General features: G+C 49.3%; 5 protein-coding genes across 8 annotated transcripts; 1 reads left to right on the top strand and 4 right to left on the bottom strand.

Annotated features, from left to right (window-relative positions):
* Nucleotides 1-12,583: 12,583 nt before the first annotated feature.
* Nucleotides 12,584-27,354, bottom strand: EEF1A2 (eukaryotic translation elongation factor 1 alpha 2). Its single transcript, XM_038159078.1, has 8 exons — nt 27,179-27,354; nt 25,493-25,719; nt 21,215-21,394; nt 19,903-20,199; nt 15,628-15,778; nt 13,975-14,231; nt 13,653-13,887; nt 12,584-12,949 (listed from the first exon to the last, which is right to left on the bottom strand). The coding sequence occupies exons 2-8, from the start codon at nt 25,634-25,636 to the stop codon at nt 12,822-12,824; spliced, it is 1,392 nt and encodes a 463-aa protein (XP_038015006.1). The 5' UTR covers nt 25,637-25,719; nt 27,179-27,354; the 3' UTR covers nt 12,584-12,821.
* A 9,297-nt stretch (nt 27,355-36,651) lies between these two features.
* Nucleotides 36,652-39,273, top strand: PPDPF (pancreatic progenitor cell differentiation and proliferation factor). Its single transcript, XM_038158740.1, has 5 exons — nt 36,652-36,797; nt 37,564-37,652; nt 38,439-38,513; nt 38,640-38,736; nt 38,916-39,273. Exons 2-5 carry the CDS (start codon nt 37,598-37,600, stop codon nt 39,016-39,018), a joined length of 330 nt encoding a protein of 109 aa, XP_038014668.1. The 5' UTR covers nt 36,652-36,797; nt 37,564-37,597; the 3' UTR covers nt 39,019-39,273.
* A 3,764-nt stretch (nt 39,274-43,037) lies between these two features.
* Nucleotides 43,038-53,511, bottom strand: SRMS (src-related kinase lacking C-terminal regulatory tyrosine and N-terminal myristylation sites). 2 transcript variants are annotated; one of them, XM_038158737.1, is made up of 9 exons: nt 52,537-53,508; nt 52,273-52,438; nt 49,402-49,523; nt 48,371-48,537; nt 47,334-47,472; nt 46,708-46,866; nt 45,648-45,829; nt 45,349-45,505; nt 43,038-44,989 (listed from the first exon to the last, which is right to left on the bottom strand). In XM_038158737.1, the coding sequence occupies exons 2-9, from the start codon at nt 52,332-52,334 to the stop codon at nt 44,796-44,798; spliced, it is 1,182 nt and encodes a 393-aa protein (XP_038014665.1). In that variant the 5' UTR covers nt 52,335-52,438; nt 52,537-53,508; the 3' UTR covers nt 43,038-44,795. The 2 variants fall into 2 exon arrangements, with proteins under 2 accessions (XP_038014665.1, XP_038014664.1); XM_038158736.1 differs by having other exon boundaries at nt 43,040-44,989; nt 52,273-53,511.
* A 1,015-nt stretch (nt 53,512-54,526) lies between these two features.
* Nucleotides 54,527-98,749, bottom strand: LOC119710113 (peroxidasin homolog). Of its 2 annotated transcripts, XM_038158733.1 has the most exons (23): nt 97,147-98,749; nt 88,676-88,747; nt 81,175-81,246; nt 80,865-80,936; nt 78,493-78,564; nt 76,922-76,993; nt 75,188-75,357; nt 73,002-73,119; nt 71,322-71,491; nt 70,595-70,867; nt 70,314-70,430; nt 68,049-68,207; nt 67,283-67,395; nt 65,946-66,102; nt 64,307-64,415; nt 63,407-63,564; nt 60,631-62,134; nt 60,032-60,166; nt 59,262-59,470; nt 58,321-58,435; nt 57,889-57,982; nt 57,471-57,588; nt 54,527-56,210 (listed from the first exon to the last, which is right to left on the bottom strand). In XM_038158733.1, the coding sequence occupies exons 1-22, from the start codon at nt 97,308-97,310 to the stop codon at nt 57,493-57,495; spliced, it is 4,221 nt and encodes a 1,406-aa protein (XP_038014661.1). In that variant the 5' UTR covers nt 97,311-98,749; the 3' UTR covers nt 54,527-56,210; nt 57,471-57,492. The 2 variants fall into 2 exon arrangements, with proteins under 2 accessions (XP_038014661.1, XP_038014662.1); XM_038158734.1 differs by lacking the exons at nt 75,188-75,357; nt 76,922-76,993; nt 78,493-78,564; ... (2 more) ...; nt 88,676-88,747; nt 97,147-98,749 and adding an exon at nt 73,329-73,565.
* A 1,199-nt stretch (nt 98,750-99,948) lies between these two features.
* PCMTD2 (protein-L-isoaspartate (D-aspartate) O-methyltransferase domain containing 2) lies at nt 99,949-112,878 on the bottom strand. Of its 2 annotated transcripts, XM_038158739.1 has the most exons (7): nt 112,643-112,878; nt 110,433-110,533; nt 110,004-110,332; nt 108,666-108,768; nt 106,724-106,895; nt 105,769-105,892; nt 99,949-104,267 (listed from the first exon to the last, which is right to left on the bottom strand). In XM_038158739.1, the coding sequence occupies exons 3-7, from the start codon at nt 110,308-110,310 to the stop codon at nt 103,882-103,884; spliced, it is 1,092 nt and encodes a 363-aa protein (XP_038014667.1). In that variant the 5' UTR covers nt 110,311-110,332; nt 110,433-110,533; nt 112,643-112,878; the 3' UTR covers nt 99,949-103,881. The 2 variants fall into 2 exon arrangements, with proteins under 2 accessions (XP_038014667.1, XP_038014666.1); XM_038158738.1 differs by lacking the exon at nt 110,433-110,533 and having other exon boundaries at nt 112,643-112,877.
* Nucleotides 112,879-123,976: the final 11,098 nt, after the last annotated feature.

The following is a 123,976-nucleotide window of genomic DNA, read 5'->3' as shown; positions in this document are numbered from 1 at the left end:
GTAGGTCCCCCCCTAAAGCAGGGTCTGACATCCCACCCTCAGATTAAGATACAACATCTTCCTGCTGCCCCCAGGCCAGTGTCTGCTCCCCAAACCAGGGGACCCCCCTCAAAACCACCGCGGAGGGGGATCCTCCTGTCCCCCCCCGGGAAGGGCTGGGATGGGATGGAATGGGATGGAATGGGATGGGATGGGATGGGATGCCATCCCCATGCTCCCACTGGCAGTGGGTGCAGACACTGCCAGTGTCCCAGGGGGATTCAATCTCCATGAGCCCACTCAGCAGCAGACCTGCTCACCCTCTCCACAAATCCCACTGCACAAAGTCATTCCCTTCGCCACGCTCCCCGACCTCTTCACAACCTATCCTCTTGGAAGCCCAAATTCAGCTTTCATGCTGAAGCTGCGCTGTGACGTGGTCACCAAGCTGTTCAGAAGCCAAGCTCCCAGCACAGAAAGTTCATCTCCAGATGTGCTGATCCAAACCAGCTCTTTAATACCCCACTATTTATAGTCCAGCAGCAGCATTTTCCCCCTTACACCATGGCTGGATTCTGCCCCAGGGAATATTTCCTGCTGACACACCTTCACTGGACTCGGTAGAAGACAGACAGACTGCAGAAGACAGGACAGAGGTGCCTGCCCCACGTAATTACCCTCCGTGGGAAAGGTTCTTTGAAGTGCAATAGGAAGACCTGCAATCAAATAAAATGAAGCCCAAGATCATTATCTCCTTCCCAGTGACATTTCTATCCCTTAGAACCCAAAAAATCATAGGTGATCTGTGAACTGCACACCTCTGTATGTTCTTTGTAAGTAAAACAAGGCTTTAGGACAAAACTTTTTGTATGTAGATTAAATAGCAAGTTCAGGTAAGCTGCACCTTTCATCATAAATACCTTGGCACAGTGTTAGTAGAGAAGCAGCAAAATGGTGGCTCCGAGTTTTATGGCTGCAGGAGCCACCCAGGGCTGGGTTTCATTGGAAAACCAATCTTACCACTCGGTATTGTTGCCAGCTTTTCCTGAAATTCATATTTAAACGAGAAAATCAACACAACCTTTCAGAGTGCTCTTCAAGTCCTGGCTTTTTGGTCCTCTCCTAATTTCTCAGGAGGATCCCAGTGAGCACTGATGGATAAGAGGAGCACTGAGATTAAAGCTGCTGCCTCTCACTCCCCAAACCCTGTCATGCACGTTGAGAGAAGAGTGAGCGTGGAGCAGCCCTACATTTTTTATGAACAGAACGTTTCCTGTGACCCATATTCTCTCCAACACATGGCTGAAAGAGAATCCATCTCTGCAAGGCAGGCAGAAAACTAAAGCTGGGTTAAATACTGGAAAAACAGATCTGCAAGTATGTCAGTGAATAAATTGCTCAACTCAATGAGGGGGCATTCTATTCATTATTTGTGAACACTTGTAAGATCATTAGTGTTCTTTAATAGGGTGGCCAATTACAAATGTGCCTGGCACTAATGTACAAAGTGCATTATTATAGATCCAGTGACGCAGTCCCAAAGCAGGAAATATCCCCCTCCACAAAAAGGCCAACAACAAACAAAGGAAGCAATTTTCAATTAACAAATTCAAGATTACAAATAGTCTGTGAGCCCTAAAGAAGAATCTAAATTCAAGACACTCCTCTTTGCCTAATTAGTTGGTCATTTGCAGTGTCACACTGCAGCACAGCTTTGGGTGTCCTGCATTTCCGAGACCACCAGAAATGGGGAGTGGGAAAGGTAAGGAGTGGGATCTCACCCTTTCCAAGTCATGGGTGGGCTGAGGAAAGGCACAGTGTGGTTGTGGGGACTGTCAGGGATTGTTGCTTCACTCAGGAGGAAGGCAAAACCTCAAAGACAAGCAAGGCTCTGGCATCAAGGATTGCCTCCTTTTGTGAATAGAGTGGTCTTTGGGAGGTGGAAAGGGCCTGAAATTGTGGATGAAGGCCTCTTCTAGCCTCATCCGTTCTTTTTTTTTACCTTGGACTCTTAGGGCATCTCTAACTCCTTTTTTATAATATTCCATGGGTTGGCACCACCAGATGCAGTTGAGTGTTCAGAAGCACACGGCTTTACCCTTTCCACCCCCACGTGTCACTTACAGGAGCTGTCCCTTGATCAGTGTCCAGTGCCTGGCCAGTTGCAGCCCTGAGAGGAGCAGCAACTGGTTACAAACACTGAGCTGTGATGTCCTGCACGGCGCCTGCAGCAGGTAATTTTGGAGATGAAGTCACTTGTGTGCCACTTCTGCTGGGTGGCAGAAGACAAGACACAGCCATTAACACTGGGAATTAATGAGGTATATAAAAGCAGCAGTGGGAAGGTGCTTTTATCTGATCCAAGGACATTATGTCTCCACAAACAAACAGAATTACTGAGTCAGTCCTTTGCTTTCAACACTAGTGATGGCTTTAAAACACAAACACCATGGCAGATAGCTTAGACCCTGAAGGTAGGATGAAATCCATCAATCCATGTTAAGATACACAAAGTCCACGCTCTGTCCGCTGGCAATTTTTGATATGTAGTAAGAAATGACTGGTGTGAAATATATAGAATGACTCCAGGGATAAATTTCTGCTTGAAACACTGAACGAGAGCCCTTTCTCCATCCCCACCCAGCTGGGGGTTTGTGTGAACTGTGCTACCCATAGCCTGGGTTTTGTCACTCACAGCTCTCTCCCAGAGCTATTTTCAAACCCTAAAGCAGATGGCTTTACCTCCCCTTGTACAGGATGCTGCAACATCCCAGCAACACTAACCTGCCAAAGGAAAAGACATGAGCAGCTCGGTCTCTCTGCACCCAGTGTCCACCCATCTCACTCTGCTTCAGCTCCCCCTCACCTCCCACCACCCCCATCCTCTTCTCTGAGCAGAAAACAGCCCTCAAGAGCCCCGTCTATTGGTTATTCATGTCTTTTCCTTGCCTGACACTTCCCAACATGCCAAATCAATTTTGGCTTTGAAACCAGTGGCCCTGGCCCTAGAGAGGTTGGTTCATACAAGGAACTCGACCTGGAAGGAGATGCTTCCCCAGCATAAGGTGAAGCCTTCAGGGGAAAAAAGCTGCAGGAAAGATAATTCATGAGCACAAATGGAGAATGTATTTTCAAAAGAAAAAGGTGAGTGTGACATTTCTGGCTGGAATAGAAGGCAATGCTCAGCCAAAGCCTCCACATTTGAGATGAAGAGACGTGGGCAGAGCTGCAGAGCATGTGCAGGGTGGTGAGGACACTGGTGCAGAAGGACCACCTCGAGAGCAAGGGGGTTCAGGGAGCAAAGGCTGTTTTTGGCAATCAGTTACAACCACAGCATCAGCACTGATTTTTTAAACTTTTTTTTTTTTTAATCACCTGAAATGAAGATGCACCAGATGGTTTTGCAGTCCTGATCAAATTTGACAGTCATCTGTTTCAATGCTAATTATGTTTCTATCCATTTTCATCAAAACTAGAAGCTTTGATAGACAGAGGCTCCTCAATGGTTCCTTCTTTCCCCCTTCAGAGGGGATTTTAAAGCGTATTCTCTTCTTTATCAGGCACAGGAAAAGGTGCCCATGAGGAGGCCACACCTCCAAACCACTAAAAATCTTCAATCAGAATTTGCAAGCAACATGCTGATAAGAAGAAGCCAGGCTCCCTTCATCTGCTGCTGACAGAGCTGCTTATTTTATATTACATATTTATTGGATGCAAAATTTCTGTGCCACCATCCATCTTCCTGCCCTGTTCTTAGACAGCGCCGACCTCATTGAAGGCTGCTCCAGAAAAAACTCAGGACAAATCCTGCTGTATGAGATCAGCTTGAGCTGCAGCTGGAAGTGTCTGACTCTATGAACAGAAATCTGCCCAAGTTATGCTGAATTGACTTGGGAGATACACATGCTCCATTCTAAACTAGAAATTTATGTTCCTCCTTTCTAAGGGTGATTAAAATTGCTGAGGTCTAAATATTAATTTGTGCTGTACAGGCCTGACTTTAAGGAAAACTGATTTCTGGAAAGAACATCTGCTTGACTGGGCATTTGGAAGGAGGAACGAGTGGAAAAAAAACCCAAAATTAAGGCAAATTCTCTTGAATTAAATTGTTTTACTCTCAGAGCACTCATGAAGCGGAAAGTAAGTCTCAGAGGGACCAGCACCCAGCCCATTCCCCTGTCACCTTTAGACTGCCCTGTTTCTGTCTCACTCAGTGCACACAGACCCTTCTCCTGGTGAATTCCCCACTGGCCAGGTGTCCTTCCCCATCTCTACTCGCCACACTTCCTTCATTGCCCTCCAGCTCCTTCTCCTGCCCTCTCCTCCTTTGGGACCATGTGTAATTTCTTTTCTTCATTTATGCTGTTACCTTGAAGGTATTTTTAGCCCGTGACCACAGTTGCCCCTGAACCTTCCTTTTCCCAGACTCTGTAAATTTAGCTCTCTTAGTCATCCCTCACATCTCCCAGTGCTCACATTGTTCCTCCTGACCTCCTTGGGTTTCCACCTCCTCCGGCACCCACAAGGACCAAAGCCACACCCTCAAATTGCCGTCACCTCAGTGCTCTTTGACCTCATCCCCCAGGACAAGACTGCTCCAGGACCTCCTCCCACACCCTGATGACCACCACAAGCTCCTTGGGGACCACTCAGAGATGAAGGAGCCTTCCCACCAAGAGCCCCCTTACAGTGTCCCCGAACCAGCGCTGTGCCCCCCACAATACACAACTTACAGCAACAAAACTAAACTGGGTCTCACTTTGGAGCTCTTCCAGCCTTGCCTGGGTTCAGGAGCTTGGAATGCAGCTCAGGACTGGCTCTGGTCCCAGTAAAGCACCTCCCAGAACCATAACTGCATCCTGGCTGCAACCCAGTCCCACAAAGCCCATTAGGTGCTTTGTTCCCATTCAAGCACCTGCCTCCCACTGACTTCAAAGCTGAATCAAAACCTGCATGAATATTTAGGGGCTGGAGGTTGTCATCCAAAAGAAACAAGCCCATACTGAAATAGCTGATTCTGACACATCATCTCTGCAAGGAGGGGCTCATCAGATTGATCTGTGCTCTATCCTGACGTGGAAGGGAAAGCAGCTCAGATAAATGGGCTCCAGATGGTCCCAGGTGTCCTGGGCTGGGAGGGACCTCCTGGAGCCCAAGCTTGGTAGGTGCCGGGGGCAGAAAAGGGGTGTTGGTGTGTAGGGCAGGAGGTGCTGGGGCAGGATGTGAGGGAGATTCTAGCTCTGTGGGGGTTACAGCCCATGGGGAGCAGTGCAGGATCAAAGGGGGTCTCTGAAGGAGATAATCCCATCTGATCCTGTCCCAGGGATGGGATGTTCCTTAGGGAAGAGCAGGGAGAGGGAGTACAAGGCCCTGGCTGGGAAGGTCCCTGCCAGCAGGAGGGGAGCAGCATGAGGAGATGCAAAAGCTCTAAAGCTGCATGGATTAAAAAAAAAAAAAAAAAATCTTTTTTTTTTGATGCAAAAGCTTTTTTTTCCAATTCTTTTTCTTTCTTTCTGAAATATCAAAATCTACAGATTTGGAAAGTAAGAAAACCAAACCCAATTCCTAAAATACTGAAAAGCTTGAAGGCTAATTATTTTACCTCTTCATTATTGAGAGAGATTTTAAAAACCCTTCTAAATTTTAAAAAAATCTGCTTTACCTTTTTTCCCATGTAATCTCTTTTTCATTTAAAAAAATGTCAAAGAAAGAATATTAGATTTTGATTTTAATTAGGAGGGCTGCTTTTGATCCATGTTTCAGGTTAAAAAATGGAAGTATTCTGTTGGGAAGCTGCCAGGCAGACGTGGCTGTCTCCATGCTCCTGCCTCTGTCACAGCATACCATGTGTCATCTGCAAAGAAAAACTCTTGAAGTAACTAAATTCATAGTTTCTCTGCACCATGGGCTTTTGCTGCAGGCTTTCGTCAGTCTTTCAGCCTGGACACCTGGGAAATCAAAAGAACGTGAAAGGGCAAGGGTTTATGATTTATTTATCTTTAACCTGAGGTCTTAAGGAAAGCTGGTGTACGTGCATCTGCATCTCTCTTCCCTCCTTTAATAACTGCAGAGCTTTTGGGCAATTTTTATCTTCTTTATTAAAGATAGGGGGGACATTTCAGATTGCTTTGAGTGAGAATACATGATGAGAGAGAGGACAGAAATCTCCTCACTGCAGGAACTGGTGATGCAGGGACACGATAACAATGGACATCAGAGAACCCACAGGACACTGTTCAAAACGTAAATCCAAAATGGGAAAATGGGCACCCCTGGTTCTACCAATCATGAAATTCCCTCTTTGTGGGCTCACTTTGGGTCCTGTGTGGGAAGCACCTGCTAAACATCTCGGGTGTTGGACAGGGCAGGATCAAGCACTTTGGGCAAAAACCCCCAGACAAAACCGGGAGTGCTGTGCCTGCAGGGTGGCATTTCCTCACTTCCAGTCTGATTTTCATGCAACCCCTCTTTTGTTGTCACAACTTTTCCTTGCTCACAACCGTTCCTGTCCTCTGGGCATTCGGACATTCCGGCTGTGCCCTCAAAACCTCTCCATCAGCATCTCTGAGCGGGCAGAGCAGGAGAGGCAGCTGTAGAGCTGACCTGTGTGTGTAGCCTGACAGGAGCTGTCATCTGGGCAGAGTTCAGCTGCCCGGGCCACCCCAGCCTGTCCCCACTCTCAGCACATTCCCTGTGTGTGGCATTTTCAGGGTCCCCCGATGAAGGGAGGAAAGAACGAACCTTACTCCATGCTCTTAGAAGGCTTCCCCAGGAAACACAGTTGAAGCCTCTTGTGTTTCCATGTCACTTGTGGCACCACCCGGAGAACATTTGCCCTTGTGACTCCTCCTTCTATGTCCAGTGCTCTCACCACTGCGCATGGACCAGAGCTGCTCCTAGAGCTCCCCTTTTAAGGATGCTTTGCCCAGTTCCAAAAAAATAACAGCCTCTCACTTTTGGGACACCAGTCCCCCCAAATTCACCCCCTGGGGTCTCGAGAACAGAGATCTTCTTCATCACTGAAGACAGAGGGCACCACCCTCCTCATCCCTCTCTGTTCATGCCACTGCTTCACTTAACATCACTGCCCTCTCTTGGCTCCAAGCCATTGCCTCCCCCTAAGTGCAGTCTTTGTGTCACAGGAAAAAATAGGTCTGTCCATGGCTATACAAAAAAAGAGTCCAGCCAAAGGCCACTCCATCATCTCCTCCCACCTAGGATTCTTCTCAACTTCTTTCAAACCAGGACAGCAGGTCACCGCAGTCCTTCAGGGCGGTGCTGGGGGACAATTCCACGCTGTGTCCTTGGAGAGCATCCTCTCACCACACTGTTGTGAGGGGTGGCAGGGCTGGCACACACTCTCCCGTGTCCCCTGCACTCCTGCCCCTCACCAAAACCCAGCTCAGACACCTGCAGCCTGTGCGAGGTGACTGCTGTCACACCCGTCACATCCCCACAAAGCTGATATTTGGGGACTGTCCTCTTCTCTTTGCCCTGCTTGTATCCCCATCCCAAAGCCTGGCTGCTGCCAGACTCATCGCTCTGAGTGCTGGGCTGTGGCTGGCCGGGACTGCAGAGAGCATTTAGCAGATACAAGGCAGGAGAACAGTGCCAGACTCGGGGTGATTACAAATCATTTAGACGAAGCAAAACCAGGCCATCCTAAATTTGCAGGCAGCAAAGGAGTGTTTGTGAGCAGAGCTGAAATGAGTTATTTGAAGATGCTGCAGTACCTCTACATAAAGCATCAGAGTGGTGGCTGAATGCTACCCGAGGCAGAAGGGAGAGTCTGGCCCAGAGCTGCACCCTGGGCTGTGCTACAGCTCCGGTTTCTCTTCAGCTCAGCAATATTTCTGCACAGGGTAAAGCACAGGCCAAGAGGAGGATGGGATGTGGTGCATTGCCCTGGCCAGAGCTGCTGCTTTGTGCTCCCTTGGCTGCAGGTGCACCTGCATCTCAACCTGGGGAAATGCAGAGGGAGGTGGTTAAAGAAAATCAGTCAAAACCTCCCAGGTTTGGCCCTTGGCATGTTACAGGATGTTGGGGGAGAGCCTGGCTTCCCTCCCTCCTCTCTGAATTTGTACCTCTGGGGCCAAGAATGGCTGGTGGACTTTGTGAAGGGGGTGTAATGGAAGCAGGATGGAGAGATGAGACCCACCCAGCCCTGATCAGCCTTTTCCCCCAGCTTGGATGGTCTGGCCCATCCTCTGCTTCCCAAGAAGGTTTAGTCTGAGGGGTGTGTGACCAGCCCCAAGGACACGAAACCCAGGGAGAGCTCCTGATCCCCAGGCACTGCCCAGGCTGTGGGGATGGCCTCAGCCCCATCTGCTCTGACCTGGGTGCCCAACATTGTGCAGATCTGCTCAGGAAAGGGGCCAAGCCCAGATGCTTAGGCTGGGGAGCAGGGCAGAGGTGATTTACCCCAGTGCTGGATGGAGAGATGCCCAGGGCAGTGCAGCTCTGCAAGGGGAAATGTGCTGTGCAACTGCCCAAGGAGAAGAGAAGCACCTGCTGGGACACAAGGGAAGACTGCTCAGGGATGAAGTCACTTTCTGAGGTCATGCAGTCACTGTGTGCTGCATGTGCATCATTCCCACTGCTACCACAGATGATTCAGCATCTCCTTCACCAGCAGCGACGGCAGGACTCCCTTGGGTGATGTCCTCTGGGAATTCTGGGCTGAACAGCACCTTGGCCTCCTTGGCGGTCAGTAGCATTGGCTTCCAAGGCAGCTAAAACAGAATGGGAGGTCAGGAGATCTTTGTTTCCTTTTTTCCCCCAGTGGGGTGTGTTTTCAAATGCTGTGTAAATGCTTCAGATGTCACCAAGACTTTTGAGTCATCGTGACACAGGCAGGACCTCACTGCCTGCGCGGGGTTAAGGTTCAGCAAAGTCTGGTGACAGATGATGGAGCCATGGGAGAGGAGCTGCCCTGACTGGAGAGGTTTTCTGCGTGCCAGTGACGTGTGGCCTGTGCTGGGTCTCTGCAGGGACCTGCCCTGGCTGACAAGGGGCTGTGGCTGATGCTTTAACTCCCCTCCAAGTGCAGAAGGGCAGCAGGCAGTTCAAATTCCCCCAGCTCAGCATCTGCAGCCTGGATTCCACTTGCAATCTTGAAAAAGCCTTATAAATTTTTTAGAGCAGCCCCAAAAGCCTGCTGAGTCGGCCAATCAGCTCCAGTGGATTAGGAAAACTTACTTTAAATTATTAACAGCACACAGCCAGACACGAGGGTAGAGGTGGGAAAGGAGAAGTACTCATTCCTCATTCCAGTGGATGCCACAAGAGCAGTCAGCACCAGGCTGGGGTTTGGCAGAGGTGTCCATTCACACCTAAAGGATGTCCCATTTGTGGGATTTCCCTTCTCCATCAGGAGCCCCCACCAAGGCATCAGTGCCATGCTGTGCACAGGGCGTGCTGCATCGTGGAGATGATGTCCCTTTTGGAAACTGGGTGCTGGTCACATCCAGCCCCCACACACCTCCCTCTCCTTCCCTCCTCTTCCAGGCCCTTTGGGTTCTCTCCTCTGGAAGAGCTGATCCCCAGCTGTACAGCAGAGCCAGCCCTGATGTTATTTTTGACTTTCCTACAACCTCAATTAATTTCCTCTCCACCAGCTTCAAATTTCAGGAAACACAATCACATTTGCAAACTCTGGTCCCCAAAGAAATGGCAATAAGCACTTTGCATCTCCCGAGGCTATTCCTTTTGCTTTGGACGTGCTGCCTGCCTGCCAGGATCAGGGCCGTGGCTCTGGGTTTCCTCGCTTGGCAGCTGTTCCAGGAGGACTTTGTCCCTGTTTCCACGAGATGGCACCGATGAGGCTGCCACGGGAAGCAGCCACCGCGACGCCTTCAGGGAGGACCGGGATGGAAAATGACTCCCAAACAATAAAAGTTTCTATGGAAAAATGCCTCTGAGCTCTGGCTTGTGGCGTCCCAGCACGCCTGGCCATGGCAGGGAGGAACTGGAGGAGAATTTGGTATTTTAAAATCCACCTCACTAGCACAGCTTTATCGCCTGCCATGGGTCGCACACACCCACCTGCTCCGACACGGTGCTGATTGCTCCAAAATGAGCTTGAGCTCACTGCAAGGTTTGCCAAAATCCAGCTGTGGTCCAGTTCAGGGGGCTGATGGGTTGTTCATCATTTTGGTAGGACCTCAAAGGAGGTAATGTCAAACTAAGGGCCTCATTGTTTGCGTGCCTGCAAGCCCTGTGGGGCCAGGCAGTGATTTGCACATGGTGGGTTGTTGATCCAATCCCACAGATCCACATGGATTCAAACCCAAGGTTTGGCTGGCGGCAGGTTGTGGCTTCATTGATACTGTGTTGAGATGCCCAGAAATTAATATTTTTCTTTTGGGAACCTCATGCTTTGAAGTGGGTTTAAATAACAATATTTCTGTTAGTTATGGTTCACTAAAGATCCTGACCCAAACCTCCCAAAATGGGGGATGCTGCTGCTGCTGCTGCTGAGATCTCTGCAGGCACCATCTCTTCTTTCTGCCCCTGCAGATCACCTGGGGTGCCAAACCACATCAAAATGAGGCTGAAAACTTGTCCCTGCTCTGAGCCATGAGCAAGTCTGAGTTAAATCCTCAGGGCTTTATATTTTTGCTGCTCTGCAGTTCCATCATTAATTACCTCACCCCTTGTGCAGTGCTACCAGAGTCTCTTTCACAGCTACCCTGGCATATTTCTATGGAAACGAAGCTGTGGTTTTGTCAGGCCTGTTTTTGCTTTTAAAATAGCGAGAGAGGTGCAGACTTTGCTCCTGCTCTTCTCTGTCCCCCACCTGACCTCACAGCTGTCCCCACTCCTGCTGTGCCAGGGGCTGGCTTCCATGGGGCACAGGGAGCTGGAGGTTCCTGCACAGCGTGGGAGGGATATTCCCACAGGAGTTCCTGTTGCTGCTGCTTCAAGAGAAGCAGGAAGATCATGCACATGAGGATGTTCTCCTGCTTGGAAATACCCAGGAAGAGGCACAAGCTGTCTCAGGGAAAACATGCCTTGGGTGCTGGGAAATGCAGGAGGAGCTGGAAGATGAGATTGAACTGTCAGTGGGAAAACAGCCTTCTCCTGTGGCTGTGCTGTGCCTGCAGGGATCCCCAGATCCCCTTCCAATTTGTGGCATGCCAAGGACACAGCACTTCAGAGAGCCCAGATACTGCAAAGACCTTGGGGATCAAATTGATTTCTGTGGATGAAGCTGGTGGATGTGGGGTGTGTGGAGAGGGGTGAGGAGCCCTGGTGGCCTGTGCAGAGTTTTGGGATCTTGGCTGAGGGGGCAGTCTGTGTCTGTGGGCTGCCAGATGCAGACACAGGATGGGGACAGTTTTGGGAGAGCAGGCAGGGTGGGATCATGCAGAGCTCTCTGTAATTCAGCTGCATGTCAGCTCCTTGAGGCTCTGCCTGGGGACACTCAGCACTGCAGAGCATCAGATGCTAATTAGGATCATTAAGGGCTTTGTGACACAAACAGTGATGATGATGCTGGTGCCTCTGGAGCTCTCCCGGGGATGCTGCCCTTCACAGAGACAGTGTAGAACCATCTGTCCCCAGCACTGTCTCCTCCTGAAGGCCGAGTCATGGGCACAAACAAGCTCAGGATGCCCCAGCACGCTGCTAATGCCTCCTTCAGGGAGGAAAAGTCCCTTGGAAACATCCCTGGAATGATGTAGTGGAAGCACAAGTCTCACACCGCCTCCCTCCTTCTCCCTGCCCCACTGCACCACACCCACTGCACCTCCCCACACTCGGTGCTCCCACTCAGTCCCCTCACAGCTCCTGGCTGGGGCTTTTTAGTCAATCCCAACCACTCAGCAACCACAACCCTTTGGACTGGGTGGAGCTGGGAGAGCTGCACACCTTGCCTGGAGCTGCAAGACTGTGATGGGAGTTAAGACACTGCCCTGTGTGAAGACCGTGAGTTTTGGGGCTTCTTGTGAGACCTGAATCATGTCTGGGCTTCAGTCAGGAAGAAATGTTCCTGTGGTGTTGTTTGGAAAGGGCTGGGGAACCACTATGAGGCAGAGCAGCATGTGGGGAGAGAAGGCAGTCTCAGTCACAGCTCCCAAAATGATGGGGAGTGACAAAGACCCAAAGTGATGCTGCTCACCCTTACAGAGACAGGAGGTGCCCTATTTTCCTTTCTTTCAGAGGCATAACTGTAGGAGCTCAATTTAAGCCTGTTTTGCATAAAAAAGTATAATAAAGACCTGGGAAAATTATTTTAGAGGTTTGAGCTGGTAAAAGAGAGCCTCAAAACTGCTGTGAGAGCTGTTGCTGCTTCAGGCTGGAGGAATCACCCGGCTCAAGGGGTGCAAGCTGGGGAAGGGCTGGGTGCTGGCTGACACCCTGAATGTGGGCTCCCAACTGTCCTCCTTCCTCCTTATTTCCATCCCAGCCCCTCCTGTGCCCATCCCACCATCTACTCTGAGACTACACAACCCCCAGGCAACCCAGCCCCTCTCAGTAACAGACACACACACACACAGCTCCACACCTTTTGGGTTGGTTGGTTTGGTTTGGTTTTGGTTTTTTTTTGGGGGGGGGAGGAGGGGGGATTTGTCTGGTTTTGGTTTGGTTTTTTTTGTTTGGCTTTTTTTTTTCCACTGTGGATGTTGTACCAGTTTTATTGGTAAAATTAACATGAAGCCTCACAAACGCTGGAACATGCTTTTCCTTTTAAAGAATTTCCACTGGACCTTAATGGTGAGCATCCAGTCGTTGACATATAAACTCTTACAAGCTGATGTGCACACGTGCGCCCGGGGGAGTCGGTGGCAGCGTCCTGGTGCCAGGGATGGTTTCTGCGCGATGCACTGGGAGCCCACGATTCATTTGCCAGCCTTCTGGGCCTTCTGGGCAGACTTGGTGACTTTCCCAGCCCCACCACTCTTCTTCTCCACGTTCTTGATGACGCCCACGGCCACAGTCTGCCGCATGTCACGGACAGCGAAGCGGCCTGAGGCACACACAGAGGAGGAATGCCAGTGAGACACCGAGGCTGAGCTCTTCTGGGAGGGTGGTGGTGGGATCTACACCCCCCTACTCATGGTGCCGTGTGTTACCCCTGCCCTTGGAGCAGGTTTCTGCAGGGACAAGCCCTGAGATATCAACCCTTGCTAGCTCTGATGCTCCTCTCTATTTAATTTATTGTTTTTTTAAACTGAAACCCCATTTCTTCTCTGCAAGCTCCCAGCACTGCTAAAGCTTCCAGAGGTGCAACATCAGCCTGGTCTAGTAGAAGATGTATCTGCCCATGGCATGGGGGTGGAACAAGATGGCCTTTAATGTCACTTCCAATCCAAACCATCCTAGAACTCAAGCATGGCACTTCCCTGCATTAAAAGGTGGCCTCCACTGAGCCAACTTCCTTCTTTCTTCTCCTGACCAGTTGTTTTAGGGCAGGGAGGAGGAAACTGGAAAATGTTTCTGTGTTCAGAAACTATCATGGTTTAGTAACCATAAAGGAAAGGTCTTGTTGCTCCCAGAGGGAAAACCCAGCCTTTGGAAACCCAGCTCAGCAGCACATGGGGGAGCAAAAAAAACATCCTCAGCTCCCTCCCCATCTAGCGGGGAGAAGCCCAGCATGTCTGGTGTGAGCTCTGCACCCACAGAGCCCTCATGCTCCTCCACAGGAGACCTCCAAAGCGCCATTTCCTTACCGAGGGGTGGGTACTGGGAGAAGCTCTCCACACACATGGGCTTGCCAGGGATCATCTCCACGATGGCTGCATCACCCGACTTCAGGGACTTGGGGTTGTCCTCCAGCTTCTTGCCGGAGCGCCGGTCGATCTTCTCCTTCAGCTCGGCGAACTTGCAGGCGATATGTGCGGTGTGGCAGTCGATGACGGGCGAGTAGCCAGCACTGATCTGGCCAGGGTGGTTCAGGATGATCACCTGGGGGACAGAGCGGTGTCATGGCAAGGCTGGGAGCTGGGGGATGGTGGCAAACCGGGCGTGGTGGCATCAACAAGCCCCGCTCACCTGAGACGTGAACTGCGCCGCCTCCTGCGGCGGGTCCGACTTGCTGTCCCCGCAGACGTTGCCGCGGCGGATGTCCTTCACCGAGACGTTCTTCACGTTGAAGCCGACGTTGTCGCCAGGCAGAGCCTCGCTCAGGGCCTCGTGGTGCATCTCCACGGATTTCACCTCAGTGGTGATGTTCACAGGGGCAAAGGTGACCACCATGCCAGGCCGCAGGATTCCGGTCTCCACTCGGCCCACGGGAACTGTGCCAATCCCTGCAGAGACAAGGACAGAGTGTGGCAAAATTCAATCCGCTTGGTATATCCCTGTGCCAGAACCTGGATCCAGCAAAAGCAAGATTTCTACACTGTTTGTCAACAAAGAACATGGTTGCTCCTTGCCCAAAACCGCCAAGTTTTCAGCAGACCAATACTGGGATCTTGAAAATCACTATGAGTCCATCCTTCCTAGTCAGAGTTTTTTTAAAAAAGAAGTAACCCATAGTCAGAAAGTCCTAAGCAATCTGCATGTCCCAAAAGTTCTTCTCCTGGAGCAGCTGTGGCATCTCCTGCATGGAGGACAGGGACATCCCGGCATGTGTGCAACAGCACTGTCCACATCCCTGATGGCCACACCACCAGCTGTGACAGAAAATGAGGGTGGCTCATTAAATGACTGGGATTTTTTGCACCCTGAGTCACCAGGAGACTTTGGGAAAATTCCCCTTTGGAGGCACGTGAAGAATGATTGAGAGAAACAACACTGAAAAGAGATTGAAGAGGTTGGCTGGACCCATCTGCTCCTCCACATCCACCCTGCTGCCTCTGCCTCCTCTCTTCCCACAGTGTCTCTCCTCCCCAAGGACTTGCCTCCCAGTAAAACCAGATCCTTTTGCCCCAGCTGAGCTAGGGGAGGGTGCAGACCTGCTCACCACCTTTCATGTCCACTGCAAACAACAGCAGCCTGCATTAAAATCCCAGCTAAAATCCCACGTTCAACCCCTGCAGTGCATGTGTCCTTGGAAGAGGGTGGGAAAGAGCTGGAAAAGTCTGTGCCCGCCTGATCCAGCAGCCAGGGAGTCAGCAGTGCTGTCCACTTATGCCAGCAGGTCAGAGAGCTCACAGGGTATTTATAGCTGAGCAAAGTGTCCCCATCACCTCTGCAGAGGGAAGGGGACACGCGTCAGCCACGGTGCTCCCTACATGTCTGGCACAGCTCGGCAGGAGGAGGTGCCAGTGATGGACACCAGCATTTGGGAAGCTCGGATGGTCACAGCCAAGCTGCCACGCACCAGCTTCAGTGGCCCTCCCTGCTGGTCTTGTCTCTCACCTGGGTCACAGAATGTTTTTTTGCTGCCTCCAACTTGCCTGGCCAGCCATGACCTCTGGGACACACAAATTTGCAGCCATTTTGGCATCATGTGTTCCCTGGGGAGAGTTCACAAACCTGCTGGTCCTCTCTGGTCCCTGGGTATCTTTGGGCATGTCCACCTCCACCCCAGACAGCCCAAGCTCAAGTGGGGTTTTTGCCCTGGAGCTACCACCCGTTTCTCCAGCATTATCTCTGGTTTGAAGAGTCCAATCCCTCCAGTTTCCCAACACCTGGAAATGTCATTCCCAAATTTCTGTGGAAGGAAGACTCCGGTTAAGGCAGAGCAGTGGCAAGGCTCACCTCCAATCTTGTAGACATCCTGGAGGGGCAGGCGCAGGGGTTTGTCTGTGGGGCGGGTCGGGGGCAGGATGGTGTCCAGGGCCTCCAGCAGGGACACCCCACTGGCGTTGCCTTCTTTGCGCTCCACCTTCCAGCCTTTGAACCAAGGCATCTGGGAAGAGAGCAGCAACAGAGAAGCACAAAATCACAGGATGGGTTGGCTTGGATGGGACCTTAAAGACCATCTTGTTCCACCCCTCTGCCATGGCCAGGATCAGCTTCCATGAGACCAGATTGCTCTGAGGCCCATCCAACCTGGTCTTCAACACTTCCAATGTGCCCTGAGTGTGCCTGTCCTCAGCACCCAGAGGTAAACCCAGAGAGCTTTCCCACCAGGACAACCTCCCTAAGGTCAGTCCTGCCATGTCCTGGCATTACCAGGGCACTAGGGAGCTCCTTCCACTCCACCATCCCTGCAGGTTTATCTGCGCCCCTTTGCTCAATCTCCCTCTCTCTCTTCTAGAAACGAGCAAGACATCCATTAGCAGGAGAAAAAAGGATGGAAGTGGTTAAAGCCAGCAAACTCACAGCCCCCACTTCCAACACCAACCCCTGGGCACTGCACCAGCTGCCTGGATCCTGCCCTCCAGGAATGCTGCCTCCAGCACAGGGATCACAGGGTCTGCAGCCAAGTACCAGCTACAAAGTGCTCAACCTTCATCCTGGGGTCCACGCTTCTCCAAGGCGAGCCCCAGAGAGATGCTGCTCCCCGATGATGATGCTATCATCCCTCCAGGGTCTGGTTTTAAAACCCTGGCTTGGGAGGATGCTGCAAACCCAGCTGCCAAGAGACAGGATTGCTTTTCACAGATTGTTCCCATCTCCTGCCTTAAAGTGGGTTTTGAAACTAAAAATTGCCCAGAAAAGAGGCCGGGAGGGGTGGAAATGTGCTCAGGTACCATGATTAAATGCAGGGAACTGCAGTGCTTTATTGGGGTGGTGCTGCACATCTGGAAATTGTAGCAACACCTGCAGCGTGCTGGAAAGAAAAATTTAGTCTTGGGTCTGAGGCAACCCTAACACAACAAGCAGAGGTCAGAGTCTGCAAGGCCATTCCCCTGCCTCTGCACAGAGAGGGTTAGACAGTATTTTCCCATTCTAATGTCAAATGCTTCCTGTGTGTCCCAAACCCATCACACATTTTCTGGATGTGGCTTTTTTCCCTTAGCACCAGCACCAGTGGCACAGTGCAGTGGGCATGGGGGGCTGGGGTGAAGCAAGACCCCCAGAGTGCCCCCAGCTTCACAGCCATCCCTGCAGGATTTGGCCATGCCAAGTCTGGTTTCCTATCCTGCAATCTGCACCAGCCTTGGGAAGGAGAGAGGGAAAGACAGGATGCAGCCAGGGAACTCAGCTTGCATCCAAAGCATTCAGGTCAGCCCCTTCAGAGGGTCACATCTGACACCACTTGTCTTTCTTGGTGGCAGTGGCAGGAGGAACTGGGGACACTTTTGCAGTGGGTTCTTCCCAGGGCACCGCAGCGCTCGCTGTGCAGCCAGAGCCAGAGCCAGGCACAGCTTGGCAAAATGAAAACTCCATCCAGGCAGAGAGGGAGCCTCGTGTTGTGTGCAGGATGACTCAGACCTTCCTCCACTCTGCTGTCGCATGGCCCAAACACCAGGCAGGGACCTGTGCCAGCAGCTGCCTGGTGGCCACCTGCCCACAGCTCTGCTCTCGAGGATGATGGCCACCAAGTGCCCACAGCTCCCGTCCCTCTGCCCCACACAGCTCTGGCACAGGAAAATAACAACCTCTGCCCATGACACCTGGCTGTCAGAGCCATCCCTCTCTCCAGGGGACTTCTGACATGCCAAAAATCAGGCAAAGATGGACTCAGACACCTTCTGGGATCAAATCTCTGCAAAACCTCAGCATGGCCTCAGGGTGAAAGGCATCTGCAAAATCTGGTTTGTGCTGCCTCCTAGGGCCACCCAAATAAAACCTCTGTCATGAATTCCCCAAATCTGCTCCCCAAAGAGCAATTCCTACTCCATCACTCCTATGGCAAAAGCGGGATCTGACCAAATCCTGCAGGCAGACAGGCTCCAGCTCCCCAAAATGACAGCTGAGCTCCAGCTCTTAAACACTCAAAGTTTATTTCACAGAACAGTTGCCTTTCCCTGATTTTCCCCAGCCCATGAGCACCTCAACACCCCCATGCACACACCCCAGTGTTGAGGCTGCAGCCCCAGGCAACCACACCAGAGACTGGGAGTGTTTGGGTTGCAGCATCCCATGGGGTGAGAATCTCCCATGCCACATGGAACGGCCCCGTTCTGCCAGCTGGAGCATCACAAAGCTGCTTCACAGAACACCCTACTTCCCAAAAACCTCTTGAATGCCAAACTTTGATGGAAGCACAGCCCAGCTGTCATTTTTTCACTTGGCCTTGGGATTCTGTGCAACAGGGCTGTGGGCTGGAGTCTCCCACACAGAGTCAGTTCCAGCCTGATGTACCACCACACTCCCCTTGCTCAGAGGCAACAGGAGCTGCAGGGACATGATGGCTCTAATCCCCACTTTCTGATAAGTCCCCTGACAGACAGACAAGTCACTTGACTGCCTTGTGCTTCAGTGAAACCTGTCCAGAAATTACAAGTGAAAATAATCAGAGCTTTTTCAGGCGAGGAAAGAGAGAAGAGACATCTACACCAGGTTCCTGCTTAAGCTTTCCCAGAGGTGGTGCAATATGAGGAGGAGGAGTCTGTCCCTCAACCCCCTCCAGAAGAGCTCATGCTCTTCCAGACCAGGCCAGGTTTTCCTCCCAATTCCCTGAGAGCCAGCTGGTTCCTTAGGGCAAAAGAGAGAGTTGTTTCATCCCCTGCCTTCTCTCAGGCAGCACATTACACTGAGAACCTGCCCTGAGACCCCTCGGGAGGAAGGGGCTCACAGAGCCCCTCCTGCTCCGTGCCTCCCCTCTGCTGCCTATTTATAGGAGAATTGTTCAGGATCATCTTCCCAGCCCAGCAGCTGCTGACATTTGGAGTCTGCCTGATTTAAGGCACTCAGGAGCCACGGGGCTGGGTTTGGCATGGCCGTGGCTGACCTTTATCCCAGCTCTGCTCCTCAGGGAACAGGAATCTCCCAAGCACCCCAATAATGCCTTCCTTCCAAGCCATCCCAAGTGAGCTGCCTTTCCTGTGCAGGGCAGGAGCTGTGTTCCATGACTGTGTGAGTTTGCACTGCAGCACTCCCCTTCCTCAGGCCTGTGATCCCTGACCTCCCTCAGTTGCTGCTGGACTCATGGATTGCCTCACTCATCACAGAGCCCTGCCCTGACCCACGGGTGATGTCCTGAACTCCCCCTAAGCATCAAATTTCCCATTGGTTTCACAAGAGATTCCTGGGCTGTCTGATCTGAGCAACTTGCTCAAGGTCACACAGAAGTCACCAGGAGAGCAGGGACCTTCCTCTGGCCAGAACTTTCCAGCTCATCATTTCTTTAAAAGACTAACCCTGAGGTAGCTTTTTCTCCGACAAAACCAGTGTCAGAATAGTTATGGACAACCTGTCTGCCAAAAACCTCCATCCTTCTCAAGCTCTTCCTTCTGTTGTATGAAATGATGGCACAGGCCCAGCCAGAGCACCCTGCCTTTGTCCCCCACACCATCCCCATCACAGAGGGAGTCAAAACCAACTGGAAAAGGAGCAGCCTCAAAGGGATGCTCGAGGGAACTGTGGTTTTGGCATGGGAAACCTGGTACATCCTGGAGAAAACACCACCTGTAGGAGTGAGGTCCCAGCACTGGAAGAGGAGGCTTGGGCACTGCAGTGACACAGAGCATCAATGGGAAAGGGGAGCTGAGACCCAGCACGAGGGAGCTCGACTGCACTGTGGGAGCTGCTCCAAGCCTGACCCCAGATCGTGTTATTCCCCTCAGAAAACAATGCCCTAAAAACACTCCCGCTGCTCCTGCTGAGAGTGACAATTGCTGCTCTACTGTCACCATGAGTTCTGACAAGGCAAAAACTTCAAATCCCAGCCCAGAAGCAAAGCCAGACAGATCATCTCCTGAAGATGCTCATGTTTAGCTGCTGGGGTGCCTGGCCCCGGCACAGTGAGCCCATCCATCCTGCCCAGGGCCAAGCAGAGCTCCATGACACATCATCTGCTGCCAGCACGGGCCTTTGTGCACAACGGGTGCATGAAATGCTTGCAGAGCACGGAGTTCATCTTCAGCCCGGGTCAGGATCCTCACAGGGTGGGGGGAGAAGTGTAACACAAGGCACACTTACATTGGGAGAGGGCTCCAGCATGTTGTCTCCATGCCAGCCCGAGATGGGCACGAAGGGAACTGTGGCTGGGTTGTAGCCGATCTTCTTGATGTAGGCGCTGACCTCCTTGACGATCTCGTCGTAGCGCTTCTCGCTGTAGGGGGGCTCTGTGGAATCCATCTTGTTGATGCCCACGATGAGCTGCTTCACCCCCAGGGTGTATGCCAGCAGGGCGTGCTCACGGGTCTGCCCGTTCTTGGAGATGCCAGCTTCAAATTCACCCACACCGGCAGCGACGATCAGGACAGCACAGTCAGCCTGGGGGGAGAGAGCCAGTGAATTGCTGCACAGCCCTGGTGGCACCCCAAGGGCTTTGAGGGAGTCACAGATGACTCCCTGTCACCTGCTGATCTGCCTTGAAACTAACCCAGTTAGAAATAGCTGTGCTATTTCAGACTTGCCAACCCCACACGGTTCTGCATTGTGAGTGGGAAACCAGTGTGGATCCCTCCTGGACTCTGACTAGGACCTCATCTTGATCATCTATGGACAAGGTTTTATTTAAAATCCTACTAAGTCTTGCAAAAAACCTCCCTGGGTGATGGGTGTGACTCCAGGAATGGAAAGTATTCCCCAGATTCCTTTTGTACCAGCACACACAGCAGAAGCTGCCTGGGTTTGTCAGTAGGCCATGCCCAGTCCAACTGGTACCTCAATGGAAATCTCACTGGGCGTGTGGTGGGGTTAACTCAGCACCCATCAGTCACAGGGAGATGCAGGAATGTCCCAAAATGCAATGAGGGGAAACCACCCTACTCAGGAAGGGTCGGCCATTGGGTTTGACAATATAATGTGGAACAAAGACAGCTGTTTGAGGAAAAGGAAGGACAAAAGATTTGTGGAGCCTCCTTTATCCAATAAAACCTAGGGGATTGTTGGAAGTTTCTTGTATAACTCATCTGGCTGAGACTAAAATAGTGAGGAGATGCCCTAACACAAAGGCCTGTATCTCACAGCATCCCAGCTCCCAGGCAGCTCCCAGCTCCCATTCATCCCACCTTCTCACGTGAGTGGAAATGGGGTGGAGAAACCATCTCTTTGTGCCCAAAGACCCTTTCTCCCACACACACAGAGAGGTGCAGGACCATGGCGTGCTGGGTCCCCTGGTGCCAGCCAGTCTCTTGGGTGGACCCTGCTGCACACTCCTCGATGTCTGCTCTCTCAACTCCCCACCTCCAAAAGGACTCCAACAGCACCTGCATGACCCTGAGCTTGTGAACAACCCCAGCCTCCCCCCTCCAGCAGCCCCCATCCGCTGGGCCCCATCTCTCACCTGGGAGGTGCCGGTGATCATGTTCTTGATGAAGTCCCTGTGGCCAGGGGCGTCAATGATGGTGATGTAGTACTTGGTGGTCTCAAACTTCCACAGAGAGATGTCGATGGTGATGCCACGCTCACGCTCGGCCTTCAGCTTGTCCAGCACCCAGGCGTATTTGAAGGACCCCTTCCCCATCTGGCCAACACAGAGGCAAGAACCAGTGAGAAGCCTGAACCCACAGCACTGGTGATGGCCTCCCACCCTCCAGGTCACTTCCCAACCTCACACAGGGTCAGGCTGCAAACATTTAAAGGTAAAATTCCCTAAATTCAGGATCTATTGGTGATCTATTTTCTAAAAAATACAGGTGAAATGAGATAGTGTTCTCAACACGTTCCTCAGCAGGATGCAGGAGAGGCTGGAAGAAGAGCCATGAAGTGAACTTGTGAGTGGGGCTGGGTGGGCAGGACCTGGAGGCAGCAGCCCATGAGGTCTCCTCCATGAAACACCCTGGTTCTGCACTGCTGCTGGGAAATCCTGTACAGAAACATGGAAAGCTGCTTCTTGTCACACTAAATGTCTCTGAGAGGATATTTATATACTTATCCCATTTCCTAATGCTAATGGAGTTATTGAAAAATGTCTGCTTATGAGATTTATTTTATTTCCCATGGTTTCACAGAGATGCACACACAGGGACATGGTCTAGTGGTGGGTTTGCCAGTGCTGGTTGGACTCGGTGATCTTAGAGGGCTTTTCCAACCTAAATGTTTCTCTGATTCTGTGATTTTAATCCATGACTCAGACCTGTGAGGCAGCTGGTTAGTAGGAAAGGGCATTCATTGCTACATAAGTGAGCCCAAAAGTGGCAGGGGTGGAATGGGTTAAAAGAAAATGAAATGAGAGATGGTTGCTATGAGCAGAGTAGAAACGTGATTGATTTTTGCCACAGAGTGTGCAAATTCACAGGAAAAGCTACTGTGAGCTGCAGCCAGACCAACTGTCGTTGCCAAATGGCCAAAATCTCAGCCAACATTGTAATGCAGGAAATCACGCTGGGGGAGATTAGCTCCAGTAAATCTTTCTGCCCTGTGATAAAGCACATTCCCTGGTAAAACCACGGTGGCACTTCTGGGAGGCCTTCTCCTTTGGGCTGGAGCCCTTTGACGTCACTGCGCCAGGGAGAGCTGGATTTCCCTCCAGTGTGGAGGTCATGCTCCCAGTCAGAGCTGGGATCCTGACAAGGTGGAGAGGGGGCAGGACAAGCCCACCCTTGCTGACCACAGTGTGAGCTGGGGCAGTCAGGGGAGCTTGGCCAAAGCAAGGGGTTAAAATGGGCTGCAGCCATCAGCTCTTGGCCTCAGATACAAGGAGGTTTTAAGGTAGAGAAAGGAATTTAGGTCATTGGCAGATGATTTAATGGTCTCCTATTGTTATGCAAGGTCAGAGCTGTGATACCCTGCTTCCATCCATCCATCCATCCATCCATCCATCCATCCATCCATCCATCCATCCATCCATCCATCCCTCTGTTCCCTGCAATCACAGTTTCTCCTGGCCCATTATCAATCCCATCACACTCCAGTGATGAGCCCCCCTCAGGAAAGAGAACACAGCATCCCATCCAAACCTGCCCTGCCCACACCCTGCCCGGGGGCTGCTCTGCTGGTCTGCTCCATCTCCCACACTCAAGCCCTGTTCCCAGCCAGCACAAGGAATTAATGGTGACAGCCTGTTTCGTAACAGCTGAGTGCTGCGATGACTTTGCAGCTTGCTCCAGAGGATTAAGGGCAAAATCCCAAAGCCAGGGGCAAGATTTCCCCTCCTCAGAGGCGACGCCAGGTCCAGGAGGTGATGCCCCATCTCCGCTGGGAAGCTGTGAGCTCTCACTGGCATGGAAAAATCCAGAATCAAGTCTCTGCTCCTGAGCAGCCTCCTGACGCTGGATTTAGCAAGGGGGTAGAGCAGGAGCTTGGAGGTTTTTAGAATCACAAAATGGTTTGGGTTAGAAAATACCTCAAAAATCGTCTCATTCCAACCCCTTTGCCATGGATAGGGCACCTTCTACTAGACCAGGTTGCTCCAAATTCCATCCAACTTGGCCTTGAACACTTCCAGGAATGGGGCCAGTTTAACCCTTTCCAGCACGCACATCAAACTCCCCCTTCCCAGGGAACAGGGAGGAGTCATCAGAGGGTGCTCATTTACTGCTGGAAACGGAGACACAGCAGGGAATGGTGCATTTGTGCATTGCATTAATAATGGGCTCTTCTCGGGCAGGAGGTCAATCAGCACATCCCACAGCCTCTCCCCCATCAGCAGCCTACTCCCTCCCTTCTGGATGGGGAAACTGAGGCACAGAGCAGACCCCTGGCTCTCCCACGGCAGCTGAGAGGGAATCAGCACCTTCTTGCCATCAGCCATGTCCACACACACAACCAGCTGCCCATCACGTGTGAGACCCCCCCAGAGCTCGGCATCGCACGTAACGTGAAGACAAATGAGATCCTTTATTTAGCAAACAGTTTCCCTCCTTTCACAGGGTGTATTCAGTTACCCAGGACTGGTGTTGAAAAACCCAGGGTATTATCTAGCTCTGCACAATACCTTCCCTGTTCAGTGCCAGAAATAGCCTGAATTTCCCTGATCGAACCCCAGTGGAGGGACAGCTTTCTATTTGGAGGCCACAAATACTGATTATTTAATTTTTTTTTTTTTAAACAGAACAACTCTTCTTTCAGAGATACTGTTACCTCTGCCCTTGAATCAAAAGGGGGAAAAAAGAGAGAAATCCTCGCTCTTTTCTCTTAAATAAAATAACAGACCCTGGGGTTTTTTTTGTTGGCCTTTTGGGTGCACGCAGGCCTCCATTTCCTGTGAATGCCACCTAATGGAAGCAAACCCTTCCCCAGCCCTGCATCAGAAAATGGAGTCTGTAAGCTCAGTCAATAGGCTATTAATAGCAGCCTCCGGTGCCCGCGGATCCTGGCAAGGCAGTGAAAGTGCCTGTTCAATTAAAATCACTGCAATCTCATCGACAACAACCTTACCATGCCTTATCTGATCTTACAGGTAAGGAGGGGAATTTGTGGAAGGATATCAGCAATCATTTTAAACCAGGGAAGAGGGATAATTCTGTATGAAGGACGAGGCTCTTTGGCTTAAGGATGAAAAAAAAAAGGCTGAAAGTGAGGCAGGAAAATAAGGGATTTAGCTCAGATGCTATCGGCAAATGAAAAAGGTTAAGACAGACAGACAGCAAAATGTGAAATCAAAAGTGGCAGCTCTGTAAATATTTTTTTTTTTTTTGTCAATGAAATGTGAGATTTTGACCAGAAAAAAAAAAAAAGAAAAAAAAAAAAAAAGGAGGGATATCTGCATTCCCAGAGCGATGACGACAAGCCATCTTCTGAGTGACAGGAGCTGCCCTATGGATAACACAGCCAGGCTGTTCCTGGCTCACCCACCTCTCTAGAATTTACCATCATTAATTTCTCAGCACTCCCAATTGTCAGTTTTCTTCCCAAGACTGTTTTTTCCTCTTTAATCTTGGGGTTTGCCACATTACAGGTATCAGGTGGTGCATTGCTGTGTGACAGCTTCTAAATGCATGCACAATAAAAATGTTACAAATGCCACCATTGCAAGGGTCAAACAAAAGAATTTGACATCAATGTTCGTATTTCCAGTCAGTTTTCTGTATCATGGGCTGCCAATCACACCACACACCAGACCACCTGCCTGAGGAAGACGGGAATGAGGTTTTTCAATTGGATCAAATGAATGGTCCAGCTGATGCTGCACCTTGTCCCCAGCAGGCACTGGAAACTGATGCTTCAGAGTGAAATTCAGGCAGCCCTGACCCATGCAGTGAGGGATTATCAGGTTTTCCCCCTCACACACCATATTTAGAAGGAATTTCATGCCTTGAAGCACCATGGCTTGTGGCTTTTCCAGAATCCTAGTGATTACTGCTGGTTCCCTGACCCATCTTGCAGACCTCGCCGTGCCCCTGCCCTCATTAAGAGCCGGCAGCGGGGAGTCCCCAGCTCCGGAACAGAGGGTGGCGAGCGCCCAAATGGCCTATTTTCCCAAGGCCAGACAAGTCGGGAGGACCCAGGGGTGCAGAGGGAGAAAAATAGATGGGAACAAAGGGAGAAATGGGATGTAAAAGAGAAGGGCAGCACCAGCGAAAGGGGAATATTGCCCGCGGGATCCTCGCGGGGAGCAGCGCGGAGCATCCCCGCGGGTGGGATCGCGGGGTGGGGGCAGGCTGAGGGGCGGGCTCCTCACCTCGGCAGCCTCCTTCTCAAATTTCTCAATGGTCCGTTTGTCGATGCCCCCGCATTTGTAGATGAGGTGCCCGGTGGTGGTGGATTTCCCAGAGTCCACATGCCCGATGACGACGATGTTGATGTGCGTCTTCTCCTTCCCCATGCTGCTGGGCTACGCGGGGCTGGCCGGGGCGGGCGGCGCTGGGGAGGGCGGTGGGAACGCGGCTGCCTTTTTGGGGGGGGAGGCTGCGGGGGAACAGTCAGGCGCGTCAAAAGAAGACCCCCTTGTGCCAGCCCCCTCCCAGCCCTTCGGGAAAGGCTGTCCTCCCCTCGCCCCACCTTCCCGCTGGACCATGCGCCCGGGGGTGCCCGGCCTCGTCTGGCAGCTCTGCCCGCTCTGGGTCGGAGCCAGCGTGCCCCCGGAGGAGGCCAGCGGGGCTATTTCGGGCTGCCACGTCCAGCCTCCAAGTCTCGGCAAGACGCCGTGTTTTTCGGCATCTTGCCCTCCGCCGCGGAGACCCCCAGTTCCCAGGGCTACGTCATCGATGCTTCGAAGGTGCCCTTCCTCCCTGGAAAACCTTCCCGACACTCAGGGCTGCTCCCGCTGCCTTCTCGCTCTTTCCAAACCCGAGGGCATCTCCTCCATGCCCTGGGAGGAGCCGAGGGTGTCCGTCCTCCCGGGCTGCCCCCACCGCTCCCCAGCTGGGCACAGTTCAGGTGACAACTGAGTGTCTGCAAAAAGGGGTGGACAAAAATAGCCCTCGCCTGCTCCCCCAAGCAGGGCTGGAACAGCGGGGCTGCCCAGGGCTCCTCTGAGCCTGCACTTGGGGGGTTTATTATATTTTGCTGCCGTGAAACTGGATGGAACAGAGGGAGGAGGCTAAAAACGCAAAGGGATATATCCGGGGAGCTGTCCTGGCATCTCCCGGCGTTGCCATGGCTCTGCAGCTGCACACAAACCGGGCACAATTAGGAGCTTTAATCTGACGTCTAATAAAATCCAATTTCACGAATCTGCCCGTGGAAGTAAAGGAGGTCAGGAGGAGTTTGCTGCTCTAATAGTGATTCAGTCATGCGGGTGGTAACATTCCCAGCGAGAAGCTTCCCTGGGCAGCAGGAGCGGCGGCTGTCCCGTCCCTCCTGCCCTTGAACCCTGCCAGCCCGGATCTGGCCATTTTGCGGCTCCACTGAGATGCTCGGCCCCGGAGCTCCCAGTCCTGGCTGCGGGTCCCTCTCTCCCCTGCAGACCCCTGGCACACGGTGGGGGAGATGCAGAATCGCTTTGGGAATTGGGGAAATTTTTTTATTCCTTCCCCAAGGAGCTAAAGACACCCCTGCCCATGGCCGGGAGGTTGGAACGAGATGATCTTTAAGGTCCTTCCAACCCAAATAATTCGAGGATTCTATGATTCTAAAGGCAGGGTGGGGGGAGGGGAGGGGGGATTATCAGGTTTTCCTCCTCATGCACGACATTCAGAAGGATTTTCACATCCTGAAGCACCGCGGCTTGCGTGTTACTTCCCACCTGCGGGATGAAGGAATGGTCCAGCCTCATCCTTTCCCTCCTCGGGGTACCCCCCACCGCAGGGGCTGACAGCACCCACACACGGCAGGGGGGCACTGATCCCCCGCAGCCCCTGGGGCAGGACACCCCCCCCGCATCCCCGCTGTCCCCCCCATCCCGCCGGGGTCCCGCAGCTCTTACCGGGGCGGCGGTCGGGGCGGCCAGAGGCTGCCGGCTTGGGCTCCGCCGGCTTTATCTCCGCGGGAGGGGCCCACCTATCGACGGCGGCAGCGCAATGCAGCGGCCCCCCCGCACTACGGCAATGCGGTACCGGGCGGGGGAGGAGGAGGAGGAGGAGGACGAGGAGGAGGAGGAGGCGCGGGGGGGGACGGGGGGAGGAGGAGGAGGAGGACGGCGAGGAGGAGGAGGAGGAAGAGAAGGAGGGAGAGACGGGGGACTGGGAGGGAATGTGTAGGGATGGGAAGGAGGTGGAAGGATGGGAGATAAAGGGATGGAGGAAGATGGAGGGATGGGGAAAATGGAGAGGTGGGAGATAGAGGGATGGGAAGGTGAAAGGGTGGAAGGCTGAAGTCAGAGGGAGACAGGAAGGTGGAGAGATGGGAGGAAGGTGGAAGGAGAAAAGATGGAGAGACAGGAGACGGGGAAGATGAAGGCATGAGAGGGAGGTGGAGAGACTGGAGGCAGAAGGATGGAAGGATGGGGAAAATGGAGGAGAAATTGAGAGATGGAGGGGTGGAAAATGGGGGGATGGGAAGATGGAGAGATAGAAGACTGAAATCAGAGGGAAACAGCAGGATGGAAGATAGAGGGATGGAGGAAAGATGGGGGGATAAAAGATGGAGAAACAGGAGAGAGGGACAATGAAGTCATGAGAGAGAAATGAATGGATGGAGGAGATGGAGAGACTAGAGACAGAGGGATGGGAGGAAAACAGGTAGATGGAGGGAAGGACTGTTTGGAAGACAAGGAAATGCTGGAAGTGCTGGCCCAGGGAGACTTGGACTCCCTGTGGCAGCCTGAGAGTGAAGGGACAGGGCTGGCTTTGGAGGGGACCACCAGATCCCACGTCCCTTGCTCTGCCCCCAGTGGTGCAGAAGGGCTGTGCTCCCACCGGGGCTGGGAGGAGAGGGGTCCCTGCAGGGCACAAACACGACCCTGGGCAGACCCTGAGGGCACTGTCCCACATCTCTGCCTCGCTGGGAACTCATCAGTCCAGGAGCAGGTGACAGAGCAAGGGACAAACACAGCAAAACAGATTTCTGCACCTGCAACAAGTATGGGGGCTGCTCAAGAATTTGTGATTTAACATCATCTCATTTTTAATGGGAAGTGGGGTTCAAGTCCTTGGGGGACGAGGAAACTATAAACCTTCAGTAATATAATGACTTTTTTTGCATAAAAAAATAATATGTAGTGGTCAGAATATTTATGTCTGTGTCAAGTGTGCATTTCCAAGGCCAATCCAAAATTTTCTGTGTCCCAAAGCCAAATATAGGTCAAAAGAAAGCTAATTTTGACTACAGCTATGAAATAACCCAGAACAGTTTTATGGCCCAGACCATCCTTCCAGTGAATTTAACAGCTAATTTAGATACCCTTATGAAAATACTCTTACCTTCCTAGGCTAATGGCTAAAAACTTACTCATCATGTGGATAAAAATGTTCCTAACTTCTCATTAGTGCTTAAAGGGAGGTCTTTTTTAATGAATATTATAGCTCACTGGTATTTTCTTAGAAATATGATAGTCAAGCTATCTTTTGTTTTTATGAAGCATTCCTTGCACAACATAAAATGCACTGAGTGCCAGGAAAAATAAAAAAGAACTTCCAAGGAGAAGGCTCTAAGAGGATTTGAGGAGATTACCCTAGCCTTGTTTTGGGACGGGGTAGAAGCTTTACCACAGGTCTGGATGGGCTGGAGATGGACAGCAAGTGTGATAACATGGAGGAGGGAGAGGTTTATGAACCCCTTATTCTTCCTATCCATATTTTAGTGCTTTGCCCTTTTTTTACACAAGGGCTGAGGCAGCCTGGGAACTGCCCTCAGCTGGGGGCTGAGTTTAATAATGAAGGTGGGCATGGAGCAAATCCTGGTCACTTCTGCCAGATGAGCATGGGATAGGCCTCTCCTGCCTCCTTTCCTTCTCCAGTAAAAAGAGTTTTTGTTTCCACCCCTTTTCCCAGGCAGGAAGAAGGGAACTGGGCAGTGCCCTGTTCTGCACTGAAATAGAGCCTGACGGCCCATCAGCCTATAAATAGTCCAGGACCTGAGCAGGACAGAGGCTGTCAGACCTGGCTAATCCTGGCTCCCTTAAGCCACTTTACCCCAGCCTGGAGAGGCTTAAAGCCACAGCTGTGTGCCCAGGTTTGGCTGGCACCCGGGCCAAAGGACTTCACTGAGCACATGTGGTCCCGGGGACCATCAAGCTCAACTGCTATTCCTGAGTGGAATAATCTTCCCTCACAAAAAACAGTGTAAATTTGCCCTTGAATGTTCAGCCGTGTAAAATAACAGAGACCCGAGGAAGTGAAATCCGAGGGCGGCTGAAGTTGAAGTTTAGCACCTCGTCTGCCTCCATCTGGTGTCAGATCCAGGGCCCCCTCAAACAATTCCCCTCCATCCTACTGGGGCTTGATCCAGCCTCTCTGTAAGGCACCAGAAGATGATTTAGGATGACTCAAGAAAACAGAAACCCCCTTCCTCAGAAGGGATGGGCAGGCTGCACACAAACATGGCAGGGACCTCTTACTCCTTTCATCATAATCACCTTCACCCCACTCAGCCCCACAGCCCCTGGGTTGAGGTTTGGTGCTTTAAATAGGCTAAAATTTCCGTTTGCCCGGACAAAACAACTGGAATTTATTTTTTTTCCCCAAGAGGCCCTCACAGTGTGACTGGGAGAGGGAATGATCCGCAGTGCTGGTAATTTGTATGGATCTGGGATGTGAACACTCCAGGCTGCCTGCCTGGATTTGCCTGGCTCTGGGGGTGTTTCTGCCCGTGAGTGTTCAGCTCACTGAGCAAGTGTGTGTTTGTGGTTATAAAATGCAGCAGGTCTCCTCTGAAGGAGGGAGTTTGGGCTGGGCAGATGGCAGCCACAAGGAATGCCAGCCCGGATGTCATTCCAGGAGCTCTGGTCTCACAAGGGAGAAGTTGGACAGAGGGTTGGCTGTAAATTGCTCTTTTCTTTCTATGAAAAAAAACAGAGTCCTTGAAAGGAAGAAGTGCAGCCTGGCCTCGTGCAAGGGCCATTGGAAAAGCAGATCCAAGGTGGGTAGGGCAGTGGTTGTCCTCTAAAAGGCAGTTTGAGGACACAGTGGAGGCTGTTAGGTTTCCTTCTTCCTGTGTTCAGGCTCTCAGCTCCTTCCACACCAGCTCTGGAGGCTTTGCCAAGGCTTTGCACCCTGATATTTCAGCATTTACCATCTGCTGGGAGTGGACAAGCCCTAAACACCGAGGCACTGCCCCTCCTCTGCTCGTGTACACACTGTGCATCCATGGCAATCCTGGCTGCTGGTGCACACAAGCCAGGCATCTCCACTGCAGCTAAACCCCAGATCAACTGGTGTTAGAACAGAGTGGGATTCCCTGCTGTACATCCCAGGGGTTTCTAGAGCATGTTTACCTGGGGCTGGCTTTGGGGCAAACTTTCCAGGTCCCTGTGTTTACATGCCATGACCCTCCCAGTGTGTTGGCCTGGCAGCACTCCTGGCCCAGGGCATCACATAGGAAGAGATCATAGGATTATAGAATCCCAGACTGGTTTGGGTTGGAAGGGATCTTAGCCATCATCTCATTCCAACTCCACTGCCATAGGCAGGGACATTTTCCACTAGACCAGTTTGTTCAAAGCCTCATCAAACTGGCCTTGAACACTTCCAGGGATGGAGTAGATTTCATGGACTTTAACCATGAGAAGTTTTTCAGCTCATGCTCATGTTGTAGACCTGGAGAGGAGAGATAAAGACAGGATTTATGGGACAGAAAGGCAGGAGAAGGAGGAGAAAGGGAGTATTTTAAGGTCCTGCACTCAGCTCATGCTGCTGATACCTTTAAATTGGAGCCAGAGATTTAAAAATAAACTTTGGAAGTGATAACAAGACATCCAAGTCCTCCAGCCACTTGGCCAGCTGGGGATGGAGTCTGGTGTCATCCCTGCTGGGACAGCAGAGTACCTAGTGCAGGGTGGGCTGCTCCTTAGGACCCACCACAGTGCTCACACCACTGGACCTGCCCACTGGGGTTTAGTCACAGCCATTGAGGGTCCAAGGTGATCTGAGGTAGCAATGCTGGAGGGACAACGCTTAAAGGCCTTGAAAACTGTCCCCATTCATCCTGGGTGTCAGTGGTAGCACACAGCTCCAGGGATGCTCTTCCAGAAACCCCTTTTCCACCAAATATCTGAGTTATGGGGTTGAGGCTGTGGAGGATAAAGCTGCTCAGCCTGAGCTGCTGTCCATCTGGGAAGCAGCCAGGATGAACATTTCCATGCCCTGAAATATCTTTTAGCACCAGGGAAGGAGACAAGCACCATTTCATCCACATCTCATCAGGGATATTGTGACATTTCTGGTGCCTGGATGCAGCATCTGTGGGGGCTGCGAGACTCTGATCCCTTAAATCTCCCTGTGAGCTGAGGATGGGGCAGAGCCCAATCTAGGTCAAGCCCAAATGAGATAAGGCACCTCTGCCCTGTGGTTTAGTGCTGTTTGCAGGATGCTGCCTTGCCCCTGGACCACGCTGGGTTTTCATCAAAGATGTCTGGTGCTGTGTCAAGCTACACCAGATTGATGTGTTTGTTTTGGCAGCTGTGCACATCTCCCAGTTAGAAAAAGCCTGATTAATCCCAGGGATGGCTTTTCCTATCAAGCCACAGGCACTGAGTGAAAAGAGCCCTGGCTGCCCACATCTTCTGACGGCTTTATTGGAAATGTTAAAGGAGATACCAGGATAACAGCATAAGCTTTGGGTGCATCCAAAGGGTGGAAAGAGGATCAGAGAATTTAATGAGAATTTTTTTTTTGCTGAACCAACCCCCAGCAAAGCCCTAGGGTTTATATTGGTGAATAATTTGTTTTCCTGTGCTGGCAGTGACTGGTAGTGGCATCTCCCCTGATCCCACAAAGCAGTTGCTGGTCTAGGAGTTTTCTGCAGACATGGATCCTGCTCAGTGTTGCTGCTGGTTTCTGCAAGATGATTTTCCAGTTTTTAGAGGGAAACAGATGAACCATAAGTCAGGAACTTGTGGAAGCAGGTTCACCACAAGCCTCTGTACTACAGCAAGCAGCTGTCATCTCTCTTCACTGGCTTTTCCAAATTGGAGACATCCCTTTTGCACAGGTAGATCAGACACTCTGTGACTCTCTGTCTAACTCTCTCCACAATGTGAGTATTTTCAGATCAGACTCAGAATTCTGGGGGTCCTGATGCCAATTCCCTGTGCCCTTTGGGAACTCAGACTGCAGGTGAGGACAGCAGAGCTGCTCCCATCGCCATGGGGACAGTGATCAGTGCCCTGATCTGACTTTGGTTTACTCTCCTGCCAAGGAGGCACTTGGGTCACTGCTGCACATGTCCCAGAAAAGCAGAGCACGACTTCCACACGGCAGGTAAAATATGCTGCTCAAGCACTGTGCTTCAGGAAAGTCTTTCCCTGCATTTCCAGGACATCCCCATTTCCAATTTAAACCCATGCAGGCAAGGCAAGAAGTCCAGGCATTTCTGTCAGGCCACAACCTGAGCATGGGCTTGGTGTCACAGCTGCTCTGGCTCTGACCGGAGATGGCCCCAGTGTGGCATCTAGGATGAATATTTTGGGTATTTTTTATCCATAGGTGGCAGCAGCTGCCTGTGCCGGGCGGACGCTGCCCTAATCCCAAACCTGGCAGCGACGAACAGAGCCTGGAGCAGGCAGGACAGGAGGAGGAGGAGGAGGAGGAGCGAGAAAGGGAGACGGGAATAGAAGGAGAAGCCTGAACACAGGTCCTGCCTGCTCCCTCCTCTGCAGCAAGAGGTGCTCAACAGAGGGAGAATTAGGGAAACGCCTCTGTGGGCAGGATCAGGCTGAATAGTGCTGTGGAGAGATCAAGTCTGTGTTACTGACCAGGCTGCCCAGAGAAGCTGCGGCTGCCCCATCCCTGGAAGTATTCAAGGTCACGTTTGACAGGGCTTGGAGACCTCTGGATTAGTGGAAGGTGTCCCTGCCCATGGCAGGGAGCTGGAATGAGATGAGCTTTGAGGTCCCTTCCAACCCAAGCCAGTCTGTGGCTCTGCTGCTGTGCCAGGACTAAGTGCCGCCTTCTTACCCAGGAAGAAAATTGCTGCATACTCTGGTGGGGAAGGGGCTGCTGGGCAACCTTTTCTTGACCAAATTCCTGAAGCCACTGGGATGTCACATCCCTAGGAAGACCGTGGTAGCAGCATGAAGCCATTGGGGTGCCCCAAACACCCACTGATGCTGGCCTGCGAGTGCTGGGGGAGTCCAGGGCCAGCAGCTCCTTCAGCTCTGGAGCTTTTGCCAGCTTCCAGAAATTTCTGCAAAGTTCAAAGTTCAAAATGACACAAAAGGTTCTTCCTCAGTGGCCCACACAAATGGCAGATAACAAAAGACAGTTGCCAGAAGCTAAAAGCCAGTTTAAAAAAAAAAAAAAAAAAAAAAAAAAGAAAGAAAAGGAAAACACAGAAACCTTGCTAAAAAGCAAACTGGAGAGACTTGCAGTCCTGGGCTCTAGCCTAGGGACTCTAATGAGAAGAAAACCAAAGAGAAAAATCTATCCAAATCTTGTCATCTGCTCACTTTAGAAATACCATTTCTTGATCAATATAAATGAAATGTATCTTCCTCTTTTCAACACACCTGATACGAGCAGGCTTTGTCCTGGGAAACCAGACTGGCTGCTCAATCTCCCCTGGCTGCTCTGTCCTACCCATGCTGCTCCTGCTGCATCATTAAGGCAAAATGGAATTGGTTTTGAGAGGAAAAGCAGAACAAGGCACAATTTGCTGGAGACTAATCCCCCTGAAGCAGCAAAGCCCCACTTCACCCCTCATGGCTGTGGGGGCAGCGTCACACCCCCAGTGTTATCTGCTTAATGAGGTGATCCTTTAAAAGCAGCCCCAAATGTGGGTGTAACTGCACAAAGGACTGGGGCAGGTTTGTTCATTTCTGCTCTATCACTCATTAAAGCAATTAGCCTGCTCGGGCTCGGTGGGGTACACAGCCATCCTGCACCTGCTGGGGAGAATATAATCCATTATAGAATATAATCTTTCTATCAATACACTCTAATTGCTCTGTACATTATTAGGGGGATGGAGGATGCAGGAATGCATCTCTAGGGAGTTGAGGAGGAACCTGAGAGATGGCACAGGCTACACTAAAACAAAAGTGACTTCTCATGTCTGAAGCACTGAATTTTTAGCCTTCTATCATTCCCTTCCAGGCCAGGAAAATCTCCCGAGCCAGTGCCCTGAACTCTCCATGCTGTGTAGCCAGGCAGGGCTGGGAGCAAATGGGCTGCGAGTGTCAGGACCCTGAAATCCAGGCAATGATCAAACCCAGTCATGCAACACAAAAGCAAATGCTGGGCATGAAAACAACCACGTGGCTGTTTAAACTGCCTGTTGGAATTTGTGTATTCAAAGTCCATCTCAACCTTTAGCCAAACCTTTCCCTGGAAAGCGCTGACTCAGTATTATCATTGGGGAAACTGAGGCACAGCTGGAGGAACTTGGTCCCCAGCTGGACCACACATGTGCTTGTGTTGTCCCTTTAACCTCTGGGGTAAATTTTGTAAATAATCGATTTATTTACAGACTTGTGGTGCCAAGGCTTTCCCTGAAAGCTGCGCTGGCTGCTCTCCTCGGAGGCTGCGGGCAGTGCCCATGCCAGCAGCCATGGCAGTGGTCAGTGTGGCCTTCTTCTTGGGTCAGCTGGGGACATGGCTCACATGGAGTGTCCCCATGCTGTGGTGGTCATACCCCACTGAGAAACACACCCCTGAGGGCAGCTCGGCCCTTTTGCTGCCCCATGAGCTGTGCGGGGAGATCAATGTCCTGGAGCAACCCAGGGCAGCCTCCCCTGGCACTGGTTCCTCGTCCTGATGATTAAAGAATAACTCCAGATTAAGGAAAAAAAACAGACTGGGGAGGAATGAGGCTCATTGCATGGGGAGTTTGTGACAGAACCACTCCAGGCTGGGATGTGGGCTCCCTTCTGCCTTCAATCCCTAAAATGGTTAAAGCATCACTCCCCAAAAATATCCTTTTCCACAGCTGCACCCAAACTGCAAGGGTTTCCTGCAGCCCTCAGTGTGCTGGCTGCAAAGCTCTGCTCTGGAGCATTACTGAATTTTAGGGGAGAGAAGATGAGCAGTATTTTAGGTATACCAAGTACCAAACTGCCTTTGTGGAGATACCTTGGGGCTCCGGCTTCTCTTAGAGTGTTTTGTTCTCAACCCTATTTCCATTCCAAACAGAAATAAATTGTCTGTGAGGTTTCTGTTCCTCTTCAACAGACCTGCTTCCTCACACACACATCCATTGCCTGGGCTCTCCCAGCCTCACATCCCACAAAACCAGTGGTTTACGGAGCAGCACCTGTACTGGATGCTACCCTGGTACCCAAACACAGAGGAGCTGGTCTGTGCTGTGGGTTGTACTTTGGCCTTGCTGCAAGCTTTTCCTCTGAAATAAAGGGTTCTTTTCCAAAACTGATAGAACCCAGCCAGCTCAGAATCCCCCGAATCTGTATTTATTTATTTTTCATGTTTACCTTCATTTTAAACACAGCATTGCTTGTGTGAAAAATGTGTATTTTATGATTGGCTTGTCACAAATATTAAAATGAATATTATATGTGTTATGTTAGAAAGTTATGCTGTAATAATTTTCTTAAGTAGTGTGTTAAATATAGTTTTAGGTTATAATGTTAAAATAGAAACTATGTATGTGGGATATTTTTTTAAAGAAAGGACTCGCAGTGAGATAGCAGCCACAGGACACCTAAATCTTTCAAAGAAAAAGAATTTATTGCTCTTTTATCAGAAGAAACTAACTTCTTCCCACCTCACTCAGCTCTGAAGATGCTGTTAGGATTCAGAGGAAGAAGTTGACACTGACCAGACAGAACCCTTTGTTTGAATGGAATTTATGCATCATGTATGAGATGTGTGAATATGCAACAGGCTGTTGCTTTTAAGGGTTATCCTCTGTTTAGGGGTGTCCTTTTTCGGGCTTATTTTGCCTAGAAAGAGGAACCCGGACTGTCCGTAACTCTTTGTTTTTATTGCCTCGTATTGTCCTAATCCCAACTGTCCAAATTTTTATTACTCTAATTATATCCCTATTTTTATACCCATTTTATTACTATTACACTTTTAAAATTCCAAAAACAAGTGACCGGCTTTTCCCCACACTTGAAAGAAGAAATAAACTCCTCCAGCTCCCAAGTGGAGCTGAACCACCTCCGAGACGAGGGGCGGGCAGGATTTTTGGGGGAGCCACCCCCTCTCGGCGGGCTGCGGGCGTGGCGGGGCCGTTCCGTGACCCCGTGGCGGGTGTCCCCTGCGGGTGCCGCGGCAGCGGGGGCGTGCGGGGCCGCTGCCGCTCCATTGGCGGTGCCGGGGCAGGGCGTGCCCGGCGCGGATAAAGCCGCGCTGCCGGCGGGGGCGGCTCGGCAGCGCCGCGGCTCAGGCCGGGCGGTGCGAGCGATCCGCGGCCCCCGTGCCCGACCCCCCCTGCCCTGCCGGACCCCCCCCTGCCCTGCCCGGCACCGCCGGAGCCCGCACACGGCCCAGGTGCGCTGCCGGGGGCTTGGCTTTGCTTTGCTTTGCTTTGCGAGGGGGCTGCTGCGCCGGGTCGCTGTCGGGAGCCGTGCCTCAGTTTCCCCGCTAAGGAGAGGTCGATTCGATTCTCCCGGGTGGCGCTGGGTGTCCGCCAGCTGTTGGCAGCCGGCGCGTTTGATCCCCTGGGAGGTTTTTAGAGCTTTCTTGGAGAATAAGGGACTGTGGGAAGAGCCAGCGGCTGGCGGGAAGGTGTTTTGTACCCGGAAGAGGGAAAGAACTTCTCCAGTTCGGGATGGAGCTGGACCACATCGGAGGTGAAGGGCGGGCAGGTTTGTCCCGGCTGTGGCCGATGGGGAGGCTGCTGAGGACAGCCTGGGGCTGGAACTTCTTGCAGGAACACCCTCGCTCTGTGCCCCAGCTCAAGGTTTCTTTGCTTCTTATGCAACATCCGCCCGGGATTTTGTAACCCCAGATGTTGATCCAAGGAGGGGAGCTGGATTCCTGCAAGAAAAACACCCGGGGTGGGGCAGGGGGGTCGGGAAGGGACTGTGCCAGGCTGTGCTCTGCACAGGCAGTTGTGTATGACGGAATTATTTTGGCTTTGCACGTAGCTCTTGGAGCTCTGTGGATTTAATCCGTGGGCAGTGAGCACCAGCCGCCGTTCCCAGTGCAGGGCTGCACGTCCAGCGCTCACTCTGGTTCCATTGACACCCCTGCAGCTTTTGGGGGTGCAGGGGTGGGTCAGGGTGGGTGCTGACAGCTGCCTCTGTGCTCCCAGGTTTAGATCTGCACAAGAACCAAGATCAGGAACCATGGCGTCCATCCCATCCAGCGGCTCGCTCATGGCCACGCACAACTATCGCAGAAGTAAGGGCAGGCTGGGGCTGGGGGGGCTTGGGGTGGTGGGTGAGCACAGGGGGGTATCTGCCAGCTGTGGGGGGATGTGGCTCCAGCAGGGATAGAGCTGAGCTCAGCTCTGTGCTTTCAGCTGCAGCCCCGTGTGAGTGTTTGGTGAGAAAAGGGGACAGCCAGCAGTGTCCCTGCTGCTGCCCAGACCCTCCTTGGGGCCCCCCAGCCCGTCTGGACCAGCTGGTGAGGGGGCTCAAATCTCTTCACGTGTTACTAAGGTTGTAGGGAATGGGGTGGACGGTTTCACCTTCCACTGTTGCTTCGGAAGTGAGCTCCAAACCCAGTCTGGGTGATGGTTGCTCCTGGTTCCTCATCTGGGAGAGAATTTCTGGTTTAATGGATTGCTTAAACCAGAGGGAATTAAAGGATTCCCCCAAGATGAAAAAAGCAGCAGGCTCGTAGCTGTTGTACTAAAAGCACGTGGATTATACACAGGAATTTGCATCTTCTTGGCCTCAAGTCATCTGCAGAGGCCTCTCAAAGCAACTAGATTTTATCCTTGGGGTTGCTGGTTTTTTCCTGCAGAGGCATTCAGGTTTTTCTGCTCCCTGCAGTAGGAATGTCCCCAGTATTCCCTTCCTAGTGGTTTTTCCTGGCCTGGCACTAAACTGGGCAAGTAGTGGAGTGAGTCAGCGATGAGGCTGAGCCGTATCACCCAGGCACAGCCTCACCAAGGCTGTGTTTTCCTTCTCGTGGCATGACCACGGGTCAGCAGTGGTTCTGATGGCCATGATTTTCCCACAGGGCGCCTGAGCTCCACATCCAGCACCAGCTCCTGCAGCTCAGAGTACTCTGGGGAGGTCATCCCCCATGGCCCAGGTAAGTGTCACCTGTCCTGGCTCATGGGAGCTCTTACTGGGGGTGACCCAGCCTCTCCTGTGGGGTGAGGCTGGGGTGCCCCGGTTGCACTGACCTGGACTCTCCCTGTCATGCACCATTCCTCAGACCTGCCCAAGTCTGACCCCGGCCAGTGGTGGGCCAGCTTCTTCTTTGGGAAGACAGCTCACCCAGCTATGACAACAGTGTCAGAGTCCCAGGAGAGGTGAGTGCTTGGAGGTGACACGGGGGAGCACCAGCGCAGCACCCAGGCCACGTGGCAGGGCTATCCCTGCTGCATCCCCCCGGGCGCATCCCCACCCGATGGACCGCGTTCGTGACACACAGTCAGCCACGCTTGGGGGCTGGCACGATGGCTGACTGTCTCTCTGCTGTGTGTCGCAGCCTGGGAGCTCTGCGGGCGGCCACAGGACCGATGGCCTGTGGGCTGGTGGCGGCCCCGGGCGCAGGACGGAGGCGCCACGCCAGCGAGTCCAGCGCGGTGTGATGCGAGCGTCGAGGCTGGGCGGCTGCTCCCTCCCACCCCGGCGGGCACAGCCCTTCCCCTGTAGAGTAGCTGGCTGCTCCAAGCAAAACGTGCTGCTTTCTGATGGAAACGTGCAGCAACCCCCGACGATTCCACTCCAGCCTTTTTTACTCTCTCCCGGTGTAACTAAGCCCTCTCGAAGCGCATGTGGAAACACGTTTTTATTACCCTCAACTCGTACAATGGCAATGAATAAACTTGAGCAGCCTTTTAAAACGTTGTGGGTTGTTTCTGTGTCCGTGGAGGGGGAGAGCAGAGCGGTGCTGGGGGTGTTGGTGGGGCTGGACCAGGACACAGCACAGCAGCAGCAGGATGTGGTGGTGCCAGGCATCACGTGCCAACCTGACTCACTGGGCCATTTGTGTTTTGCACATGAGCAGGATCTGGCTGGGCTGTGGTGGTGTTGCAAACGCCTTCCCTCGCCCTCTTCTCTCCTTACTTGGCTACGCAGCCTGTCCCTGCTGGCACTGAACTTGTTTTGTTCCCTGAACACACGGCTGCTCTGCTCTGCTTTGGTAGCTCGAGGGGCAGGAGAGAGTGCCAGGCCCTGAGCAGGTATGGCTGGGGCTGGGGGAAGGATTTGGGTGCACAGTGACCCCTCCATAGGGAGGAGAGAGATTAAACTTGCTCAAGACATGCATTTTATGGAGCTGGCTCTCAGGCTGGAGGTCATGGTGGTGTGGATGGCAGCTCAGAGCCTGCTCTGGGTTTGCAGCCCTGGATCCCAGCTGGCCCATGTGCTGCGCTGCCCCAAGTGCTGTTTTACCTGGTTTTTCCCTTCAATTATTCAGTTTGGCTGTTTGATCCTTCTGTGGCCAGCCTGATAGCTGGGAAAACAAGAGCCTGCATGAAGGGAGCGCCTTTGTTCTTGCTGGAGGCAAAAAAACACCTTGCAGAGGTTCATTTAAAGGTGCCAAATCTTCCTGCTCTGCTCCCAGCCACAGCACGAGGTGTGGGGCTGTCCAGTGGGCACCAGGTGCTGCAGCCCCGATGGCAGCTGAGGCCGTGGGACCCCTGAGCTGTGGCTTTGCCTCCTGGTGTCCCGTGCTGGCAGAGCAAAGGGCAGGGAGCAGCTGGGGGCAAGGAGCTGCTCTGCTTTGTGGCTGCTCTGCAGGGGCATCCAGGGTCACTTCCAGTTCTGTTGTTTTTACAGTGGAAAGTGTTGAGTAAGCTTTCACTGAGCTCTGCTTCCCCAGGCACTGGTCCTTGTCATCGGGGCAGAGAGTCTGTGTCCCCTGTCCCTCTGAGGGGCCAGGGCAGCACTGGACCTGTGCTCTCCCTGTATCAGTGTGTGCACCCAAGGGGGATGGCTCCAGGGGTGCTCCAGCACTGCCAGCACCCTGAAGGTGACCCCCATGTCCATGGCAGCAACTGATCTGATGTGACTTCCAGTCAGGCAGCAAACTGCTGTTGTTGTGGGGTTGCACAGGGCAGCCTTTACTTCACAAAACACAGGAAAATCAAGATAAAATGAACCCTTTCTGAGTAAGATAAGGCAAGGTCGGCTGGCTGGCTGGGACATGTGGTTGTGGCACTGCTCCAGGGTCTTCCCAGGGCCCAGCAAAGCCCTTTGGGTGCTGCTCAACCCCAGGGTGCCTCAGGGATCTCCTCTGCTGCTGGTTGCCAGCAAAAGCCACATATTTTGGAGAGACAAATAGTTTTTTTTTCCAAGCCTGGAAATCAATGTGGACACACAAAGGTAAAGTCAATATTACTGCATTTGCTTGTTGGTCTTGTGATCATGGAGGGACAAACCCAGCAACTGTCCTCAGGCACCCAGGGAAGGCAGTGACAGAGCAAAGGCACCAACCCCGCATCCCTGGCTTTCATCTGGGCACATTCCCCAGCCTGATCCAGCTCTAAGTGAGCTGCCCTGTGATGCCTTGAGCACATGGATGCTCCCCTATCCAGTGCTTGGGTGCTGGATGAAGGTTATATTCATTCTCACACTGCTCCAAGGTGGGTTGGATTCACAGCAGGGACTGTAAAACCTGTCAGAGGCTGCCCTTCTTCCCATGGTTCCCTGCCCAGTGAAGCAAAACTGCCTGGAAAAACCCTGCTGAATTAAAGGCTGTTTTTCTGAATGTCTGTGAAGTGTCCCAGACTCCGACTCCTCCTCTGCTGGGAGTGGAGATACAGAGAGAGTCCAGACCCCCCCAGATGTGCTCCTGGGCAGCTTCATGGCATTTCTGAGAGCAAAGCCCTTGGCATTGCCTTTTTTTGCTTGGAATTGAAAGGTTTTTAGGGCTTTTCTTACCCTTTCACAGCCTGCAGACATTTTGGAAAAGCATCTGACAGCCAAGCACATTTATTTTTGTTCTGTTTCTATCTCCACTGCTGTGGGTGTTTCTGTTCTCAAGTAACAAGTGATGAGAGAAAACTCTTGATTTCACAAGTCTATAGGACAGCCTCAAATTGTGGCAGGAGAGGTTTAGGTTGGATATCAGGACAAATCTCCACATTGAAAGAGTTCCCAAGCATGGGAGTCCCCATCCCTGGAGGGGTTTAAAAGCCCTGTGGACGGGGCACTTGGGGACGTGGGTTATTGGTGGGCTCAGCAGTGCTGGGGGAATGATTGAACTCAGTGATCTTAGAGGGCTTTTCCAACCTAAGTGATTCTATGATTCCAGCTGATTTCCTGTGTCCTCATGCTGCTGCTGGGGTGGGATAGCAAGGGAAACATTGCACAGTAGAAGCAAGATAATGAAAGGGGTTCCCCATGCACTGCACGCTTCTCTAATCACTTCCCTTCTTCCTGTGGGGAGGGGCAAGCACCCACCCCCCATGGCATCAGCTCCACAGGGGCTGATCCCCCCCTCTGCTCCCTTGATGGTGTTTTAACTGTTGATTAATGCACATATTTGCCCAAAACTCGCTGGTGTTTTCTGCTCACTCGTCCTTTGCAGCAGCCCTCGTGCCACCCCGCCGCCTCCAGTGAGAAGTGTTTCTTTCCATTCCCTGCCTCTTGCTGCTGGGGGTTGTTTTGGTTTGGTTTATTTCCCTCCTGCAGCTTTACTTCCCCCTCACCCTTCAAACGCTGATGTGGGACCTTAAAAATAGAAATGAGCTGTGCGGCTGAAATACATCACATTAGCCTGAGGCTGCTTCCAAATGCCACTGGGTCAAGGCTCCCATCCTTGACTCCTCCAACGGGCACATGCCAGGCTGCAAATGGAGCAGGAGGTGCCTGTAACAACAGGATTTGCAATGCCCTCTAACAGCAGCATTTGCAGTGCCCACTCTGGAGCAGTTCTGGAGGGACTGGGACCCCAGCATTCCTGCCTTTGTGGAGTGGATTAAGGAAAAGCCTGGTCCAGAGCTTTTGGGGGAGGGCTGCAGTGCCCAGCTTAGGCTGAGATCCTGGGTTCAGATAGGAAAATTTGGGTTCACCTCCTCCCCCCCACCCCCACCCCCAAGTTTATCTACTTTTAGAAAACAAGCAATGACTCTGAGAAATGCCAAAACCCAGCAGACCGTGCTGGAGGGCAAACCCAGGCTGTGGGTTGGCTTTTCATGCAGCAGAGGAAGAGGAGGAGGAAGGAAAACTGCTGTGGGCAGTTACATTACATTACATCACATCCCCGTATTCCCCCTCCACATCCCCAAGAGCTCACTGTGACTGCTGAGTGAGCTGGTTTTGGGCCATGTGTCTCAGGGGCTGGTGCCCTGCCAGCCCCCCTGGCATCTCCGGGTACCCCACCATGCATGGCTGTGCCCCACACCAGCCCCATCCCCCCACGCACACCCTTCTCCTCCTGCTTATTTTTGAGCTCCATCTGGTGGCAGCCAGACCTGCAGATTTATTGTCTTTATTGCCGTCTGAGCAGCCTGGTCTAGGGGAAAGTGTCCCTGCCCGTGGCAGGGGGCTGGAACAAGGTGATCTTGAAGGTCCCTTCCAACCCAAACCATTCTGTGATTCTGAGGTGCAGCAGCCCCAGAACCACATCCCTGCCCTTCCTCAGTGTGCCACAGCCCTCCACCTGCTGGATGTGCCTTCAGTCTTTGCTGCAGGAGAGGACCTGGGCTGGACATAGCTGTGCTCTCCGCTCAGGTGTTTGATCAGGCTGCAAAGTGTTTGTGCAAGGAGAGGATTTCCTCTTGCAACCACGTCCAAACCCAGCCTGTTGCTTGTTCCATCTGGGAATACTCTAACCAAGAGCTGCTGGGACAGGGACAGGGCTTCAGCTCTGTGGACAGGAGCAGAGCAGGCTTCATCCCACCCCTAAACCACATTCCTGCCTCCCCTTTCCAGGCCCCTCGTGCTTGGAGACTTGCTCAGCCAACAGCCAGACTTGTTTCTGCTGCTCTGCACAGCATGGACACTGCCCAGGCATGGGAAATGTTACATAAACTTTATTAACTTTATAAATTCCAGCGTTGCTGTTGGCTCAGTCCCATGGTCACCTGCAAAGGGGCAAGATGGGCTCGTCAGGAGGAATTCTAAACCTCTGCCAGTTGCCTTTCACCCACAGCCTGTCTGCTCCTGCCACCAGTGCCACGACTGTGTTAGGGCTCCAACAGCCCCACTCGGGCTGCCCCTGCCTGCACCAGCCTGGAGCCTTGACGTTGCTCCAATTGCTGCTTTTCCATGTGTCCTTCCACTGCTGCCAAGGACAGCCTGGCTTCTAGGAGTGTTCACGGGCAGGGGGCAACAGGGTCTTGGTGCAGCAAACTCTGCCACGGCTTGGGAGGGATCAGAGGCTCAAGGTCCCCCTGCAATGCCATATCCTGGGATTAGGGAGGAGCTGGGGGCGGTGGCAGCATCTCTTGGCTTGCCCCATGGGTGGGATAAAGAGCAAAGTAGGGTGAGGCAGGGTTTACCTTCGCTGCCTGCACCTGCGATAAGGAGGCATTCAATATCAGAACACAGACATTAATTTTTCTTGGAATAACCACACAATGGTGAGTGAGAGAAGGACCCAGAGCAGAGCAGCCCAGTCAGGAGCTGACTCTGCAGAGCCCTCTGGGTGTGTGGGGCTGCTGCCTGGCAAAGGGGGGGCAGAGGCACACAGGGGTAGTTGGATGAATAGAGTCCAAAGAGACACAAGAATTGTTTTATCTGCGGTTGCAAGAGTGGGACTGGTTGCAAATCGGTACTTCCTTGAACCTATCCTTGGTGGGCTCCTCAAACCCATCCCTGGAAGAGTTCACATCCAGGTTGGACAGGACTTGGAGGAACCTGCTCTAGTGGGAGGTGTCCCTGTCCATGCCAGGGGTTTGGAACAAGATGAGCTTTAGGGCCCTTCCAACCCAAGCCATTCCATGATGCCTGGGAGGGAGTGGAGCAGTGTGCTGAAGGAGGAGTATCCAGCAATGCCCTGCAAGGACTCCTGTGGGTGGATGCACACACATTTATTGATAAATACACCGAACACACACTACCAGATAAATCAAGCAGAGCCACAACTGAACATGAACTGCAAACCTTCACGTTTGTGTGGGGAGCAGCAGGGGCCTCCCACCCTACTGAGTGAACCAAGATGTAAACTTTGAGTGATGCCTCCGTGGCGCTTCTCCAAACTGTTGCGCAGCCAAGCGCTGGCAACGAGTTCTGCACAACTTGTTGCTTTCTCCCTTGGCCACCTCCCTGCACGCTGGCTGTGAGGGACCACAGGCTGTTTTCTGGGGGAATGTGCTTTCCTTGTAGCCCTGTCAGAGGACAAACCAGAAGGAAGGAACTTCTTGGCAAGAGCTGGCCTAGAGGGGCTTGTGCAGGAAGGATGGTGGGAAGGGGTCCCTCAGGAGAGGGAGCTGAGCAGCCGCCTGTAGATGAAGCCCAGCTTCTCCCTCAGGGCCAGGAAGGTGGGACGCTCCTCCGTGTTGCCACTCCAGCACTCCAGCATGATGCTGTAGATCTCGGGAGGGCAGGGGCTGGGCCGGGGGAGGCGGTAGCCCCTGGTGATTTGCCGTACGGTTTCTTGGTTTGTCATTCCTGCAAGGAAGGAGATGCCCCTGAGTCTGATGTCCCCAAAGGATGCCCTGAAGGTACCCTTGTGGTGGCCAAGATGTCACTGGTGGTGCTGTGAAACAGCGTCTCTGTGCCAGAGGGGTGGTAGGAAAGAGGATCTGGGAGATCCAGACCAACTTCCTGCCCCCAGCTCCTGCACCCACTCTGCAACCACTGAATATCCCTCTAAGCCATCCCTAAATGGACAATAACCTGCTCATGCTCCAGGAGCTGCTTCCATATCCCTTAGGGAAGGGACAATATAACATTTCATGACCCTCTGGCTTTTGGGGACCATGGGCAAGCTGCCCAGCAGGTGGATGGAGTGGGGCAGCTTGCCCTACCTTCATAGGGGATCTGTCCATACGTGAAGACCTCGTAGAGCAGAATCCCGTAGGACCAGACGTCGGACTTGAGGGAGTAGGTGCGGTAGTTGGCTGCCTCTGGGGCCGTCCACTTCACTGGGATCTTAGTGCTGCTGCTGGTGGAATAAATGTCATCCTGAAAAGCAATGGCAGACAGGACATGAGGGGTGAACAACACAGACACGGCTTTTAGGGATGGCAGGGATTGCCTCCATCGTGGGACAGCTCTATGAGCTTGAGTGGTGGCAGGGAGAGACCACAGCATCCCCTGAACTGACCTTGAGGAGCCGGGCAAGTCCGAAATCAGCGATTTTGCAGGTGAGTTCCTCTCCAACCAGGATGTTTCTGGCTGCCAGATCCCGGTGGACAATGTGCTTCTCCTCCAGGTACCTCATCCCATCCGCCACTTGGCAGGAGATGTTGAGCAGGTGGGAGGTGCCCAGGGACTTCCCTTCAGGACCTGTTAATCCAGACAATCCAAGCACTGGGGGCAATCTACCAACATCTTTTTTGGTGTTTTGGTTTGGAAGGGGACCCTGTGCTGGCAGTGTGGGGCATGAGGATGATATAAAACCTCAAATTTGTGCTCCTGTCTAACTGTCCTTGTTGTGCAGTGTGGGAAGTTCAGCACAGCCATGTGCTCCTCAGGCATGGGACATGGGTGGGCTCTGAAGAGCACCAAGACATCCATGGCTTGTTCAAAGCCAAAGGTGACCTTCTGCCAAGCTGCAAAGCTCCCTGCAGGCCTCTCAGCCTGTTGTACCTGTGAGCTCCAGCTCTGCTGCTGGAACCCCAGTTAGAAACAAGGTCAGTGTGGGTGGGAGGGGGAGTACCCTGTAGGAAAACAGGTCTTGGTGGGAGCGGTTTGTTTGATTGTGCTGGGTCAGGAAAAGAAAAGCCAAGAAAATTAAATTGGGTGATGAGTGGTCCACGGCATGTGGACACGCACAAACCCACGGGGAGGTTTGGCTGTTTCATTCCTAAAGAGGGTGGAGTTGCCCAAACACAGCAGCGAGATTCTGTGCTCTGGTGGGAGCTGGCAGACCATAGGTAGGTGGGGGAGGGATGAAGGTCCCTACCAACGGGCTTGGGCTCCCAGGGCTTGATACAGACGCAGCCGACAGGGACACCCAGAGGATCATGCCAGGCTTTGTGATCCCAAGACCATCTCCACCAATCCATCTGCCCATGGATTGCTCTGTGCTACCTCTGATCAAACAGGGCAGAAACCAGGCTGGCACTCCCTTAGGGTCCCCATTCAGATTGACAGGGCCACTCTGAGGCACAGGAAGCAGTGACCCAGGCTGCCCCATCCCGTGGGGCCAGCGCAGCACTCACTGTTGAGGTAGCTGTGGAGGTTGCCTTTGCGCATGAGCTCGGTGATGATGTACACGGGCTCCTCCAGGGAGCACACGGCGTGCAGCTGGATCAGCTTCTCATGCCTCAGGCGCTTCAGGTTCTGAATCTCCTTGGTGAAGTCTTCTGCTTTCATGTCAGCTGTGGGAGAAAGCCAACACAGCCCTTGTGAGCCACTTTATCACGTAGGCATTGGGACCTCAGTGCCTCCAGCTGGGATGAGGACCTTTTTTACCTTCTCACAGCCCATCCCTGCTCTCAAAGCTCAGGTCTGCACAACCTGTGTTTCAGAGCCAAAGAGATGTTTTCCATGGGGCTTTGGGTGTCATTTCCAGGATCATAGTCCCATCAGGACTTGATGTATATCAAACCCGTTTGATTTGATGTGATGTCACTTGTCACATGCCCACTGGCTGGGGCCATTTTATAGGGATGCAGCCCAAGCTTAGGTTTGTGCACAGAAATATTCCAGTGGCTCCTCACCAGGTCCTACTGCAGTTTGCATGATAAAACAGTCACAGTGGCCAAGAGGATGAGGAAATAAAGGAGGGTCGATGATAATGGCAGTGAACGAGTTGGCTGCGGTTAACATGTGATTCTCCACGTACCTTTAATGATCTTGATGGCCACTGGCACCGTGTTCCTCCACAGCCCTTCCCACACCTCTCCAAAGTAGCCCTCTCCCAGCTTCCTCCGCAGGGTGAACTCCCAGCGCGGGCGCTCCCAGCCGTCCCTCTCGGGGGGAGTCTGTCAGATGGACATGGAATGACACTCGGACCAGCCAGCCAACCAGGACCTGCTGCTGGAGCCTGCAGCAGCCCTTGGTGCCCACAGAGGAGCAGGACATGGTGCTCTTCCAGCCAGGGCTGAGCCTGAGCACTGCCCTTCCCTCTGTGCTCACTGCAGGCACAGAACACATGGGGCATCCTCTGCACGAGCCCTGCTGGGACCCCAGGTGTGCAAGAGGGAGAGTTTGGAGACTACAGGAAATACCAGGAGTTCAAGTCATAATTCACTCCTCATCAGACTCAAAAGTGGCTTTTCTCCATCTCCACCAATAAATAAAAATGCATGAATTAATATTACTGCATATTATGGCTGATTTAGAGTTCAGATCATTAAGCATTTCTTTTATCCCACACCTTTCAATTTCACTCTTGGATTATTCACATGGTTAATTGCTATTTCCAAGTCATAATCAGTGGATGGAGCTCTAATCAGGAAATGAGCTGGCAATTTGGGATTAATACTGTAATTAGACTTATGAACACTGCACTAATTGGTATGAAAACTTTAGCAAAGCCATGTGTATTGTCTTATATTCTCAGGAAAAAACTGGAAGCGCAGGTATTTCCAGAATCCGTATTGAATGGGATTGTAACAACTCGATTTCCAGTCTTTGAGATGGACAACACATTTCAGAAAATTCTGTGCATTTTAGCTGGCCAAAAATACATATAAATGCTATGCCCAGCCTTAACGTGGCCGATCAAAGGTGATGCTGGCAGCTATACCAATGGTGGGCTTTAAATTTAGCTCAATAAAGCTCAAAACCCAAAGGGACAGACTACTTCTTTCTAGTTTCCCTCGTTTCCCTTTCCCGTTGCCCATCCCGGGGGTGGCGGGGAGCGGGGCCCGTACGCACCGCAGGGCTGCAGGGCTGCAGCAGGGGGCTCTGGATGACTTTCCAGTGCTCCGTGTAGAAGGCGAGGAGCTCCTCCATGTTGGGAAAGGGGTGTCCCTTCTGGATGTAGAGGCTGCCCCTGGGGCTCTTGCAGATTCGGAAGTGGCTGACCTTGGCGTGGTTGCGTACTGTGGGGAAGCCCAGGATGGGGGAAACTCAGCTCATGCAAAGATCAGTCCCTTCCCACCTCCCTGCTGGCTCCACTCTCTCTCCTTTAAAGATTCCGAGTTCTTTAATAAAGCTAAAGCAATGCAACTCTCCCCTGGACTGCTCCATCCCACTCCCCACCTCCCCTCTGCTCCCACCTCCTGGCCCAGAGGACTCCTGGCCATTGTGAGCCAGGTTCCTTTGGACCACAGAGGTGATGCTTTATTATCAGGGGTAATTAATAAGCTTCATTGCCAGGCATAATTCCACCATGGACTGCTCAGGGAACAGCAGAGCTGCTCAAAGAGGATAAACCAGGAGTGGCTGTGACTCCCACAGCTCAGGGACTGATGGTGGGATGTAGAGTTTGTCATTAATTTTCCTAAGATCACTTTTATGGGGATTAAAACAGATAATAATGGCACTGCCTGGTCTAAAAACCCCTGAATTCAGATTTCAGTATGTGGGAGCAGCCCAGGCCCTGGTAATCTGGAGTGGCAGCATATTTTTAAACAACCCTCAGATGACAAAAGCTGCTGGAATGAAATCCTGGGAGTTAGTGCCATGAAACCATCATTAAGCTGCAGTGAAATGTTTATGGCTTTCATATCCCAGACAGGAGCCAGGCACTTTCCTTTGCCACAGTGATTCAACAATCCATCCCTTCTCTGTAAACTTTCCCCTCACCCTCAGAAAGCCGCCCATTCCCTTCAACAAGGGGCTTAAAGGGCTTTAAACTTATTCCTGTTTTCACCCAATGCTAAGCAAGCCAGGAGCTGCTCCTAAGGAACAGCCTGCTTCCCTTCCCTGTGCTAATTTTATCTGGATAATTGCCACAAGGTCACCTGAGAGAGAGTATTCGCCCTTGCTGCTCTCGCTGTCCCGGACGAGGAAGGAGCCGTGCTGGTTGGGAGGCGAGAGGAGGAGCTGCTCCGCTTCGTTCCGGCTGATCTTGCTGAAGTACCAGCTGGGGAGCAGAGCAGAGGGGTCACAGCAGGGCAGGGGGATGCTGCACAGATGGGTCTGCATCCATTTCAGGGGATTCTGCACCCTCTGATCTGGGGAGGGGGAGCAGCTGCTGGGATGCCACTGTTTGTTCATTCCTGCAGCCACCAAGTGGCACGGTGGCTGGAACATGCCTCAAAACCTGTAGATGTGGCTGCCTGCACCGGGGCTGTTCCACTGGCTGGGCTTTACAGGCACTTGCTGCAGTTTATTGCAGCTCACTGCCTGCAAACCATTTCATTTCAGAATCAGAGAATCCCAGAATGGTTTGGGTTGGGAGGGACCTAAAACTTATCTCATTCAACCTCTCCTGCCATGGGCAGGGACACCTTCCAATAGCTCAGGCTGCTCAAAGCCCCACCCAGCCTGGTACTGAGCTGCCAGGGATGGGGCATTTCCTCCAGCAGTCTCTGGACACTGCTGTCCAAGTCTCAGCTCCATCCCAAACCCTGAGGTGAGATTTATGCTCTCGGGCTGACAGTCGGTGGTAAATAAAGCACCAATCCCCTGGCGCTGTGAGGAAGATGCTCTGGTGAGCTTGTCCCTGTGTCCTGCCATGACAGCAACATCTGCAGGCACAGGATCCTTTTACACTTCTTGACCTGCAGCTCATGGGCAGAACCGGCTCTGAGCCCATCAGCAAATGGCATCAATGAAAACATTTCAGGCAATTCCCTTTTGCTGATCCAGCTGTGGAAGTGCTGGCTGGGGACTTCACAGCACCAAGCCGGGGGAGGACCCAGCCAAATCCCTTTTCTGTATCACATCACTGAGATTCATCACTGAATTCCCGTAAGGAAAGGCAGGCTGGCTGGCCGGGTCCCGACACAGCGGGATGCACGGGAAGAGGCAGCTCCATCCAGCCTAAGGCTGCCAGGACGTGAGAAGCCAAAAGTTTCATTAGCTGGGATCGCCAGCGTCTGAGAAGCCGCGCAGGAAATTATATGTGATGGGGTGAACAAATTACCAGCCAGCTCCGACCTGCGGCTCCGCGGAGTCTGCGTGCTCACGGCTCGCTCGGCTGGGGAGCCGCGCACGCTCCTGCGGGGTGCCCTCCCACCCGGGCATCGCCCTGTCCCTGTCCCTGCCCCTGTCCCTGTCCGCAGGGCGCGGCTGGGCAGCAGCTGCTCACGGCTGCTGCTCACACAGGTACACACACACAGGTACACACACACGGGTACACACACACGGGTACACACACACAGGTGCATACATATGTACACACACACATATACATACACAGGTACACACACACAGGTGAAAACACATGTACACACACACGGGTACGCACACACATGTACACATCCAGGTATACACACACGGGTACATACACACAGATACACACACACAGGTACACACACAGGTACACACACACACAGGTACATACACATGTACACACACATATACACACACAGGTACACACACAGGTACACACACGCACACACACATGTACAGGCACACACACACAGGTACACACACACACAGGTACATACACATGTACACACACATATACACACACAGGTACACACACAGGTACACACACGCACACACACATGTACAGGCACACACACACAGGTACACACACACACAGGTACATACACACATAGGTACACACACATATACACACACAGGTACACACATGTACACACACACAGGTACACACAGGTACACACATGTACAGACACACACACAGGTACACACATCTGTGTGTGGGCTCCACACTCCCCTGTAGCCTCTCCAGCTGTCCCGTGCCATGGGAATGAGGCAGGGAGCCGACCCCACGGTCCACACCGCTGTGGTCCCCGCACAGCCCAACCGGATGGATTTGCCTTCCTCAAAGCACACGCAGGGAGGGTCTCTCCCATCCCACCCTCACATCGGGGACTCTCCCGGGGCTTCCCCCAATCCTCTCCTTCCCCCCGCTCAGCCCAGGGCGAGCGCGGGGGGCTCCGCAGGGTGCCCCGCCCGCAGCCCCGCGCTGCCCGCGCTCGGTGACTCAGGGCACACGGGGCACGCAGGGCACAGCTGTGGCTCGGGGCGCTTCGCCCGGCGTGTCGGGACCAGGCTGCCTTATGCAACGAGGAGCCTGGGCTTTCCCCGAGAGGGCTGAGACATGCCCCGGGCTCCCTGCCGGCTGGGAGAGGCTCAGACCGGGAGGAAGCCCCCAGCCCTGGATAAGCAGGGTGGCAGCGGCAGCAACAGCTGACCCTACTTAGCTCTGGGCTTCCTGGCAGGTACCAACCCAAAATGCTTCTTCCCGTGCTCCCAAGCCCTTTGGAGGTGACAGGGCTCAGGTCCAAGTTCCCCAGCTCCCCCTCTTCCTGCTGGCTCCCCTTTAACAAGAGGAAAAGCAGCAAGAACAAGCAGGAGCCTTTGCAACCCTTCCCAGCATCACCCCGCACCCCAGCCCAGAGCCAGCCCACCCCGCGCGGGGCTGATGCAGCCAGGAAGAGGCAGCGGCATCTCCGGCGCATCCCCCAAATCTCGATTCCTCTGCCGAACACCCTCCTGCCACGAGCTGCAGGAGCTGCAGGGGCTGCAGGGGATGCAGGGGTGCCCAGGAGAGGGCAGGTCCCCGCTCAGTCCCGGCGCCGCTGATGGCCAAAGCAGGGCACGGGTGTCCGGTGCTCGCCGCCGCTGCGGAGGGTGGGCGCTGCCTTTCCCCGAGCCCAGCCCCCATTCCCTGTGGATCCAGAGCGGGGGATACTTACGGGCGGTGGGCGGAGGTGCCCTGGCTGAGGTTGGCCACGTAGGCAGCAGGGACGTAGCCCATGGCCGGCTCCCCCAGCAGCCGCCGGGCTAAGACATACTCGCCCTCCTCTCTGAGGACACGCAGTTTGTCCCCTGCGCTTATGCTCAGCTCCTCGGCGCTGCGGGCTGTGAAAGCGTACAAAGCGATACAGAGAGAGGACTTGGGGATGAAGGAAATGGAAGTCGCCTCCGAGTTCAGCGAAACGGAATCAGAGCCAAGATACCCCAGCGAGCAGCTCTCCGTCACGGAGCGGGGACGGAGCTTGTTCCAGAAGGATGTCAGGAAGGTCAGGCGCTTCCTGACGAACTGCTCCATGCCCGGCGATGCGCTGGATGCGGTGGGCTATGCCGGGCCAAGGGGGGATGCGGGGCTCCTGCCGCCGGCCGGGAAGCTCATCCTGCCGGCCCGCGTTACCCGCACGCGTCTGGGCGCTCGCCGGCGCTTCCCGGAGAACTTCCTATTTCTGAAAGTGAAACTGGTTCATCTGGTGGGACGAGTCTGCCGGCGGGACGAGTCTGCAGGCAGGAGTCCCACGCTCAGACCCACGGGCACATCTGGGAGACAGGCGCAGCTGGAGCCGAGCTTGCTGCTCTCGAAGAAGAAGGAGAACGGCTGTTGTTTTATTTAATCGTTATTTTAAAGTGTGCTCTTTGCTTCTTACCGGAGCACCATAAACACAGCTCTCTGTTCTTCGAGCAGCTCTTGTCACAAGTGGCTGACTCCAGTTAATAGTCTTCATCTCACTTGTGTGGGAGGATATTTTTTTTTTCCATAGGACAATAATTGCATCCACAAATGTGGGAGAGTTTAAACAGAATTAAGGAAATAACCTTAGAAGAGATCTGAAGTGTTTGGATATGTCCTGGCTGGATACTGGGGGGCTTATTACACAAGATCCTTTCTTCCTTCAGTCTACAATGACCTCCCAGAGTTACTCCACTAAAGCCTTTGCCTCCTCACACTAATTCCCTGTTGCAGAGGATTGCTAGGGAATTTGCATCCCAGATCCACCAGGATCTGGTACTCAGCTTCCGTGAGGGATGGGACCCCTCAGAATCAGGAGATCTTTGCCTGATGCAGGGTCTCAATCAGCCTCAGGTGCTTGCATGGCATCCACAGCCAAGCCCTGGAATGCAATCCCCAGCTCTCACGGTGTCAGCACAGCCACACTTCCCCAGCCCTGGTCACACTTGGACACTGACATGCTCCAAACCCCCTCCCAAATCTCACCACCCACAGCCATCACTAAAAAGACAGAGATTACCCCCTCACATCTCCCGTGTGCACTTTAAGCCACCTGAAGATTGCTCTGGTGAGAAATTCCAACTCCAACCCCCCAGCCCCCACCTGAACTTTGTCATTTAACTGTTCCAACTAATTAGTGGGAGTTTTGTGCCTGGCAACCCCACTCCTGGCCTTGAGCCCATTATTTTGATTCTCCTCTGCTTGCAGTTGGTCTGTGTAGCTCATTTTGGGTGTGCAGCTGGGATTTGAAAGAGGCTACTTAAAAAGAAATATTACAAAATTAATTGTAGGAGTCCAGGCTGCCAACTGCAACCATGTGGGGTATGAGGAACAAGCTGGACCCACCCTTGGGTCAACAGCTCTAGACATGCTGTGTCCTGCACCCTGGGTGTCCTATGATGGCCAAAAAAATTGCAAAAGGATTTCCTGGTCTGGGTTTTGGACTCAGCAATTTCCTCACCCTCTCCCAGAGATGCCCAGGGCAGAGGGCAGGAGTACAGAGCGCTCCTCAGCGTGGCCTGTGCATTCCTGAGCTGATGAGAACTGGGAAGAAAGGGAGTCTTTAATAAAATATTTTGCTCCCTCCTTACCCAAATAGCACCTGAATAGATGGGTGAGTCCCCCAAGGTCTCAGTTCACAGCCTAGTCCCCAGTGCCACACAGGAATGTGCAAGGCCTCCGTGCATTTTCCCACTGTGTAATGTCTCTGTGCATTTTTCTCACTTCAGCATGAGGAGGGGAACTGAGGATGGAGCACAGAAGGGTTTGCAGACCAAAGGGAAGGGACACTCCCTCTGCTGTCCTTGTGCAGCCCTTGTGACAAGTGTGCTCCTCATGTCACACTCCATCAGGAGCAAAAGGGGCTGCCTGGTTATGCCCTGAAAAAAAATCTGATCAGATGCAGCACAGACAGCTTGTGCCTCACTGCTTTAAATGAGGTCTCACTGAACTTCTGGTGTACAAAAGGAGACTGTGAACTGATTTACCTTTATTGACCTTTGCCAGATTAGATCCTCCAGTGGTACCAGCGATAGACGAGCGCAGCTGATTTCTAACACGCAAGGCTTTGGATCTTGATTTGCACCTAAATGAAAGAGTACTTTCAAATGACAAACATCCCTCAGGACTAAATACTGCCTCTGAGCTGAGCCTACCAGACATGCAGAGCACACACTCATCCCTGCAAAGCTCTGTCTGTACAGGACACACAGGCACAGCTCAGCCCCATGCCAGGAAAGAGATGATAAATCACAACCTTTTTCTAGTATCTTTTTTTTATTGTTATTTTCCTACTCAGTTCCAGGAGCATCCCTGCTGCTTTGAATCCCTTTTAGTACTATAAAACACCTAAAAAAAATAAAGAAGAAAAAGCACGTTCATAGAAGTTTCTGGTCCTTGTGCTGTGGGAAAGAAAGTGGGAGGATGCAGTAAAAGTGATAAAGATAAGGAAGGCACAGATATCTGATGGATCAAGTATTTCCTCTTCAGTCCCCGTGACCAGCTTACAAAGATGTATTAAAAACCAATCTGTCCACAGATTTGGGGTTGTGGTGGGCACACAGGGACTTCAGTTCTAGCACCACTAAGGAGCACCTCCAAAGAGCACCAAAACCAGCAGAGCTGCCTGCACAGCCCTGGTTTGGCTGCAGAGCACCAGGGAGCCACAAACACAAACAGCATTTTGCATCTGCCCGCGTGTCAAACACCACAGCGTGGCCTCCCAGCCTAATTGACAGAAACCAGCAGCTCCCCTCCACTAATGAGAGTGCCCATTACACCTAATTAGCTGAGGATCTGTTCCAGGTCCTGTTACCTTTACACTCAAAATACATCTTCCAGCAAAGAGCCTTCTTGGAGGGGGAAAAAAGGAAGAGCAGCATAATTCCAATTAAGCCCCTAAACGGGAAGAAAGTTGGAGAATGCAGGCCATGCTGAGCAAAATGGCTTTGAGGAACGGCAGGTGACTCTGGGGCCATGGGATGTGCCACTTGCCACCAACAACTGGCAAAGCCCAGCTGGAGATCCAGGCTGGCCACACTGTACCTGGCACCCCATCCTGAAACACCCAGCCCTGAGCTTCCTCTTGGTCTTTTTGGTGGCATCAGAAGATGGCTGGGGTTTTTTCTGGGCTTCATGTTTCTTTGTCTTTTTTTTCTTTTAGTGATTTCTCCAGATGTTTCCTGGCACTACAGTGCATTTGAGGAAGGTTTAGCCTCTTAATGAATTGTTTTGGATGGGTGTTCATAGCTCACACAAGGGACAGCTCACACAAGGGCTGGTGGGTGATGACAGCAGTGCACAGGAAGAGGAGCAGAGTAGAACAGTGGCATTAAAGCAGCTTCAATTTGTCTCTATTTCCTGCAGGCTGTGGAGGAAAGAGGCGCCTTGGCAGACTCTGGGCTGTCACCATCGTGGGCAGAGCCCATCCCTGGGAGGCTGACAAGGGCAGGAAGGGTCCAGGGGCTGAGGGGCTCGTAAACAGTCAGTGCAGAGGGTTCAATACAGGCAGAAGTACAGTGGTCCTGGGACAGGGAGTGGTGCAGGAGGTGTGAGAGCAGGCACAGCGCCAGGGGGTCTCGTTGTGGCTGTCTGAGCCCTGTAGGGGTGGGTTGGACTCGCTGGTGGAGAGCAGGAGTGCAGGTCACAGGGCACCTGAAATGGCACAAGAAAGCAGAAAAGCTCTGTAAGAGCAGCTGGAGGCAGAGTGAGCTGTTTGTAGAGTGCCTGGCAGGCCTGGGGCAGGAAAACCTTTAAACCCACAGTAACACCTTTCAGGGACCCTGTAAAGCCAGGCCTCATCAAGGATCTGAAACAATGGCAAGGAAAAGCCAATTCATGCATCACACTGCACTCTGTCACATTTCTGAAGCAGAGTCCCTGTTTGAGTGGAAAATCTGTAAAGACCAAAACACCAAATCATGCTGATAAACAGCCTGGCCAGCCTCCAGGCTTTCTCTTTCTGCTTTTTCCTGTGTTTATCAGCACAGACCAGCCTTTGCTTGCCCCATCCTTTAATCTAACTTCCAGAGAACGAATGCTCCTCCTAGTACTGGCTGCCTGGCAGAACTCCTCTGCTTCTGTCTCTGAAGTAATCATTTGCAACACATAAAACTCATTCACCACCTTCCCCAGATTGGCAGGGGCCAGGGAGCTGTTCAGCCTCTCTGTCAAGGCTGCAGGGATCTCCATGGGAAGCAGGAGAAGGGAGCTCAGGCTGTTCCCCGCGCCCGTGAGCACCTGGGCTGGAGTTCTGGCCAGGACTGTGTCACTGTTGAGAAGCAGTGGGAGTCCCCAGGCTGGCAGGGGCTGACAGGGACTTTACACAGGCACCTCACAGCTGTGCTGCCCTGGCTTGGGCTCTGCTGCCTTCAGGAGCGAGGAGCACAGTGACTCAGATGGGCAGGGGGAAATCTTTGCCAGTTTGTAAGCAAATGATGGATTGCTCCATCTGCCCAGATGTCCTTGTTCCCCTGGGGAGGAACCAGTCCATCCACTCCATCACTGAGCTTTGTGATATCCCTCCCCACAAAGGTCCTTCCGAGGCTCTTGGATTTGGGGTTATGACATTAAATGTTGTTAGAATAAACCTACCCAGAGTCCCAAGAGAATAGGCCCAGGAGACCTCACCCAAACCACCTGGTCCATCCTATACTTATGTCTTTCCCCATCTTTGCCAAACCAGTTCCTAAAGGACCTCCAGGAATGGATACGCCACCACGTCCCCAGACAGCCCATTCCAGTGAGTCACTAATCATTGCCAGCAGAAACGAGTGCCTAACCTGCTGCATTTAAGTCTATTACCTCATGTCCCATTCATCACCTCATTGCTCCATCCTCCCTGCATGGGAACACTGCTGAGATGTCCCCCCACACTGACCCTGCGGGGCCCCAGCCCAGAACAAACCCACTGACCTTGTACAAGGAGGCAAGATGGTCATCTTTTCCTCCATTTGTCCCCAATCTTCTTGCCCTGTCCACGTGTGCTGGTGTTCCTGTGGTGCCACCTCAGCTGGCTCTCTAGTGCATTCACCTGGGGGGGGGAAAGCAGCAGCCCTGAGAGGAGTCTGCACCCCTGCACAGGTAATCTTTAACCTGCCCCAAATGCAGGGAGTCTGCACCACTTCACAGGTAATCTTTAACCTGCCCCAAATGCAGGGAGTCTGCACCCCTGCACAGGTAATCTTTAACCTGCCCCAAATGCAGGGAGTCTGCACCACTGCACAGGTAATCTTTAACCTGCCCCAAATGCAAGAAGAAAACGCTGGCTCAAGTTTTCTTTGCTGAGGTTCATGACTCCATGAAAGACAAACACTGGGGCACCAAGTTTTACCTGTTTCCGTAGGGAAGTGACTGTCTTCTCCAGTTCAGCCACAAGGGACTCAAGATTCTCTCTGGAGGAAGAGCTTGGAGAGGGTGCCTCATCTCTAGGGTCAGGGATAAAAAGTGAAAGGGGTTATGCAAACTGCAACTTCCTAAGTGAGGGAATGATTTTGCCTTCTCCAACATCAGCCTCCAAGTGAGCATCAAAGGGAAGGGCCCAACTGCCAGGTTCACCTGCCAAGGGATGCCAGCCAAAGAGCCCCTCAGCCCAGGTATTTACACATCAGAGCTGGGCTCTGCACTGAAGTGTGGAGGACTGTCTGAGCTCAGCACCTCTCTACTGATCCAGATCTCTGCAAAGTGCCAGATTCAGAGGCCTGAATGGACTGAGTTATTAAAACTTCTGTTTCATAAACTGGAGGTGGAAAGGGTGATACTGCACCTGGGCAAGGCAGGCTTGTGCTTTGCAGGGTTTTCCTCTGGGTAGCTGAAGCCGGGAGACCTCTTGCTTCGGAACCGCTGCGAAAGAGCCCTGAATTGCCCTCGTGTCCTGCAGTCTTGGGAAGGAAGGGAAAGCCTGCAGTGAGCACTGGTGTTTGAAACAGGACTGTGTGACCTGCAGCAGCACAAGGCAGCGCTGCCCTCCTGCACCATCCACCTGGGATGGATGTCTCTTGGGCCATCTCTTGGGCCAGAGGGAAGGAGGCAACCAAGGTGTGGAAAAGGGCGTGCATCACTCGTGGATTACCATGCCTCAAATGGACCTCTGAACCAGAATTCAGCCCAAGGGGACCATGGCAGGATCTGAGCTTTAATGGCAGAGACTTAGGCTTCCAAATGAATCTGTGAAGTGACACGTGGTGGGGATCATGTCTTGTTTCAGTCTCTTCCTCAGCCAGAGAACAAAGCCTTCAGTGAGGTGGACTTTCAGACAAATTAAATGAAGCTAACAGAGTTAACAGGCTTCCTGGAGAGGTAGCCAATGTCCCAAATCTCTAGGGTTTTAAGAAGCATTTGGATATAATAATAATAATAATAATTAAGACATAATTTATATTTTGCTTTAACTTTTGATCAGCCCTGAATTGGTCAGGAGACTGGACAGGAGGATTGCTGCAGGTCTTTTACAGCTGAGATATTCTATTCTATTCTATTCTATTCTATTCTATTCTATTCTATTCTATTCTATTCTATTCTATTCTATTCTATTCTATTCCATTCCATTCCATTCCATTCCTATTCTATTTTCAGTTCTCTTTGCACCCATTTGCTGACACACAGTCAGAAACCAGCTACAGTTCCATAAAAGCTGCTGTGGCACGTGACAAATGACAGCCAGAGTGATACCCACACCAGTCAGTGCCAGAGCATCCCTCTCCTTACCCTCACAGCAGTCCTGCCACAGGCGGAGGTCCACGGCAGGAATCTCCTCGCAGCTGACCATGCCCTGCAGGTATGATGCCACCTGGAACACGTCTCTCTGCAGCTGCTGGATGTGGTCACTGTTGTCACAGATGACACGAGCCAGGGACGCCTGTCTGATCTGAGTCAGCTGCGCCGGTGTGAACACTCCGGGGTTCTCATACCAAAATCTGCAGTGGGGTGTAATCACAGCATGACTCAGGAGTGGGAGAGGAGTGAGTGAGTGAGTGAGTGAGTGAGTGAGTGAGTGAGTGAGGCTGGGAGAGGAAGATGAGCTCCCTGACATCTGTGTGGCAGCACCCACACCCCTCGAAATGAGCGTCTGCTCTGGTGTCAGGTGGCTGCAAACACAGATGGCTTTTTCTGGACCCACAAACCCCTGTGCTCCTGCCCTAAGTGCATCACCAGGCAAAGGCATCTCATTCACATGATCAGCAAAGAGGGATTAGAAAGAAGCTCCTGTGGACATTTTCTAGGATTTTCATGAGATATTGGGAACACCCTCAATGATTCCCAGAGTTCTGCAGTGAAATGAGAATCATTAAATCAAGAAAGGACACCTTGACAGTAACTGTGACAAGTGTTCTTGCAAATACACTGGACAGAGAACACTGTTCATCATATCATAAGACAATAAATAAGAAAAAAATACATACTCTGCTTCTTCCTGTAAGGCAAAAAAACTCCCAAAGTGAATACCAAGGGATTTGGGATGATTCCGATGGCAATACCTGTCTCCATCCCTCAGTCTTCTGAACTGAGTTGTTAACAGGCACATCAATGTTGGTCCCACTCTGGTCCCAGGGACAAGATCCTCCACCATAAGAGCTGGAAACAGGTCAATATTTTTGGTAGTTCCATATAAACTGCAGGATAACAGATATTTTAAAAAACAAAGTTAAAAGGCTCTCAAAGAGTGGTGATAATATAAATCTAATACCAACATAGAAATTTGTATGCCAGGAACTCATCTGGACAATATTTTTAATGGTTTTATCTAAAAGACAACAGGATAAAGACCTGTCTTGGAAGAGGCAGACAGGGCAGATAGGACGCAGTTTAATCTGACTGGAAAATAGCTCCAAGGCTCAATCTGCTCCCAAACTACACCACAGCAGTGCCTGACAACATTCCACCCAAAACCAGACTGATCACTTGGAGAAACTTCATTTGTCTAACCTCATTGTTAGACCACAGTTATTACCCTATCTTAACATCTGTGGGGGGCAATATCTGGGAAGGTTATTCCATGGGTGTACTGGAAGAAGCAGGAACTTTTCACTGACTGGTCTCCAGTAATTTTGATCCTTCCACATCCAGGCTACAGTACCTCCTGAGCTTTTCTCTGATCTCCAAGTTCTTTATCTCATTTCGGAGGTCCTCAAACTCTTGCGCTGAGGAGAGGTTGCAGAAGACCCTGAAGTCATTGTAGGGTGGGATGCCATGGTCTCGCCCTCTCTGGATGTTGATAGCAGCCAAGTCCAGTGACACAGAGTGTGCCATGGAGAAGAGTTTCTCTGTCAGCTCCATGTTGAGGAGTTCAGAGGGCACCCGCATTTTCCCAGGAACCCCAAAGAGCCCACGGAGGAGGGGGTCGATCCCCCCTTCCTGCATGATCCTGAAAGGGGAGAAGAAGGCCTTGTGCAGGGGGATGTGGCCTTGTCGGATGGGCTGGAAGGTCTCGTTCAGCCGGTACAGGATGGGGTTGATCAAGGTGTGCCCAAAGCGGAAAGCAGCCGTGGCAAAGGCGTTGAGAATCCCCGCGTTGACGTTGGGGTTGTAGCCTTTGTACTCACCCAGCATCTTCATCCCAGCCTCCCCGAGGATCTTGGGCAGCCACTGGGCATAGGTGATGTGCTGCATCTGGGCACCCACAATCTTCCGCGCCTCGTGGTACAGGAGGTCCCCGTCCCAGTGCGGGTTGAGGGCGGCCAGCTCGGTGGCAACGCGGTTGTGCTCCCTGAACCACAATGTGTGCATGGCCGTGAGCCCCAGCTGCTCGTTGGCACGGTGGTCTCCCGCCAGGAAGCACGGCACGGGGCTCTCATTTTCATCCCTCATGCACTCCGTGGGTGGCCCCACGGCAAAGGGAAGGAGGTGCTTCCCCGAGCTGGGCACAACTTGCCCTCGCTTCAGCAGCCCTTTCTGGCTGCTCAGATCCCGCAGCTCCCGCGATTCCTGCTCCGTGCTGCCGTAAACGTTGGAGGCGTCGATGTAGGACGTCAGGTGGTTGATCTGCTCCCTGGCATAGACGGAGTTCATCAGCAGGGAGGTCATCCCGCTGCCACACACGGGGCTCGAGCGCACAAAGAACATGCAGCGCCCGTTGCGCACGCGGGGGTCGTTGGCGGGGACAGTGATGGAGAAGCAGGGAGGGTCGTTGGTGCACACCTCGCTGCAAGGGGCTCCGTCTGAGAAACGGGACATGCTGATGGCTGCCACCGTCTGGTCCATGTCGTGGTCCAGGAACTGGCCCCACTGCATGAGCATGTGCGTGAACTGGTCATCGGGGGTGATGGTCTCGGTCCCGATCATGGCAGTGGAGACGAGGCGAGGTAGAGGAAGGGGCAGATCCCTGGCATCTTCTGCCAAGGAAAACCCTCGGGGCAGGTTAAATCCATTCTGGTAGGCAGGCTTGAGGAGCCTCTGGAAGGCTGTGAGGGATGCACCCCACATGGGGTGCTGGAGGTTGTTACAAGAGCCGTCGTGGGTCCTGTACTTCTTGTGGAAGCAGATGTCGGAGCAGTTGGGCGTGCGGCGGTGCGCGGAGCAGCCCGACAGGTTGGCGATCATGGTCAGGTAGTGAGGGGACACCAGGTCATTGTAGCGATAGCCTGCAGAGGGAAGGGCAGAGCACCAGGTCAGGCATCACCTGCAGCCTCCTGATTCCCACTGTCCCATGGAACAGCTCTGTGTGAAAACCCCTGTCGGGATGGGCATGGACGGCCGGGTCTCTGAGCGTGGTGTTGCTGTGGAATTTATGGGAAGCAAAGGAAGCACAGGATCTCATCTAACCCACAAAGCAAAAAAGAAAGGGAAAAGAGTTTAACTGCACAGAGCTGGAAACCAGAAATGATGTGACTGGCAGAGCAAACTGTGGGGGTGGTCTTGGTCCCTATTCTAGGTTTATTTTATGGCTCCCTGGGTTATTGCTGCCTCCATGAGCTCCATCACCCACCCAAGCTCTACGTGACGAGCAGCAGGAAGCCGTGGGTGACTGCCAGGGCACTGCTGGGCCGTGTGAAAGCGCTGAATGATGCTGCATTGTGTGGATGCTGACAGGGCAATGAGGAGGAGAGGCTGGCAGTCCAACCAGCCCAGACCAGACCTGCCGCCTGGAGAGACATTCCTTGCACCCTGGAATACATCCAGGCAGGAAAAAATATTTGCAGGCCCCAAACACACATGCCTGCTACATGATGAATCACGCGTATAGGTGGAAGCACACAGTGTACAGGAGTGTTCGTTGTATATCCAGGAAGTACCAGGTAGGAAGTTCTGGGGTCCAGCTGCTGCATGATTGGACCTCATTAGGTATTTTTGGTGTTAAGCAGGTGTTACACTGCTTTGTTGCTTGCTATCTTACCACAGTAGAAGGAACCTGAGTTTCTGGGACTTACCTGAGTTTGTAGCTAAGAGGTCAAGGTGGAAAAGGGGTATCCCACTTCCTCTGTAACAGCACCCAAATACCTCACAGTTCACAGCACTGTTCTTGTTGCCATTTGGAGGGCAGGAAACAACTCAGACAATGCTGTTGAGGGGCTGAACTTCAGACCCACAAGGATACTCCTTTATCAGTTAAATGGCTAATATTTTTTTAAGGAATAGGGCTTTTATAGCCATCTAAGAGGCCAAAACAGGGAATTAAAACACCTTCCTGGGTATCAAACTGGTTCAGTGAACATAAGACCAGCCCTTCAGCTGTTAAAAAAAACATGAGATATAGAAAGAATTGCCTCCAAGACAACACATCTCTTGATATACCCAACATTTACCTGGATTTTTGATATACCACTGCACAGTTTAAACTTCCTGGATGTCTACATATAATTTTTTTCATTTCATCCTGCACACAAAATTAAGAAGGGAAATGAAATCTCTCCTACCTGTGACATTCATGTCCACAATCAGCCCTTGCTGCACGTGCTCCTGAATCAGCTGCAGGGTCCTTTCAAAGATCTCCCCTGCTCTGGCTGTCTCGATGGTGTAGGGGTCCCTCGGGTAGCGGAACAGAGCCAGGAGGTCATTGGGAGTCTTGGGACGCCTATTTCCAGGAATTAAAAGTGATGCAGGATCATTAAAATTAATCAATTCTGCCCAGGGCAGTGAGACCCTGCAAGCAGCAAGAGTCGGGCTCTAAGCTGGTCTAGGGCTTGGTCCCCAAATTAGTGCAAAAGACCAACGTGGCTTGCCTGCACATTGCAGATGATTAAAGAAAGGATATTTCTCCACAGGAAAATGCACATATTTAATTCCCTCAGTTTCTCTGGGTTTTTTCTGTGATAGCAATTTATTTTTTCACTTTTCAACAGCTGAAACCCAGAGGGTTTCTGGCTTAATACAAACTATCCATCTTTCCAGTAAAAACATATATTGGGGCAGAAAAGCATTGAATCATATTCACTCGAGAATTTATTTTTTATTGAGGAAATGGTTGGAATTTTAATGTTCTTATTTCTGTACACCCTCCACAAAGTCAGTTGCATTCATAAAATGACTACTTTGATTATTTTCCTTTTTATTCACTATCTCCACAACCAACTCCAGCTGACAAAACGCAGATAGAAGTGACATAAGAGATGATGCTCACGTATCTCACTTTTCCAGAACCCCAAATCTGTTGGGAAGCTCTATCACATCCTACATGGTGCAGCGTCACGAGCAATCCCGTAGCTTTCCTTTGCGGGCTGCCAGTGCTAAAATGAGCTTTGAGAGAGCTTCATTTCTTGTGGGTTTTTATCACATTTCTGCCTCAGGCGCCAGCTCCAGGCCCTTCCCACACTTACTTGCTGAAGAGCTCGGTGCGTGTGGAGTTGATGGCGTGGTCCACGCTGCTGATGGCCTCGCGCAGCGACGTGGCCACAAACGTGTCCCCGCTCCGACCCACGTCCGTGGCTGCCCAAAGCACAAAGAAACAACAAAACACCCTCAATTGCTTTGATATTAATGGGCCCTCCCAGGTCATGAAAATCTGTGCAGCAGCACCAGCTCCAGTGACCTCGCTGCAGAACAAACCACGTTTCCGTTTAGAATATAAACGCCATGAATTTATTTTATTTGTTCTGAAGAATGTGAACTGCCTGAAAAAGGAGGTGACTTTTTTCAGGAGATGTCTGTGGGCACACATTCAGAGTTTTCTTCTGCACAGCTTTGCAAAAAAAAAAGGCCTGTTTTGGTTAGTGGTTAAACTGCAAAAAAAAAAAAAAAGTAAAAATCACAATGAGTTAATCCAAAAGAATATATTTGCTTCCCACAAAGGTACTTGTCAAATTAATGAAATTAATTTAAATATATTGCTCATATTAATTTTCTGTTTGTGAAGGACTTTACTTATTAATTATTGGTAGTATTTAATAGATATTTATTAAAATCATAGTTCAAACTTAGTGTTAACACATTTGCTACATCATTTTAGATAAAAATACCAAAGTTGTTGTTGGAATACCTTCAGAAGTAAAGACATCACTTCTTTAAAATCACTACAGCATGCATTTTTAAGCCAGGGCCTTTGTCATAGCTGAACAAACCAGTTCCCAGTTGGCTACTGGTTATGCTACAGCCAGCTGGTGAATGAGGTACCAATCAAGAATAAATCACAGAAATAATCTCAGGAATTATTTCAAACAACAAAGACATTTCTGACCATTTTCAGCTCTTGCTTACAGCCCCTGTATGGAAAATGTTACTAAATTCATCTAATAAGCCACTCACAAGCCACTGTGGCTATTGGTGGAACAACTCTTCACTTATATTTTAAACTTTTTTGCTAGCCTTTGATTTCTTTTCTCCTTTGCCTCTAAGAGGTACAATTTCCACTCCTGACCCCTGCTTTGACCAGCAGAGAGCTACTCCTCCTTGTTCATTACAGCTTCCCTAATGCACAGAGCAGGAGATTGAAAACCAGAGCTAGTTCCCATTCCCAAGGGTGGTACACGGTCTAAGGTTGCACTTGATGATCCTGAAGGTCTTTTCCAGCCTTACTGATCCTGTGAGTCTGTGATTCTATGGCTGAGCAGACACTGACACCCCTGCATTTGCAGTGCCAATGTTGTTCTGCTCCTCCCTTCCCTGGCATGCAAGGTTTCGGTCAGATGATGATTTGTGAGCACATTGGCACATTTTAATAAGTTTCTCCCTCCCAGCAGAGGCAATAACTACATGGACACTGACAGCTGAGCTTGCAGGAGGAGGTTTAAGACAACACCTTTGGCTTTGCAGGGAGCAACTGCAGCTCAGCTGAGCAAACAGCGAGGGGCAGCTGGGAGGTGCGTGGGCTTTCATAACGAGGTGACTCCGATCCAAAAGGACCTGTCTGCAAAGAAGCTGAAGAAATCATTTCTTACATAATAATCTGCTCAAAGTGTCAACAGAGCACAGCAGGTCCTTACACGGGAGCCAGAGCAGGCTCAGGGGGAGATACGGTACCGGTGATGGTGAGCTGCATGGCACTCGAGGTGAAGCCAAAGGGGTTCCTTGCTATGCACTCGTATCTGCCCTGGTCAGCCACACCCAGGTCCTGAATGGAGAGGGTCCCATCCTGGCTGATGTGGAACTTGCCACTCTCTGTGATCTGGATGCCCTCCTGTTGCACCATCAAAAGACAGAAGCTGTGTCAGAGCACGGAGAGATTCCCACCAGCACAGCCCCCAGCCTGCTCAGCAAACCCAGGGATGGATGTGATGAACAAATGTGGCCACCAGATGTTAGCATTGCTCTTCCAGAGAAACCAGAGAGACATCCAAAGACACCTGTTCCTGATGGGGCCCACAGTGAGGAGGTCTCTGCTCAGCTTCTTCTCCAGATTGTCCCCACAGGACACCCCACACAGACACCCCACACAGACAGGCTGTCTGGAACAAATCCCAGGCCCTGATGCCCCCACAGAAGTTTCATAGCATAGAATGAAGTTGAAAGGTTTTCAGTTTCAGGACAACCTGAAACTGATGGATTTTTGCTGGCCTTGACCTGCAAATCCCAGCTTTTGCTGGCTCTGACAGCATCACTCAAACCCAGCCTCTCAGCCTGGCTGGTGGCAGATGTGACTTTAGGTTTTACTTTTTTTATCCTCCTGCTTCTTAACATCTTTCTGCTGCCCTGCCACAACCTAAAGCTTGCTCTGCTGCCCTCTCACGCCCTTTCCTTCTGCTCCCACTGCTGGTTGAGCCCACAGAAAGCTGCAAAGAAAGAAAGCTGGTTCACCTCCCACCAGACTTTTGTAGAGTAAGCGTGGCTCAAGCATTTTCTGTGCCTGACTGTGCTCAAAGGCAGAGCAGGTAACAAGGAAAGTCCCAAGTGTTGTACTACAGAATAGCAGGAAAAAAGGCAGAAGAACTTAATCTAATGAATTTTTGGAAAGAGCAGCCATGCTGCTTGCTGTGTGATTTTGAGGGATCACAGCTTTGCCCCATAATCCCTCAGCTGGAGCCAACAAGCATCATCCAATACCATCAGCAGGAATCCTGGATATAAGGACAAACTACTTAGAAAAAAAAAATCAATCTTCAGGTATTTATATCATCCTGGAATGTCACTGGCTTCAAGTAACTCTTTTGGAAAGAAGAACAGGAGAATATTTTCTGCAAGGCTTTGAGCCTGAGAAACTGCAATGCTCTCTTAAAAACCCCAAATCAGTGGAAACGTTGGTCCTTATCCATGTGTATTGCAAAACTAATGAAACTGGGAGAAGTGTTGAAGGAGAATATTGTTTTGTTCTCCCCTAGAGGAGCTGTTCCTCTCCCCAGTGATGTGAAATCACCACGTACCTTGACCCAGGTGATGGTGGGCCGAGGGTCTCCCTGGGCAGCGCAGGAAATGGAAACGTCCTGGCCTGTCTCTGCCACCAGGTCTTGGGGGGGATGGAGGAACACTGGGATCACTGTGCAACACAGGGGAGAAAAGTCACTGGGGTGAAAGATGCACCAAGGAAAACAGAGAAATCTGTGAGTAAAAAAACATCTCGGCATGGGGAACGCAGAGCTGCTGCTCTTGCAAGGGCTCTGCACAGGGGCTGCAGCAGCTCACCCTGTGCTCTCTGTCTCGCTACCAAACTCTCTGTTCATAAATTTATGTAATTTATGTTCATTATTTTCTGCTCCTCTGCATCTCTACTTGGGGCAATTACACAGGAATGTGCTGCACCATTTAAAATCCTTAATTCAAGGACTTTCTAGAAAAGATGCTCCAGCTGAAACAGGGATCATGACTTGCTTCAGGAATTGTGGGATGAGGCTCTCTCAAAGTGTTAGTCAGGCCAGATTAATTAATTATATTGATCTTGCTGATCTTGTCATACTGCATATTCTGTGCTTGAAGCTTCACTAATTTCTTCCTTCTAGAGAGTTTCCTTCCCTCCAGTCTGCCATTAGTAAAACCCTGCCCTGTTTGTGAACAAGAAGGGAAGTTTCCTTATTTAGAAGAATAAATTATAAGGAAAAAAAAAAAAAGAAAGTTCAAAATTCTCAGCACCCCGAGTTCCAACAATTCCCCACAAAACCGAACTGACGCCACACCTCTGCCAGCCCAGCTCACCTCGCGGGGTCACCGAGAGCTGCACCGGGAGGCTCCTGACGCCGATGGCGCTGATGGCGTGGCACTCGTACTGCCCGTGGTCGTGCAGGGCCACCCGCCCCACGCGCAGCGTGCCCGTGGCCAGCACGCTGTGCCGCCGGTCACTCGGCAAGGGCCCACCTGGGGGATCGAGCAGCTCGTTAATTCCCTCGTCCCATCAATCCCAAGCAAAATGATTTTTGCTTTTGTGCGTTCTTTGTGTCTATCCGCGGCTCTGGGCTGTTGTTGGATTGTTATAAAGTTTCCTAACTCCAGCGCTTTTCCTGTCAGACAAACAAATTCCTGAGGGCCGGTTCTGATCTTGCCTCTTACGGGGATCAAGGACAAGACACCTTCCCAAGACACCTCCTCGTGTATTAGACAAGAACAATTAGCAAGGAGGGAGGCTTCACAAGGGGCTGAACCAAGAGAGGGAATGACTGCATTGCCTGTGTTTCTAACTGAGGATTCTCGTCAATTATGAGAATTTGCTGAACTTATAGAACTGGACTTGCCCTATGTCACATGTGCTTTGACACGTGTGCATTTTCAGCACATTCTCAGCGTGCAATTTGCCAAATTTGCACCTGGACACCTCCAGTCAAAGATCTGTTTTTATATTACTTCCTATATTCATATTGTCTCAAAACCATTTTCTGTTGTTCCTAGATTTTGAAGGCATCACCATCACTGGAGGGGATCTGTATGACAGTCACACATTTCATTTCCTTCCCAGCATCAATTGCCCTGAAATACCACCTTTACACACTGAGTTGTCTTGTCTGATCAGCTGGGAAGAGCTGGAACCCTTTTTCTTTCCTCCTAAGTATTTTCTCAGTGCAACCTGCAGATTTTTTGACCCTTGATGGATAGCAAATCACTCTTCAATTATCCAAACTCTCTGTTTCATCAAATAAATTGGGACATTTGGCATTGTCTTTCTAAATTTGTTGGTCTGATTTTTTGGTCTGGAAACAGTTGTTTCAATATTTTCTCTATTTCAGGAGAAAAGCTGAAAACTAAACCCCTTTAACAAACCCAAATGAAATTATCAAAATTTGTCAGGCTAGCAACTGTTTTTTATATACTCCATTAATTTATCCTCTACTTATTCATCCCAAATACCAAAATCTCCCTATGCTCTCAAAAGTGGCTTTGAGATGAGCAATGCTCATCTCAATGCTCCCCTCCTCTTGCTTTCAGCATGGGAAAGCACTGTAAAGCTTCGTTGGTTTTTTATTTATGGAGTACTGAGTGCAAACCTGGTTACAAAGCACTTATGAACTCACTTCTTGTCACTGTGCTCCTTTCCATGTGCCTAAGATATATTTTCTGGGAAGTGGAGGAAAACAGGTTAAAGGAGATGGAGAACACGCTGGCAGAGCAGAATTTCAGCTGGTCCTTCTTAACTCCGCGTCAGGGCCATTGCTGTGGAAGCTGGAACACAATACCCACAAAATCTCCACAGCCCTAAACCATTAATTATAGCTTGTGAAGCATAAGGAAAAGTTGGAGGACCTCTGGGCCAAGCATTATTGGCTTCTGTCCCAGAAAGTGTTGGATGAGATCAGTTCAGTGGAGCCAGCATTAACAATTATTTGAGACTTTAAAAGTTCACCACCACCTGTTGTCCCAAAATCTTTTTTTTCCTAAGCCATGAGAAAACTCTGAGGTGTGCCAGTGAAAGGTGCCCTTCTGCAGCGTGCTCCACAAGGGCAGCAAATCAAGGACACTGACACAGAGCTGGCACGTGATGGTACTGCAAAAGGAAGTGGTGGAATCATCATCCCCTGAAGTGTTAAAAAAAAGTGTATATTTGGCATGCAGGTACATGGTTTAGTGGTGAACATGGCAGTGTTGGGTTAAAGGCTGGAATTCATCATCTCAGAGGTCTTTTCCCACTTAAACAATTCTGTGATTGATATCCACTGATTTGGAGGCTCCAGACCTTGCCTTTTCAGAGGAGATGGGAAGCCACTGCAGGCAGAAGTGTAATGCTTTCCATGGGTTTCATGCTGACGAAAACCATCACACTTCTTCCTTGTGACAGAGACACAAGATGCTCCTTCCTCAGTGCTTAACACCATCCTTGGTGATCTACAACACACCTCCTAGTGGGTCTGTGCTGGTCACAATTTGTCCTGTGCCTCCACTGCAAGCCACCACCCTGGACCAGCAGCTCAGCTGTTCCCACCCACACCCCACAGATGATGGGAGAGAGAAGCCACAAGTCAAGTGAGGCAGTACCTGCCCTTGTCCAGGTAATCACTGGGGGAGGGTGACCCTCAGCAGAGCAGGGGAAATCCACACTTTGTCCCTCAGTTACTGTCTGATCCGTGGGAATGACGAGAAACCTGGGAGAATCTGAAGGGAGAGCAATGACTGAGGAGCAGGAAACACTCAGGCAGAAAACTCAGGGAGTTCATGGGAGCAGAACCAGTCACAAGACTCAAATACACCCCGCTGACCAAACACTGTGTCCCAGAAATGTCCCAGAACCCTCACAGGACCAGCCTGGGAGCCCTCACCTTGCACTATGATCCTTGCTGTGGCCTGGATGGATCCCTCGGAGTTGCTGGCATTGCAGTTGTACTGCCCCTGGTCCGAGAAGGTGACGTTCTGGATGAAGAGTCCTCCAGAGCTGGTGATGGTGAAACGGGAATCCTGTGGCAGAGGAGAGCCCGTGCCAAGGGTCCAGCTGATGCGGGGGTGGGGGTGCCCAGAGACCCCACACTCCAGGGTGACACTTTCCCCAACCAGAACTTCAGTGTTCTGTGGCTGGATCACAAAAGTGGGCTTGGCTGGAAGGAAAGGAGAGCTTTAGGAGCCAGCTCTGCTGCCTGCTCACTGACGGGCAGAAGTTGCTGGGACTCCTCTGCAACCCAACAACCCACCCTGGTTCTTCCCTGACATCCAAACCCCCACTGCAAGCAATGCCCCCAGCATCTTCCTACCACCTCCTCACACCCTCTCACCCAGTGCTGGAGCATCCCCATGCCCGTGTCCCCTTCACCCTGGTGCTGCAAAATTCATCCCAGACTTCAAACTCCCTCCCCAGTCCCACATTCCCTTCAATCCCTAAGTACCCCTTTGCCCACTCCAGTGGGAACCCCTTGGGCTCAGGCCTCACTTGGCTGCCTCCACTCTCTCCCCCAGCACACCAAGAACATCTTGGCACATACAAAGCTGGGACTGACTCTGATTTAGCTCCATTCCCATCCTCAACTCATAAAGGGGTGCACAAAGCTCAATTACATGGGGTGCCAAAATAGCGCAGCACGACTTCCTGAGTCTTGACCTCCCCAGCAATGTTCTTGGCCATGCACTGGTAGACGCCTTTGTCCGACTCCTTGGTGTTCTGGATCATCAAGGTACCATCTTGCAACAGGTTCAGGCGGTTGTCATCTTTCATGTCAATCTTATTACTGAAAAAACAGCCACAAACAGGCAAAATCTGAAAGGAATAAAGACTGGTGGTCCCCCCCGGGGGGATTTGGAGGCTTTGCATTGTAGTGAGTTGGTGTTTCTTGGAGCTGTTCTGAGACTTCATGAAATTTGCAGCAGGAGTTCTGACTCACATCACTGAACTGCAGCTCCAGCTCTGATTTGCTCCCTGGGTGAGCTGCTTTTTCTCTCATAACTGATTACACAGGACATTTACAGCCCATCAGGAGAGCACTCTGTTCCCATGTCACAGCCTCGCTGCCATTGTCAGGGCGTCCTGGCCCGGAAAGCCTGTTCCCCTTACTCACTAAGTGCAATTTTAACAATGAATTAATATTGTTCTTGTGTGCAGCCATTGCTATTCAAACTCCAGACTCAAAGGCCTGAGAGGAGCAAAAAGCTCTGAGAAGTCACCACGGGACCCCAACACAGCTTGGACTCCAACCCAGCCCAAGAGCTGTGAAACATCTTCCTTCTTCCTGCAGTGACCTGTGACTCCTGGATCCCAGCCCGTGGCAGGAGGTCCCAGTGCTACATCCCATTTGTCCCAGCACGAAGGAATCTTGGATGGCTGCAGATGATGGAAAGGGAAGAAGGGACCTCTCTCCCCCTAGGACAAAGGCTGAGCCCACTATGCAATCTAATCTGCTTGCTGGGCATTTATTTAATTCCCCTGGTGTCTCCTCACTCCAGCCATATCTCTTTTGTTGAGCATTTATTATCATTATCCTTCTCACAATGCTGTCTTTGGGAGCCTGCCAGCATTTCCCTAACAAAACCTTCCTTCCAAAGGGACTTAACTCAGCCATAAACTTTTGCTCTGGGCTGAAACTCTGCCTGGTGGGGGTTTGCTGAAGAAGCACACATTGATCATTTTTTATTAATAACCAAGCCCTGCTCAGGCTTCACCAGACAAGAAGCTCATAAAGCAGCAAGGCAGCTTCACTTCCACAGTGGGCACAGAATATTTTATTGTGCAGCATTTCCCAGAACACTCTGGCATCTAGCACATAACCTATACACGAATTTGCAAATTCTGTCCTTCAGTGGAGCACAGCAATTTTTGCTTTTGCAAAGAAACCTCATGCCTAGCGTGATCAGCCTTCAGTGAGAAGCACTTCAGCAGTTAACAAATGGCAAGCATGGTGGCTGGGAGCAACATGAAACTCTAATTTTATTTTTTTCCTGATCAAAAGACAACTGCTTTCAGCCTGCAGAGTATGTTTATAGGACAGTTATAAGCTCTTGGAATCCATTACAAACGCAGATGAAATATTTCAAATGCAGAAGAAAACACCACTTGGATTACATGGTCACCAGAGAATGCTGTTAAAAGGAAGGTAAATATAACCCATGAAATGACCATTTCTTTTTTCTTCTTTTTTTTTTTTTTAACGTGTTGTAAAACAACTTTTGTAATTACAGGCAGGCCCTGAAGAGCTCAGTGCTTGAAAACCTTTGCCATCCCAGGGCTCCTTGCATGTGACTTACTTGTTGTGCAGCCAAATAATGGCAGGCTTTGGGTTTCCTTCTGCCCTGCAGGTGAAATAAACTGTGTTTCCCAGGAGCACATCGACGTCCTGGGGCTCTGAGGTTATTCGAGGCCTCTCTGCAAAACACCATTTGAACACAACCCAGTCCAAAGCAGCACAAAACCCCCTGCAGCCCAGCTGGGGAATGGTGGGGCACACAACACCCATCCTGCAATGCCCCAAGAAACAGGCACCAGGCACAGCCCCAGGCGCAGCAGCATCCACTCAGAGCCACCCCAAAACTCACTAACACCTGCAAATATGACGAAGGAACAGCATCATTCACCTGCAAAGGCCCTGCAGAATTGCTGCTGCTCCTATTCCCAGTATGTTGGGCAATGGATCAGTTCCCACAGTCCTGGCTGTAGAGGGGTTCATTAAAGAGCTGGTCCCTGTCTCCCCCCAAAGAAGCAAAGAAGTCAGTAGCATCCTCACTTGGGTTGTTTTTCTGCCCTTGGAAGCCTGCAGCTTTCTTCTCCACCTGAACACAGAGCCAGCTCCCTGCAAACCACACCACTTCCTTCCCAACAGGATTTGATTCATTATGGCCTAATTCATCATCCTGTCCCTATCCAGCCAAGCCTTTCACTGTGCTCTTCGCTTTGAATGTACTCAAGCACCAAGCAAGTTAAACATTGAAAGGATGTGCTAAAACAGGGAGGAATTTATGGACAAGCCTGGAGTGCTTGAGCTTGATTCAAAAAGCTTCCCCATTTCACAACCTGCATGCTCATCAGTGATCCAGTAAAGCCAGCTGGACTATTCCTAACATTGAGAACCTGTCACCCCCTCCAATGGAAGGTCAGTGTCCTCACTCCTCACACCACAAGTTAATGGCTCAGAAAAAATCCCCCAAAGACAAACCCAGCACAGCCCAAACCCAGCACAGCCCAAACCCAGCACAGCCCCACAGTGCAAAACACTGACCCAGGGCAGATTTGCTCCTGTGGCTCACAGCTGCTCAAAGCCATGGGTTAATGGTACCAGCAGCTTTCAGACTAACTCAAATATCAGCCACCTGCATCAGTAGAGCTCTGTGCTGAACTCTGCATCATTTGTCTTCTCAGCTGGCACACCACCAGAGTGAAAGCCAAATGCCAGCAAAATCTTCCCACCAGGTGCTCTGGTAATTTGACAGACATCCCACTGTGTTTCTGTGCCTAAACCAGAACAAATTTGCTCTAACAGCTGTACTGTGGCACTGGGAGTGTGTTGGGGACAGCTTGCTGTGTGGCACAGCCACTCCATGTGTCCCCAGCTGCTTTCCCTAGGCCCTTCCTATCCCCCCTCCCTTGAGGTCACAGACCTGTTTGTGCCAACTCAACTCTTTGCATGACTGTGCCCTAAATTAATCTGTGAAATGGTCAAAATTTTTTTTTAACAAAATAATGAAATCATAAGAGAAAAGCTGAATTCAATGGAGAGCTCTTCAAAATCCAGCTGAGCTCACACATTTGGCTCACAGCAGGGCCATGCACAGCTGGACTGGCATATCTAGGGGGGATGCTAACAGCCAGCCCACGTGGGTGGGAATTTCTCAAACTGACTCTACCAGCAGCAAAGCACCCTGGAACTACAGCCAATGTTTGTGCCAACCTCCACTTAAAAATCAGAGATTTGTCTTTTTCTATATGAAATAACTAATTTTAAGATTTTTTTTTTCAGAACAAAACCTAATTTAAAATTCTAAGTTTAAAGAATAACAGCCCAACAAAATCCATCAGTTACACCACAGTCAAACAACATTCAGCTCCATATCTTCGATGCTCTCCCTCAGGTTTCCAGTTGTGTTTCCTGCCACTGCAGCTTTCCCAGTGTTCCCCTTCTGTTCAGCCTAATGTGGGGTATTCCCTCTGGTTCCTGCCTTAGCCACTGGTGCAGCAGATCCTTTACCAGCCCTGCTCTGTGCAAAAAGCCAAGACAACACCCACCAGCCAAAGCAGAGCTGCCTCCAACACCCCTGGGAATATCAGCTTCCTCCTGCAGCCCTACTGGGATTTCAGCAGTGAAGGAGGGAGAAACCAGGATGCCAGAAGACGGAAGAGGGAGGAAGAGGGAGGAGAAGGGCTGGAGGAAGCTGGAGGAAGCCCAAAGCCCAGCTCCAGGGGCTGAGGGTGGCCGATGGAGGGGCGTGAGCTCGCTCACCACAGTTGAACTCCTGGGCGGTCAGGGTGGCGATGGAGCGGCCGTGCAGGTCCCGCGGAGCCTCGCAGGTGGCCGCGCTCTGGATGCTGCCCTGCTCTGCATGCTGCTTCAGCAGCTCTGCCAGCCACAGCAGGTCACAGTCACAGAACAGAGCATTGGAGTCCAGCCGCCTGCAACAGCCAGCAAAAGGCAGCTGAGGGCCCAGGCTCCAGCTGCTGTGCTGCCTCCCTCTCCAGGGGAGACAGCCCACCGAGCAAAGGGTCACCTGGGTGGTTTGCCCTGCATTTGATTATATCCCAGGTGAAAACATGAGATATTTCATTGCCACGATGGTTAGCTAGGATGCTTGACCAATTAGAAAGACTTAATTGAAGAACTGCCATAAAATATTCTCATTTCAAACAGAAACGATTCAGTGAAACTGGACTATGCAGTTTTGGACTACTTAAAACACTGAAATGTTGGGTTTTACCCTGGGATGGAAATTTCAATCTTTACTGAATTCTGTAAGAACTGCCTCTGTTACAGCTTTTCTCTTTTAGCTCCAAAAAACCCTCCCCTATTTGTTTATGTGTGGATAGGACCAGGCCCTTCCTGTAACCAGCTGTGAGGGGTTGCAGCATTTCTGCACAACTGGAAGAACTTTTATTACTGCAACACAAGCCTGAACCACTGCAAATGGAGCTCCAGTGACCTCCCAGTGCCCCCAGCCTCTTCCCTGCACTGACCTCATTCCTACAAGCAGTGCTATCCATGAGGATAAATGAGGAGTACAGGAGGATTAGTTTGAGCCTCCTTCCCCACTGACAGTTTTACAGTCGGTGGGTCTGGGCCATTGTCATGGTTTTCAAAACCAGCACAGCCATCCAAAAACAAAAAACAAAAAAACCCTAAACAAGCAGACAAGGAAAAAAAGGAAGAAAAATCTAACACTTTCAGGGTCACATATTTGAGAATGTGAGATTTCACACAGGGCCATGACCGAGTATTTTATGGACATCCCATCTTTTTCTCTGGCACCTACAGACAGCATTTCACAAGGTATTCTCTCTTAAAGAGAAGTGAAGCATTTTACCTGCTTGCAGAAATCACTGAGGGCAGCAGTGAGAAATACATTACATTATTGTACTTGAAAATCATGGCAGAACACCAAAATTCTTTACCTTTTGCATTTTTTTTCCCTCCCAAACATATCACAGAACTTATTTCCAGAGATCATAAAACCAAAGCAAGAAAGAAGTAAGCTGAAGAGACAGGCAGGTTATGTGGGAATGGCACCCTGGGGAATTCCTGCATGGAAAGGGAATCATGCCCCTTGGCACTCCTCTGACTAATTTCAATCTAGAAAACAAGACTTTGCTTTTATGACTATGATTTTTCTAACCATGTTAGATACTGATCTACAGACATGTTCAAGGTCATATCCGTGACCTGGACTTTCTACATTTTTCAAGGATGTTTTATGGGTTCAAACCCTTGTGAAGACTTTCCAGGGACGTTCATTCCTGCAGCATTATTAAGCTGTAAGCTGATTATAATTAGACACTAGCATAAAGAAACTTCTAACTGCTTAAATAAGCTTTCAGGTCCAATCAAAACTGTTTTATAAACTTAGCAGTGGCCTTAGAAGTGCAACAACTAAAAGCTTTGCCAACCAGGCACATTCTTCCTCAAGTCCTGCCCATCTGATTGAAGATAAACAAGTCCTCTTTGCAGGCAATATTTTTTACTTACAGGCGTTTGAGGGATTCCAGTTGAGAGAATGTCCCTGGATGAATCCTGGAAATCTTGTTGTTGTGCAAGAATCTGCAGTGGGAGAAGCCATGCCAAAACATTATTCAGTATTTGCACTGTGAGGATGATGACACCCCAGGTCACAACTCAATTTCAATGCAAAGGCCCCTCATCCAAACGGAGCTCAGTGTTTAAATTCCATGTTTGTTTCCATGAGCTGGAGGGATTTCATCCCTTGGTGGGTGTGATGTAATTTGCCAAAGCCGAGAGCGGGTGCGGGCTGGAAACGGTGACTCAGGATGGGATGGAACAGGTTTGAACTGAACCCTTCCAGTTTCTCTGCACAGGGAGGAGAAAGGGCACAAAATCCCCTCAGGTTGGACCCACCCTCTGTTTTCTGGGCCTGGGTCAGCTCCAGTTTAGAAGTGATCTTTTCCTTCCCCTGTGCAGATGACGTGACAATTCCACAAGGGCAGCCATTGGTGTTAGACAACTCCTGCATTAGATTCCATGTAGTTATTAGCCCAAATCCATGAGCAAATCTAAGTCAGACAACAGCCACCTAAACTGGGCTTATTTCTGAACAAAACTGAGGCAAATTCTCCCTTCCAGAATCCTAGCGCACACATAAAACTCTCCAGTTGTTAGGGAGAAACCCTGATTGTGCTAAAATGCAGTATTGGTGGGGACCAAGAGGGGATCATTAACTCCCCATTCCCATTATGGTGGGGGAATTCACTTGTGTTGGTTACATCTAAAACTCACAAGAGACCATTGATAAAAGAGATTAAGCAATTTTAGTAGGTGGTGGAACAGGAGAGAACACAAAAGCAGCACAGCTCGAGTGCAAATGCCTGCACACACACACGTGTGCACCAGAGTCCAGCCTGGTTGCCCAGCTTGGAGGATGAAAAACCTTCCTTTAAAATTTAAATCCAGAATTTTTGTTGGATCCAATACAGTGACTGAGATCAGCCATGTACTGATCCAGGCCTGAATTTTCCTAAGGGTGTGGGATCCCACAATTTTATTTCTTTGGCATGTATGGATATAAGGCACATTTCCACACAGCCCAGAAGAGTCTGCTGGATTCTCCATGGAGTGGGAACCACACATGGACTGTTGTGCTGGTGGCTCCATTACTGCTAGAAGCAATCCTGGGGAGCAGGAGACTCCATTTCCTTACTGCTTTCAAGAAGGATGTGTGTTTTTCTTGTTAGACTTTATCCCTTTTCCACCCCCTTTTTTTAGCTCACTCTGCCCAACAGTGACTAACGTTGCTGACCTTATGCTCAGAGTAAAATTTCACTTGGCTTGACCAGCTGTAGGACTTTTCGGAGATTTACTCTTATTTAGATGGAAACCTGAACATAATATAAAATGGGAAATTCCCTTCACATCCCCAGTCACCCTCCCCCTCAGCAATTATGTAAAATCTCATTCTTTAAAGAAGTTTCTTTTTGCATTTTGGAGACCACACTCCATGCTACCAAAACTGCTACACTAAATAAAGGGGTTTTCCCCCTTCTCATCACCCTCTTAGTCCCAAGAAATACCCTATCTTTACTCACAGCCTTTCAAGTTTAGGCAGGTCACTAAAAGTCTCCAGCTCCAGACTTTCCAGGTTGTTGAAATGCAGGTACCTGTGACAGAAATCACACACAGACTGAATTTGAGAGACAGAAGGTCTTCCCAGATCAACCCACCAGTGCCCCCCAGGTGGTCACCACTCATCTCAGGGCAAGTGTTGAGGAGCCAGAACCCATGGTAGCGTCCCCAGTTACCACATGCAAACACAGTAGCCAACATGGCTTTTCTGCTAATACAGACTAATATTTTTAGTTCCACTAAAACCCAAAGTGTGACCCAGAGCCCACTCCAGAGGCGGAGGGGACCTCCTGCCTGTCCCAGGTCACCCCTTGCCATCAAGAAAGGAAATGTGGTGCCTGCAGAGCAGCTCACCACAATACCTGAGCCTCCCTGTTGCCATGAGCTGTGACATTCACCAGCACAACTGACACATTCCTGACCTTCAGATGGATTTTTTACAGTCCCCAAACTGCCTAAACTGTTCCCCTTTATTTTACACAGGCATAAATTTCACAGCAGACACAGATTAATCACAGATCTACACATACTCATTCTGCTATTGTAGCTGACTGCATTGAGAAATAATTGCCTAAGCCTCCACATGGCTGTTTGATTTGTAATGGAAGGATTCATGATAAATGGTCCAGTATCAGAGAGGGTGACTCAGATTCTGCACTGGAGGGTCACAGTGGGGAAGACAGGGACATGCTCTAATCACTCTCAGATGCCTGCTGAGACTGCTTTGGACCTTAAAGAAAGCATCTGATCCTGTCCATCACTTGGGTTATACTTTTTCTTGAAAAGCTGGCTTGTGGGGACAGGAAAACGGGGTAAGATTTGAGCAAAGCTATTTCTTCTGGAGTTAAGCCTGCCTGGGATTGAAAACAGATGGGACTTTCAGCGGGTTGTTTGTTGGTTTTGTAGGTTTGTTGGTTTTGTTTCTTTTCTTTTATTCGTGACATCAAGTCTGGAAGGCTCACTGCTGAAATATCCCTGTGGGCAGCATCAGCTCTCTTTCAGCTTCTTAAATTTTCTCCCAGGCATCCTTGCTGAGTTGGCTGATGAAAAACCACATTGTACACAAGCTTGGTGGCACACCTTTGGTTAGGATTGCCTGAAACTTCCAATTATGCTCTGTCCTCTTGTGCTGTCAACCTGGAGAACAAGCTGGATCTTATTCCTTTTACAGCAAAGTCCTTGGTCACATTCCAGCCCTATAAATGCTGCAGCTGGGAACAACTCAGGAATTAGACCAGTTTCACCTTTGGTCTCTCTTCTCCAATGATACAAGTAATTCCTGCATTTCAATTATTTAGGAAGAATAAATCATTAGGAAGGAATTGTTCCTTGTGAGGGTGGAGGGGCCCTGGCACAGGGTGCCCAGAGCAGCTGTGGCTGTCCCTGGATCCCTGGAAGTGTCCAAGGCCAGGTTGGACAGGGCTGGGAGCAGCCTGGGACATTGGAAGGTGTCCCTGCCCGTGGCAGGGGGTGGAATGAAATGAGCCCTAAGATCCCTTCCAAGTCAAACCATTCTGGTATCTATGATTCAAATATCCAAGCTCACACTCTCTCCACCAGTCCCAAGGAAGAAAAATCCAGTCCCAGTTTAGGAAGGCACTTCAGAAGAGTCAGACCTCAGTCTGCCCATCTCACCTTGACAGTGGTGCACTAAGAGTCAACAACCAAAACTTCTTTGAATAAACAGCAGTTTTGCCCTACACAGAAGTGGAGCAAATGGGGACTGTTGGAGTGATGGACTCCAGCTGCCAGGAAAACACACGAGGCTCCCTCCAGCCCAGATTCAGCACACAGCTCGAGGGAAGGTCATGACAGTGTTTGTTTGGCTCCATCGTCTTCCCCCACTGCAATTTCCAGATGCTTTGCAGCATGGGAGCACCACCACCCTGGTAGCTCCCAGGAATACTTGGCTGCCCCAGCTGCGAGAGAAACTCAAGCAGCACCCTCAATTCAAGTAAAGGACCAGATCTGGCTGTCTGCTCAAGGAATCCCCAGACAAACCCAGCAGAGCCTCCTGCTCCCAGCCCTCCTGCAGACCCCTCTCTTCTCCCATCATAAGGTCCTTGGAAATAAAGGCCATCAGAAGCACAGCTGGGTTCTTCCTATGCTCCAGAGGTTTGGGGTCAGGAGAAAACACATGGAACACCAGTGGCAAGAGACCTCAGCACTAACTAACCAAAACCAATTCTCAGAACAGCTGTTTTGAAATGAACCCAGCGTAGTCTGGCAAATCTGGATGAGAAAAGAGCAGAAGCTTCATCCTACCCGTCACTAAGTGCCTGCTGCTCTCTGAGCCTGGCAGCACAGCATGCAAACAAGGCTCGTCTGTACTCACAGCTGCTCCAGGGAACGGAGCCCGCGGAAGGCATGTTGCTGGATGCTCTGGATTTCATTTTTATAAAGGTAGCTTTCAAAAGGAGAGAAAGGAAACAGCATTAGGGGAACTGATCAGCAGTTGTGTTCTAAAAAGTCACAGGAAACAGCAGTGACCCAAAGCAGAACTTGCTGCCTGGATTCAAGGGCAATGTTTTATACCTCTGACACTCAACTCCAAACACACACACAAAACATCCTTGACTGCCAAATATTAAAAGTGGGTTGCTAGATTTTGAAGAGGTCAAGAAATTACTGAGCCACCAACTCACAGGTATTTCAGGTTCTCCAGATCTTCAAAGGATCTTCTCACAATTTGTTTTATCTGGTTATTGTTCAGCAGCCTGTTCAAATCAAGACAGAAAAACACAGCTGGTGAAGTCAGCACGTATGAGATTTGTGGCTTTTCTCTTCTTGGATGCTCACTGAAAAATTCTGAGCCCAGGTGTCACAGAATTCAAGATTTAATGGGGTTAGCAAGTCAAAGCTTGGGTCCTCACACCAGCCAAGGCAGTGAGAAGGTTTCTCACCCAGAGGGGCCAAGTACTTCCAATATTGCAGTGTTCAAAGTATTTTCCTTACCTTTTGCCACAGTTTTCATCCCAAAGTGACAATTTCATCCAGGAAAGGGATGAGGGGATGGGAGACAGGCAGAAAGAAGCAGTGGGGAGTAAGATATTAAATCATTGCTGCCCCTGTTGTACAACCACGATGGGTTTTGGAGGTGCCCGGTTGTGTTCAACAAGTGAGCAGGGGAGGGCAGAAGTACAAATGCAGTTTAAAACACCAGTTCCCAGTGGAGTTATAGGAGCCATAAAATGCTAATAGCTTTGCTCTAATCACTTTGTAACTGATACCCACAAATGAGAAAGAAATAAATTCAACTTTGACTCCTGAGGCTGCTCAGAGACAACCTCTTTTGATCTCAGGAGCTTTGTGCCAGATTCTAATCCAAAACCTCTGGGCCACGTGGCACTGGAAAGCTGTGTGACACTTGTGTGTGCAGTTGCCATGGCTGTGTGTGCAATTGATGGCCAGTGCCAGTGACCAGAAACAGCCCAGCTCTGCAAGAGCCACGCTGTGCAGCAGTGTGACCACACAGCTGAGCCCTGCAGAGCTCTGCTGCAGCCCCTGCCAAGCCCAACCACTGAGAAAGCACAATAAATCACTTATAAATAGCTCCCTCATACACAAAGTTGAGCTGTGGGTCTCTCGCTGTGGCTCCCACTGAGGTTCAGGTCTGGCAAAGCTCAGAGCTGGTGGAGCTTTTAGAGCTGAATAGCCCAGAGCAAGGGTTTCACCAGCCACCACTAATTTTTAAAATTCCTAAATGGAGTTGTGGGCAGAGAAGGAATCTGTGACTGTGTACTGAAAAGATTTTTTTTTTTTCAGGTGTTGTAGGAAAAACAGCAATTTCTGTGCAAACAGCCAGACTTTACCACACTGGGTCACATTCAATACATGTACTGGATGTGCATTTTACAAGTTAATTTCTGCCACAGCTCTGCTCCTCAGGAACAATCTGCCACCAGGCAGCAGGTGAGAAGACAGTTCAGCACTTTCCCTGCAGCAAAACCCAATCTTCTGCCCCGCTTTTTCTGGACAAAAAAGAGCAGCCAAGCCTCTGTCATTACAAGCCAAGGTCTTTTCCTGGCCAAAAACAGTTTGTGCAGGTAAAGGATGGAGAGAAAAGACAAAGAGATGGGGAGAAAGGGTAAAAAACGTGTGGTAAAAGAAGATGAAGGTGAAATCAAACACCTCAGGTATGACAGAAGAGATAAAAGATGTCAGAAGCACACACACATGTGATGGCAGCTTCACAAGTTCTCTCCAGGCACCTGAGCCACACCAGCTTTCCACCAGCTTCTCTCAGGTGGAGAATTACACTGAGGGTCAGAAAAAGCATGTGAGAACCTCGAGAGCAAACAACTCTGTAAGTCAGGCAATGAGGGGTGGAGAAAAACCTCATTACCCTGGCTTTGACCATCCTCCCTGGATGAGCTGCCCTGACACCACGGGTGTGGGTGCCACTGCCAGGCTGCACATCCCAGGGCTGGGCACAGGCAGCCTGAAGAGGTTAAGGCAGAGAAGGCTGGAAAGCTCCTGCACAGCTGGCAGCAATGGCTCCACACACACAGCTGAGGTCAAACAGCCCGGGCTCACTCTTAAGGATGCAAAAATGATGTCAAGTCCTTGGAACACACAATCCCACTCTGACAGCCAGCTATGCTGAGTGGAAATACAGTCCCTGAACATCAGCCCAAGAGTTTATTGGATGACTGGACACCCAAGGGCTGGAAATGCCTTCCTGAGGGCAGTGTGGGAGAGGGCTTTTGTTGATCTGCCTGCAGGACAAAGACAACCCAGTCACCAGCCCTGCTTCCCTCCCTGCCCCATCAGCCTTCATCTCTGGCCAGAGCAGCACAAGGCAGCTCCTGCTCTGTTATCTGAGCCTTGGCCCCACTTCTGAGCACACAGTGGGCTGCCAGCACCAACGTCATTCCCATGGATGTGAGCACCTGGCACACACCTGGCACACAGCTGGCAGTGGCCATTTGCCTCCCAGGGGACAGGTGGCAGTGGCCAGGTGAGCAGGGTCACACCAACAGCCTGAGCAGCCACATGCAGCAGCATGGTCTGGAGCCCTTTGCTGATTGTTATCTGCAATGCTCAGAGTTCAGACCAGGACTGATCTCCACTGGGATTTCAAATTCCATTATGTTGTCTGGCTGTGTTTTGGGGCTATTTAAAAGCATTATCCCAGTCTGTTTTGTTGTCTTGGCTATTTCATACAGTTCAAGGGAGTGTAATCACTGACCCAGCCAAATAAGATGAATCCTGGAAGTTCAGATGGCAAGCAGCACACAGGCTCTTATCTCATCGTCTGATACTTAAAAATCTGTTCATTGCCTGATTTAAGAATAAAAAGTGCATGGAAGAAGCCATCTCTGCTTCCTGTCTCAGGATTCCCCATTGTAATGGAAGGACAAGGCCTGGAAAACACTCGAAAGTGAGATAATGATGAAGTCCATAACAGCCCACTTATTCCAAAATGCTGCCTTCAGACAAATCCATGGACAAGGCAGCACAGCTGGCTCCTAGAAAGAGTTTGGATGGCTCCTGCACAGCTGTCTGCTCCTTTGCTCCTGTGCAATTCACGCAGGCAGGGAAGTGTACAAAATCCTGGCATGGCCTGGCTATTGGTCCCAGCTGCCACCCATAGCAAAAATGTCCAAATTCCTGCTACCCTTAGAGGGCTGAAAGCTGGGACCCCAGATCTTCTGGGACCCCAGATCTGCTGGGAATAAATGCTCTGGCAGACAGAGGCTGGGAAGATCATTATCTCTCTCATTAGCTTAACCACACCCTGTAGCAAAACAGGCTAAATTAAAAGTATCAGAAACACCTTTCCTGCAATAGGGTGGGGCATTCCCCTTCCTGGCCCATGAACTGGACTCCACATGAGTAGGAGAACTCCATCACACAAGTTTTACTCCTGCCAAACTCTTCTGGGATGTTTGAGATATACAAGCACCATGAGATCTGGCCCAGATTCACCAAGAGAACATTTTACATTCAGTTTCCTCCAGGTTTTATGTGCTGACTGCCTCTCCTTTCTCCTTCCCCACCCTCTCTCTAGGTTTCCAGGCTTAAGTTCCATGAAATGAGTGGTTTTCTGTTTTGAAGAATGTATTAAATGATGTAACAGGACAGAATTCAGACTCAACCCATGTTCTCTTTCCTCCTTTCATTTGACACTCCACATGCTACAGCCATTGTGACAAAACAGCTATTTTTTCCCTCACACCGTTAATAAAAATCATCACATAGTGTATTTAGAGGGGGAGAAAAACTGAGTTTTATGTTCAACCACACATTCCCCCTTGTTGACAGAATGATCTGGAATAGTTATTTCCCATATTTAAGGGAGAAACTTTTATTCTGTGATCCAAGCAGGCTCTGACATCCTCTCCTTGCTGGCAGGAACACATTCTCTCAGGAGTTACTAGAGAGTAAAAGACAGAAACTCCACATTGCTGCTCTGTTCACTCTGAGACTCTTCACCAGCAGCACCTAAAGCAGAGCTGCAGAGCTCACCAGAAGTGTTTTGCTTTCACCTGAGCAGAAAGAGAAATAGGATGTGAGCAGTGACAGGGCAAAGGACCAGGCAGAGGCACAAGCAATGTGACCTCCACAGAGTCCCTGTTCCCTAGGGTGCTCTTGCCTCAGGAATACCAAAATACACACTGGGGATGTAAGGAAACTTTGGTCCCTGGCTTGGACCTTGTTACGGGTGGTGCTGGAGACGCCCAGGGAGCAGCAAGCCTTTGGCTGTGGTTTGAAAATACAGCAGTGAACCAAAGGGGTTGACAGGGCAGTGACTCCCGTGGGAATCACAGGGGTGTCATCATCCATCCCCACCCAGAAATGACCTAAAGGAGCAAAAACTGGAAAGCAGGGAGAGGCTGTGCCTCACCATGGGCTCACAGCGTTTCCTCTCTCTCCCACAGCCCAGCACCTGCTTTGAGCTCATGGTGGCTTCAGCCGTGCAGCAAGTGGTGGCAAACTGCAGCAGAGCAGCTGTCCTGGAGCTGGGGGGGTGTGGGTGGCATACAAGAGGGGTTTTGCCTCACTCTCTCTGCTACTTTGTTTTTTTTTCTTTTTGTACCAAGGGGAAATATTAAGAGTTTAAAAATACCCAGCACCATCTGCACAGATGGGAACAGAGCAGAGCCAATAGGAGGGGACAAGGAAATCTTACAACTCTCTGAGATGTTCACCCCAAGAGAACTTCTCCACCTGCACACAGGAAGTTCCCAGTGGTGCAGGATTTAGGATAGCTGCTCATTATCTGTGGTGCTGCACCAGGAGTGCTCAGCTGGAAGCAAACAGTGATGTGTCTCTTCCACAAACAAAGCTCCTGTTTTTAATGCTAAAGTAGTGCTCTGTGGTTTATCAAAGCTCCCACCCTGGAGGAAAGCAGAGAGGAGCCAGGGGAGGGCCTGAACTGCTGAACGGCCCCAGTGGACATCCACACAGGCTCCTCTCCTGTCTTCCCTGCATCCAACACAGGCTACAAAGGTTTCCTTTTCAGGGTGGTTTATAAACTGTCAAACTTGGACACAGAACAGCCACCCTGCCCTAAAGGAGATGGAGAACAGAAGCTTCACCAGAATCTGTTGCTCTTCCTCTGCCATTAGTGGGAAAAGCTCTTTTAAAAACATTTCTTTGCTTATGGAAGATTTATTTAAATTCAATGGCAGAAAGCTGCAAGCCCAGAGGTCTGCACATGGAACCTGAGCTATTCTATCCTCCAAACCTCTCACTTCAAATTTTCTGGACAAATTTTCCTAGGAAGTCTCTCAGGGATTTTACAGGATTTATTCTTTTTATCACTTGAAAAACTATCTAAGTCCTCAGGCAAAATTTACCATCTAAGAAACACCAGCAAATTCTTCAGCTCTTGTCAGTTTTGATGTGGGAATTGGACAAACCAAAGTTCCTGGGTATAAATTTCCTTCAGGAGCGTGAGGTCCGATGCTCTCTCAGTCAGTTATCAAACTCTTCAGCCGTGGGAGTGAACTACTGCAAGTGTGAGAGTAACTGAGTGTTCCAGTCTGCTGGCCAGACCAGGAAATACAACTAAGCATAAAGAAGTACTATGTAAATGGAAAGGCTGCCTCGGCAAATCAGGTTGATTTTCAGAATCCAAATATAAAAATGTAGTATTTTGTTAGAGCAGTGTTTCACCTGATCCAGTATTCCTGCCCTGACAATGGCCATAGGACACTCTCTAGGGAAAGCAGGAGTTTCTGCCCACCGTCTGGGAAAACACACTGTTCTTACTGCCCTGGCACCCAAATCAAGAGCTCAGGGATGCCAGGGGTGCATTCCTGCCTATTCCCTCTCATATCTGCTCATGCACTTGCTGTCCTTGAGGTCTCTGTCCAGCAGTGTGTGGAGACAGAAAGGAAAAAGAACTGGAGAAATTTGTGGAGCACAAACAGGTGTTAGAGAGAGACAAGTCCTTCCCCCTCAGCCAGGCTCTATCTGTACCTACTCTGCACAGAGTGGAGGAGTCAGAAGACAGAAGCAAAAGTCCTGCAGGGGTCAGAGACCTGCCCAGTCCAAGGAGCTGGCAGGGCAGGAGCTGGGACCCCTTCCAAAGCTCAGCAGGTTGGGTGGAGCCTCTCTCCCAGTGAAGCCCTGCCAGCATCCTCGTTTTCCCCAGGGCTCTGCTGAAACTCGCCTGGTGGTCCTGGGAGCTGCTGCCAAACATCTGCCTGCAGCACACTGAGGTGACATCATCTGGAACCCTTTGTTTCCTCACTCAGGAGAGCTCCAGGGGTGGAAGAGCAGGGCTGGAGATCAAGAGACCTCAGCAGAGCTTTGTGATAAGAAAAAACCCTACAGATTTGGACTCTTATCTCTCTAGATAGTGTTCTCTCACTTCTCGCTGTATCTGACCCTATCTCAAATGACAGAAATCCATCCAAAGCATCCTTTCTTCACTATTATTTTTGGCAAGTAAGTACCGCACAGTGCTGTTTGAGAGACCAGCCTGTACTGTTCTGGATGAACAGCATCAGTGGCAATAAAGTTTGTGACCAGTCCATTTGACGATCGCCTGTCCCGGGCCACAGCCAGGGTGCTCGGGAGCATCCTGCACTCATGGCTCGGCCACTCAGCCCCACACACAGAGTGGAGGATCTTCGGCAAACGCTGATTTTTCAAAGGTAACACTTCAGCAGGTCTCAATAATAAAGTCCTGCCGTAATCCCACTTTTCCTACAGCTGCTTAGTGTTGACTGAATGCTTTATTGCCCAGGTTTGCCTTCCTTCAGCTCTGCCACCTTCACAGGATCAGGGACTTCAGATCGCTCAAGGCCAGAGAGGAAAAAACAACCTGAATTTCTGTTACCATTTGGGATCATGAATGTAAGAACATCTGTCAGGTTCCCAAAGGAGCTGCTTTGCCTCACTGAGGAATTTCAGCTTGGACGTGGAAATCCTATGGCTGTTAGCACCATGTCACAGCTCGAGTAATTAGATCTGAGTCTCAACATCCCAACTGCATCCAGCACAGGGCTGTGCTGACACAGCTTCTGGTTCTGATTTGGGAGCTGGGGGGTTTGCAGCTCCTTGGCTACGGGGTGCAGATGCACTCAGAGCTGTCTCCAAGCCCTCAGGCCTGCAGCAGCCAGAAGCAGCAGAGCTCCCAGGATTTCCTTTGGGAAGAGTGAGAAGCTGCTTAGTGCAGCAGTGTGTGCAGTGATGTGAGAGTGTGATACCCCATTCCTACCTGGATAGGGTAGATGTAGGCACCTCTTTTACTGCAAGGCATAGGAAAAATGGCATTTGAAGGATGCTCAGTGGAGTTCACACAGAGCAACTGATGTGGTTCATGTGTTAGAGGAGACCATGGAAAGGAAGATGATTTTAATCCACCCCTCCACTACCTTGACCCAGATGAGAACTTCTTTCATGGGCTACTCTAAGGCCATACCTGCTCAAACATCTTCAGTCAGTGCTAGAGCTCATAATATTTTATTTTTAAGCAGAGAGGTTAATTGTGAAAAATGAAAGTGATTAAACACCACTTTTTTTTAAATAAAGAAGCATGACACAGGGTGGAACAGAGGGAATTTTAAAGCTTTGGCTGGATATGCACAACTTGACTGAAATGAATAAAATCCCAAGGCTACCTTTAAGCCATTTTAGGGGACAGTACTAACACAAGTAATAAATGGATATCCTTGAAGTGCAACTTACAGTGTGTTGAGGTTCTTCAGTCTTCTGAAAGCTCCAGGTTGTATCTCCTTGATATGATTGAAGCGTAAATCTCTAAAAGCAGAGGATATAAACAAGTCATCAGACCAGGGAAGGGAGTGGAGAAGGATAAGGGACAATGGTTGGGGTCTGCTCTTGCCTGTAAAGTCAGGCAAAAGCTGGGACAAGCCTATAGTGAAAAAATTCTTTTCTAATTCCACAGAAAACCAGACACTAAAAGGACTCAAGGGATCATTCCCATGAGCACCAGAAAAGAGTCTGCAGCAAAATACCCAAAGTTCACATGCAATTACTCTTGCATCTCATCCTGATTTGTAGAGGAACCCACATCATCACATGGACCCATAATTTACCTCCCTGCTAAAACTATCTTTGCCCTACAATGGTTAAATCTGCTCAAATAACCTCATATAATAAGAATTTCCCATTTTGCTTTGCAATGCTCCAAGACTTAGAACAGCTTATCTCTGCCTGCACTTCAGATCTGTGCCAACTGCAATTAGAATTACTGGAGTCCAGGGGATTCTGGCAAATTTCAAGGGCTGCCCATGGAACTACATCAGCTTGGAACCCAAAACCATGGGGTTTGGATTGCTAATGGGATAATGAAATAAGAGCTAAGTGGTTTAACCTGGTTAACCAAGGATAAACACATCTATAGGGAACGTGCATTGACTTGGCACCTTGCATGGCCCAGTGTATTATAACAAATCACAAAAGCTGACAAATGGGGATTGCTGCAAGTTTCTGTCCAAAGCACACACTGAAGTGGATTTTTTTTCTCCTGCGCTGCTGGATCTATCACATTTAGGGAATACACAGCTATTTTTTCATCTTAAGGCAGCCTTTTAAGGGCATTTTCTTTAAGAAGAAAAAAAACCAGTTTGCAAAATGTAGTCATTCTGTGCTAAAAATTCATAATAAATTTCCTTACATTTTGGGCAGAAAATGTTTGGCTTAACTTGCATTGCTTCAAATGTGCATTTCTTGCCCTTCTTCTCAGAGGGAGTTCTATATCTTTCTTCCCTGACAATGTGAATTTGAGGGTATCTTTATGGATTTTTCCAGGCAATGGCTGCCACCATGAAGCCAAACACAATTAAACACTGGCAGCAGTGACAGCACAGCGTGCTGCCTCTTCTCCACGGCCTCGTTAAAAGGAAACCAGGGAAGACTAGACCAGGAGAAAAGGTGAAGAAATGCAAACTTGATTTACAGCCTGCAATGCACAAACACCAACCCTGCTGCCTGGGGGGTTGTAAAGGGCCCTGTAATTAGTGCAGGCAGCTGGCTGCAGGTAATAGGGAGCATTACAAATCCATGGCAGGAGCACACAGGGGTCAGGGCTGGAGCTGGCCACGCTCAGGGAAGGCAGCGGGGAGCAGGCAGTGAAGTGTAAAATCCAGCTTCGGGTCACAGGCTGCAGGTGGGGACAAAAAGCCTCTGAGTGTTTCAATGAATGAATGAAGACAACTGCAGTCCTTTAAACTACACAGAACTACAGCTCTTTTTAAACTACACCACCCCCAAGGAGCATGTAATAAAGCCTCGCTCATTGTTTTAATGAAATGTTATAATTTTTCTTCTGTTTTCTGTTCCAGGTATGGCCTTTAGATGATTCTCTGGACCCCAGCTATCTTTCAGTCCTTTGGAAAGTTCTTTTTGGTTTGCTTCCCATCACAAGGGCAGCAGCTTTCCCCACAGACAAAAAATGGAACGGAAACACTGCATCCCTTGTCTGAGCACTTCATTTCAAGGAATGATGTGAAATAACTGGAGAGAATCCAAAATAAAGCAATGTGAATGATATGAAGCCTAGAAAACATGACAATGAAAAGAACTGAAATTGCTTATTTAACCACAGATAAAATAACTATGGCAGGAAATTGCTACAAATAGAAAGGGCAAATAGTCACTGACTGAAACTGCAGATTCAGGATTTTTTAAAAATATCTCAATTAGCAAGGCTTAGAAAACACCCAGTGCACTTCAGGTGAGACAGGCATTAGCCACACATGGTTTAGGAAGGTGGATCCTGCCCTGGAGCATGGACCAGGCTATTCTGCTCCCTGTACTCCAGCATTAATAGATACCAGTGTTGATGTCCCTGCACAGCAAAGAATGTCCCTGGGCATGCAGAGGAACCTACACATTCCTCTTTACCATATAAAAACCCCAATACTTGGGCTCATCCTCAGCGTTTTCACTCCAGACCTTGCCTTAGCCTAAAGCATGGCTGGCAGTGAAGGGCTGCACTGGAAATCTCTGGCTTGCATGTGTTTGATTGAGAACATTCCCCACAGAGTTTGTCTCCTCTCACACAGAAACACTTGTTCCTCTCTATTCCCAGGGCACTCACTCTGGAAATTCACGTTTCTGTTCAGGAACAATGTGTTTTTTACAGGGACTCACCACAGAGCCTCTCCCAGGGCAGCTGCTCCCAGCTGCCCCCTGCCACAGCAGCTGGGCTCCCTCCCTCCTGCCCACTTCTTTCCACCTGGGAATTTGAAAAATGGGGGGAAAAAATAATCCCTCCTGAACTAACTCTTCCCCCATGATTTCAAGGGTGGCAGTCTGGGATTACAAATGACCTTCCCACAAGGAACAGCTGCTTCTAAAGGACTATGGATCCTCTTCTGCCTTCACACAGAGAGGAGGCCTGGGACAGCAGCATCACCAAACACAGATCCCTCTGGACAACACCAGTTTGACTGGCTCAGTTTAAAATCTCACCAAGCCCTCAGCTCTGACAGGAAAGTGACCTGGAATATGTGGATACTCCAGATCTGCTGCAGAAATTAGTTACCTTTTCTGAATTTGGGAATTAGTGACAGAGACTACAAAGAATGCCAGAATTTGCACATGGATGGGGAAGTGGATCTTTACAGAATGACACTGTCTGAGCCTCTCAGCTGCTACCAGAACAATCATCCCTGCAAGCCTTCTGTTAAATAATTATCAGTGATTAGCACATAAAGCAATCAATGGCTTTTACAAGAAACTTCCACTTCTGTTTAATCTATTTAGGCTTTCACAGACTCATGTATTACTATGTTAACTAAGCAGATAATTAGCTACAAGAGGCGTTTTACTGCAGTTCTGTGGAAATTACTGGGTTTGTGTCATTGAAGAATCCTTTGTGCTCCCAACGCTGTGCACAGCAGTGATGCTGACAGTTCTGCCCAGAACTGGTTGGAAAGTGGCAGCCACACAATCACCACCACCAATGACACAGGGAGCAAAGGTGCTTTTACAGAGATTCATGTTGTCCTCCCAGTGTTTCCAGAGGAAGGGAGGGTGTGAAAGACATCCTATAAAAATATCCTATAAGACAAGTTTCCACCGTACAAGAAGAGCCAGGACATTTATCAGAAAGATGCTCGTTCCTCACATTTATCTGCACAACATCAGAGTCAGCTCTCCAGGTTCCCCAGTCCTGCCAAACCACTCCAGTCCTGGCAGGAAGGGAAAACTGCCTTGCTGAGATGGAAATGAAGTCTTCCAGACTCACTGTCATCAGCTCCCCAACTCAGGAATGTCCCTGTCCCACAGGAGTCCCCAAATGGCTTTAATAAATGACAGCCTTCATCCCAGAACCCCTTACATGGACAGCTGAGCCCTGCCAGCCCTGCGAGGCAGATGAGGAGACCATGGGGAGGCTCAGGGCTGGGGATTTTCCAAGTCCTGGCTATTTTGGGCCTTACCAGCTTAAGACATCAAGATTTGGCCGTTCAAAGAGTGAAGAGGAAGGAAAATATGTTGAGCATGGAGATACAAGGAAATGAAATGATGGGATCATGGTTGAAACAGTGGAGAGCGAGCAGCTGCAGGGAGCCTCACTCAGCAGAACAGGCTGTGGTTCCCTGCTGCACTGCCACACCACTTGTTTTAAAGATTCAGGAACACTAGATTTTAATTAAGAAAATTACCACAGGCATTCCTGAATGCAGCTTTTTAAGATTCCAGCTCCCACAAACAGGAGTCAGGTTTTCAAAAGGGCTCCCTCTGCGTCAGCTGGGGCAGGAACTTGACCATAATCCAGCAGCCAGTGTCCCAAGCTGGTTTGATCTCACTTTTTCTGTCCATGTAAGCTGCTGGGAATGCTATGCCTGAAAGGCAGTCCCAGGGCAGGAGGGATCTGCTGGTGTCCCATTCCTGGTGGGATCATTTCAAATATCACCTGGCATCCCTTCAGCTCTTTCCAGGAAGGGTCGGGACAAGGAATACCTCCAAAAGATAGTTTTGGTCCTGAACACACATTCAAGTTGAAAGATTACCTAAAAAAAATGCTGAATTCATCAAAGTTAGATAATTTGAGCTATTATTTATTAGCAGTGGGATGAAGATTAAGGTCTGATCCTACCCAAAGCAGCCGAGTCTATTCTTGGGCATTCCTGGCAGCATGAGTCTCTTAAGCTAATGCATAATTCCTTTGCACCATTTATCCAAGATACATCAAAGGAGGAAAACTTTCCCTCCTCCTGAAGTGTGTTGTGACCCTGATTCAGAGGAAGCAAAATAAGCACTTTAATATGGAGTCTCATGTAGCTTAAGTGTCAGTCTTCCACATTTTTAACAGCATGATCATTAAAGTTTTTACCCAGAATACACATTCCTTCACCAAAAAATACTGACTTCTCCTCAAAGAGAACAGGAAAAAGTCCTGGTATCCCTACAGGGAGAGGGATGTGGTGAGGGCAACAAAATACAAATACTCAAGTGGGAACCAGATGCTGAAGCACTGGGAAGTTCAGTAAAAGCAGAATTTTAAACACTTAAGGTAGCTACAACCACAAGACTTAGGATGCTTCCATCAAAAGGTGCTGGAATGTTTCTATAGGAGGAAAATATATTTGGAATACCTTCCCTCACCATTTTCCTGCCAATTAAGAGACTTCTAAAAATAGAACATAAAGTTCTTGGTCACCTCTAGAATGTTTAATAAGGATTAGATATTACAGTGAAAGAAGTCAGAAAGAGATTCTACCTGGCACATGCAGAATGTGTGGGTGTGCATTTAATGGCTGTATATAAGATTATCACACACAGAGGAAATGAGTAATCCCTTCTTCAACCCAAAACACACGACAGAGACCACAAATGGAGGAGCATTTCCAAGAACTCATCTGCTCAGTAAACCTTTCCCCAACAAATGTATAAAATTCCTTCTCAAAATGTGCTTATTAATAGACTAAGAGAGCTACACCCTGTCCTACTCCAGCCTTGCTCCTGCAGGAGGAAGAGAGGAGCTGAACAGGCACCAAAAGCAGCACAATGAGGAAGGGAATGAAAACTTGTCCAGTTGGCCGTGCTTACACTGCCCAATTAGCAACCAGGTCTGTGAACAACTGGGTCACCTTCAGTTCATGCCAGGGATGTGTTCACATCCTGGATCCTGCCCTGTGCCCTCAGCTATGTTTCTCCAGCAGTACTCATTCATTATGTGCCCTGCATAATGCAGAAAGAAGAATAACCCATGGATAATTGGATTGCAATCCATTAGCTGCCAGCCAGAGGGGAACTTCTTTCCATGGATTTCTTCTACTCATGTCCACACGTTTTGAAGTTTATTGTTTTAAATGTCACACTGCAGAACGAATGGCTGCGAAGGTTAAAGACCTATTGAAATTTTCAGAGTGTATGTTCCACAGCTGTTCCCTTCCTTGGGCTGCTGGCTGGAAGAGCTGCCCGAATCCCAGCGGTAACCAGCAGATCACATCTGGATAATCATGTTCCAATTGAACAGACACCAGCCAAAATACGTTTGCAGTTCTACACCATGAATTTTTATGGCTTATCTGGACACATGTAGTCATTCCTGCCACCCCATTCTCTGCTTGGGATAAAGCGAGAGCAGTCTCCAGTACCAAAGATAAATACTCCACTGCTAAAACCAGACCCTGGGCCAGATCCTCAGCTGTACCCAGCTGGGATTGGGAAGGGAGGAGGGAAATGGCGACCCAAGAGGAGCCAGTAACAGCTCATCAATCCTGGAGCTGGTTCCATGCCAATCCCAGCATCGCTCAGGGAAGGCGATGGGCGGCTCCGAGTGCCGCCAGCTGGCTGCAGCCCCAGGGGCCATCTGCCAGTGGTGGAGCACAGCCTGTGCCAGCTAGGAGACTTCCCCACTCTTCCAGGATTCTTAGAGAGGGTGGCATGGAGTCACAGAGGTCAGAAAGTCCCAAACTCCCAACTTCAAAGCAAATTCCATCTGGAAACTGCAGCTGTTCTTCGAGGGAACCGAGCTGGAGCCTGGGATTGGTGTTTGGAGCTGCAGTCACAGACTCAGCCCTGTTCACACCAAAGATTAACTGTGGAAAATATCCCAATCCCACATTTTCTGCTCAGAATAACTCCTTGATCAAGACTATTCTTGCTTTAATTCCAAATGTTCAGTGTGACACAAGGGTTCTCCCAAGAGAAACATGAATACACCAAAAAGCTGGAGGAGTCAGGGCTTGGTTAAGAAGCATTCCTTGATCTTCCACAATTCAAAAAAAGTTAAATTACTCAAATGCTATTTATAACAGATACAAATGGGATGCTGGCTGGGAAATGCATTTGCATACATTAGATCTTCAAGATAGCCAGACAGTCAGGATTTTTCCTTGCAACACAAAGGCCCATGATCTGCCAACAGAGAGCACTCACCAGGCTCATCTGTCTTTGTGTCTATGATCACCAATATGTGGTTTGCTTATAATTATGCAGCCAGCAGAAAAAGAGGATAAAATGGATAAATGACCTTTAAAAATACTGGTTCATGAAGAGTCATCTTCCTTTGTAATATTGCAATTTTCATATCTCGCACCAATACTATTTCTTTAATGTTTCAAAAGCCAGTTTCCCCTTCAAGGAGGTGCAGAGAATGAAGGGTAGCTGCTGCCAGAGGGAGCACACCATTCAGAACTGGAAAGAGTTGGTGACACAGTAAACTTCCCTCTCTCTGCACTCCGAGGATCTCTAGCAGAAACTCACTCAGGCTCCACTGTGACAGCAAACGTTGCCTCATTGCAAACAGAGAACAGGAATTAAGCTTCAATGATCTCAGAAATACCTCAGTTCAGCCAGTGGAACAAACCTTTCCCGCAATAAAATCTAGGTTTAAACTAGGAGGAACAAGTTACTTTGCTAAAATCAGTGTCAGGGTACTTTAAATATTTTAATATTTCAAGATGCAGGGGAATAAGGGGGAGAAAAAGGTTGGTAAGAGTGTGAAGAGTCAGATGCTGCAAGTTACTGTAAGAGCACATAAGCACTGCCCAGAGAGCAAATACCTGTAAATAATCCTTCCAGCACCAGCCCAGTGAAAAAGCTCTCACCAGGCAGTGAGAAAGCTTTGGCAGCTGTAGCAAGTGTAGAGCTCATCCTGTGGGCCACCAATGCAAGAACCTCTGTGGTCTCCACCCACCACAGCAGAGCTGGATGGCAGCAGTCCAACACCAGCATGCTGCCCACAGCATGTTCCTCTGGCTGCCAGCAGAGAAAGGGCATTAGCAGTATCAGTGAGATGCTCATGGGGGAAATGCTGGTATGGATGTGCCAGCTGAGATAGAAGTGAGCTTGTTACAAGCAAAGGGAAAAGCTGCTCAAGCTCATGTTGGAAAAGTTTTGCTACAGGCAGCAGTTTAAGAAGGATGAACATGAAGATTCATTTTTTCAGTCTTTCCAACTACTTAAAAAAAAAAGGGCCATCCAAGACAAGGGATCAGATAAGAATAGCACAAAGGATTTTGTCACGTGTCACTGCATCTTAAAGCCACCTTTAAATTTAGGATTAGTTTAGAATCACAGGGAAGTGCTCTTCCGCACCTATCAGTAAGAGCTTTAGGAGTCTCCAAGAATTCAATGTACTTTTCCTCCACCTTTCCTGTTTGAATGGATTCAGCCACCGGCTCCCTCACCTTCTTATTTCTCAAGTAATCTGTGAGTTATCACAGCTGTTACTTTCCAAATAAGCCTCAACTTTGGTTTGAACAGTTCAAGTAGAAAGTGGAAAACCAGTACTTAGAAATTCAGTACTGAAATGGTGTTGTATATATAAGGAAAGTGTTCGTGTCACTGGAGACAAAAGCCTGAGCTGCTCTATTTCCTCTCTCCCCTACACTCATACACAAAGCCTTCTAAAATGCAAACTGTGTTTCTTTCCATAAGCTCAGTTTAACATTTTTGATCTTTGATTCCCCAAAACTGTCTTCCAGTGCTTGCTTGGAATTACTCTCATTAAATTTTTCAATTCCTTTGATTGTTCCATTAGCAATTAACTGATGCCAGAAGCAGCAGTTTCTGTTTCGTGTCCTAAAAGAACACAAAACAGTTCTTGAGGCTGATAATTCTGTGGGGAGAAAAGAGGATAAAAAGTATGCCTTTGGCCTTGACTTTCTCTTTTTTTTTCTTCTTCTTTCTAAAGACCATGCAGGTAAGAAAGGCAGGAAAATGAAGTGGTTACTCACAGAATGTTTGTCTGGGGCGGGATCTCGGGGATGGTCTCCAACATCAGATGCATGCATCTCACTGTAGTCCTGAAGCACAGGCAGCGGCTGGGGCAGGAGCAGGAGAAACCAGGCAGGAGGAGAAAATACAAAAAGCCTCCAAGAACTGAAGGTTTGATCAGCATGGTGTTTGCTGGAGCGTATTTGCCTCAATTCTGAGCTGCAGGGAGCTGACAAAAAAAAGTTTCCCAGCCCTGAGGTCCAGGAGGAGGGGACTCATCAGCATGTGTTTGCAATTAAATTAAGGCAGTTTGACAGTCCAACCGCCCACCCTCTCTGCCATTCTGCACATCACTGGAGATCACACTGTCCCCACCCCTCTCTGATTGTGGCGCTGAAATACAAACTTCTTTTGCATCTATTTTTGCCTTGTTGCTTCTTTTAAACAGCAAGTTAACTCCTCACCTTCTCCTCAGGCATCTGTCTGAAAGCACACTGCATCTCCATGGACAGCAACCAAAAAATGACCTCGTGGTCCAGGGCTGAGCTGGGACGCAAAAGATCCAGGGCCAAGGTTTTTATGTCTTTTTTTTCCCCTTTTTTTTTTTTTTTTTTTTTTTGCCCTAGCACCGTCTGCAGACCAAAGAGAGAGTCTTATCTAACAGCCTGTCAAATGCATGGTGCTGTTAAGACTTTCAGGATAGAGGCTGTCTCCTACTGCATGTAGTTACAACATCAAGCAAAAATATGCCTCCAACCATTGAGTGGGCATGGGATGTAACAGATGAGGGATTTTAAAAGGGAGATCACTAACAGAGATAAATAACCTGCAAATAAAGACAAAACCCCACCCTGGAACCTGTAGAGTCTCTCAGGCAGAGTAAAAGCGGATTCATTTCAAAGGTCTTTGACCAAGTATAATTTCTTTCAACGAGAATGTCATTTGGAAAAATGTTTTTGAGAAATTCAAGGCAACTGAGGGGTGAAGAGGGGTAAAAAATATGAAATCAGCTGAGTTTGAACTGTAGGAAATGCAGTTCTCCATTTGTTTCTCCCCACTGGAAGATAAAATTGAGATGCAAAAGGCAGGATTTGTTTCCAGTAGAATTAATCACCTTTATGAAGAAGCTACAGTAAAACCAGCTTATCTTTAGGTTTCAAGCTATTACTGCACAATATCCTAAATGTATGGGCTGAGCACAAGGGAGGCAACACACATTAGGATTTATATTGAGGAATTTCCAACACAGGACCATCCCACATAACCTGGCAGGTCAAATAAAAGCTTCCCATCATCCTGCACATCTCCTTTGCACTGTACACTACCAAATAATTAATGTGGCAAAGAAGACAAGAGTGACATTTAAACCTTCATGGTTCAGATTCGCTGTCACTTTAGCATTTGGGGAGAGCGTTGGGTTTGGGGTTTCACCTAAAATTCCATGCCATAGAAGATAAAACATGTATTTGTCTGTCCAGCTACAAAAGAGAATTATCCTGCAGGCTTTCTGCACTAGCCCTCAGGCTAATCGGCCGTTTGTTTGCCCGGCCATCACTTGGAAATCTAAGCAAGTTCACTGAACTCATGGTTTTGGGCAGAGTGTCCTCTAGCGGCCACCCAACCCAACCCTGCTCACAAAAACGGGTTGTAAAAAGCCAAATTATCATCTTCAGCCTTCATACAACTGGCAGGTAAAACCAGACTGCTCTGGTGAATAGGACAGCTTTTAATTCCAGAGGCATTCCAGAAGCCCATCCTCCATGTGCACCAGGCAACACGTGTTATGTGAAAATCCTCCTGACTGAAGTTCTCTGTCCTTCAGCCTCACTGCTCCCAACATCATCTCCTTCCAAAGCCCACTGGACTCTGCTAGGACAGGGTAGCACAGCTGGTAGGAGCTGTTCTGCAAAGCTGGGAAGATAAACAAAAACGCTTTCCCCAAGCCACGTGTCAGTTATTTTGGAGCCATCCCTTCCCCTGGCACATCTGGCCACTTTGTAAATACGAGGCTTTTGCTTTCTGCCCCTGTGGTGCATAAACTCTGAGTTCTAAACCAACCCTCTGCAACAACAACAACAACAAAAATCCCTTTTTATTTGTATTGCAAAGAGGAGAGCTGGGCCAGGGCTCAGTCCCATTTCTGAGGGATGAGTCCTGTCTGTGGAATTGCATTTCAAGCCTGGCTGTGCCGTGGGAGCAGCTTTGGGGTGGATTGAGGGCTATTTGCCCACTGCTTTGTAGGAATGGGATCTTGAGCCCAGCCAGCAGAGTTAACAGAGTATGGGGAATTGTTTCAGTGCAAGGCAAGTTCAGCAACCCACACATTTTCTGAGCAGCAGATCTTCACCACACCTCTCCTGCCTTGCTCACCTCTTCTCCCCTCGTGATAAACGGGATGCTGGTGATGGTTAAGGAACACCAGCAATCCCAGGCCCCTGACTCTCACATTAATTTGTCTTAGTTTCCATCAACATGACAAATTCTTTCAATAGTTTCCATCAACATGGAAAATTCTTTCAATGTGCATCTCTGGGCAAGAACCAAAACTTTCCTGAACAGCAGGAATGATGTCAGCCCTTGTGTCCATGCTCCAGCATTTCCAGCCTCTGCTACACAGGCTTTTCACACCTGTAGAAATCAAGAAAGTCGTGGGGGTTCCCTCAGGTGGGGTTTTTTCCCCCTTCACCCTTTGTATTTTTTATTTTTCACTCTCTTCTGTCCCTTTTTCTTCAGCAGAAAGATTTCCTTCAGGGGACCTCCCCCCTGTCCACACCCCAGAGAACTGTGATGTTCTATGTTATACAATGAAGTGAACATAAACATCATCTGACAAATTTAATTTCCTCAACACCATTTGTATGACACATCCACGGCTTTGCAAAGCAGAAAAGGATTTTCTTTCAGCACACATCACGTGAAGGAAAACATTAACATTGAACTAATCTCCTGTTGTAGCTGGGAAAAGGACATTTATCATACACACAGATGACAGGAAGAAACACACAGACAGGCAATTATCCTATGGAATAAAGGTTAACAGATTCATTTAATTAGCAGCAGCTGTATTTGCTATTATGATCAGATTCCTAGCACAGCTGAAACCAAAATATTGTTCTCAATACTGGAGAAATGAAAGCCTTAAACACCCGCTCTTAAAACTCCACGTTAATTAAACACTCAGACAGAGCCCAGGGGACAGGAGGGGAGCTGCAGTTCAGAAAGCACAGAACAAACTCCTGACACGTTTGGTTCAGGCAACTCCTTGAAGTACAGAAATGGAGGAAATCACCTTTTGATATCTGTTTAGTGGTCAAACAGCCAGGGAACTAAATCCACTCTTTAACCACTCTGACACGTTAAATCTACATCAGTGCTGTGTGTGCTGATCCCAAAATTCATCCTGCACAGCTGCATTGCTTCAAGCTTTGGGACTCATCATCTGGGCAGGCTTGAGAGAACACATTCTGAGGAGTTCATCTAAAACTATGCACCTGCCCATACTGTTAGGCATTTTTTCTGCTGTTTTTGTGTCTTGACCTCCAATTCTAGAAATAATCACTCACCTACAAAGTATTTGAACCACAACATAATGCAAAGCCAGGTGAAGAAGGCTAAAAAGTCTTTACTGAATTTATTGATACAGAAACACTTATTAATAAAGTTTAAATTGCATAACACTTCTGCATGCCTCAGGCCAAATGAACTCTAGTTTCTATACAGATTTTTCAGCTTACACACTCATGACTACAGCAGCTTGAAGTTCAGTTCTCTTTGCAAATTTGCTGCGGGATCGAAACCTAAAAGGAGTCACATACAAAAAAAAAGTGACAACTACTGAGAACACCAAAGGAAACAAAGCAGGTACAATTCCTGGACAGCTCACAGATCCATACAAATGCAGCTCTGCCTCCATCCCTCTGCTAGAAATGCCTACAAAACTACAGTGCAAGTGCTTGTGCACAGGGAAAATGTATTTACAATTCCCCTTTATTTACAGGCTATAAGCAATACTATTTCACAGTTATATTATACATAGAATTTCTACTATCTGTTTAGATCTGTGGGGTTTTTTGGACAAGAGGACAATTTGACAACCTAGAACATAAATTTCCTGTATATATATATATATATATATATTTATTTATTTATTCAACCTTACCCAGGAAAAAATAGCAGTATTTATGTATCTTATAGAAAGCTACAAAAATCTAGCAAATGTAATAAAAAAGGCAAATCTGGTGAAAAATCTGATAAAATACCTTTTACAACTGGGGCTGGGATGGGAATAAAAACCAAACAAGGGATAAATGAAAGATAATCCTCCCTCAACTGGTCAGCTTTAACAGAATCTCTGCAAGGCTTACTAACAGGAACCTGAAGTTTAATGTAATTTTTAAAGGGACTTCTTTAAAAGTGTTGTGATTAAACTGAAGGATGATCTGGTAGCCAAAAGCAGGAGGCATCCTGGACTATGGAGGGGTGTGGAAATTGTGCCACAATCCAGAAAGGCACATACCTGGCGTGACACCCATCAAACAGATTTCTCCAACAAGTAAGAGGCCACAGCCTGTAGGGAAGCACTGAGAATAATTACAAACACATTCTATTAACCCTCTATTTACCACCACATTCAGGATTTGCATTTGTAGAAAGAAAATCATGGGAGTTGCCAGAATCCAATGATGGGGACATGCACCTTTTACAGGAAACATCAGCTCAGTGGCCACAGAACTGCCCCACTGCAAATAAAGAAATTAAAACCCAAGGGAGCAAGGTAACTTGGGGTACCATTGAGACCAGAAGTGGAGGCAGGAAACCAGAGGCAAAACCCAGCCTATGACTGTGGTACATGCCAGCAGCCACATGATACAGGATCATCAGACAATACTCCCAAAGAGACACAAAAACCCTGTTAAGCAAGGAAAAGTTCTCCACTTCAGGCTTAGACATACATGTTATTCATTTATTTTCAAAGCCACATAGAACTTTGAAACTGTTTTTTATGAAGCAAGTTGTGCAACTCAGGGCCATTTGGCAATACAGTCTTCACTCATTCCTCCTCAGAAAATGAGGAGACAGCACACATAAAAAAACCCAAAAGATATCAAAGTGATACCAACTTAAGTGCTTCTGATGGGGCAGTGCTTTAACACAGCTTCATAACCTGCTGAAAGAGAGCTTTTCATTCCCCCCAGCTTGAGGACTATTTCACATCAACATGAACTCCAGGGTTTCTTTCCAGCCTTTACCAGTTCAGGTACATTTCCCAAACAGGCTGAACCAAGTAAACCTCTTCTAAACACAGTATTTTATCATCCACAGACACTGTGGACTCCCCATTCCTGGAACTGCCCAAGGCCAAGCTGGACGGGGCTGAGAGCAACCTGGCCTAGTGGAAGGTGCCCCTGTACATGGCAGAGGGTTGGAACAAGGTGATCTTTAAGGTCCCTTCCAACCCAAACCATTCTATGATCCTATGATTCCATGGCATCCCCTTCCATCACCATGACAGAGAGATTTGGGAATAAAAATTGCAGCTCACATCCACAGAACTGCAGAGTGACAAGTCTTTCCATATGAACCTGTTAAACTTTCTACTTCATTGCTGCAGGAATACAATCACCTAGCCAGCTGAGCAGCTCCACTCCACTGTGGAACACTTGTGAACAAGTTGTATTCTGGCCACTTTGCCACAGCAGGGGCACACACACAGGAACACCTGAGAACTGCATCAGTTTGGCTCTCCAGGCTGCTCTCAGGTTCTGCAGACCTCCCCCAAAACTCTGTTTGGCTGATTTACTGCTCAGGCTGGTGCTCTGCACCTCACTCTGCTCAGCCCAGGCGATCTGAGTTATCTCACATGACTGCAAAACCCACGGATACTGCTTTCAGCTTGCACAAACTCACTGCTCTGCAGCTCTTCTCTACCCTTTTCCCCGCTCAGAAATTCTCTGTAAACATTTTCAGAGACAGCAGTCCCAACCCTGACTACCTTGCATCCCATCAAAGTTAAAGCAGCTTTGCAATTCTTCACTTGCCTCCATCGCTTTGGAAGAACCACAAAAACCTAACAACTCGTTCTCTAGAACAGGGGTTTTCCATTAAAAAAACATTATTTTGCAAAACACTTTTTACTGAAAGATTATATATAATTGACAAGCAAAGCAGACCAACCAAAGGGGAGCTGATGCTTTCCTTCTCATTCAAAACCTGGATGCCACAAGGGTAATGTCAAAAATTCTTTCCTTTCTGTAAAAGTTGTGCTTTTCAGATTACTGGAAGAAACATGATTTGCCAGGTCAGGTTTTAACTAATTATCTTCATCCTCCATTAAACACACACCATGGCAAATACACGGCAGGTTTAGTGGGAGAGAGCACAGACAGGAAAGGTCTTTGGGGGACTGCTCAGGAGTTTTTCCCAACTGATATTCGGTAGAGCAGCCATGAGATTTTTAGGAATATCTCCTGCAGTTAGTTTTGAGGGAATTAAATCCTCCTTTCCATAAGCAGCTGAGCATTTCACCAACTTGCTTCCTAAGGAATCCCTGCTGTAGAATAAAACTATAGCACACAACTGAGAAGAAAGAAAGAACTCAAAAAAGCTAGAATGTTGAAGTTTACAGCAGCCACATTCCCCAGCCAGCCTACTGCCTCGGGTGTCACACTGGCAGGCAAGCAAGTGGGACACGTTTGTCAAGCCCTAAGGAATACTTTATTCTCTGCCTACTTCCCACTTCCTAAAAAGAAGAAAAACTACTTTTCCCTGTAATAAAGCAAGTAATACTTCAAGGGATCGGGCAACGGCAGGCTCAAGACCTTTTCCCTCAAAAAGTTTACGGGAGGGTCTGGCTTTAGTTCAGAGGGTTTGGATTCCTCCTCCTCCTCCAGCCTCTCCTCCTCCATGTCCTCGCTGTTGTTGTTGTCGTCCGGGGGGCTGGAGATGCGGCTGGCGAACACCTCCTTGTCCAGGAACACGATGGTCTCCATGCGCCGGCGCCGCAGCCGCCTCCTCTTGAAGCGGGGCGGGCTCTTGAGGCCGTTGCCAGCCCCGCTCAGGGCCTCCTGGTGGATGATCTTCTTGATGGTGCCTCGGATGGCGATGCGAGCCAGGTCCTGCAGGCTGCGAACGGCCACGGGCGCTGCAAGCGAACGAAACTGTGAGCGCAGACGGAGAAACTTCCCCCAGAGGTACTCTCAGGAAAAGTTCTGTTTGCTCAGATTAAATCAGGCCATTTGAATTCCCTGCTGGGATTACACAAACAGCTCTATTCAGCTCCTGTCAACTCGGATAAACTGTGTTGCAACTTTCCAAATGAAATTTAATTGTGCGTTTCTCTCATTAAAAAATTCCCTGCCTTGATTTCAAGTTCTCAATTATTCTAAGATGCACATCTTAAAGATTGTATGAATGCAGACTTAGTGATGGGAGCTGTGATTGTTTCATGGCTTAGAATCAGGTATTTTCCTGTGGTAGATAACTAGATTCTTCCAAAAAATCATTTTTCTATTGTACAGTTCCTTCAGCTTTGCCAAGTTCTGCACTTATAAAACACAAGTACTATTTATGCTCTTCAAAAACTGCTTCAGACTTAGTGGGTGAAGACAGGCTGGAAACCATTTTGTACAAGTAATTAAAGCAGCATTACAGTAAGTTACTGTATTAAAATGCCTCCCACATTAATGGCTTGGAAGACTATTCTGTCTTCTCCACTTATTTGCTGCCAGGCTAGAAATGCAGCAAAAAATTTTAAAAATGTATAGATGCACACAGATCCATGAACTAAAATGAATGAAAATTGACACAAAAAGTCCCTGTCCTCTGCCAAGAAGTGAGCTTTCCTGGGACCTGAATGAAAAAAGGAGAAAATAACTACACAGAATTTATGGGCAGGTCTCACTACAAGTAAGAACATGCTGAAACAGGCATTTATTGAACTTCCTAGCATGCTGTAGACTGTTTCCTGAGCTCCTCTCTGTCATGCAGACACCTTTCCAGGTTAAGACCAAAGCCTGACTAATCTCTTTATGAAAGTACCTCTGTCTTCATGTGTTCTTAAAGAGGCCTCTTGACACTGAAGTCTTAATCTAAAGATTGGGGCCACCGATACGACCTGCATTACAAACAGCTAACCAAGAACTGCACAACTTGTATCCCTCAAGCATTCCAGGTTCAGGATAATTCTGGATTGCTGGGGGTGAGAGTCTTTGAGTAGATCCAAGATTTGTTCACAGGTAGTGCTTGTTTATTTTCCTCTCCTTGGGGCACAGTGCCTCAAAACCATGGCAGGATTCAATCATTCGGGACTGGAACAGAATGTGCAAAAACGCCCTGCAAAGTTCAGGTACAACTTCACAAGGAATAATTTGTGTTTAGAATGATGGCCCAGTGGAAAGGGTCCTGCCCACAGCAGGAATATTGGAATCAGATGATCTTTAAGGTCCCTTCCAACCCAGGCCATTCTGTGATTCTGTGATTTAGAATCTATTTCATTCATCTCCAATGCTTGCACAAGACAGACAACTGTTCAAAAAAAAGGAAGGACTTGGAGTAATTCTCCTGGAAAGGATTCCCAGGGATGTTACAGCTCACAGCCAAGCAGCAGAAGGAACTCCCCCGAGCTCAGGAATGTCTGTACTCACGCAAGTGAACGAGCCTTGATTTTCCTGAATCTGTGTGGTTTGGCTGAATCAAAGGAGCAAAGGAAACAGCAAGAATCTTCTTGGTCTCCCAGGCAGAAGGACCAGTCCGAGTTATCTTAGTCAACTGAAGCAAAACAAGGAGATTATTGTCCATTGTGGGAACTACAGTGAGATTTTTCAACAAAAAAAATGAACAAATGACTCTTCTGCCTGGACAAGCTGAAGTACTGGAAGCTGCAACAGTAAAAGGTGATGAGAAATAACATTGGTTTTTTGAAAAAAAATTGGGAACTCCTTGCAGGACCAGCCCCAAGTAACTTCATCTATTCCAACAGAGCATGGGCACTGGTAATTTGGGTCACTCTGCTTGCCCTGATCTTCCTCCAGGCTGGACCAGAGCAGCTGTGTCTGACCTCTGGGAAAACTCCTGAGTCACCATGAGCACTCACTCCTGAAAAGGTCACAGATCAAATCTCCTACCCCAGGCCACTGCACAGCCTCTTACTGGGAAGAAACCCTGCACCCTGCTCCTCTCACGTTCCCTGACAGTGGTAAAAGGTCAGGCACTTGACCCACTTTTTACTAAAAGAATCCAATGACACTTGCACATAGACACATCCTGCACGCTCTTTCAAGAGCCAGTCAGGGAGCAAAAAGCTGTGTTTTGCCATTAAGCACGACACTAAATTATATAATTAAACAAAGCTTTGCTCACAATTTATGCGGTGTGGAAGTAAAATTGCAATTAACAACAGATTGTAATGTACAGAAGACTGCAAAATGACAAATTTCTTAAATATTAGGAATGTACAGAGCTCAGTTTTCAGTCACAGGGAAAACCAGTGCACTTAATTCTTTCTTCAGCCTGCTACAAGGGCAAGATAAAGGAACAGCTACTGACTAAACCAAGATCAGAATTAAGAATAACTGAAATATGAGTAAAAAGGCACTCTACCTTCTCTTCTAGAGGCATGACAAGAATCCCCCCAACTTTCAACAGGTTCTTCATGTAGTCCTCGTGCTCCTTCTGGACTCCAGCACCACAGTAAACACGGTCATACTGAGTGCAGTCTGGAGAAATCTCTAAACAATTGCCAATGACAAAGGATGGCTCACAAAATTCAAACCTGAAAGTGAAAAAGACTTGTATTAGACAAGAATACAACGATTTATCAAAATAAATTATTTTCACGATTCTGGAAAAACTGATCTGTGGACAACACTTGAAAAAAATCCCACAGTTTTACCGGATTTCTCCTCCAAAGCCCATCTATTCTAGACATTATTGTAATAAAGACCTCAGTTAGAAGTCTCAGAACCACAGAAAAATGAGGTCAGAATTCATGGATTAAAATCTCCAAAGGATAAGAGTGCATAATTTCATACTTGAGCTGCAGGTAACTCTTCAGAATAAGCTATTTTTAGTCACCTGATGCTGACTCAGTTACAAAATGCAAATACCAATACTAGACCTGCACTCCCAAATGTCAAAGTCTTTTAAGGACTGCACCTGGGTTTGTTTTTGCATTTTCAAAAGCTTTTAGCTGGTTTTCAGATGTGGGGAATTACCACCTGACGATACAGAAGTAAGCTGTGCTGAAGACAATGGAAGCTTTGCCATCAGCTTCAAAAGAACTGTGACTTCACCCTTCATAAAAAAGACTTTTTGCCTACAGTATTTCTGATTTGGTTTAAAGGAAAAATGAGTGATTCTCTGATGCCTCTGGTTTTCTTACAAGCTCCAAAACTCCCTAAGTTTTAAGCCCTATGTTTAAAGGCTGATTTTGGTAGGAGTTGCTCAACACATCCATTCTTTTACTGCTATCTTGAGTGGCAGCTCAACATAGCACCTATTTATTCCTAATGCTTCCTGGAGCTTTCTGGGTTTGCAAAGAGGGCTGGACATTCAGAGCAGCCAGAGAACAGTTCCTGCACACGCTGTTCCAGGAGCACAACCCAGCAGACATCACTCAGCAAAGCCAATTTTCCAGGCATGTTAATTTTTGAATTCAGCTTGCTTTTGCTCCATTGCTATATTTGTCTGGAGAGAGAAGAAAGCCTTCCTTAAAACATCTCCTCAAACAACAGCAACATGACTGAAAAAAACCCCTGTTGAGCACCAGAAACTTTCAGTCTTCTGCCAACACGCAGAAAATACAACCCCCTCCTCAGCAGCTTCCCAGGGCAGCAGGAATAGCAAAAGGCTGAGAAGTCTAAAATCCTGCATGCCATGATTTTCATTTTCTTTCTCCCAGGAGAGGAGGATATCAGGTATTCACAGATGCTTTGCTTCCCTTTTTGAACAAACTGTGAAACAGATCCAAAAATGTGACAGCCACAACTTTTATTGCTGAGGTTACTATTGGCAATGGTTATCTAGCTGGGAAGTTATTACTTGTGACAGCAGCAGAATGGAGGGTCTAAGGAAGAACATAAATCAAATCCCAGGCAGTTTTAGTACCAACTTAATCATCATAAAACTACCTTCATATTTTAAAATGCCATTTTTCCTTCTTCTCAGATAAAACATATTAGGCCACTACAAAAATCAGTTCATAATCTCATCACTATGCAGGCTCTCAGATCACAGGCACAACCAAGTATTGTTACTTGCAAGTTTTAAGGTGTTACTGCAAGTGCATTTAAAAATAAACAAACTTCCTCAGCAACCTCTAAGCCCTGTAACATCAGCACTGCTATTAAAAACTCTGCAAACATTTCTGAAACTCCCCCACGACACACACAGGCTTCGAAGGTCACACACTGCAGCTCAGCAAGCCTAAGGAGCCTGAATCCTCAGATTACCCTGAATCCAGAGGGGCCACATGGGAGCAAGAACTGCCCTGAGTAAAGCCAAAAGCACAACATTAATCCCAACAGGCATTTTGCATTCTTACTTGTCAAAGCTGTCACTTGTTTTAATGAAAAAGTCCAATTTCTGCTTGGCGTACTCGATCACGTCAGAGTGAAGCTCCACGCCGTGGTTAACCCCAAAAGGACCTGCAAGAGCAGAACAGCAGGGAATGGCAACAGCAACAACACCAAACGCAGCAGGATTAACACACTTTGGGTTCCTTCCTCCAGCAGATTGTTCCATGAGTGTCAGAGTCGGTGTTTGTGTGGGGTCAGCTCTCTCACTGCTACAATGGGATTTGCAAGCCTATACCTGCAATTTCTGGCAGCAGTTGAGCCTCTTGTGCACAGCTGATTCTGAATCATTTGCTCTTAACTATGCAGGAAGCTTCTCTATAGGAGGGAAACACTGATGCCATTGCTGTGAAAGTGGCCACCTGGAAAAAAATCCCAATGGCCTGCATGTTTTAGCACATCCATGTTATTTTTTATGCTAAAAATCTCTGCAATTAATCAGGAACAGTCATCACACACTGTACCTCAATTAACAGCAAAAACAAACTGGAAAATACAAAAGTTGTTCAGCACTCATGATTTCTATTCAAAACTGACAGGGGAACTTCCGCAAAAAAAATATAAAAGCCCTGGAGTTACAAACTGGTATTCTAAGTACTGTCAACAAACCTAGGAGAAAATCACACATGGGAAATGAGACTTTACCCTGAGAATAAACATCCCAGCAGTTAAAATTCTGGACACTCCCCCAGATTTTACCCTATAGCCACTTGCTGTCTATCCTGGCAGCACAACTCTGACTGAAACACTGCAGGGGGAATTTAAATTGTCCAATTCCACTTGCAAAATTTGCTTTGTGCCACTGCAGATGTGGTCACAAAATCAGTTCTGCTGCCCTAAAGTGTTTTCCAAAGAATATTCCCATCTGTGTGTTGGGGAGTTAAGAGTCAAAAGTGGATCTCAAACCTGTCTCAGACAGGGCTGTGAACACAAACCAGGCACAGAGCACTCACAGCTTTTCATGGACTTGCTCAGTCCCAGTTTCAACTCTGTACTCCTGATCCTGACCTGGGGTCTTGCTTAAGAGGAAACAAGCCCAGGTTTGTGTCCAGACCTGCAGGAATCCACTACAGCCACCTCTGGAACTACATTGCTGCCTGTTCTGATCTGCCACAGAAATCTGGATCCCATCCAGTTCCAGAGAAGGCTGTGAGACTTCTGATGAATTGCTGAGCTGGATTAATGCATTCTTTACTTTCCCAGCTACCTTTTTAGCTCCATTAGTGGAGGAATACCTCATCCCCGATTTCAAAACCTGTTTTTAAAGCTCTAACACAACCAGTTAACGTGACTGAAGAGGTATTTACCCAGGATGAGTCCAACCATGGAACTCAGATAACCAGTGCCACTGCCAAGGTTCAGAAACGACAGCCCTGGTTGCAGATCCAAAGCTTCCATCACCTCTGAGTAAATGCACGGTGCTGAGAGATGAATATTTCCGTGCTTCCACGCCAAATCCTTGTAGGCATTGTCTTTGAACTCCTCCAGGTAGTAATCTGCCCGATCAATGGCTCGGAATGCCTGTTCCACCAGCTCTGTCCTGATGTACTGGGCCTCCTTCAGGTTATCAATTAATTCATCGTTGTCTTCTCCCGCGCTCACCGCGCCTCCCATCTTCAGCAGCCTCCTGTAAACACTGAAAGGGAAACAACAACAAAGCAAGGTGAGGTACAGAACGTGCACTCCAACACTAAATTGTGCTGCTGTACATGGAGTGCTTTGAGAGAGATCTTTACCTGCTGCAAGGGCCACAGGCTCCAGAAAAACCTCACCCCAGCGCTCCCGCCCCCCGTGCCAACAATGGAAAACAAAATGCAGCAGATCTGGCATCCAGTACCTGACACCAGTGGGGAGAAAAAAAAATCACAATAGGCGATTTCAATGTGCAAGGCCTGTCTTCAAACCCTCCCACTGTTTTACCAGCGCATCAGCTTTTCCACTGAACCCTTTTATAGAAAGGATTATTCCAGCTCCCGTGCTTAGGGGTCATTTTCCACTGCAAGCCCAAACAACGGGGCAAGTTTGGGCTGTCTGTCAGAGCTCCTGTCACACACAAACTTTCCACCTCTAACAGCACCAACGGCAACTGAAGAGACCAAGACACAGGCAGAAAATCCAGAAAAATCTCAAATTGCATTTCCTTTGAATCTGCATCAGGATGTTGACTGCACAGAGATTCAAAAAACCCAACAGAACTCTGACCTGTCAACCTTGCTTACTTTGGTAAATGCACTTTAGCAAATGCACTTTCACACAGCTCATCTCCAGAGCCTGAGCCACCACCATTAGTAAAGCACTTAATGACACAGACAGCAGCTCCAGAGAGAATTCCCACTGCAGCCTACAGGTTTTAAAGGGAAACGTACAGGGGAACAAAACCACTCAAAATTAACCTGGCTTCTTCTCCCCTTCTCATATATTAAGGGGAAAAAAATCCTTTCCAGAAAGCAGAACACGATTTAAGATGTGTTTGTTTACAATGCCTTTCCCTGCTCACAGTAATAACCACGAAGCAGCAGCTCTGGAGTTCATTCCTGGGATCAGAAGATCTGCCTGCAGCGAAATCGCTGGGGTTTATTTGTTACATTCAGCCAGAGCAAATTATAAACTTTCATTTTCTGAGGAAACAAAGCAAAGCTACAGCACTCCAAGGAGATTTCACAGTTGTTCAAATAACACACCGTTCTGATTACCTGTAGAGGCACACAAAACAGGACACACTTAGGCAGGGAACTCGAGCCAGTTCTTAATCCATTCATGCCTCAAACACATCAATCCAGTTCAAGACCGTTAATAACACTTGAAATAAAACATCACCCCTTCCCTTTCCAGTTACTCCTTCATTTTCTCTACAAAAAATGACTCTGTTTCATTACTTCACAGTGGGAACACATCAGGTTGGAGGTTCAGGTGGGTTAATGTACCAATTATTTTTCCACCCTCCTCTTACATACACAAAACCTCACTGCATTTCCAACACAAGGCTGCCTGTATCTTTAGTCTTCTATTTAACATTCCACATTAAAATACTCTCTTCTCTTGATTCCTTGAATTTCTTTTATATATTTTTTGTTCTTAGGCTTCCTTCATTCTTCCACTCTTTTTGCTATTAAAAAGAAATTAAAAATCTACATTTTTGATTGAAAGTAAGAAGTTGTGCCTTTAACAGTGCTCCACTTTGGATCCCAAACAAATTCCTGCTGATGTACGCAAGCCCCACTGGGACAACTGGTCTGACCTGGTTTCAGCTCTGCTCCACAGACAACAAGTGCTCTTCCATGTTCTACACCATGGAAAACAACAACAAACACAGCTGGCTGAGACATTCCCACAATGGGAGCAGGGAATGTCCGCCCTGTGACAGGTGTCAGTCACTTCTGCAAGCATCACTTTCCCTGGACATTAACCTGCTTCCAGTAAAACGCGTGTTTTTAAAACTCTGACATTTTAACTTCTCATGTGATTCCACGCCTTTGTTTAATTTGGTGGGAAATGGGAACCCACTAGGGCTTCTTTTTACTAAAATTTTCAAAACAAAACCCTCTCCCTCCGCAGCAAGCCCCGGGTGCATTCCCCTCGCCTCTAAGGCAAAGCAGAGATTTCCCCAAATCTGAGCAGGGACAAAGTCCAGAGGGAGAAACCCGGACCGCTGCCCAAAACAGAGACAGCAAAAGCGGCAAAACAGAGACATCAAAGGTGCTCTGCTGTTGAAACACCCCCTCGCTGCCATCCTCCCCTCAGAGGAAAACAAACCCGAGGCGGAACCGAGCGCCCGGCCCGAGCACCGCACGGCAACCTGCGGCTCCTGCCCGCAGGCAGCACCGCTCGGGGAGGGCTCAGAGCAATGCCCGAGGCACAGGAACGCGGCTGCTCACCGGCCCTGCCCCGGCACGGCACCGGGAGAGGGAAAGGAAGGTTATTCCGTGATTTCAGACAAAAGCGCTACCTCAACGGATGCCTCGGCTCCGTTCGGCTCCGTTCGGCTCGGCTCCGTCAGGTTCGTCCCGTTCCGGCTCGCCTCGGCTCCGTTCGGTTCGGTTCGGTTGGCCTCGGTTCGGTTCGGCTCCGCTCGGCTCCGCTCGGCTCAGCCCAGGCCGGCGCGCTCGGGCTGTAAACACTGCCCAGCTGAGCTCCGCTCGCGGAACCGCGCATGCGCGGAGCGCACCACCGCCGCGGGCGGGGGGGGCAGGGAGCACACCACTGCTGCCCGGTGGGGGGCGCGGTTTGGGCCGTACCACGCAGAGCTGGCGCGGGGGGAGCAGGACTGTACCACGGCTGGTTCCGTGAGGGGAGTCCCGGGGATGGAGCCGGCTGGAATTGGCTCCATCAGATCCGGAAAAACTTCCAGCAGCTTCTCCCAAAGCCACCCCACTATCCAAACCTTGCCATGCACGCTCAGTGTAACGTACCAGGACCAGACACAGGCTGCTACTCTCGTTTTCCCCATCGCAAAACTGCTGGGCACATCTCCCCATCGCAGCATGGAGGCCTTTCCCCATTCCCGGACTCTGCCCTTCCCAAAGTTCTTGTTGCCAGCACGAGGCTCCATCTCCTCACCTGCTCCCCCAGCTCATGGCCAAGGCTCCATCTCCTCACCTGCTCCCCCAGCTCATGGCCAAGGCTCCATCTCCACACCTGCTCCCCCAGCTCATGGCCAAGGGGCTCCATCTCCTCACCTGCTCCCCCAGCTCATGGCCAAGGGGCTCCATCTCCTCACCTGCTCCCCCAGCTCATGGCCAAGGGTCTCCATCTCCTCACCTGCTTCCCCAGCTCATGGCCAAGGCTCCATCTCCTCACCTACTCCTCCAGCTCAGGGCCTGGTTGTCCCAGCTGTCCCAGTCCTGGTGCCCTGTGATGGTGCTGTGACAGCACCTTGTGGGATTGGGGCATCCTAGTGATGCCTCAGGTTTTAGCTTTTATGTTTTTCAGACTCTATACGGCTTTAGTGTGTGGGTCTGAGCTTCATATTAGGGATAGTAGGCTCTCTTCACAGAGTAGGAGACAAAACAATTCCTTCTCCAGCTGGGGACCAAGGACAAATGATCCAAATCTCAGGCCCGAGAGCACAAACAACGTGGGCTGAAGAGAGAAAAACAAGAAGGATGGGACTGCATAAGCTAAAGATGTAATTGGACAATTAACTCCGGACCAGAACTGATCAAAGTGAGAGACCCCGTGACCAGTTGTCCATTTTGGGACCATTTTGGTTCATCTTTGGTGTAGCCCTGGCTGGGCTCTTGTGCTGCCCAAGGTGGATCCATTGAGGCCTGCTAATAAATCCCTACTTTATCCTTTAACTCTGTCTAGTCTCTGTTCTGGGGCAGCCTTCTCAAGGCAGCCTGGGATGCAGGAGGGGGATGCAGGAGCGAGGGGCTGGGGGATGCCAGTGAGCTGCTGGCACAGACACAGGAGCCAAACCTCCTGAGTGGAGCCTGGCCAGCACCAGATGTTCTGGTATCATTAGTCAGGCTTGGGAAAAAATCATGGGAACTTAGGGGAAAAAAAAAAATTATGGTGGGAACTGGTTGATATTCTTCATTTTGAGCTGATGAACATCCAAATTTAGTTACATGCTGAGATTTCTTTCCCCTGCAAGCGTGAATGCCAGATGTGAATTTACTGAGGGATAAATAAGTGAGATGCAGATTCACCTGATTCCAGGGGCTTGAAGGAAACATGGAATATTGTGAAACTTCACAACATCTGACATGCCATTCATTTTGTGAGGGCTCCCTGTCCCAGAACTGAGTGTTAGGCCATGAATTTAAATTTACACACCTGTGTGAGCTCCTTCAGTGACCTGGGGAAAAGGTGTCTCCTGTCACCTGTTTAAAACTGAGAGAAATTATCTTCTAAAAGTGCATGTTTGTTTTTATGTGTAAGTGACCCACCCAGCATTGGCTGATGCTGCAGATTTGATAAAATTGTCTGGCCTGGCCTTGGATCTAGGACTTTATATGGCTGCAAAATGAGAAGGAATAACTGCAACAAGACAAGAGGCTTCTTAATTCAAGTTCTCTGGAGATGAATTGTGAAGAAAAAAAAGCTGTCTTGGCAGACACAACAAGCCTGCAGCAGAAAAAAAATAAGAATTACCCTGGTAAATGAGACTCAAATAGGAGAAAGTGAATCAGCATCCGAGATTTATTTATGCTTTAAGGTGATTATCTTAGCTCCCTTCATTAACGTGATAACAGCAGACTCTGCAAAGAGGAGCAGGGTAATACTGTAGATGTCTGCACTTTCATTTTGCAGAAGACAGCTGCCTGGGAGAATGGGATTATTCGTGGAGAGCCAGCTCTGAAACTCCTCCTTGCTGATTCAACCGAAACAGGCCGTGGTGATTGCACTCTCCTCATCTTTCACACGGAGAATGCTCAGGGATAATGGCAACCCAGTGGAAACTGCAAACGCAGGACACACAAACTCCTTGCACGTGTGATTCCATTCAGCATCTGCTCCTTTTGCTGCTGGAATCACTTGAAAAATAGCAGTTGGGTTTTGGGTTTTTTTGTTGTTTTTTTTTTTTACTGCAAAAATTGTTAAAATAAAAGCTGGGTTAAAAAAAAATTATATTGCAATTGTTGCTGAAGCAGCTGTGCTGCCAGCGGAGAGCTCACAGGGGCAGAGGAGAGCACTGTTTGTGCTTCTTTCTGGCAGCAACGAGTCCTCAGGAAGCCCAGTAAGAACCTGAGGGGTGTTTTAGGGATTCCCAAATCTCCTGTCCCCTCCTGGGTGTATTCATGACTCCTAGCAGCCTTGAACTGCCAAGATCAGTGAGGCTTGCAGCTTCTGTTTCCAGCCAGAGCATTACAGGGATTAGCCAGGAGAAACACACACAAGGAGGATATTTACCCACTGCAGGTCTCCACCTCATGGCCTGCACCCCAAACCTGTCAGGAGCACAGCCGTGGGGAGGGAGCAGCTGAAAGGACTCATCATCCCCAAGGGACAGGTTGTTTTCTGCGCCTCTAACTCTCTGCTGCACATGGCCCAAATCTCTCGTGCCACACTGTGCCCAGACAGCCCCACTGTCACTGCTCCATGGGCTCACCCCCAGCTTCCCACTGGTTCTCCTCCCCTGGCAGCTTTTTCCCATCTCTTCCCTTCGAGAATGTCGCTGTGGCTGAAAACACCTCCATGGGTGTCAGAGCATGGGGCCCCAGCTCTGGGGGATACCAAAAGCTGCCTGATAATATTGCAAAATCCCCACATTTAGAAAAAAACCACAGTTGGGTGTTTCATCATTCCACGGGTCTCCAGCTGCTGATTCTCTGCATTTCTTCTTCCCCTGCTCTTTGCAAAATCCTTCCTCTCCTCCTTGCGGCTCGCTGGGGCTTTGTGAGCCAGGAGTTAGAGTCAGCAATAATCAGTCAGTGACTCTCTCCTGCCTACAAATGCCTGTGGGCAGCTGCCCCTGGCTTGGAGAGCCCCAGCACCCCTGGGAGTGGAAAAAGAGGAGCAGGATTAGGAAAGCAGGGCCTGGTGGCGCTTCAGTCGCAGCGTTTCTGTCCCAGCCGTGCACCACAAGGTGTCCCCAGCAGTACAGGCATTGCCTCAGGGTTTGGAGGTGGCACCTCAGCATCTCCCGGGCTGGGGCAGGGTCCCTCACAGGCACAAATCCTTTCTCTCAGCAACCAAAGTCTCACCAGAGAGAATCAGTCTCCATCCTTCATTAGCTAAGATAATTGCTGAGAGTGCGCAATTTTCACAAGGCCAAGCTGAAGCCAAGATTTTCCTTGTCTTTATTTCCCCCTGTTTTACAGTTTCCAACTTCATTTTTTAAAAACCAATTTCATTAATAAATATTTTCAAAACAACAGTCAGCATGAATTAACTTCTGATCTCTTAGTGGTGTTGAGTTAAAATGAGATGTTTTCATTTCTTTGGAAGATCAAACAGCAGAAATGCATTTTAGCCCCCAAACCAGGGCCCAGCAGGCTGAGCTGACCTGCAGCCTGGCGATACAGATGGCTGGTTAAGTCAGCGGGGTAATTAGTGAGTGACAGGAGGACTCACATAAATTAAGAGCTGGGGGAACATTAAATCATAGGGGTATATTTTCACCGATTTTTTTTTCATTTTGTAAAATATGCTGTGTTGCTTTTTCAGTGGTCAGTTTGGCTCTATACCACTTTCATATGCAAATAGTCTGTATATGCATATGCACACACATGCATATATGCAAATACATGCAGACATATGCATTTACATTAGAATTAATATTAACACACTGACAGCAAATCGCTTGAGATCCTCCTGCCCATGCAAAGGATTTCTATATTTAAATACTTTATATATATATATATATATATGTGTGTGTGTGTGTGTGTGTGTGTGTGTGTGTGTGTGTCCTCTTGCTCCACTTCATCTCAGGGCTCTGTGAGTAATTGCTGAAGCAGGAGGAAGAACATATGTCTTGATTTCCACTGGATTGCACCACACATAACCAGTGCCACATGGAAAAAGGACTCCTAAAGCCCTGGATTCATCTCACTTAAGTGTGTCATCGAAGGAAGGCAGCCAGGAGATGCTGCAGCCTGGCTGAGAGTGGGAGGAGGTGTCACCAGACATCCCTGACAGTGGGGACATGGAGGAGAGAGGTGTTTCATCTCTTCTTGGTCCTGCCAGGAGCACCAGTGAGCCCAGCTCTCTGTCCTGTCCCTGTGCTGCCTTGTTGTGGCCCATCTGCCAGGATTTAGGAGGCAGATCCCAAATAAAAATCTCAGAAATCAAGCTTTTCATATTGATGGAGGAAGGAAATCACTCCTGGATCTTTCAAGTGATACACAGATTAAATAAAATCAGTGGGTTTTACGGATTTATGACTAATAAAAATGCCATCAGATGGCAGCCATATCACACTTCCCTCCTTTGCCTTTGGCAGTCCATTGTGTTCCACCTGCAGACTCACTGGTGGGGCTGAGCCAGCCACATTTGTCCCCTCAAAGACCATGGGGGCTCATCCATCCTGCTCAAAAGGCCCTTCCAAAACCTCCTTCCTCCAGCAATAGGAAAACGTCTTCAAATTTCCGCAGAAATTTATTCCTGGCCAAGATGAGCCTTATTTGATCTCCCACCTGTATTATCTTCTAACATAAATCATTCCCCTTCCTCCAACCCTGAATGTATTTATGAAAAGTAATCATATCCCCTCTTAACCTTTGTTTTTCTAGGCTAAACAAGCCAAGCTCTTTTAATCTCCTCTCCTAAGATAGGATCTCAGTTCTGCTAATCACTCTGCCAGTCCTCCGCACCTGTTCAAGGATAAATTAATCTTTTCTTTTTCCAAAGAAAGATCCCAGAACTACACAAAATATCCCACACGAGGTCGTACCAATACTGATATTTCTCTGTGTCAAAGAAATGCTTTGTTGCATGAGGCTTTCTGCAGAACAAATGGAAAATAGATGCAAATCCATAAATTAATAACCATAACACAACCTTAAACACAACAGAACCTTGCTCAAGGAGATCACTGTGTTACTTGGACTTGCATTCTGCTCCTTTGCATTTGTGGGTGCAGGTCCTTAACAGGCCTCAATCAGTGAGTTTCCATGTTTCATTTACCCTAGATGAGCACCAGGACCTTGCATTAAAGGAGGCTCTGAGGAAAGTCTTTTCTGTGTTTCCCTCAGCCTTTGCTGTGGCAAAACACCCTTTGAAATCACGGCCGACTGCGGAGATGCAAAGTCAAATGATGAAAAACATTTTGCATTTGTCTCGTCTCTTTTCAAAATGATTTTCCAGTTTTACTCAGGGTTTAATTAAATTTCTGTGACCCAGGCAGGGAGTTCAGCCTTTCTTGATTAATGCTCTTTTAGGTGGCTCTGCTGATAAGAATTTAGCATCAACAATTGAGCTAACAAGCCCCAGTGAACAGTTTATAGCAGGAGACTAATTCTATTAACACTTTGCAATGTCAGGACTCCGCTTTGAGCTAAGAGCTGGGAGGAGAGATGGGGAAGAGGGAGAGAATGTAAAATTTGGCAACTAAACCATCAAGATTCAGCTTCTTTTTGGGCAAAGCTCATCTAGAAACTATTTTAGCTGACAAAATCAGAATTTCACCTGTTCTTTTTTTTTTTTTTTCTGACTGACTGACGTTCTGCACATTTTTGGCTCGTTGTGATAAGGGCTGGGAATAAGGAGTGGAACTGAATGGCAGCATTGATAAGAGAAATGAAAGGGTAATGCGATGACATGATACTGGAGTGGGGCCTCTGCAGTTAGCCCTGCCTGTGCTGGATGTGTACTGCAGCTCAGGATGGTCAGGACAAAGATGCTTGTGCTGACAGTTTCAAATTAGTCTGTTGTGACAGAAAAATTGAGGTGAATGCTCTGCAGAAACCTTTCTGTTACTTTTTGGGTGACAGTAGAAATATCTTGCAGGTCTGTTGTGATTCACAAGAATTTTCTCTCTCTCTCTCTACTTCTCCTCCCTACCCTGCTAAAAGTACCCCTAAAATCTCACTCTGTTTGTGGTACAAAGTTCTGGCCAAGATATTGCAATTGCTCCATTCACCCAGAGCTTCTCATCTCCAGTACTTGGACACCCAGGTTTGGACTTGTCTGTTTTGAGATGCCCACAAACCTCACAAAAGAATCTGCTTTTGGGAGCCTCAGAAGCCAGAGCATTATTTTACAGCTGCTGTTTTCCTTTCTTGCCTGAACAGCATAGATTAATTTCTCCATCCCTGGCCACCATCTCTCCTGTTGACCTTTCTTACTTCCTCAAGGCACCCACTTAGGATCCCCACTCAGTGCTGCTTTGCCTGGGACCAGTCTTGTTGCTCTGCAGCTCGCCAGGACTAGAGGAGGATTGGGAATGCCCATGGACAATGGGGCTCTTCCAAGGCTGGTGGCTGAGCTCTGTCCCAGCAGAAGCCCCCCAGCACCCTTCAGGACTCCCTGAGCTGTTTCCCTGCCCTTCTCAGGAGCAGGGGTGGACACTAAGTGCTGCTGGCAAGTCAGCAGCCACAGGCCAGGCAGGGCTGGGTGGCTGCACCCCTGTGTTCATCCATGCTGTGGTTGGTGTTCACAGGCTGAGCCTGGTTTTAGTTTCTTTATTTTACAAAAAAGGCTAACGATTCGACTCAATTATGTGGGGAATTTGATTACCTTTGCTGTCAGTGCAGTCATGGGGAGGATTAGCAGTGTTTCAGCCCCTCTTCAGCAGTGATGTCCCACCTCACGCACTGCTCCTGCTCAAACCCCACTCCCTCAGCTGGCACTCCTTTGCTGTCCCTGGATGAAAATGATGACAAAACATGCTGAGGGCACACAGCCACCCTCCCTCCCTCTCCCCCCATGACTTTTGCTACAGCACTGCAAATTGTAGCTGTCAGCAGGGGAGGACACTCATCAGGGGAGTCCAGCCATAATCACTGCAAGGCAGATGCGTGGATCTAAGTCCTGGATGCTCCCCAATATCAAATCACAGCAGGGATCCAGCTAATACCCTTGTTCCCTCTCCTGAAAACGTGAAGACCCACTGAGAAATCCTTGATGAGGGAGGCTCAGACAGCGCTCCCGACCTCTCAGGACAAGAGGCAGCCAAAGCTTTGGTCCCCAAAGGTACCTGCACTGGCAGTGCTGCCAGGGCTGTGCTCGCCATGGGAGCCACGTCATGAGCATGGTCAGAGATCCCCCTGCCTTCATCTCTACAGCTGTTGGAAGTGGCCTCTGCACAAAGGGCAGTGTCCTCATTAAATCCCGTGGAGGGTTGCCATGTGGCCAGCAGAAATTTTGTTTTGTTTTATTTTGGGAAGCAGCACAGAATATATTCACCACCTCCGAACGTAATGGGGTGACAGATGGGAGCTGGGCCCTGGCTTTCATGGGAAAGGCTCCTCTCAGCAGGGAAGCAGTAAGTTTCCCACCTAATCTTCTGCAACCTTCAGACTCCTAACAACTGTAAGAAGCAAAGCAATGGGTAGTTATTAAATTAATGACTTCATCCCCAAGCTGGTGATAAATATTTTATAGTTTTATCTCTCCACCCTGTAGACTGCTCTAGACAGATCAGACTGTTTATTAATCTAGCTTCTGGATTTATGTTATTTAATTGCTAAACAGCCTCAGCATGGTTAGGCTGGATTATTAAATCTTGGAGCCTGAGTGGGAGTTCTCTAACAAATGGCAAAACCTGAGGAGATTGATCTTGGACTTGGCTTATCAAAACCAACTTTCCCACAGTGCTAAGGCCAGGTTAGCCCCTGTTTGAGTAGACCATTCAACCATTGCCTCATGCTCAGTGTAGGTGGACTTTGGGACTTGTTGTGAGTAAGGAAGAGGCAAGGAAAAGTTGTGGCGCATCCTGGTTTCAATGAGGATGTTCTGGTGTTAACCTGCAGTGGGCGGGATGCTGCAAGGGCATCTTAGCATGGACAGGTCCTTCTGGGGAAGCTGAGGCAGAGTGTGTGTCCTTGCTCTACCCCTTTGTGGCTCTTTGGGTCATCACAGATAGTTCCTGTCATTTAAACAAAAGAGCAGTGCAGTCATAGATATGAAGGCAGGGTTTAGAAGTTCTTATACTTCCTTGCTGAGAGGGTCAAAAATGTCTTTAAAACAGATACTACCATTTTTACAACAGTTGCTGGTTTATTCATCGCACTGAAGGATGGGGATGAAGGCAGCTGGAATAACAAGAGTTATTTGTCTGAAGAATGCATCATCCTCATGCTTTTTCAAAGCCTCAATCCCACAAGCCCTTCTGTACAAAGCAGGAGGTCGTTTCAGGATATATCTTCTCATAAAAGCGTAGGAGAAGTGAGTGTGCTAACAAGTGCAGGCCAGAGCCTTTGAATCCAACCAAGCTCTGCTGGAGCAATTTCCAGCTCGGGGCTGCTCTATTGGCTGCAGTGTCATCCCCAGCCCATCCCACTGCTCCCCAGCCTCAGCATTGACTTTCTGAGGCCCAGGAGGGATGAATATGATGCTAAATGGCATTTCTGAAGAGCAAAGTATCCTGATGGGAATGAGGCAACCCTTTCCTGGCCACCAAGCTGTGTGTTTTTCAGGACCCCTTGGTTGTGGGAGCAGAATTTGAGCCTTCACTCAAAGGAGCTGTGGGGCAAGGGGAACAAAAATCAGAAAAATGCACAGGCTGGGAAAGACCCCCCCCCCTTACTGCTTACAGCTGAAAGCTGGGTCTCTCTGGGAGAGATCAGGTCAATGCTGACAAGTGGAAGGTACCACTGGAGGAATGGGTCATTAGCAGCTTTTAACAATTAACAGCGGCATCAGTGAGGCCAAATGACTCTCGTTGGTCAATGGTTTATCGATGTGTTTAGAGACAACCATATGCTGACGAGTATCTTTTCCCTGGCATCCTTGAAGCCAAAGACTCATTCTGCTCTGACATTCCTCTCTCACCCTACACCCTGTTGGAGGAGGCTTAAGAGCTCTCCTAAGCACACCTATAAACTGACAGTGTACCATCTTAAACCAATTCAATTCCCTTCCCTGCGATAAAGGATGCCAGTTCTGAGAAGATAACATCTCCCAGTGATGGCTCCCCGAGCTGCAATTTAGCACAAATCTGAGCGCTCTATTATCCAGCTCAGCCAATTCGTTAAGGAAGGACAGGCAAGCACGTCTATTAGCTCGATCATCATAATCAAATATTGGCACAAGGAACTGCTCAGCGCTGCAAAGTCGAGCGAAACCCCCATAAAACAATTATGTGCCCTTCAGGAAAACAGCGTGCCAGCCGGGGAGGTGAACATGAGCCCGACTGCTTTTCCTCCTGTGAGAAAAGGACAAAATCCCATCAACTCCAAGTTAAGTCCAGCAAAGTCTCAAAGAGACTTTGTTCTTGGGGCTCCTGGGCAAGCTGGGCTCCATCTTCCAGCAGTCCTTGTTTTTGGGGGTGTTTAATCTCAGGGACCACTGGCTAAGGGAACCTAAGCCTGCCCTAAGCTTCTGCCGGTTGTCCTGCATCAGGACACCTTGCAGACAGTAAATGAAGGCAGAAAAAACTTCCAGTGAACACCCATGGCCATGCACATGCTCAAGGAAAGGCTTTAGGAAATCTTCCTTCTATCCAAACTTTTCTCCACATTTTTCTGACTACAGTTGTTGCCTTTTTGGCTGTGTTTCACTCTGCCCCTTCACTTTTGGGCCTGCGGTAGGGCCACCTCCTTCTGCTGTAACCAGCAGTGCTTGTGCTTCCATGCAGGGACAGACAGAGAAGTTCAGTGCAGTTAATCAGACAATTGAATTTCTTGGTGATGAACCTGCCTGAAATTCCCATTTGATCCAATTCACGCAGCTCCAAATGGCCTTAACATGATTTACATTATTTCACCTCTGCTACAGCAGAGCAAAACTGAATTTTGGCAACTTTAGAAATTATCCAGCACAGAGATCAGTGAAAAATTCTCTTTGTTGCCACAGATTCAAAATATAAACTCTTACCAGAGAAAAGGCTCCATTCTTCCAAGAGGGCAATCGGTGAACATCACAGTTGGGTTGATGCAACTGAGCAAATCTTGTTGACAAAAATCAGGTTTTGAAGTTTTTTTGGAAATCCAGGAAGGAAAAGTGTCCATCTCTGTGTTGCATCCCAGGGCTGGCGTCTCCTGTACTGCTTCCAATGGCATCTCCTCTGCTCACACACCACCTGTGGAAGCACAAAACCACAAGATCATGAAATCCTAGAAAGGTTTGGGTTGGAAGGGACCCTAAGGATCATCTCGTTCCAATCCCCTGCTATGAGCAGGGAAACCTTCCATAGGTCAGGCTGCTCCAAGCCCTGCATAACCTGGCCTTGGACACTTCCAGGGATGGGGCATCCATCAGCTTCTCTGGGCAACCTGTGCCAGGGCCTCTCCACCCTCACAGGGAAGAATTCCTTCCCAAAATCCCATCTAACCCTGCCCTCAGTCAGTGTGAATCCAATCCCCCTTGTCTTGTCCCTCCACACTCTTGCCCCAAGTCCCTCTCTACCTCTCTCAAGCAACCTTCAGAACTGGAAGAGACTCTTCTTTTCTCTTCTCCAGGCTGAACACCCCCAGCTCTCTCAGCCTTTCTCCATAGCAGAGGTGGTCCTGCAGGTGCAGGGGGCAAGCCCTGCTCAGAGGAATCCTGCCTCCACCCTTCCTGGGACTTAGGATTCCCATCACAGCACTAGCAGGATTTTAAGCACCTGTTTGTCTGGATGGTGGCAGCTCCTTCTTCTCCAAAGCCTTCAAACCTAAATCCCCCTGAAATCCCCCAGTTTAGGAGGTGGGAAGAGCCAGGTGGGAGGTGCACAGTCACTAGCTGGACCTTCAGG

Source organism: Motacilla alba, chromosome 20 (assembly GCF_015832195.1).
Source record: "Motacilla alba alba isolate MOTALB_02 chromosome 20, Motacilla_alba_V1.0_pri, whole genome shotgun sequence".
Classification (NCBI taxonomy): Eukaryota; Metazoa; Chordata; class Aves; order Passeriformes; family Motacillidae; genus Motacilla; species Motacilla alba.
Note: the sequence above shows the minus strand (reverse complement) of the source record. Positions and strands in the feature narration are given on the sequence as shown.

Coding starts and splice junctions, on each gene's coding strand:
- EEF1A2 (XM_038159078.1), bottom strand. CDS start 25,636: ATGGGGAAGGAGAAGACGCACATCAACATCGTCGTCATCGGGCATGTG. Junction 20,200..21,214: donor TGATCACCGGCACCTCCCAG/GTGAGAGATGGG, acceptor CTCTCCCCCCAG/GCTGACTGTGCTGTCCTGAT. Junction 12,950..13,652: donor CTCCCAGTACCCACCCCTCG/GTAAGGAAATGG, acceptor TGTGTGCCTCAG/GCCGCTTCGCTGTCCGTGAC.
- PPDPF (XM_038158740.1), top strand. CDS start 37,598: ATGGCGTCCATCCCATCCAGCGGCTCGCTCATGGCCACGCACAACTAT. Junction 37,653..38,438: donor CACGCACAACTATCGCAGAA/GTAAGGGCAGGC, acceptor ATTTTCCCACAG/GGCGCCTGAGCTCCACATCC. Junction 38,737..38,915: donor GTGTCAGAGTCCCAGGAGAG/GTGAGTGCTTGG, acceptor TGTGTGTCGCAG/CCTGGGAGCTCTGCGGGCGG.
- SRMS (XM_038158736.1), bottom strand. CDS start 52,628: ATGGAGCAGTTCGTCAGGAAGCGCCTGACCTTCCTGACATCCTTCTGG. Junction 47,473..48,370: donor TGCAGCCCTGCAGCCCTGCG/GTGCGTACGGGC, acceptor TCCATCTGACAG/ACTCCCCCCGAGAGGGACGG. Junction 44,990..45,348: donor TGGACAGATCCCCTATGAAG/GTAGGGCAAGCT, acceptor CCTTCCTTGCAG/GAATGACAAACCAAGAAACC.
- LOC119710113 (XM_038158733.1), bottom strand. CDS start 97,310: ATGCTGATCAAACCTTCAGTTCTTGGAGGCTTTTTGTATTTTCTCCTC. Junction 73,120..75,187: donor CGCCCAGGAGTTCAACTGTG/GTGAGCGAGCTC, acceptor GGTGTTTTGCAG/AGAGGCCTCGAATAACCTCA. Junction 66,103..67,282: donor CCACCATCACCTGGGTCAAG/GTACGTGGTGAT, acceptor ATGGTGCAACAG/GAGGGCATCCAGATCACAGA.
- PCMTD2 (XM_038158739.1), bottom strand. CDS start 110,310: ATGGGAGGCGCGGTGAGCGCGGGAGAAGACAACGATGAATTAATTGAT. Junction 108,769..110,003: donor CATGGTTGGACTCATCCTGG/GTAAATACCTCT, acceptor CTGCTCTTGCAG/GTCCTTTTGGGGTTAACCAC. Junction 104,268..105,768: donor ATCAAGGCTCGTTCACTTGC/GTGAGTACAGAC, acceptor GTTCGCTTGCAG/CGCCCGTGGCCGTTCGCAGC.